Source organism: Pogona vitticeps, chromosome 2 (genome assembly GCF_051106095.1).
Source record: "Pogona vitticeps strain Pit_001003342236 chromosome 2, PviZW2.1, whole genome shotgun sequence".
NCBI lineage: Eukaryota > Metazoa > Chordata > Lepidosauria > Squamata > Agamidae > Pogona > Pogona vitticeps.
Genome location: NC_135784.1, coordinates 29,723,469 through 29,867,647, shown reverse-complemented (window position 1 = coordinate 29,867,647; position 144,179 = coordinate 29,723,469). Strand labels below are relative to the sequence as shown.

General features: G+C 42.5%; 4 protein-coding genes and 1 long non-coding RNA gene across 9 annotated transcripts; 3 read left to right on the top strand and 2 right to left on the bottom strand.

The window, feature by feature from the left end:
* Positions 1-28,424: 28,424 nt before the first annotated feature.
* On the top strand, positions 28,425-51,265 carry LOC110090482 (killer cell lectin-like receptor subfamily F member 2). Its single transcript, XM_078388704.1, has 6 exons — positions 28,425-31,454; positions 35,872-35,961; positions 40,242-40,358; positions 41,643-41,797; positions 43,328-43,440; positions 43,587-51,265. Exons 1-6 carry the CDS (start codon positions 31,370-31,372, stop codon positions 43,708-43,710), a joined length of 684 nt encoding a protein of 227 aa, XP_078244830.1. The 5' UTR covers positions 28,425-31,369; the 3' UTR covers positions 43,711-51,265.
* Positions 51,266-51,534: 269 nt separating this feature from the next.
* Positions 51,535-99,813, top strand: LOC110090481 (killer cell lectin-like receptor subfamily F member 1). Of its 3 annotated transcripts, none has more exons than XR_013542728.1 (11): positions 51,535-52,136; positions 53,835-54,027; positions 56,481-56,558; positions 58,896-59,083; positions 69,759-69,865; positions 72,543-77,038; positions 85,535-85,624; positions 86,285-86,410; positions 92,142-92,296; positions 96,994-97,106; positions 99,659-99,813. XR_013542728.1 is itself a non-coding variant. In XM_020814106.3 (6 exons), exons 1-6 carry the CDS (start codon positions 76,954-76,956, stop codon positions 97,331-97,333), a joined length of 615 nt encoding a protein of 204 aa, XP_020669765.3. In that variant the 5' UTR covers positions 72,670-76,953; the 3' UTR covers positions 97,334-99,813. The 3 variants fall into 3 exon arrangements, 1 of the variants encoding a protein (XP_020669765.3); XR_013542727.1 differs by having other exon boundaries at positions 97,288-99,813; XM_020814106.3 differs by lacking the exons at positions 51,535-52,136; positions 53,835-54,027; positions 56,481-56,558; positions 58,896-59,083; positions 69,759-69,865 and having other exon boundaries at positions 72,670-77,038; positions 97,288-99,813.
* On the bottom strand, positions 97,900-119,569 carry LOC110090485 (C-type lectin domain family 2 member B). Of its 3 annotated transcripts, XR_012083408.2 has the most exons (7): positions 119,197-119,558; positions 118,372-119,025; positions 115,687-115,743; positions 113,508-113,710; positions 111,068-111,174; positions 106,693-106,860; positions 97,900-98,211 (listed from the first exon to the last, which is right to left on the bottom strand). XR_012083408.2 is itself a non-coding variant. In XM_072989128.2 (6 exons), exons 2-6 carry the CDS (start codon positions 118,529-118,531, stop codon positions 106,749-106,751), a joined length of 630 nt encoding a protein of 209 aa, XP_072845229.2. In that variant the 5' UTR covers positions 118,532-119,025; positions 119,197-119,569; the 3' UTR covers positions 98,305-106,748. The 3 variants fall into 3 exon arrangements, 2 of the variants coding, with proteins under 2 accessions (XP_072845229.2, XP_072845228.2); XM_072989128.2 differs by lacking the exon at positions 97,900-98,211 and having other exon boundaries at positions 98,305-106,860; positions 113,508-113,701; positions 119,197-119,569; XM_072989127.2 differs by lacking the exon at positions 97,900-98,211 and having other exon boundaries at positions 98,305-106,860; positions 119,197-119,554.
* An 8,320-nt stretch (positions 119,570-127,889) lies between these two features.
* LOC144587578 (uncharacterized) lies at positions 127,890-132,182 on the bottom strand. The gene is made up of 2 exons (XR_013542725.1): positions 129,830-132,182; positions 127,890-128,533 (listed from the first exon to the last, which is right to left on the bottom strand). It is a non-coding gene; the product is annotated as an uncharacterized LOC144587578 (long non-coding RNA).
* Positions 132,183-132,303: 121 nt separating this feature from the next.
* LOC110071213 (nuclear factor 7, brain) lies at positions 132,304-139,744 on the top strand. The gene is made up of 5 exons (XM_020778930.3): positions 132,304-132,858; positions 134,637-134,732; positions 136,663-136,896; positions 137,895-137,917; positions 138,936-139,744. The coding sequence occupies exons 1-5, from the start codon at positions 132,442-132,444 to the stop codon at positions 139,276-139,278; spliced, it is 1,113 nt and encodes a 370-aa protein (XP_020634589.3). The 5' UTR covers positions 132,304-132,441; the 3' UTR covers positions 139,279-139,744.
* Positions 139,745-144,179: the final 4,435 nt, after the last annotated feature.

The window sequence follows — 144,179 nt, the reverse complement described above, 5'->3', positions numbered from 1 at the left end:
AAAAGATGAGAACACAAAAGAACACAAGATTTCCATGTTTCCCTCTTTTGTTTAAACAAAAGATTCCTATTTGAGAGGCTCTGTTTTGGAAATCAATGGAAGAACATGAAAGCAAAAGAGCTTCTTTTGTTGTGTGTGTTTTTTTTCATTTGTGCAACCTGAACATCCCATTCCTAGTAGTCATGTTAATCTGTTTCAGCAGGTACAACAAACACACACACAAAACTGGTCCCCAAACCCCAAGCGTTTTGTGGTGCTTTACAGACCAAGACTAGTACCTTGTTGCCTAAATGCAGGGTGGAAAGGAAATCATCTCTCTGGCAGGCTCTCCTGTTGTGTGGCTATTTACACTCTGGTTCCACACGGAGGAGCCTGCTGGAACAATAGGTGGGGTGTTTAAAGGATTTCCTTTCCAGTCCATGGTAAGATAAGATAGGCTAGCGGCCAGATTTTAGTGTGACCTTTCATAGCATACAATCCACTGAGGAGGTCATCCTGAATCCATGGAAGGATTCAAGGGACCACAACACTTTTTTTCTTATTATATATGTTTTGGTTCTTAGGCCTGTTTAGCTTAATAATATTACAGTAATTTGTTAATCACTGAACAGTCTTTTAACCCCCATTTTGCCTTGTTGGAACATATTAGTATGGAACAATGGCCCATTCCATTATTATGCATTCAGACTCCTTCCTCTTGAAGTAGATCTAATTTCTACAGGAAGGTTATGCTGTACTTAAAGTAAATGACGAATATTACAGAGGTTCTTAATAAAGTTTATTCATAAGCCCCACCCCGTGATTAACCCACCCACCCCATTTAAACCAAACCATGCTGCCCTGCATAAACAATAGTTAAGATAAGGGTGACTCATTTGTTTGCATTGTAAATAGTTCCTTTACAATCTATGTGACAGTTTTAGGGCTCACCGCCATTACACATAGGAGAGTTATTCTTCTAGCCTGCCATCTATCAAGAATAGTGTAATAATAATAATAATAATGACAGTTATTCCAGGGTTGGACCTGTACTGTATTTATGTAGAGGCAACGAGTAATTTTTCACAGAAACAGATCAGACTTGTTTCAACCTCAACTGAACTCAGTGCTGTTCCCTAAACATTCCCAATCCCTGTTCTAAAATAGCTCTTCCAACTTGGGAAAGGGCACAGCACTGGAGTCTTATCACCTTCCTCATCACTGCTCCCTGTCACATAGTCAATGTATTTTGGTGACAGACAGGTGTGTTATTCTAGGTCCCCAGGAAACAGAGCAGATGGTTATTTTTGTGTTGTAGTATGGCTCAGGGACTGAGAGCCAGTGTAGTATAGTGGTCCCCAACCTTGGGCCTCCAGATGTTCTTGGACTTCAACTCCCAGAAATCCTGCTCAGCAGAGGTGGTGGTGAAGGCTTCTGGGAGTTGTAGTCCAACAACATCTGGAGGCCCAAGGTTGGGGACCACTGGTATAGCAGACAGCGTGATGGACTAGAACTTAGAAGATCTGGTTTCAAATCCTCATTTGGCCATGGAGACTCACTGGGGAGTGGCACTTTTAATCTGTCCTTAAGCATTTCAGAAATTGGAAATTCCAGTACAGTCACTATGAGTTGGAAGTAACTTGTCAGCACATGATAATATGATGACATGTAATAATAAATGAATCAGACATGCCACTTCTCACAGAACTCACAATTATGCTCTTGCTGTTAATTTGGAATCCACGGTTTGTAGATCTACCTAATGACCTCTTGGTTTCACCTTATCTGTTGTGCTCTCTGCCCACCAATCCCAATGGGCACCAGCTGCCTCTGCTAAATGCTTTAGAGTCCTCGAAATCATGAGTACACATGGTCAAACTCCTTGCTTCAATCCAAATTAATGGATGAGGCAATGGTGAGGCTGACAGTCAAAGCCCGGCTTGCCTCGTCTGTGTGATTCTAATGTTATCAAAAGCTGCCAATTGGTTTCAGTCGAGGCCAGGCAACACATGGGATGTGCCCCACATGTGAACGCAGCTCCCTTTTTACCCCATTCCCTATCTTCTTTACAGGCGTACTTGTAATCCTAGAAACCCCAACTCCTTTAAGTGGTATTAAAGGGATCTACATGTGCAGGACCATTAACAGACTCTTTAGCTGGGAATATGTCTCAGTAATTTTTGTGAAAAACCAATCCCATGTGGAGTGGACTCAGGAGAATGGCAGTATTATATATACAGCCACTGGAGAATCAGGAGCAGCATGCTGGAGAATCCAAGAGCAGTTTGATCATTTCTGGCAGTCTAGGCGCTGCATTGGAAGAAATCAAACCCTATCCTAGTTTAGACATAAGCCACAACTAGACAAAGCAATTGTTAAACATCTGTATGAGCCACATACACCTGGGGAGTCTAGACAGCTGCCCCTTTGTTCAGAGAAGAAAAGCAGGACATGAAGGAAGTATTCAATGATGCTACAGTAAATTAATTAATGATACAACATTAAACAATTCCCCCATAAAAACAAGTAAACAAAGAACACCTAGTGTGAGGGGAGCCACAGCCAGGACATATCCATATACACAAAAGATTGCTCACGAATCTTCTGGTGGTTACTCCATTCCCAGACTATAGTCTGAATGGAATTATGTCTGAGAAAAAAAAATGCAATTCAGGAAAAAGAAGTGCCTGCAAGATACCCCCAGGTTTCTCTAAATAATTGCTTGCCATCAAGTCAATTATAGCCTATGACAACCTTTCAAGGATTTTCCCAGTAGAGAATACTCAGAACTGGATCATTGTTCCCTACTTTTGGGGGATTTCCTGGGACTGTACAGCTTGCCCGAGGCCACACTTCTCCAGGAAACACAGAGGGGAATTGAACTCCGAACCTCTTGCTCTGCAGCCAGAGACCTAAACTACTGAACTATCCAGCCAGTCTAAATCCGTGTAGCTCAAGTCAATTTAAAAGATTTACAGCCTTACAATGTGGTCCTACACACATTCACTCAGAAGTCAATCCTGTCCACCCTGTGCTTATTGGGACTTCCCCTTCACGAATTGCTGCCTTGTCCTGGTGAAGGGGCTTGAGTAATTCAGAGAAGGTATGGGCTATGCCGTGCAGGGACACCCAAGACGTACAGATCATAGTGGAGACTTGTGACTAAATGCGATCCACCTGGACTGGGTACGTGGGGCTCGTCAGCCATGGAAGGCAGCCCATCTAGGAGAAGGAAAACTCCAATTCCAAACCTCCACTGCCTTGTGGCTATATCCACTGATGGAAAAGGCTTCAGGAGTCAACCTCGAGGCAAAATCCAGAGCTGGAGTCCCGGAGGCAGTTCATGTCGTTCAGTCAACTCCTGTGACGTTACTGGAACCAGTTGTATTGGCTCTTTACATTGGACTATTTCAGCGATGTGGAGAGGGGGGATTTGCTGGTTGAGTAACAGACTATTCTCCATATTATTTTACCCAGACTTCATGCTCTGGAGAGGACACTCATACAGAGCGTGTTACCATGGTCTTTCGAGACTGAAGGATGCCTAAGAAGATTGGGACTTAACAGCTAGGTCAGCATGCAAGCTTGCTGTCATCATTTATGTGAAAAGGGACAGGTTTGTAAAGACTAGGGCTGAACCCACCAAAGAAGGTTGACTCTGCTATTAGGCAGCAATTGCTGGGTGTGAGGATGTGACCCCTTCTGCATCAGCTGTTCCACCTAAATTGTTCCTATCTCTCTCATTTGACACATGGGGAGTAGCAATGCTTCCATCCTGCTCATATGCGGCAGCTGAACTTTTGCCTAGTTTCTTAAGGCAAAACAACTGTTTTTGAAAGAAATGTTTTATTTTGGGAAGCAGACAGAAAGATGCCAAGTCTCAGTCATGCATTCCTGTGGTCGTGGAGCATGTGTTGCTTTTCTTACTTAGGGGATGGTAGCACCGCAGCTGCTGCACTGAGAATTGTTGGGTTCAGCATCAGCTGTAACCCTTTATCTGAATTTTGAGGGACAAACCTGGAGACCCCGAGGCAGAACCTTGTTACAGAAGGTGGGCCCATGCAGGGCTTCTCCAGAAAGAATTCTCACTCACTGAAGAACCAAGATAGAAGTCCACAAAATGGTGGAGCATAGTTACAAGGCTGTATGTGCACGTATGTGGATCTGTGTTCTGAATTTCCCTGCTTTAGGGCAGTGCTTCCCGACTGTTTTCAAGTCACCACCCCCTTTTTGTAATAGCCAGGTAACCTGTGATCCCTGCCATATTTGCATACAAAGGGCAGCTGTTGTCATCCCTCAACATGGTGGCCCTGTTGCTGCTGCTCACCTTCCTGCTGCTCCTGCCACAGACTCCTCTGTCACCACATTGAAACTGGAAAGGGAACAGGCTGGGGGAGGTTCAAGGTAGGGGAACAGGTGGCAAAGAACTTCAAAGTTGGGCCAGAGGGCAGAAGGTCAGGGAGGGGGCAAAACCTTCGTGCAGAGAGGATTCCCCCCCTCAGAAACTAGCACATAGCTTTCCTTGCACCCTCTGTAGAAGAGGGGAACAATTTGGTTCTGGGGGGTTTGTTGTGTGTGAGACTTTCTTTAGGCCCTCCAGAAGTGATGTGTTTGAGGATGTGGCAGCAATTATATTTTTTCTTTCTATCTTTTTTTTTTTTTTGGTAAAAAATAGTCCCAATCACCCCTTCTCAGAAAGTAGAGGCTTCTTTCTTGCCCAAAGGGCTTGTTTTTCATACATAGACATACACGATAACATTAATATCCTTTTCCGAAAGGTCAATGAAGAAATTATTTGACAAGGACTATATAAGGCAAACTGTGACACACACCCCTATCTCAGCACTTGGCGATTCCCTTGAAAGTCCCAACCTGCAGGTTGGGAAACACTGCTTTAGAGTTATAATTCTAACTATAACAAGGTTTTCTTTTAAAAACAAAATACATCATGAAATTTTGCATTAAGCTGATTTTTTTTATTTTTAAAAAAACTGGATTGCACTTCCCATCACATGTATCTCCTACTGGGCCACTTTCCCTCAAAAATCTCCACCATTCTTGTGAAACTGAAAATGAATTTTGCTCCTTACAATGTAATTAGCTGATAATGCGCAGCAAAACACACACACACAGATTACCACCAGTCTTCTGAAGAGTAAAATAATACAGTAGGGTCTCGACTTACAAACTTAATCCTTATTGGAAGGCAGTTCTCAGGTCGAAACGTTCGTAAGTCGAATCTTCATTTCCCATAGGAATGCATTGAAAACCATTTAATCCGTATCTTCTCTTTTCGTCCATAGAAACTAATGGGAAGCTGCTATTCCGCCTTCTGCCACTAGAGGGGGATATTTTTTCTTTTTTCCTTTTAACCTAAGATGACTTCGCTTTTAAAAAAAGGAAAAAAAGAGTTCGTAACTCGAATCTAAGTTCGCAAGTCGAGTCCATATATTCCTATGAGAGCGGTTCGTAAGTCAAAACGTTCGTATGTCGAGCCGTTCGTAAGTCGAGACCCCACTGTACTGGGAACAACTCCCCCTTTCTTTTCCTTTTCCTCATTGCTGGCTTTTGGATTTGACAGAAGTTTTCAGAATGTAGCTTTTGGCATGTGAAGAAAGACAGTGGGTAGGCCCATAAATGGATCGCTGTTCCTTCTCATAAAAAAATAGATTTCTCAGCTTCAGAACAGAGCAGAGATTTGCAATTTCAGTTTCTCCTCATGATTGGGTGCAGTTTCCCCCTTCTCCTTTATGCACCTGTTTCCTCATAGATGACATGTGGATGCCATCAGTTAACACAAAAGGTTCTTTCATTTTTAAGAAAGTGCTATTGCCAAAATTATTAACTATCTCATCTTCTTGCTTCAGAAGCTTTCTTTGCAGAAGTTTTTCTTTAAACAGCAGCAAATCCCTCTTAACATGTAGAGGTGTGGAACTAAACTCTTTATATTGCCATTTACAAGATATGACTGTTTCTTCTGTTACCACACAACTCAGCCTCATTGATGAGGGTGAAAAATCCACCCTACCTGAGGTTCTCAAACCTTCTTGCTTAGGGTTGGCCATAATCTGGGTCAGAAAGGACTCTCCTAACGGGCTCTCCCAGGGCTTGTGGTACATGTTTTGCTCTCACACAAGTGAGCCTCCCTCTTCTGCCAATTGCTGAATTTCTTTTGTTGTTCCCTCTCTTCAGTTTTGCCTCAGTAAGGTGGTTTATGGCAGGGGTCCCCAAACCCCAGTCCGCAGCCAGATGCCGATCCGTGAGCTGCCCAGGACTGGGCCGTGGAGACGGATCTCTGCCCTCCTGCATGTACGTACAGTGGGCGTGTTGCGCTCGCAGGTGGGCATGTCCCACTCACGGGTGCTGAATGTTGAATCTGAAGTCGCGGCAAGCAGCATCAGCAAGCAATCCTTTGAACTTTTTATGTCCCTTTGGAACAAACCCCCAGTTTTCCATGTGTTGCCCCTGCACCCGTTACGCATAAGGAGTTAATTAATGCAGGTCCTGGCTGCCTCAGTAAACTCAGGCCAAATAACTCTCTGTACTAACAAGAAATGCAGTCTATGCCATGCAGGCGACGAAGATCTGTTTGCCCTTCTGCTGCCTGTTGGTGGACTCTTGTGCGCATGTGCTTGTCTCTTGAAAATGTGTGGATCCTGCTAAGCCCAAGGAAGCAGCAGGCTGGCGTTTTGGACTTTTGGCTTTTTCCCCTCTGGGTTTACGCACCCCCGGCGCATCCCCCCCCCCAGGCGGCTCTCTCACGGCGGGCGAGCTCTGACTTTGCTTCCAGCTTTTGGGTGGCGGTAGGGGGAGTAACCGGGAACAGGTGTGGGGGTGGGTTCCATGCGCGGGGGGCAGGGGCATCCCTGTGCTCATGGGTGGGTGCGTCACGCTTGCACGGGGATGCGAGATCCTTTTCCTTAGTTGTCAGGCGTTTCTAAAATGCCTGATAGGTTAAATCTCTAAAGAAGTCTTCTGTGTGGACCATTTGTTCTTGTTCAGGTTCCACGCTGATGTTATTGATATTTTTTCCCACTGTCCATATGATATTCCTCACCTCCCACTAGTACAGTGTTGTTTTTTTAAATTCTGTGCATTTCTGCTACTCTTTGCCCCTTTTTGTTATTTTTGGTCTTTCTACCAGAGACAGTGTTCAGTGCTATGGGCACTACCTAGCTCCGTGGTTTAAGTCTCCGGCTGAGAAGCCAAAGGTCGGGAGTTCGATTCCCTACTTGTGCCTCCTTGACAGGGGCTGGACTCGATTATCCACAGAGTCCCTTCCAGCTCTGCTGTTGTAAGATATTATAATATTATTATTCCCATTTGAATTTGATGTCTGTGGTGAGAGCCTTCCAGTCAGAAGCTTTCAATTAGCAGTTATCACTTTTTTTAAAAAGAGCTCCAGAAGAAAGATAAACACTGTATTGCTTCTGCATCAAGCAGCAGAAAGAGGGAGGGGGAAAACAAGCTCTTTGCCTTAATCTGGATCTGTGCATCCCTCTGTCCCCAGGAAACACAATCCTCATCTCGCAAAACAACCCATCATTTTCATCTCTTCTGAATAAAAACAAATTCATGTTTGGACTTTTACAAATGAGGAAATTAGAATATGGAAGCGGTGACCTACTATTGCCAGCAATGGAAAAAAGAACACAAGACATACACCTCTGAACAGGAACTAAGGGCCAGATAATATGGGAGACTGGAAGAAAGAACTGGGCAGGCTAGTAAAGACCACACTCTTTCTTTCACTGCCATGGTTGTAATGTCCTCCACAGTGTTATCCTTCTGAGGCAACAGCATTGGTAAAAGCAGACATCCACATATTAACCTGCAGTGGCAGCCATTACAACTTATTCCTGACCCTGGCTGAGAGCTACATTTGGCTATTCTTCTCTGTGTGTGTGCTTTTCTTTCATAGGGCTGCTGTTTGGTCAGCTCCCATCCTTTCTTCCACACCCATGGATGCACTGGCCAGGTCTTGCTCTGGTAACATATGCCCCCATCTGGGCAGGATGGAATAGACGGAGGTACCCGTCATTGCCATGGCCATTCAGTAGTCTCAGATCTTGGTGCAAATGCTTTGCTGAGACCTGATGAGGATAGAATAAGAAAGGCAGCTGCCCTTGTTGAAAACGGCAAATGAGGGGCACATGTGCATGGGGTAGCTCTTCCTGCCCCGGGAAGATTTGTGGCACCTTTAGGAACCAACTGGAACACTGAGCAGGTTATAGCCCCACAATGGAGGATGGAGTGTTGCCATGTGGCCCGCTGGCATCTTTTAAGCCAACAGCTTTTCTCTCAGGAATACTGCATCACCAGTACTTCATTCCAGTCGACGTCAACCTGTTCATGTTCTGTGTGAAGCTTGGGATGGCCCATTTGTTATTTATGGACTGCTTCCCCAGAATGTTTTGGAGGAACAGTATATTCTAGAATAAACGGAACAAGGCAGTAATTAAGTCACATAACTCATTGTGAATTCATGACAGGACAGAGATTATAGCAAACACTATCTATTGTCCTGTATCAGGAAGCTTTTTCTAACTATCAAAAAACTTCCTTCTAATCATCATTTCACCATGGCCAACTTCCTCATAGCCATTTCCCCCTTCACTATCCTCTCAAGGTGAATTTTGAAACAGTTGGAGGGGACTGAGTTGTAATAAGCAGCCAGGCTACTGTGAACCGAGACAAAGTCCAAAGGAAATATTTGTTTTGGCTCGTGTTTATCGGGAAAGTAGAGTTCATTTCATAAGTGTTTATGACCAAGAAGAGTAGAGATGGGGGTATTTGTATTCGTATACAAATACCGCACACAGCTGGATGTAAGGACGGTTCAGAGGGCCGGACCCTTGTTACGTCTAGCTGTGAGGGGGTATTAGCATAAAAATACCCCCATATCTAATTATGAGCTAGCTAGCTCTGACAATCAGGATTATACATGGCAGAGACATGTGCCAACACACACAAGTAAACTCAACAATTGTAAATGTAAAAACCCTTCCTTCCTTCCTTTCTGTGGAGCTGCTGTAACAAGGTGGTTACATGATTCCTATTGGAAAGGTCTAAGCATGAAGATGACAAAGGTCCACATAGTCAAAGCTATGGTTTTTCCTGTAGTGATGTACGGAAGTGAGAGCTGGACCATAAAGAAGGCTGACCGCCAAAGAATTGATGCTTTTGAATTGTGGTCCTGGAGGAGACTCTTGAGAGTGCCCTGGACTGCAAGGAGAACAAACCTATCCACTTTGAAGAAACTCAACCCTGAGTGCTCCCTGGAAGGACAGATCCTGAAGCTGAGGCTCCAGTACTTGGGCCATCTCATGAAAAGAGAAGACTCCCTGGAAAAGACCCTGATGTTGGGAAAGTGTGAAGCCAAGAGGAGAAGGGGACAACAGAGGATGAGATGGTTGGACAGAGTCATTGAAGCAACCAACATTAATATATTCACGAAGGCTTTCAAGGCCGGGATCTAATGATTGTTGTGGGTTTTTCGGGCTCTTTAGCCATGTTCTGAAGGTTGTTCTTCCTAACGTTTCGTCAGTTTCTGTGGCCGGCATCTTCAGAGGACAGCAACCTATGCTCTGGTAACTTTTCTGCTCACCACAGTTCCCAACCAACATTAATTTGACCGAACTCCTGGGAGGCAGTGGAAGACAGGAGGGCCTGGCGTGCTCTGGTCCATGGGGTGATGAAGAGTCGGACACGACTTAACTGCTAAACAACAACAAGCATGAAGATATTAGCTGTTAGATATCAACTAATCCTGTCTTCTAAAATATCAGCTGTTAGACTGTAAGACTTTGCACAACTGTAACAGTAGAAAAAAGAGTCAACATGGCATTAATGATGGCAACTCCAACAGAAACCTACTGTTTGCAATCACATAATTAGTGTCAATGACAACCCCCTGCGTAAAAGATACAAACCATGACAACAGTGATGAGTGGAATGCCATGGACACCCCCACTTAATTGATCCATATCCTCTTCCACGAACAAGTTACACCAATGTTTACAGACCACACCATGAATCCCCTAGAAAAGCAAATAAGTCTACTAAGGCTGACTGTCTAGAAGATTGGTTGCTTCAGTTTCTAGCCATGATCCCATCTTTAGCACTGTAAAGCAGAACTACAGATGAGGGATGCCCCCTTCTTCCCCATGTGGAAGGATAAAAGTCCTTCTGGAAGGCCACTGATTCCACACGGCTCCTCTCCCCATTGCGACATCCCTGTGATCAGCAAAGCTGCACCAGAAACATGGCTTCAAAACCAATAGAACTGTGTCAGAGAGTGAGGACTGGAAAGGGTGGTCTGCTCTGGAAAGACTTGAAGCTAATTCTTTTTTATAAGTCCCTGCACGTCTGCTGAGCAGCAGTGTTTTAACAAAATTCAAAACTTTGCAAGGAAATTCTCCCAGGCAGAATTTTGGGAGGAGAAACCAATAAATAAATAAAAGTCCATAGAGCAACTTTCCATGTCTCCATGTTTGTCTCTTCTCATTTCCAAAAGAAGGAAATGGCATCAATGCTCCCTGGGAGTCACAAGGGTTCACGGGGTGGGGTAGGGTGTAGTTCTTTGAAGGGGGGGGTCTATAAAATGTGAAGAGCAGCAAGACTGCCTTCCTGGGGCATTTGCAATTCCAAGGACCCCTTCTGACTTCCAGAGAGCACTAGTGCAGTGGCCTTCTTTTTGAAATAAAAAATAAAGCACATAAAGCTGTTCTGTGGTCTTCTTTTTGATTGCCTCTCCCAAAATTTTAATGGAGGGAATTCTAATTGAATTCTAGGAGTTCAGGTCCAAAAAAATCAAAAAGTCCCATCCCTGATGTTGGCCCCTGAGAAGATGCTTCTTCCCCTTTGTTTCTTTTTCTTTTCTTTAAAGTAGTTATAAATACCTTTTCTGCTCACCACATTTCCCAACATAATATGGAACAAAATCACAATATAAAATTGAAAGAAAAATAAAATAGTATTTCAAAAATCAGGTTTAAAAGACCAAAAGCAATATGGAACAATGCAATCTTAGAGAGATATTTGTTTTGCTTCTGTTATTTGATTGTTATTTGTATAGTGCTGTCTACAGAACAAGCAATTTGACTATTTATGATCTCCCTCTCCAATGGGCAGCTGTGTTTTGTCAAGATTTGAAATGTTATGGCAATATATTTTCATATCCACCTGATTTAACTTCCATCTTTTTTTTAATTCCTCCAGGATGTTCATTGTCCTCTATCCTGTTCTGCTTCAGAAGTTCTTGCTCATATATATACAAATCCTATATAAATATGACTTAATGGGAAAACATATTTTAATGTACTATCCAGAGACTGGGTCATTTTCTTTGATAGCATAATGAATTTTATGTGACATGCAAGGGTAAAAAAGTAATTCATTTGGTTTGTAAGTAATCCATTTGGTTTTAAGGTAAATTCACATGATTTCACGTTTTAAATCCTGTATGCAAAACCAAACTCATTAATTCTTCAAACCATGCAGTTTTCAACATAATCCCCCAATTTACAATATGCTTACAAAAATTGGTATATTAGGGAGAAATGCACATGAGAGCATATATATTAGTGAAACTAGTATTCAAAACTCATTATACAAAGCTTGCAAAAATATGTAACTCAGGAAAAATCGCATACATACATGAGTATATGAGATAAGATGTGAAGAAAAAACACATGAAATTTCTTTGGGTTTTTGGGGAAAAAATCTCAAAGCTTGGGATGAACCAAACTTAAATTAATCAGTGAACTGATTACATTTTTTTATGCTTAGCGTTAAATTGCTTATTCTCCATGGAAAGGTCCGGCAGCAACAACATGAACAACATTGCTCAGAGGAGACAGCTAGGGAAGGACTTTCCTTCCATGGGCAGCACTGGAAGGGTGGATTCCACAGGTCAGTTGCATGTGACAGAAATAGCAATATATCACTTACGAATTTTTTTAAAAAATAAAGCAGTCTGTATGTGTCAAGACTAGAAAAGGCTGGCCTACACCAATATATTTTGCTTCCAAAGGCAAAAGAGCAAACAGTCTCCCCCTCTTCTTTGAAGCCCATCCAAATTTCTGTGCCACCAAGAAAATTAAATTAAAATAAATCCCCAAAAGCAACAAAGCAACTCTATCTAGAAGTTAAAAAACACATTAAAAATAAATGTATTCCATTGTATGTATGTATGTATGTATGTATGTATGTATGTATGTATGTATGTATGTATGTATGTATGTATGTATGTATGTATGTATGTATGTATGTATGTATGTATGCATGCATGCATGCATGCATGCATGCATGCATTTGATTTTTACGTCGCCCATCTGCCCAAAGGTCACTCTGGGCAGTTTACAACACAAATATAACAATAATAATCATAACACAACACAACATAACAAAAAAAATTCAAAAGAAGCACAAAATGTGTTAAAATAGGTGGTTGTTAGAGCAGGTTAGAGGCTAGTAAGTTCAGTGATCTCCACAGAGAAATTTTGAAATGCCTGCCGGAACAAGGCTTTCAGTGATTTTTAAAAAGGGGCTAAGTGGGTTGCAGGTGGTAGTTTGTTCCATAGCCAGGGAACAAACACCAAGAAGACCTGGTTCCTTTTTTCCCCCTACCTCTGGGCCTCTCCCGGGGTTAGCACCCTCAGTCGTCCTGCCTGGTTGGAAGCAGGCATTCTGCCAAGTATTGAGGTTCAAAACCACTTAAAGCTTCATAGGTTAAAAGCGACACCTTGAAACTGACATGGAAATGGACCAGTGACAAGGTAAGGTTGCCAAAATTGGCAAGATTTGTTGGGTTAGGGTTGGCTGTCATATTCTGGTCCTGTTAGCATTTCTATATCCATCTCATAGGCAGCCCCAAGTAGACAGCATTGCAATAATCTATTCTTGAGATGACCAATGTGTGAACCAGTGTCATGGACGGAGCTGAGCAATCTGCCTAAGGTGTAAGTAGGCAGACCAGACCACAGACCAACATCTGAGTGTTGTCCCGCAGTTCAGAAAGATGGCCACACTCTGTACCTTATTCTTAGGGGAGAGGCTAGCCCCCCCTGCAAAAAAAGAGACAGGGATTCATTTTTCCCACTTCCCTGCGATGGCCGGCTATCAATATCCTGAAAAGGGGACAACAGTGCAGTGATGTAAACAATCAATTAGGCATGTGAGTGCAGTGCAAAAGGGAAAGGGGTAAAAAAAGAAATTAAAGAAATTTTAAAAAGAAAAAAGAAATTCTGCCCCACAATCGTCATTAGAAGTTAGAAATGTTTGTGTTGGCTGGGGATTCTGAGAACAGTAGGGAAAAAAAGTATTTCCAACCTCAAGGCTTAATCTACGTAGCTCCTCCTTTCCTGCAGTCAACCATTTAAAAAAAAAAAACCTTTCCTGCATAACTGGAAGTTCTGGAAATTTTGAAGTGTCTACATAATCTTCCCATGGGAAGTGAGTTGCATTATCCCCCTACGCCTACAAATTACCACCATCATGAAACAATGATTTACGTTAGTAAGCATAGTGACAGGGTGTCTTTATTGGGTTCTAAGACGCCTTGGATGGGTTTCTGACTGACCTGGTTGGCGCTTCTGTAACAGCCCGCGTTGCTGAATGGCATTCAGCAGTGACCTGGACGGTTGACACAATCACACCCAAGGCCTTGCCCCTCACCCTGCTTCACAAAAGGGCTGCGGGTCCTGAAACAAGGGAGGAGGAGACTACAGCAATACTGGAGGAAAGCTCCCCCAGATATGAACTTGACTGTGGTAAAAAAAAATAAAAAAAGATTTCCAGCAGATATAGTAGCACAATTCAACTGGTGAAAAAAGATTATATTACCAGGCTTATTGGTGAAGCAGCTAATCATCAGGTGACACTCTACCAAGTGTTCCATGACCTTGCAGGTGCTGGACATCATTTGGGGCCACAAACGGATGTGATTACCTGTGATTCGTTCATGGAGCATTTTCATTCTGCGATTGAGGCCATCTGAAGGGACTTTGATTCTGTCAATATGGTGATAGATCATGACTGCCATTTTCTCCAGCTGTATTGGATCGCTTTCAGGGAAAATAAGTTCTAATTTTTTTATGCTATTTGGGGTAGATTTGTTGAATTTGTATTAGTGAAAGGAAAGGGGAAAGCCTCTAAACAACAATCTATACTATTTTGGAAAGGAAATCCATAATAAAAATTGTTCAATGGGATCCCATGGGTATGGGGTGCACGTTAGAATGTAGTCTAAAACAGCACTATTATTTGTATTTTTGTATTTTTGTTGTTGCAATTGTTTTTGTTTTAAAATTATTATTTTTTAAAAAATAAATAAAAGGATTCATTCCCCCCCCCCATCTGAAGGAGACAATGTTCCAGTCTATTCCTAAAAAAATCCATGGGTTAATTATTGAGAAGCTGGTGGCTGACCACTAACTGCAGATGTTCTTGGAGGACACGGGTAGTCTTAATCCATTTCAGTTTGGGGTCTAGGCCATGCTGTGGGTTTCAGACAGTTCTTGTCATCCTGCTCGATGATCTGTTAAGGGAGGCCAACCAGAGAGTGTCACCCTGTTGGTCCTCCACAGTCTCTCAGTGGCAAGTATATTCTGATCAATCTGATGAGAAAGACACCATGGCCAGGCTGACAGTGTCAGAAGTGTGATGCTTGTGTCATTATAACCTTGTTATGCTTTGTTATGCTACTTATTTGCACAAGTAGGATCCTGATTATGTTCAGTGAAAGGATCTCAGGTTATCATGCTATGGAGAATGCTGCCTGCCAGAGTGGGCTATATTGGTCTGATCTAGAGTAAGGCAGTTTCCTACCTCCATTTACTGATGACAACCTTTGCAAACAACCCTGGTCTTAAATAAAAAAAACCCTCTTAGCTGAATCAGTCATGCCTCAAACATCTGGTGCTCTTCCTGCCTGGTTCCTGGACCTGCCACGATTAAATACATAGACATCAAGCCTTAATATGGGAGCATGAAAGATAGGGTGGCCACAGTAAAAGGAAGACAGTGTTCCATACCTTTAACAGTTGATTAACAGGAGAGATTTCAGCAGATGTGGCTTCTCATATAAGCTCTAACCTGCTGAACTATCCTCCTCCACACAATGGTGAAAGGTACAGATCTGTCTTTCCTTTCATTTGACTGTCCTAAGGAAGACATCATCATGCCAGCAGCCTTCTCCAAAGACCTGATTCAGAGCAGTTTCTCCCATGGTTGTTCTGGGTTTTTGGTTGTTTCTCCCATGTTTGCACAACAATTGGTTGGGAACTCAGGAAACAGATGAGGGTTAATGAAGTGTATACAGAAGGAAGTGTATACATGAAGTCTCTTGTCTCTGCTGGAGGGAAGGTGGAGTACCACAGGACATGAAGGATGCAAACATCGTCACATTGTACAAGAACAAAGGAGACAGGGGTGACTGCAATAACTACCGTGGCATCTCTCTTCTTAGTGTGGTAGGGAAGCTGCTTGCCCGTGTTGTGCTGAAGAGGCTCCAGGTGCTTGCAGATAGAGTCTATCCAGAATCACAGTGCGGATTTCGAGCTAATAGATCCACCACTGACATGGTATTCTCCCTCCGACAGCTGCAGGAGAAATGTAGGGAACAACAACAGCCATTCTTAGTGGCCTTCATAGACTTTACAAAAGCATTTGATCTGGTTAGCAGGGATGGCCTTTTTAAAATACTTCCCAAGATTGGATGTCCACCTCGTCTCCTTAACATCATCAGATCTTTCCATGAGGGAATGAAAGCCACTGTAGTTTTTGACGGCTCAACATCAGACCCCTTTGTCATCCAAAGCGGAGTGAAACAGGGCTGTGTCCTCGCACCAACACTTTTTGGGATCTTTTTTGCTGTCATGCTGAAGCATGCCTTTGGAGCTGCAACCGAGGGCGTCTATCTCCGGACTAGATCAGATGGAAAGCTCTTTAATCTCTCTAGATTGAGAGCGAAGACCAAAGTCCAACTGAAATGCATGCGGGACTTCCCCTTTGCAGATGATGCAGCCATTGTTGCCCACTCTGCTGAAGGCCTCCAACAACTCATGAATCATTTCAGCAAGGCCTGCCAAGACTTTGGACTAACAATCAGCCTGAAGAAAACACAAGTCATGGGCCAGGGCGTGGACTCACCTCCCTCTATTACCATCTCCACACAAGAATTGGAGGTTGTTCATGACTTTGTGTACCTCGGCTCAACCATCTCTGACACCCTCTCTCTAGATGTCGAGCTGGATAAACGCATTGGCAAAGCAGCCACGATGTTCTCTAGACTCACAAAGAGAGTATGGCTCAATAAGAAGCTGACAACACATACGAAGATCCAGGTTTATAGATCCTGTGTTCTAAGCACACTCCTGTACTGCAGTGAGTCCTGGACCCTTTGTGCATGGCAGGAGAGGAAGCTGAACACCTTCCATATGCGTTGCCTCCGACGGATTTTTGGCATCACCTGGCAGGACAAAGTTCCAAACAGAGCAGTCCTAGAACGAGCTGGAATTTTCAGCATGAATACATTACTGAAACAGCGACGTCTACGTTGGCTTGGGCACATCGTGAGAATGGCTGATGGTCGGATTCCAAAGGATCTCTTCTATGGAGAATTAGTGCAGGGAAACCGCCCCAGAAGGAGACCACAACTGCAATACAAGGACATCTGCAAGCGAGATCTGAAGGCCTTAGGAATAGACCTCAACAGATGGGAAACCCTGACATCTGACTGTTCAGCCTGGAGGCAGGCAGTGCATCACGGCCTCTCCCAATTTGAAGAGACCCTTGCCCAGCAGGCCGAGGCAAAGAGGAAGTCACAAAAGCAGCAAAACCAGGGAGCCGGACAGGGGACAGACTGGGTTTGTCTTCAGTGTGGAAGGGAATGTCACTCTCGAATTGGCCTTCTCAGCCACACTAGGCGCTGTTCCAAGCCCTCCATACAGAGCACGCTACCATAGTCTTTCGAGACTGAAGGATGCCTAACAGAAGGAAATGCCTGGGGGAGGGGCAGAGGCTTGCCACCTGCACTTTTTATAAATACCGGTGGGGTTTTTTTTTTGTTTTTTTTAATACTGTAGTTTTTGGACATTATAGAGCTGTTGTTCAATTTAACTAGGGTGCACTTTCTCTCGTCCATATATTCTTAATTCGTATATCTTGTCAATCAATTATACACATAAAAGTGTTTACTGCACAATAAACACTTCCCTAACAATATTATTTGCTGAAGAAAGTAGAGCAAGAGATGAGATGAGGTATAATTATACAACATGCACAACAAGAAAAAACAGCCTGAGATCTTAAGTAAAAACCACAGGAAATTTGATTATCTGCATTCTATTTCTGCATTTTTACTTCTCTTTCCAACCATGTAAATGTCATTTGCTTAGAGACTGTTTGTGGGTTAAAACCTCAAGAACTGTAAACAGGATGCTGTGAGATCAAACATGCCTCCCATTGCATCTACAGTTCTCAGAAAAACAGCACATCTGGTAATCTGTGAGCTTCTCACAAGAAGTTGTGCGCCAAGAATCTTCCCTCATAATAGATGGTAGGCATTGAACAGCAGTTGGTGAGGTCCTTACAGGCAAGGTGTGGTCCCCTCATAGGCAACTTTTTGTTCAATACATATTTCATGAAGCATTCACCAACTCTCTTCTCTTTCTTTGATTTTTGCAGTGAGTTTGTGTATTAAACCTAACGAAAAGCTTCCAGTAAAAGTCCATATGATGTGGGCATTGTTATAGAGTGTGAATAGAAGCACATTGACAAATTGGAGCCCACCATCTTAAATCTGAATAATCTGATGTCCATTTGAAAGATTTGCTTTTCTATAGGGTGAACCTGTAGCAGAGCAGGCATTTACCTAGGCTGATTTACAGCAAGGTTATGACTTGCCTAAATAAGAGTAGTGTTACGTAGTGAGTGTAGCAGTGGGAGCAGTTGTTCCCTGTGCTGTTTGGATTGTCAGCCAACTGCAGGTACTGTAATTCGTGGGAGTGGGGAGGTTCCTTGAGTGATAAATGCGCATGTGCGTTTTACTTGCGCATGTGCGTTTTACTAGGCGTCTTTTTGGCCTTGTTGCTGAGAAATGCTGAATAAAGGCATGCTGATTTACAACTTGGAGTCATGAACCCACTATTTCACAAGCAGTCCATTTAATTTCTTGTTGCCTCCTGATCCTGGGAACCTTTCTCCTGAAACCACCTACAAGGAAGACACTGGCAATTTTTGTGTAACACATGTGTGGATGTATGCACGCATGCCAAATCTGACGAATGCAATTGCTTCTTTTAGGGGGAAATGGTTCCCACAATTCTGAGGCTGTGCTAAAGGTGTTGTCCTTTATGACTGCCAATGTCATACATGTGCTTCCAATGTAACGTTTTTCAGGCAAAGCAAAATCCCATCATGGTGAGCTGACTTCAACCCATTGATGTCAACAGGGGAAGTGAGATTCAGTGACTCTCACCATGACTAATTCAAAGCAAAGTGCAAAGTGTGCTGCTTATATACCACCCCATAGTGCTTCAAGCACTCTCTGGGCGGTTTACAATCTAATTATACAGGCTACACATTGCCTCCCCAGCAAGCTGGGTACTCATTTTACCGACCTCGGAAGGATAGAAGGCTGAGTCAACCTTGAGCCTGGGTACCTGGGATTTGAACCCCAGGTCGTGAGCACAGTTTTGGCTGCAGTACAGCGGTTTAACCACTGCGCCACGAGGCTCTTTTCATAGACACAGGCACATATATCAGTCACAAAGAAATAGCTCAACTGATCAAAAATAGAAGTTGAAACTGAAAAATAGTTTGACTCAAAAGGTACTTACTACTCACAGTTGTGATATGAGCTACACCTGGTGAAATTTCCTCCTACATATAACATGTTCATCTCGGTCTTTCTTTTACCTTTGGTTTTTGTCAACTCCCACCATTGTTCCTCAACCTTGCCTGTGTCTGATGCTAGAGATGTGGCATTTGTGCCTTTTTTTTTTACTACAATTCCCAAAATTCTCCATGAATCCCCCAGGTGGAATTCTGGGAGCTCACACCTACAATTGCCTACTTTTTTGCTCACCTGGGCCAGGGTCTTCTTCAGAGGCCTCATGACTATCTCCAGCCTTGTTTCCTGTCCCTTGTTTCCAGTGGGACTTGCTGGGACAAGTAATCTCACTGTTCTCTAGACCAGTGGTTCTTAAACTTGGGTTACTCAGGTGTTTTTGAACTGCAACTCCCAGAAACCCCAGCCAACACAGCTGGTGGTGAAGGCTTCTGGGAGCTGCAGTCCAAAAACACCTGAGTAACCCAAGGTTAAGAACCACTGCTCTAGACCATATGGGGGCATCCCCTGAAGAACTAAAATGCCAAGGAAGCACCATGACAGTTTCCTTTCCTGTACATTAATGACAGGAAACAAGGCCAAGACTGCCATGAGGCCTCCTAAGAATGTGAAAGTGTCTAACACTGTCCTTCAGACTGCCTGGTTAAACACTGTCTAGAGCTTCTAACCTTTCAGGCTCACAACCTGCTTCTGTCTCTCTTCTTGAGTGCCTTCTGCCTGAAGATGACTTCAATTTTTTAAAAAGGGAAGGAGGGGGCACCTGGGAAACTACAGACCGGTCAGCCTAACGTCTGTTTCAGGGAATAATGGTGGAAAGACCCATCCAAGATAAAATCTTAAAACACATAGAAGAACAAGCCTTGCTGAGGGAAAATCACAAACCTTCTGCCTCACAAACCTTTTAGAAGTTTTTGAAAAGGTCAACAGGCATGTGGATGCGAGAGAACCAGTGGATATTCTCTATCTGGATTTTCAGAAGGCATTTGACATGGTCCCTCACCAAAGACTGCAGAGAAAACTCCACAGTCAGGGGAATAAGAGGGCAGGTTCTCTTATGGATTGAGAATTGGTTGATAACCAGGAAACAGTAAGTAGGTGTTAATGGGCAATTTTCACAATGGAAAGAGGTGAAAAGCAGTGTGCCCCAGGGATCTGTCCTGGGACTGGTGCTTTTCAACCTGTTCATAAATGACCTGGAGACATGGATAAGCAGTGAGTAGCCCAAGTTTGCAGATGACATGTAATTTTTCTCAATGGCAAAGACCAGAAGGGATTGTGAAGAGTTCCAAAAGGATCTCTCCAAACTGGGAGAATGAGTGGCAAAATGGGAAATGTGTTTCTATATATATATATAGGAAAATGTAAAGTAATGTACATTGGGGGAAAAAAAATCAAAACTTTAGTTATCAACCGAGCTGTCCACAACACATCATGAAAGAGATCTTGGTGTGCTGGTGGACAGCTCGATGAAAGTGTCAACTCAGTGTGTGGCGGCAGTGAAGAAGGTTAATTCCATGCTAGGTATCATTAAAAAGGGGATTGGAAATAAAACAGCCAACATAATGCCATTGTACAAAATGCTAGTAAGGCCACACCTGGAGTATTGCATACAGTTCTGGTTACTGTACCTCAAAAATACATAGTAGAACTGGAGAGATGCAGAAGAGAGCAACTAAAATGATGACTGGGCTGGGGCACCCTCCTTGCAAGATGCAGGGGAGGGGTATCAGGTGACAGGTACTGTATTTGGTTGTCTCGTGTGATCCCAGAGGCCTCTGGTGGGGCCCCTGTGAGATACAGGAAGCTGGACTGGATGGGCCCTTGGCCTGATCCAGCATTGCTCTTCCTACAGTTTTTCTCACATAAGATTCAGTGTTTGTTAACAATCTACTACTGTCTTTTGGACTCATGAGCAGAGAAGACATTCATCTTCAAAGGACATGAATGAGTTCTGGGGGAGGCACTCAGGGGAGGGGTATGCCAAGAGATATGGATTATTTATTAGCCGTTTATATGGGGTACATCATAAGAAATAACAAGACCAAACCTTCTGCAACAGCAAGATCTCTCAGACTTAAAACATGGCCACTACCTTCCGGGTTAATAGTGGAAGGGGAAAACCTGTTAGATTTCTCAGAAAATTAATATTTATTTATTTATTTATTTATTTATTTATTTATTTATTTATTTATTTATTTATTTATTTATTGAATTTGTACCCCATCCATCTAGTCGACTGACTACTCTGGGTGGCTAACAAAATATAAAAAAATAGTAACCCATTAATAGACAGTGCTTATGATGAAAAAATAAATCAGATGGTGGCTGGAGGGAAGGCTTGCATAAACAGTCAGGTTTTCAATTGGCCTTTAAAAATACCCAGCGAAGGGGCCATACAGATGTCAGAAGGGAGGTTATTCCAAAGGCGAGGAGCCACTGCCGAGAAGGCCCGGTTTCTTGTTCTTTCTCTCCAGGCCTCCCTCGGCGTTAGGCTCCTCAACCTCACCTCCTGCCTAAATCGAGTGATACGAGTAGATTTAGGTGAATACATCATTGAGAGATGGTTTCACTCCTCCCATTAAAATCCCATCAAATTTATGTCTTATATCATTGTTCTGTATTGAAAGAGGGAAAAATAGACACTCTTAATCCTTCCAGCTGCTTATTTACCTTCCAGCAACCGACAGATGGAGCAGCCATCTGCCGTGGAAAAAACAAAACGGCATACAAACAAGCCCACTGGAAAATAATGAGCACCACAGGAAGTGCAAACTTAATAGCTTTATTCAAAGGTGCACCTGCTGAAGTGTCCAGTTCTAAGCAGCTCTTAAAGATACAGATATCTGGCTACCATACCAGTGGTCCCAACCTTGAGTCCCTATATGTTCTTGGACTAAAACGCACAGAGGCCTTCACCACTAGCTGTGCTGGCCAGGATTTCTGGGAATTGTAGTCCAAGAACATCTGAGGACACAAGTTTCCTCTCCTTCTGATTATGACCATCTATGGCAGTGCATAATCTTTGGTGCATTCCTTCAAGAAGCTCTTTCATGCTGGTGGTTCTCAGCACACGCTGCTGTCTTTGCAGGGTAAAAAAAGAACAGAGTTCCTTGAGAGCCATCTGAAGCAGAAAAATGTGAATCAGTTTATGGTGGGATTGGATATCTCATATATGCCTTGTGTTATTGAATCCCATGTGTTTGGGGCCACAGATTTCCTGCTGAGGAACTAGAAAAAGTGAAGCATCATATCCTGTTTTTCTGTTTTAAAAGATTACTGTTGGTCAATTTCCCCCTTCCATTGCTGAAACATCACACCTCCAGTGTTCCTCCCCCCTTCGTTGTATTCTTTTGTTAGCTCCCCTTTTGAAGGAAAGAAAATTGATACCATAAAAATAATAATTCTACCCTTTCACCCTCTCCTGACCTTAGCAGTTATTTTCCTGGCTGTCTCACTGGACAGAAGGTGAACAAAGATGATTCTGCCTTTCAACTTCCTAGCAATACTCTGCTCCAGTCAGAAAGCCTATGGCTTCTCACCTCCACCTTCAACTGCATCTAGCAGTGGCTAGGTCACCTGACATGTTCCTAGGAAAATGGTGGTGCTCTTTGGCTGCTGTGCTGGTGCAGGCATGGTAGGCATCAGGTCTGCACAGATCTGTAGAGCTGGCACTTGTAGGATGCAATGCATATCCTGTTGTGGAAGCTGATACGCATCATTTAGGGGGAGGTAGTGGCTGGTTCTGATTAATTCCACTTGTTATGATTAGGATATACAATGTGTTTTTTTAATTATTAAAATGAGACAGATTACAGTATATGGTCCACCCAAAAGATAAATAAATGTGTTCTAGATGAAATCAAGCCTGAATCTTCACTAGAAGCCTAAAATGAATAAATTGAGGCTGCCCTACTTTGGATTCACTGTGAGAAAAGACCCTTTGGGATTTGGATTCCTAATTATCTGACTCTCTTCTCTTCTTGAAAGTTAGTCCTTTTAATTTCTGTTGTTCTTGATCTCTCATATTTTTGACAAGTATTTCTGTTTTCTTTTGATTTATTTTCATTCCCACCATGTCACCAAAATTCATCAGCGTCTCCATCAGATCTTCAGTTGAGTCCACTGGGCCCTCCAATATACAGTGGTGCCCCACTTTACGATTACCCTGCATTATGACAAATCCACTTCACGATGATGTTTTTGCAATCGCTTTTGTGATCGCAAAACGATGGTCTAAATAGGGTTTTTTCGCTTTGCGATGATCGGTTCCCTGCTTCGGGAACCGATTCTTGGCAAAACAATGTTTTTTTAACAGCTGATTGGCGGTTTCAAAATGGCTGCTGGGTAATTAAAATGACTCCCTGCTGTGTTTAGGGACCAATTCCTCGCTATACAGGCATGGAAAATGGCCACCATATGGAGGATCTTCGCTGGAGGGTGAGTTTTTAGCCCATTGGAACGCATTGAATGGTTTCAATGGGCTTTTTATTTTCGCTTTACAATGTTTTTGCTTAACAGCGATTTTCCTGGAACGGATTATCACCGTTAAGCGAGGCACCACTGTAATAATTAGGTCATCTGCAAAAGCTTGGAACTTAAAAGCATGTCCTCTTACTTTTAGTCTTTTATTTCCTTTTAATCTCTAATATACTCAGTTAATATTTCTAGAGTACAAATGAATAGTAGTGCAGCGAGCGGGCACCTCTGTCTAGTACCTTTCTGTATTTGTATTTCTTTCATCAACTCTCCATTGATTCTAACTTTTGCCTTTTGCTGGGTATAGAGTGCTTTAATTAATTTCAAAAATCTTTCTCCTGTTTGTAGAACCTCCAGTTGCTGGAGCATAAAATTCCAATTAAGATTATCAAAAGCTTTCTCTGCATCTAAGAATATCATGGCCATTTGGTTTTCCAGGTGAGCTTCATAATATTCCAAAATGTTTAAAATTATCCTTACATTATTTTTCATTTGCCTCTTTGGGAGGAAGCCCAATTGGCCTTGGTGTATTATCTGTATTACGATTCTTTTCAATCTGGTTGCCAAAACAAGTACATTATTCAAAGATAATTATATGAAATTGATTAAAGAGATACAGAAGAGCTTGGAGAGATGGGGTAAATTACAGCTGTTGTTGATAGCAACCATCAAAATGAATATTCTGCCTAAAATTTTATATTTATTTCAGACAATTCCTGTGATATTAAAACAGTCATTTTCTCAAGAACTTAAAAGGATAATTATGAAATTTGTTTGCCAAGCTAAAAAAGCAAAAATTAAAATCAAAGCAATGCAAGATGCTAAACAAAGAGCAGGTTTTGGTCTCCCAGATTGGGCATTGTATTATGGAGCCTATGTAGTAGTCTGGATAAAGGAATTGATAACTGTAGATAATCTTAGATAACTCATGTCGGAAGGACATGATCTATAGTTAGGCTGGCATGTTTTTTTATGGTACAAAGAAAAATAAAGAGCAGAAAAGTTTCAATATGTACATGATAAGAAGAGCCTTATTAGGAACTTTGAAAAAGATCATACAGCTGATACACCAAAAATACCTAGCTGGGTACACCTGTAGAGGCCTTTACACAACCTAACCTTATGATAGAAGTGAAATTGTTAAGATTTGTTTTAAAAAGGATTTTGATATAAGGTCCAAAGAAGAGTTAGAAGTGCTAAATATTTATCTAGACTGGTGGGCATGAGTAGGGGTCATCAACCCCCGGTCTGTGGCCCAGTGCTGGTCCGTGGGCTTCACAGAACTGGGCTGCAGAGATGGATCTCCATCCCCACCTCCGCTCAGAGTCAGGAATCAAAAGGCCTTCCCAGAACTCACAGCTGCTACTTATAGCCTTCAGCAGTAATCAGGACACTCCCCTTTCTGTTAGGCCAATCAAACAGGTCTTCCTGTTAAGGACACACCCCTTCCTGTTCTAAATTCCTATCTGTAAAAATAAGAACCTATTCAAGACCGTTCTTCTCCATATACAGTATCACTATTAAAAAGACGTGGGGGGGTGGAAGCCACGTTATATAGCCGAGGGTCAAAAAAAGAAGTGAAAGATTACAAAGCCGTATATAAAAGAATAGTTTGTAATAATCATGTGAAGTGGTTATGAACAATAAGTAAAAAAAACTCCATTCTCTGGGGAGCTCTGAATTCTCCCAGATGATAAAACTTTCCAGAAATACAAATAGAAATTTCCCATGACCTCAGAAGGAGGGAATTTTTGACTAGACCACTGTCAGTTTACATTTGGTTGACCATGAAAAAAATAATTCTGTGGAACCAGGGCACAGCCTAGACAGCAGCTGGATTCTCAACATGATTTACTCAAAATTTCTTGTTTGCAGAACTTTGTTCCGGATTGGTGCTTCTCCCCTCCAACCTCCTAGCAATACTCTGCTCCCGTCATTTGACTGTCATGTGTCTCATGAGTACAGAAGATGCTAATCTTCACAGGGTCTGAATCAGTTCCAGAGGAGGAACCTTGGGTGAGAGGCATGCTAAAAGAGATAACTATCATTTCAGTCTTTTATTTGTGACATATTGTGAGAGACAACAAGATGAAACCTTTGGCAACAGCAAGATCTCTTGGATTTAAAACATGGCAAATATTGCTTACCTGCTTTCCTGGTTAATATCTCAAGGGATAAGGTTTGGTAGCTTTTCCAGGAAATTAATGTATCATTGAGGTATGGTTTCACCCCCTATGATTTAAACGACATCAAATTCAATACGTCTCCTAAGGCCGGAAAACAAAACCGAAGCTCTGCATCCTTTCAGCCGCTTATTTACTTGAAAGCAAATGACAGATGGAACAAGTGGTCAGCCATGGAAAAAACAGCAGTGTGTGCGAACAAGGCCCCTGGAAAATAACGAGCATCGTGAGAATAGCAAACTTAATGGCTTGCACTGAAAGCTGCATCAGCTAAAATGTTTGGTTGTAAGGGAGTACTAAACGTACAGGCACTTTGCCTGTACGTTTAATCTGATGATAATAATCAGAGGAGAGGAAGTAGAGGGGGCTTCACTTTTGTCATGACTCTACTTCCTCAATCTTTGCTGCACCCCTCAGAGAAGCAAGAAGTTCTTTCATGTGATATAGTTTCAACACACAGTGCTTTTGTCCCTCTGCAGGGAAAAAAATAACCAAAAAACCCCAGAAGTGCTTGTAAGTCATTTGTAGCAGAAAAAATGTGGACAAAATTAAAATGCTGAGACTGGACACCTCAGATATACCCTGCGTTACTGAGCTGCATGTGTTCTGGGCCAGTGACTTAACAGTTAATCAGATGCTGAGGACATAAAAATGGTGAAGCATCATATTCCATTTTTATTTTTCCTTTCTGTTACTATTGGCAGTACTTCACCTTTCATTGCTGAAACAACCCGTCCCCTCCTTTCCTTGTATTGTTCCCTCTGGAGAAAACAAAATAGAAACCATTAAATAATATCAAAATGCTCCCCTTAATCTCCCTCCCTCTCCTGGTCCAAACGGTTATTTTCTTAGCTGTCTGTACTGCGCAAAAGGTGGCCAAATTTAGTTATATTTACATTTGCCCCCCAATAAGCTCCATTCTAAATGGATTCAATTTGCAATCATACGACTATTTGAGATGCTGTTTACCTTCCCACCCGAGGGACAGCTGGCAGCAGCTGTCCCTGTGTGGTGTTTTGTGTTTGGGTCTCTTCCTCCCACCCTGCCCCAAGAGCATAGAGACAGATCAGTAATAAATAATAAACAGGAAGCATTCTGGTTGGGATGTGCTTCTCCCACCAGCTTTTTCTCCCTCCGGCCCTTCCCCTTTATGACCCTTCAGTATCCCACCAACAAAAGCATTCTTAAAAGGACAGAAGAATGTTTGCATGATGTGACATTATTTCCAGGCTGTACCAGTACGTGATTGTCAAGAAATAGGAATGTTTAAGTTTAAAAAAAAACCCAAAAGCTTTCTTTTCTCTGGTTTAATGAGAGCATCAAAGACTACCACCTAGTGGTGATAGCTCAGAATCATTGCCTAAAGAGACAACAGGTCTGTGAAGTGTTCATAATATAGAGCACTGGTTCTTAACCTTGGGTTACTCAGGAGTTTTGGACTGCAACTCCCAGAATCCTTCACCACCAGCTGTCCTGACTGGGGTTTCTGGGAGTTGCAGTTCAAAACATCCGAGTAACAAAGGTTAAGAACCACTGATATAGAGGAAGAGAGTGAGTGTGTAGTCCTCTGTCTTTGGGGAGGGGCATAAAATTGCAAACTAAACAAAAGAATAACACCCATTGGTTGTTTTTTTTACTCAGTTCTTCCTATCTTTGAGACATAAATACATATGCCAGAAAATATGTGTTTTCCCCTATTCTAATCTGAAAAGAACATACTCAGGCACTCTTGCACCCGCCAAATCTAACCTTCCAGGTGTTCAAGAATTAGTTCTAAAGACGCCTGTGTGGATAGCTGATAGACATGTTCATGGAATTCTGAATAGCATTTGGGTATCACTCAGCTATACATTTAGACAGTTTACACCAAGGCTGTGTACTGTTTTCAGACACATGTGAAAATGGACTAAATCAGGGGCATTTGTGCAAGTTTGGAGTGACTGTGAGACAGAGGAAGGAGCTGCTGGTCACCCCCTCATCTTTCTTTTTCAGTCTGGAATTCATAGAGTTTTCTCCTTGCTTGCTTGCTTGCTTTTTAAAAGGGGCCTTGCACTTCCAAATGATGGAGAAACAGGTTTCCTTTGTGCACATCCCTGGTTTACACCATTTCTCGGCTCTGCCTTAGTGCTGAGAACATCTTTCTGTAAGGCAACCAGCTGGGTGGACCATATGGGTTCACTCCACTTTCGCAAAACATCCAGTTCTAATCTTTCAGACTTCTCTTTTTTTATACAACGTGCATCTCTCAGTCACAGACATATAACACAAGCTTTCAAAAATAGAAACTGAAACTCAAAAATGCTTTCACTAAAAGCCACAGAAGGTGAACAAAGCTGCTTCTGCCTTTCAACCTCGTAGCAATACTCTGCTCTGGACCAGCTGTAAGATGAAATGTTCTACCAAACATCCTTAACTGAAAAGACAAACCTGTTATGGTGAGTTCTGATTTACTAGGGTAGCATCCATTCTACCAAGGAACAAAGGCTGAGATGGACGTTCCGCCTTCTCAAAGCTAGGTTGTATTTCCCTTGGGTCCTCCATTCCAATGAAGCCCATTGAGGAGCTCCCAAAAATGTCATAGCGATCAGATTGGGGGGGGGGGGGAGAGACCTTCCGTTTATCAAAAAAAGAGATAGATAGATAGATAGATAGATAGATAGATAGATAGATAGATAGATAGATAGATAGATAGATAGATAGATAGATAGATAGATAGATAGATAGATAGATAGATAGATAGATAGATCTTTCTGAGTTTCAGGAGCCCAGTGAACAAGCACCAAATTAATGTTCACAGTACCATCACCATGCATAGAATGTATCACTATGTAACACTAACATTATTTCCAGGCTATATCAGTGCATGTTTGTCAAGAAATAGGAATGTTGATTATTTTAAAAAAAATAAGCTTTCTTTTCTCTGGCTGGATGGGAGTACAGCAAGCATCAAAGACTACCACCTAGTGGTGACAGCTCAGAATTGTTTTCCAAGGAGACAACCAGCGCTGTCCGTGAGGTGTTCAAATTACAAAGGAAGAGAGTGTGTGGTTCTCTGTCTTTAGGGGAAGGATGGCATAAAACTACAACCTAAACAAAAGAAATTCATCTGGTTAAATACACATACCAGGAAAAGATGTGTTTTCCCCCCCTATTCTAATCTGAAAAGAACATACATGGGCACTGTTGCACCCACCATATCTACCCTTCCAGGTGTATAATAATTAATTGCTACTCCTGTCCTCTGAAGATGCCGACCACAGAGACTGGCGAAAAGTTAGGAAGAACAACTTCCAGAACATGGCCAAAGAGCCCGAAAAATCCACAGCAACCATTATGTTCAATAATTAGTTCTACAGCAGCCAGACACACTAAGAAGTCTGTGTGAATAACCTGTTTACACATGGATGCCCCTTTCAGATGTTCTCACAGGCATATTTGTGTGTGTGTGTGTGTGTGTGTGTGCGTGCACACGCGCGCGCGCACAGCCTGTGGTGGATGACAGGGAGATCAACAACAGGACCACAGCTGATACACATTTTCATAAAAGTCTGAATAGAATTTGTGTAACACACAGCTGTATGTTTCAAATTTTGGGGGAATCTACCCCGGCAATCCTCACACCAGTCCTGTTGCAATTGTTGCTGTTGTTGATCCTTAATAACATTCTTAGCCCATTCTGCTAAAGGCCTCCAACAATTTATGAATCATTTTAGCAAGGCCTGCCAAGACTTTTGACTAACAATCAACCTGAAGAAAACACAAGTCATGGGCCAGTGTATGGACTCACCTCCCTCTATTACTATCTCCACGCAAGAATTGGAGGTTGTTCATGACTTTGTGTACCTTGACTCAATGGTCTCTGACACTCTCTCCCTAGATGTTGAGCTGGATAATCGCATTGGCAAAGCAGCTACCATGTTCTCTAGACTCACAAAGAGAGTATGTATGACTCAATAAGAAGCTGACGGCATACACCAAGATTCAGGTCTATAGAGCCTGTGTCCTGAGCACACTCCTGTACTGCAGTGAGCCCTGGACTCTTTGTGCCCGGCAGGAGAGGAAGCTGAACACCTTTCATATGTGTTGTCTCTGATGCATTTTTGGTATCACCTAGCAGGACAAAGTTCCAAATAGAGTAGTCCTAGAACGAGCTGGAATTTTTAGCATGTATACACTACTGAAACAGCAATGCCTACGTGTGCTCGGGAATGTTGTGAGAATGGCTGACGGCCGGATTCCAAAGGATCTCCTGTATGGAGAATTAGTGCAGGGAAAGCATCCCAGAGGGGGACCACGGCTGTGATACAAGGATATCTGCAAGCGGGATCTGAAGGCCTTAGGAATGGACCTCAACAGATGGGAAACCCTGACATCTAAGCATTCAGCCTAGAGGCAGGCAGTTGCATCATGGCCTCTCCTGTTTTGAAGAGACACTTGCCCAGCAGGCCGAGGCAAAGAGGCAGTCCCGAAACCAGCAAAACCAAGGAGCTGGACAGGAGACAGACTGTATTTGTCTTCAGTATGGAAGGGATTGTCAGTCTTGAATTGGCCTTCTCAGCCACACTAGATGCCGTTGCAAGACCTCTATTCAGAGCACATAAGCATAGTCTCTCCAGATTGAAGGATGCCTAAAACTTATTGTCCTCATATGTGGACACTGAGGCTAAAAGAAGGAGGGAATGGCAGACACAAGACAAACTAATGGGTTCTTATCTGGGGTGAGATAGGAACCAGGAATTTCCTGTCACAATGCCTGCCAGTTCATAAGAACAGCCAGCTAGTCCTGGTAACTATGCATTAGTTCTAGTAGCCAGAGGACTAGGCAAGCCCATGGTCTCACCCAGTGAATCTCTTGTGTTCTTCTCACTGGATAAGTTGTCCTCCCATACTTTCATCTGTATTGATCTGCAACAGAATTTAAATGTTCCTCCTCATTTCTGATATTCATCCAAGAGGCTCTACCACATCTGATTGGCATATCAGAGCCTGAACCATCCATCTCTGCCAACCAGGGAATATGGTTTTTTACTGGCAATTAAGAAACCTCAGTGAGTTTGAGGGAAAACTCATGGCACCCCAAAAGGGAAAAATTGGCTGAAAAGAAAGGAAAATAATAATTGAAATTATGGAAGAACTAAAACAGTGGGTAACAGAGTGGCGATCACCCTGCTTTGGCTCGTGTAGGTCCTACACTGTAGGAGGTTGTTTGCAGGGATACGTCAATATCTTGCAGGATTTTGGTATCTAACCTGATAGACACCTTGAACATAACACACCAGTCATAGTAGTAATAGAATGAAGAAATGTATGGATAATTGACATTGCAAGTTAAAGGGATGCCAGAGTTCAAAATAAAGAACTGGAAAAACTAACGATCGAATCTGGCAATTGAAACATCTCACTTGAGGATGAAACACACTTCAGTGGTCCCCATAGTCATTGGGGCTTTGGGAGCAATATCAAGAAATTTCACACAGTACTATAAGCAGTTGCAGACCTCAAAAATAGACCATCAGAGCTACAAAAATAGCAATATTAGAAACAGCATACATTGTACCAATATTTAACAGATACTTAGTTTTTTAGTTAAGTCTCATATCCGCTATATAATACCGGTCGATGTTTTTATAATTTTGATTGACCAGACCATTTGTTTCACCCCCCACAGAATTCAACAAGCAAGCAACCCTTTCCTCCCCACCCCTGTCTGCTGTGTAATTCATCATATCTTGATAAGGTGCTGCTGTAGTTGTGGTTGAAGAAAAAAGCAGTTCAAGTGAACGTGTTTGACCATCGGTCCTGTATCAACAACTCTTCAACACATCCCTTGCTGACAGTCTGCCCCTTTGAGCTTCTTCTCTGCAATCTTTGTCGTTCAATGGAGGATGAAGAAGGCTACACCGCCCTGTACCTCCGGTCTAAGAGGGATACTTCTAGACCGGCCACTCCAGCTAGGAAGCAAGGTATCCTTCTAAAGACTTTTATCTTTTCTAGCTTCTCTCCGATCACGCAGCAGGATTTCAGATGACAAATAGCTGCACAATTTGTTGTTGCTGCTGCTTCAGATCCATAGTGATGGTGCAAAGTACCACTGTATGAGGATGGGAAGAAAATGCATAACACTAAATGGAACTTATTTTTAAAATGTGGGGGAGAACAATCGAAATCAAAAGGCACAGAGAAGGCTTAACACCGTGGTGGAGAAAGCAAGAATAAAAACCTGTGTCCTATAAGTGGAAATGGTAATAAGGGGGAGCACTTTTGTCTAGCAATTGTATAAAACAAAATCATTTGCTTTGATCTAGATCTTGTGATACTTGAAGCAGAGCCATTACAATCCGTTGGGTTTCAGTGAGGCCAAATGAAGTTTTAATGGTCTGCTCTACTGTAAAAAGTTTGATTCAACCAATCTCTTTCTTTGCCTTGTTTTTAAAGATAACTCTTGGCAACACAATTCAAGACTGAAAATAGGCAAAATGGCAACCTAAATCGAAAAAGATTGTATCTGAACTAACGGTCCTGATTTTTAAAAATCAAGAGCAAAAATACTCAAACATATATGCAGCTGATCATGTGTAAAAGGAAAACTTCTGCAATCTGTTCTGATAGTTGCGGGTCTGATTTATGTGCAGAAAAATGCTCAGACATAGCTTTGGCTGTGTGTATATATCAGTAAGAAAGGTTATGTTTCAGACCTCAGAAAGGCTGTTGCTTAGGTGAAAGGAACAAGAGATGTTACACAGTCTGTTTCATGAAATATGGCAATTAGTACTGTACGTCTCTACTAACCAAAGAAGTCTTTACTTGTGGGGTCTGCATATTTTACAATTCATCTTTGGTTGTGATAAACTTATTTAATATACATGGCCATTAACATCTGATTCCAGTTGTAAACTGAACAAAATCCTGTTGCTTTGCTAGTAAATTGCACAAGAGTAGGCCTGTAGAATCAATGGGGTTTGATGCCTCAACACCTCCATAAGTTCCATTGATTCAAATGGGCCTACTCTAATTGTGACTTAATGTATGAAAGTAAGTAGGCCCTTTTGAATCAATGCAGTTTACGGAGCAGCTACTCGCCTAAATCCCCATTGATTCGGTGGGCTTACTGTAGTGTGACTGACTACACTGAGCAACAGGATTTGGGCCACTGATAACAAACAGCTTCTTCACCCAGATGATGAGGCAACTGTGAAAAGGATGTTTTTCAAGAGAATTAAAGCCAATCCTAGCCATGGCATTTGCTTCAACATGTAGAGTGAAGGAAACCTTTTATTAGAGATGATTTCTGTGGCAAGTGGGATGGAAGAGAGCTGCCTGACCCCAAGGAGAAAAGCAAAATTCAACTGCTGGTCCAAGCAGCTTCCACAGCATTTTGCCCCCCTTGGACAGCAAAATGTTCTGGGCTTTTCCTGCTTCTGTATCGTCCTCATTTCCACTCTTTCCTGGTCACTGAGCAAGCCTCAAACACTACTGTCCAAATCATTAAACCCTCTAATATTGCTGATCAAATCCCTTCCTTTCACCTCATAACCTTCTGTGATTTACAATTTAAATTATGCAGACTACACATTGCCCCCACTTCTAGCAAGCTAGATACTCATTTTACTGAAGGATGGAAAACTAAGTCAATCCAGCTGGGTTAGTATTTTATTTTTTATTATTGCCACCTGCCTTGATACCTTTTTGGGGGGGAGGGTGCAGAAAAGTGGCCTTTAACTTAAATGCAGAGATAACTGCAGGCCCTACTTACTGAATCCAGCTGAGCCTTTGATATCGTCAGCTTGCTCTTGTAAATGATTGTAAAACGTCTCCTGCATAATTATAACTCAAAATACCTAGGTTTGTGAATTTAATTGAGTTTAAGCAACCCTGAGTCTGCAAAACAAGAGTGGGCAACTTTGACCCTCCAGATATGGTGGCCGTTACCTACGACTTACAGCAATCCTATCACTTGGTGTTCTGCAAAATGTCTTATCTTTAACAGTCCTGTTCATGTCTTGTGAACTCACGGCTATTTTTATTGTGTCAGTCTACCGCTTATTTGGTGTTCCTTTTTTCCTGTTGCCTTCAACTTTTCCAAGCATTATTGTCTTTTGCAGTGAATCTTCTGTTCTCATGATGTGCCAAAAGTACAACAGCTTCTATTTGGTCATTTTTAGGTCTAGAAAAAGTTTAGCTTAATTTGATCTAGAACCCACTTACAGTGGTGCCTCGCTTAATGAGGATAATCCATTCCAGCGAAATCGCTGTAGAGCGAAATCCTTGTTAAGCGAAATAAAAAATCCCATTGAAACGCATTGAAACCCTGTTCTGTGCATTCCAATGGGCTGAAAAACTCACCGTCCAGCGAAGATCCTCCATAGGGGTGGCCATTTTTGGTGCCTGTAAAGCGAGGAATCCGTCCAAAAACACAATGGGGAGCCATTTGACACAGCGGTTAGCCATTTTTAAGCCACCAATCAGCTATTTTAAAAACGTCGTAATGCGAAGAATCGGTTCCCTGCTTCGGAATCGGTTCCCTGATCGTCGCAAAGCGGATTTTGCCTATTAAAACATTGTTTTGTGATCGCAAAACAGTCATTGTATAGTGGTTTCATCATTTAACGAGACAATCATTAAGCGAGGCACCACTGTATTTATCTTTCTGGTGGTCTATGGTGTCTGCAATATTCTTTTCCAACAATCATTTTTCCCCTATCGACTTTTTTCACTGGGCAGCTTTCACCTCTGCACATAGTAACTGGGATTACCATCATGTGGATGGCAAGATATTGTGTGAACTGAAGACCAGCAACATCTGAATTGCCACAGTGCCTGCCATATAGGGACATCAGGAGTCAATAGACAAAGAAGTGATTAACCAGACTCCCTATCCAGCTGTTCTCCAGGTGTGCTAATAATTCCAGTCATACAATGCCATTGTGTTCAATGGCTATACTAGCTCAGGAGAATGGGAGTCATACTCCAACATCAACAAGAGGAAGATGTAAGGCTGATGAGCATAGCAGTGAGCTATGCCCACAGACCAGAAGTCTACTTGGTTTTTTTTTTATTACAGTTTTGTCACCCTATATGAATGTCACTTCTTTATGTCAGAAAGCTGCAAGCAGCGTCCAGTCTTCACACTACACCCACATCCTTTTCCTTCGTGGCCCCAGTAGTGTGAAGGCCATTGCTGGTGATGGTAATCTCTGTTAATACATTCTAACCCCACTGGCCTCCCTTAGATCTTTTCCAGGTACCCAGCCAAAGTATATGATTCATTTGTTCCACTGTAAACATGTGTCAAATCTGCAAACATAATGATCAACACCTCCTTCCACACCAGTTGTTTCCAACTCAGGTGTGCTTCTATGGAAGAAGCTGTTGCTGTTTTAAAGTCCATCCCGTTTTTTGCCAAGAACACTAACAAAAATGCAAAAGCCACTGTAGTGAGCTGGATCCAGACTGTGTCATCTGTGGACAGGAGGACTCATGCACGTCTACCAAATTTCCAGGTGCTACTGTACCTCCCTGTGCTAGAATTTTCCCCATTCAGCTCTCCCTTCTAGTCCTCTAAATAGCGTTTTCACTGGGCTGGAGTGGATGGGAGAGGGTAATGAAATCTGTTTCCTTCCCCCAAAAAATAATGTTTAGGAAGGGTCAGTTCAGGGGTGGGTGGATCACTTGCTTTGCTAGAGCCTGAAAACACAAATAGAAATTGATGAAGGTGGGGAAGTTGTTCAAAAATATTAAACATAAGGGGGGGGAGGCTACCCCTTTCCTCAGGTAATGAATTAAAACAATATGAAATGTTAAAAATTATGATATTAATCTAAAACAAATTGCTTCAAACCCTATATAAGGTGTTTAAAGATTTAAAGTGCAGATTTAAAGAACATTATTGAATATTTTAATGAATTAAATTAAATTAAACTTTAGTTAATTAATCATTATTCACTGAATGCATTGTTAGCTCTGGTGAGCCAACCACCAGGTTAATTTCTTGGTATCTCCAGAAAAAGAAGGGGGGAAATCACTGTCTAAAACCCCACATAGTGGCTGTCAGGGATTCTTCGCTACAGCTTAGCAAGATAGACCAATAGCTTCAACGGTCAAATACCAGCTCCCTATGTATCTGAAGTCCATTTATTAGTTCTTTCCGTAGCCTCAGTTCTTCAATCCTGTGCATGTTTATAAACACCTTTTTCTGTCAGTTTCACCGGTCATTGTGGCAATGCGGCACATAGGTTTCAGAAACTAGTATGGGAAGTAACAATGAAACCATGAACAGCCACAGCGTTTCTCAGCCTGCAGTCAGTTGTGGTGGGAGATGGACTCTTAAGTGATCCTTATGTACATGTGTAATGTTCGTATATCAGCTGTCACTCTTCACAGGTGCTGCCCAGTGTCCTCGTTGGTACCAGATCACCTTATGTGCCACATGCTTTGTGATTGTTCTCCTGGTGGCAGCTGTCGTAGCTTTGGGTGAGTTAGCAGCATTCATTTACAATTAACTGTTGTCTTAATGTATATTATGCTTAATCATCATCATCATCTTAGAACTATAGAGGTGGAAGGGACTATATGGATCATCGAGTAGAGCCCATCTCAAAGAAGCACAGTGGGGAATCGAACTCCCAACTTCTGGCTCCACAGCCAGATGCCTAAACCACTGACCTATCCAGCAATTTTCCCTCTAGTTTCTTTCAGCTAGATTCCCTAAAACACCCCATTCTCCTGCCCAATACGTTGCTTGTCAACAATGCTGCACTGGATGAAAAACATATATATGATTGTGTGTATATACAGTATAAGTAAAAATTGTGCTGTTTAAGGCAGTATGTTACAACTGGAGTAGGCCTATTGAATCAGTTTGTCTTACAGAGGAGTTGACTTACCAAATCCCACTGATTCAGTGGACTTGCTCATGACTTACTGCACAGGTGTGCTTGGTGGGGACATGGCATTCTCTTATGCTTCTCCAAGACTCTGGAACTCCCTCCCACAGGTGGCCAGGCTGGTCCCATTTTTGCTGTCATTCTGCAGGCAGGCAAAGACCTTTCTCTTCAGGAAGGTTTTTCCTTAATGATTGACTCTCTTGGAGACAATAAACAGGACGGTTTATATTCTGTTGCTTTTAAATCTGTTTTTAGTAATGATTTTACCTAATATTTTAATATAATATTTTAATTCTTCTGTATACTTGAACAATTTACTGTTTTTAGCTTTAATTATTTCGTTTTTAATTATGTAAGCCATCTTGGGTCTTTTTTTCCAGAGAAAGGTGGGGTAAAAATATTTTAAATAAATAAATAAGCAACAGATTTCAGCCATAATATGTGTCTGCTCCTCTATTACAGCATCCTATAAATCTGTGTTGAAGTTTGTGCTTGTTTGAACTATAGATAACCATGGCTGCCTCCATTCTTTAGGATGTGCAAAAAATATAGATCATGCTTTGAATGCAAAACTTCCCAGGTAGGTTTGGGTAACTACCCTATCTGAAACTGTAGAAAGCTCCTATTAGTGCAGACAAGGCAGAGGTAACTTCATTAGGTCCAATCAAGATCCCCACCTTACCCCGAATCCACTGCAGGGCCTGGTTGCAGCCAATCTGCCACCGAAAAACAATGACAGAAGTGTGAAAAGTCCAATGTTTTGCTCAAAAATATTGTAATTTAGACTTAAAGCCAATCACGTAGATAGCGTATTCCTTATTTTGAAAAAGATTCATGCTTCCAGGAAGTTACTGAGAGCATTATTTTCTTTTAAAACAAGGCAATGCTCCCCATGATCTGTAAACCATACAATAAAAAAGTGGGTTTGTGTTTTACTTAACACTACAGCTGTGGTCTAGTGGTGATGGCAGCAACACAGGCCTCTACAAGGGATGTGGGCCAGTTGCATGCTGGACTGTTGCCAACCATGGTGTAAAAAGTATTGAGCTAGCTAGTATAAGATAGCTTCCTGTCTTTCTGTTTGTGACACTGGCCAAGACTCTACTGGTGTCCAAATAACATTTGTGTAACTTGCTGTGACTAAATGAGGCTAACTGATGAGGTGCTGCACACACTCAGTTGTGCAGTTGGGCACGTGACCAGGTATGTGTCTGAGATGTGCCCCTGCAGCTTGTCAACTAGCCGCAACGAATTACACAAATGTTAAATGAGTGCCAGTGGAATTCCTGTGACCGTATTCCGCCCTTAAGGTGGCTTGGGCTTTGCGTCTGTCAAGGCAGCTAAACTCATATTCAGTCCCAGCCACTTATGTAAATGAAACCTTTTGCAACAAAACACAAAGTGCAAGAATAAAGCCAGGAGGTTAAAAAAATCTGTAGAAAAAAGGATGAGCAGAAGGTTGAAGCAGACTGTGATAAAAGAGAGGGAATGGCTGAGGTGTGGAGACAGTGGCCAAGAATCTGTTGTGTAGCCATGCCCTGTGTAACTCAAAGCTCAGTAAGCAGTTGCAAAACTTGCACCAAGTCAGAAGGCATTTCCAGCAAGCAGTTGTGCAGGTGCAATTGTGGAAGTAGTTAAGCAACCCAGTATGCAGACTGCCTTGGTAGAGTTTGTTATATGCCGTCAAGTAAGAACCGTCTTATAGCAATAAGCTGGAGCTTTCAAGGTAAGTGCGATATTTAAGGAGTGCTTTTAACCAGTTCCATTTTCCCAGTGAGTTTCCATGGGCAAGTGAGGATTCGAACCCTGGTCTCCAGAGTTGCAGTCTGTCACTCTCTCTGCTACATCGCACGGAGTACTGCCTGGGCTGAACTGCCCACAAATTTCTGTAGAAGGAATTTTACACTGTATCTAGTGCAACACGATTTCAGTCACTGCCTTCCAGAGGGGAAAAAAAACAGAGAACAAGGCTGTTTTCCTACTAAAGCAAAACCAATCTTAAAATTAAAAAAAAAAAATAAAGCTTCTTCTGATGACAAATATTCAGGTCTGATCAGTTGCTCACAGTTCTAAATGCAAAAACCGTCACAAATCTGGAGCAGAATGTATTAGGAGATTGGGTACCACATCTCACTGACTCATCCCAGAATGTTTTCCAGTTGCTTTCCAAGGAAGCTGTCTATATGCCAAGGTCTTCCCTGCCTTGACACACACACACACCCAGGTGTGAAGGGGGAGCAGGTGTTATTGATCTCACTCTCTCAGACTGGTCACTGGAAGTTCCACATGGCACCTCATGGTAATGAACTATCTGAGGATCTGAAAAAATGAATTGTTGCTCTACATAAAGATGGCCTGGGCCCTAGGCTATATGAAGATTGCCAAAACCCTGAAACTGAGCTGCAGTACGATGGCCAAGACCATACAGCAGTTTAACAGGGCAGGTTCCACTCAGAACAGGCCTTGCCATGGTTCGACCCAAGAAGTTGAGTGCCCATGCTCAGAGTCATATCCAGAAATTGGCTTTGGGAAATAGACATATAAGTGCTGCCAGCATTGCTGCAAAGGTTGAAGGGGTGGGGTGGGGGGTCAGCCTGTCAGTGCTCAGACCATACGCCGCACACTGCAGCAAATTGGTCTCCAGGGCTGTCATCTCAGAAGGATGCCTCTTCTAAAGATGATGCACAAGAAAGCCCAAATATTGTTTGCTGCAGACAAGCAGACTAAGGACATGGATTTCTGGAACCATGTCCTGTGGTCTAATTAGACCAAGATAAATTTATTTGGTTCGGATGGTGTCAAGTGTGTGTGGTGGCAACCAGGTGAGGAGTACAAAGACAAGTGTGTCGTGCCTACAGTCAAACATGGTGGTGGGAGTGTCATGGTCTGGGGCTGCATGACTGCTGCAGGCACTGGGCAGCTACAGTTCATAGCGGGAACCCTGAATGCCAACATCCACTGTGACATACTGAAGCAGAATATGATCCTCTCCCTTTGGAGACTGGGCCACAGGGCAGTATTCCAACATGATAACGACCCCAAACACACCTCCAACATGACCACTGTCTTGCTAAAGAAGCTGAGGGTAAAGGTGATGGACTAGCCAAGCATGTCTCCAGACCTAAACCCTATTGAGTATCTGTGGGGCATTCTGAAATGGAAGGTGGAGGTCCACAAGGTCTCTAACATCCCCCAGCTCTGTGGTGTCGTCATGGGGGAGTGTAAGAGGACTCCAGTGGCAACTTGTGAAGCTCTGGTGAACTCTGTGCCCAAGAGGGTTAAAGCAGTGCTGGAAAATAATGGTGGCCACACAAAGTATTGACAAGTTGTACCCAATTTGGACACCTGAGACTTGTGACACTAACGGGTCTCATGACACCAGGGAGCAAAAACCGCTACTTGGGCCCAATTTGGACATTGTCACTTAGGGGTGTGCTCACTTTTGTTGCTAGTGGTTTAGCCATTAATGACTGTGTGTTGCGTTATTTTGAGGGGACACCACATTTACACTGTTATACAAGCTGTATACCCGCTGCTTTACATTGTAGCCAAGTTGTCACATGAAAAAAAATACTAAAATGTTTATGAAATGGGAGGGGGTGTACTCACTTCTGTGATATACTTTACATCTCTGTTCTGAGTTGACAGGTGCATCAGGCAAAAACAAAATGAAAAAGAGACAAAATCGTGAATTTTAATGTACATTTTAATGGACCTTCTTAGACCACTTTGTCAGATATATGAGATGGAAAATAGGGATTAACAGAGTAAAACATTAATGCTAGTCTCTCCATAGTCATAGTTGTCTGGCTGCATTTCACACATGCCATAATTTAGGGCCTCTGTTTGGTTATATATATTTGGAAGTTTTGCAGATGGAGGCTGAGAAAAGGAGAATTGGAGCTGAAGTTGGCACATGCGCTGTGAAATGCCACTCTCTTCTAAGAAGCAAACTCTGCCATCAAAGCCAGGGCAGCTCCTCAGGTAAAATTATTTGTGGTTTTGTTATTTACAAAACAAAATTAGCAAAAAGAGAGAGAGAGAGAGAGAAACAGTCAATGTATGCCACAGCTCCACGTATATTGGGTCTCAAGGCATCAGATGGTGACGATTAATGGCTTCTTTTCAAACTGGGTAGAAGTAACAAGTGGGGATACCTCAGGGCTCAGTCCTGGGCCCTGTGCTCTTCAACATTTTTATTAACAACCTGGATCAGGGGGTGCAGGGAAAACAAGGAGGATCAGGGAATGGGATACCAAGCTCTATGAGGAAAGAAAGCTCCCCCAAATAAAGGAGCTCAAGTAGTGTATTCAGCATTACTCCAATTACTTTCTTCTGTTCAAACACCCACTCTTTATTCTTCCTGTGTACCATCCCATCGGAGCCACTAGATGGCACCATTATATCTATGTGTGGATGAGTAATGAGACCATAAATTAGACCATGAGTAATGACACCATTTGTATGAGAACAAATCACATACAGTCATGGCCAAAAATATTGGCACCCTGGCAATTCTGTCAGAAAATGCAGCCCTTCTCTCAGAAAATGGTTGCAGTTGCAAATGTTTTGGTACTCACATGTTCATTTCTTTGGTTTGTGTTGGAACAACACACACACACACACAAAACCAGAGAAGTCAAATCTGATACAATTCCACACAGAAACCCAAAAATGCACTGGCCAAAATTATTGGCACCCTTAACTTAATATTTGGTCGCACCCCCTTTGGAAAAAATAATTGAAATAAATCACTTCCTGTAACTATGAATGAGTTTCTTACATCTTTCTACTGGAATTTTGGACCACTCTTTTGCAAACTGCTCCGGGGCCTTCAGATTTGAAGGATGCCTTCTCCCAACTGCTGTTCTGAGATCTCTCCACAGGTGTTCTATGAGATTCAGATCTGGACTCATTGCTGGCCATTTCAGAACTCTCCAGCACTTTGTAACCATTTCTGAGTGCTTTTTGGTCATTCACTGAGAATGAATTAACACAGCTAGGGGTCCTTCTCTTCTTCCACAAGCAGAAGCGTCTTGCAAGGAAAGCAGATTGTCTGAAAGCATCCAGTGCTTTGGACAAACTACAGGAAAAACGTAGCTTGCTGAAAACCTTGGCTATTGTGAAATGTTTTGTTCAAAAGATACCCCAAGACTAGCCTGTAGCTACACAGGGTTCCCATATTTGCTGACACAGAAACATATTCTTACACAAAATGGGGGGCTTAATCAAAAAAATACTAATGGCTGCTTGATTCTCCCTTACCAGGGAATTCTACTTGTAAACTCTGCCCTACACACTGGCATCTCTACAGGGACCAGTGCTACTGGTCATCGACGGATGTTAAATCCTGGAATGAAAGCAAAGATGATTGTGCAGGAAGGAATTCTCACCTGCTGGTGATCCGAAGGAAGGAAGAGATGGTAAATAACGCCATAACAGCATTCTTCTTACTATTTGTGATTATGCATGCCTGTGAGGAAGTCAGCCCCACTAATTTTAATAAACTAGCTTCTAAGTAAATATACACTGGGTTTTCAAAACATGGAGAACAAAGAACAAGATCTTGGTGACTGCATGAAATGCTCTTCATGTCCGTGGTTTTGAGGTATGGCCAATGGGAGCCATGCTTGAGAATTCCTGTAGTGTTGAGGTGAGCAAGATCTCAGTCACCTGCTAAAGACCCCCTATAACAATGGCATAATTGTTAGGGTTTTAGCTACAGTAGAAATACGCAGAGTTATTGAAGACACTTTACCAGTCCTTCTTTGTTGCAAGACAGTTGTATTTACACGTGTTTACAGTTATATACGGGCAGGTATCTTAACAGCACGGCAGGAACTCTTTATACAAACTGGCAGCATGCGTGGCAGCAAGTGATAGTGGAGGAAGAGAAAGAAGCAAACACACAGTCCACTTATATACATATACATGGCATATTTTGTCCAATCAGAAAACAGATGACTTCATGCTTTGCACCTGGTCTTCTCCTGGTTTCAAGTCATTACATCATGTCCAGAGTGATTCAGCACTCTCACATCTGTGCACAATGGCAGCTCGTTAATGAAACACATATACAGGTTCAGGCTTATAAAATTTCTATACTCTGACAATAATGCCATGGGCACACATTTCATCTGCAAATTGCTGCAAGTTAAAAATAGAGCCAGTGTAGTGTAGTGGATAGAGTGACCAACTAAGAAACCGGGGTTCAAAACCCTACTTAGCCATGAAAATTCACTAAGGATTGGCACTAAAACAAAGAAGCAGAAGCAGAAGATGTTCTTAGACTAAAACTAAAGAGGAGGAAGAAGAAACCTGAAATGTTGTGGCACATTTGAAACAAAACCCTTTTTTAAATTAGTAACAGTGGTACTGGTAATATAAGAATTTAGAAGTACCTAAGGGTACTTAGGGGCGTGGTGGCGCTGCGGGCAAAACCGCAGAAGCCTGTGCTGCAGGGTCAGAAGACCAAGCAGCCGTAAGATCGAATCCACATGACGGAGTGAGCTCCCGTCGCTTGTCCCAGCTCATGCCAAGCTAGCAGTTTGAAAGCATGCAAAATGCAAGTAGATCAATAGGGACCACCTCGGTAGGAAGGTAACAGCGTTCCGTGTCTAAGTCGCACTGGCCATGTGACCATGGAAGATTGTCTTCGGACAAAACGCTGGCTCTATGGCTTTGAAACGGGGATGAGCACCGCTCCCTAGAGTCGAACACGACTGGACAAAAATTGTCAAGGGAAACCTTTACCTTTACCTAAGTCAGGGATAAGTATAGAGGTTTTGCATGTTAGATTCTGTTCCTAGTCACCCTAAATGGGTGTACTGGCTTCTTGTGTATTTCATGTGATGTCAAGTCCAACCTTTGGCAACCCTATCAAGGTCTCCACGGTATAGGGGATAATTAATGAGTGGTTTCATGAACTAATATTTACTCTGTTTCTGACATAGGAGTTCTTAAAGCAGATTATAGAAGCTACACGTACCTACTGGGCCGGACTCTTTGTGTCATTGCAAGAGAAGAGATGGGTGTGGATGACAGAATATCAGTTTGACCAGACTCTGTAAGTTTCTTTCCCACAAGGTATCTCCATATTTGGTCTGAGCAGATGAGCTTGGAATTTATGAACGGTCAAAGCTCAAGGAGAAACAGAGACCGTTTTTCACTACAGTGGGTTGATAAGCCTGTTTGTCCTCCATTTTCCTCTAGGTTCCAAGAACCAAACCAGTCTGGAGAAGAGTACTGTGGAGCAATAAAGAACAACAGGATTATATCCGATGTTTGCAGTGCAGTATTTAGGTGGGTTTGCCAGAAAGACCCCATCTTGATATAACATCTCAAACTGCTGCACAATATAATTATGGTATCTGTTTTCATCGTTTGCTAGAAACAAAATAAAAACATCTGACTACAACACATTGGCAAGATCTGTTTGTAAAGTTGAGGACATGGAGCAAAAGAGGGCTTCTTTGTCTCCTCAGATTTGAGATGAAGTATTGATGGAAAGTGGACCAAGGATGCAGTGGGAAAAATGCAAACGTTCCATTGGACTAAAACTGAACCTGGTACCTCGGTGTGATGCTCCTGGCCTTCTAAAGGATTGCAGGGCACTTGATCAGAGAGTTATCTTGAGCTAGGCTGTAACAGTCCTCAGGAAAACACTCTCATGGCGCTTAGAAAAACACATTACAAAGTCTCTCAAATCGTCTTCACGCAGAACCTCTCTGACTCCATTTTACATTTCTCTGACTACATATCCCATCATAATGACACACTGTATGCTTGCTTCTCCCTTACTCTTCCATTTCTTTGCTTTGCTTTCCTTTGTTTTGAAAACTGGTTGTTGTAGTGCTAGGACAGATGGCTGACCAAAAGGGGGAAAAAAGAGTGTGGAGTGGGCAGAGAGATAGAAGGATGTTTTAAGGTAGCTCTTCCTTAACTGGAAACAGACCAGGAGCCAGTGGGCCTGCTGGAACAGGGGAGTTACAGTATATGATCCCTGTAACCAGTCCCAGTTAACAATCTGGCAGCAGCATTTTTGACCCACGGAACACTTTCCAAAGACAATAACCAGTACTGTATAGCATGTTACATTAATCCAACAAGAAAGTACAGTGGTGCCTCAACTTATGAACTTAATTGGTTCCAGAACTCCGGTCGTAACTCAAAATGGTCGTAAGTCAAAGCACCATTTTCCATAGGAATGTATTGAAATACAATTAATCCGTTCAGGCTAAAGAAAATAATCACAAAAAAAACCAACCCAAAACCACTGCAGAAACACGATTAATCCGTTCTAGCCAAAGGGGGGAGGGAGAAAAGTAAACAAACCATGCAAGACCCTTCGGAAATGCAAAATAAATAAATAAAAGCAAAGCAGAAAGCAAGCAAACCGTGCAAAGCCCTTCGGAAATGCAAAAATAGCAAAGCAGAAAGCAAACAAACTGTACAAGACCCTTCAGAAATGCAGAAAAAGCAAAGCAGAAAGCAAACAAACCGTGCAAGACCCATCGGAAATGGGTAAAAAATCCAAAAAACCAACCAACCCTGCAAGACCCATCGGAAATGCAAAAAAAGCAAAGCAAAAAGCAAACCAACCCTGCAAGACCCATCGAAAATGGGGGAAAAAACTCAAAAAGCAAACAAACCCTGAAAGACCCATCGGAAATGAGGGGAAAAAACAACAAAAAACAAACCCTGCAAGATCCATCACAGCATAGAAACATAATCCCATCACCCAGCCCAAAACCACACTGCAAAATCCACCCAGAACAGTTTTTGAAAAGTAGAAAGCAGCACCTTACCAGGAAGTCCAAAGCTACAAAGAAGCAGCCTCTTCGCCACCAACAGTTAGCAATTTGAATTCCCCGCCTTTTCTCTCTGTCTTTTTCTGGTTGTAACTGGAAGCTCCAGTCATAAGTAGAAGCAAATTTTTGCGGCCGGAGCTGGTCGTAACTCGAAATGGTCGTATGTCAGGACATATGTCGTATGTCATAAATTGAGGCACCACTGTAACTAAGGCATGTGTCATTTTGGCCTCTCCAGGAATGGGCACAACACATGTAGTTCTGGGTCTTGACCACTGTCGAAACCCGGGCATCGAGACTCAGAGATGAATCCAGGAAACCCCTAGTTGCACACCCCTGTTTTCAAAGGGAGCGCAACCCCATCCAGCACAGGTTGGCATTTCTCTTCCTTGATCTACCTTTTGACTGGCAAAGGCGCACCTCTGTCTTGTCTGGATTAAGTTTCAGTTTATTCAACCTCATCCAGTTCATTATTGACACCAGACCCTGAAACAGCTTTTTAAGCAGAATGTAGGTGGTTCTGAACAGTTTCAAGGCAGCTCAAACCACCCACCCACCCCAATGTTTCCACAAAGAGGAAGGGAAAGATGCGTAGGGGGCAATGTCAGATCACCATTCATCCCCCACTATCACTTGTTCCCTATTGAGGTTCATCTGGGTTCCAGCATGTTGGGACTGCAGAATTTTTCAGCTTCTTCCCACCACTACCACGCAAGAGCAATTGTGAAGGGACTGGCAAAAGAGGGGTTAATCCATTCCAGTTGCCTTCTGAACCTTAGGCCTCTTGCCCTGTGCTGGAGAGGAGTGGAAGGCAGAGGAAAAGAGTGAGCTGAAGATTTAGGGTAACTTGGGTTCTGATTGGTGGGATTGCATTGAAAGATTGAGAAAGTTGGATGATGGGCATAAAATAGCTCAGGTAATGGGAAATAGAAGGGGAAGACATGGAGGCAGTGACAGATTTTATTTTCCTGGGCTACATGATCACTGCAAATGGAGACAGCAGCCCCGAAATTAAAAGACGCCTGCTTCTTGGGAGGAAAGCGATGGCAAATCTTGACAGCATCTTGAAAAGCAGAGACATCACCTTGCCAACAAAAGTCCAAATAGTCAAAGCTATGGTTTTTCCTGTTGTGATGTATGGAAGTCAGAGCTGGACCATAAAGAAGGCTGACCGCCGAAGAATTGATGCCTTTGAATTGTGGTGCTGGAGGAGGCTCTTGAGAATCCCCTGGACTGCAAGGAGAACAAACCTATCAGTTCTAAAGGAAATCAACCCTGAGTGTTCACTGGAAGGACAGATCCTGAAGCTGAGGCTCCAGTACTTTGGCCATCTCATGAGAAGAAAAGAGCCCTTGGAAAAAACCTTGATGTTAGGAAGGTGTGATGGCAAGAGGAGAAGGGGACGACCGAGGATGAGATGGCTGGACAGTGTCTGTGAAGCAACCAACATGAATTTGACACAACTCCGGGAGGCAGTAGAAGATAGGAGGGCCTGGCGTGCTCTGGTCCATGGGGTCACGAAGAGTCGGACATGACTAAACGACTAAACACACACAACGGCGTAGTTCAACTGAGTCTCAGGAGAAGCATTGTAAGTATTCATGTAGCTATCTTAGCTAGTAGGGACTATTACAGAACTGCCTAGCATCTCAAAATTTGGATATGGATTTGCTTCACATGTCTTTGATTTTTCTCAAAGCTATGATTGTGTTTTTGAACTTTTGTTTTCTTTTGTAACACCGTTCATAAAACAATGTTTTCCATCTACTTGGTTATTCTGAGACAGGTGGTACTAAAAAAGGTGCCTTACCTCAGGAGCCTAAATATTTTGGCATTCCTTTCTTGCAAGGTTGGTGTGGAAATTCAAACAAGCAACCTTGAGGTATTTGGTAACTCCCTGGAGCACTGAAGAGTGAGGGGGAATCACAGTGTTGAGAGAGAACCAGACAGGAAGATTTTCCCCAACCAGCAGCACACTTGAACCTCCTGGAAATCACCCAGACCAGAAAAGTCAGGGTAGTGTGGCTCAATGGTTTGTGTAGACCTCTCTCTGTCCTGGCAAAAATCTTGACACCAAACTATGGTTAATAACTTTGCTCTATCACAAGGATAACCGGCCCTATCAATTGGTACCAGCAGCTCATTTGGCTAATAACATGTATTACTATTTGTTTTTATTATTTTAATAAGTTCGGAAGCTGCCTTGAGTACTACCTTTTAGTAGAAACACAGGGTATAAATGTAATAATTAAAATGTTTTATACCATGTTGTCTCATGATGTAAGAACCAGAACAGGTAGTTGTCAAGGATCATGACCTAGTCTAGATATCTGTGGAAAGCCCCCAAATTGCTCCCTACCTAAAAGGCATCACCTTTTGTCTTGTTTTGGGGACCACATGGCCTTTTCCCAGTTTTTATTACCCAGAATATTGGACATTCTGATTGGGACTAACCCACCCTGTGCCCTTTAAGAGACATGTTGATTCACTCCATCTGGAGTCCAAGCAAAGGGGAAAACCAGCCTACAAATGAAACCAAGAAATACAAATTAATTATCTATCCACTTCCAGTCCTTCATTTAAAAAATAATAATAAACCCACAGCAAATGGGGGGGGGAGCAAGCTGCTATGCCTCGTTGGGCCTTAAGAGCCATCAATTTCAGAGGTGTTGCAAATCTTAATATGGCAGGAAGAATTCTAGACGGCAGTAATTGATGTTTGCATCACTGTACCAAAAAGGTACTCAGTATACTGATATTGATTTTCTCCTTGTCAAGACTAATCCCAGAAAATCATAGAATAGTGAAGTTGGAAGGGGTCTATAAGGCCATCAAGTGCAACCCCCTGCTCAGGGCAGGAATACAAAGGATATTTGCCAGGTGATTATCTAAGTTTCTCTTGAATGCCTCCAGTGTTAGAGTACTCTGCATCTCCCGAGGTAATTGGTTCCATTGTTGTACTGCTCTAACAGTTATGTTTTTTCCTGATATTCAACCAAAATCTGACTTCATGTAACTTGAGCCCATTGTTGTGTGCCTTCCACTTTGGGATGATACAGAACATTTTGACGATGAATGGAATAAGAAGAATCCATTGGCTGAAATCAGTAGTAATTCACAATCAGAGTAGGCCCATTGAATGAGTTGGAATACAGCAAGTCAACTCCTCTGTTAGTTCCATTAGATTTAGCCACTGTGGCATTGCCAGGGATGAGGACCCTGAGGACTCGCTGTCAAGTCAGACTTAAGTTGCATCGGCAACTCAGACTTGCTCTGATTTTTTTCCAATGATTCAACACAGAACTCGAAACCTACCCACCTCTCCTTTGTCATCTGGGGGGAAATAGAGACTCACTTGGGACTTGGGGTTCAGGACTGGAACTCAAACTGGGGACATGGTGCCAAAGGCTCAGAATTGGATTTGGGGCTCAGATTCAAACACTCGCCAACATCCCTAGGCATGGCACCACCTGGGTGGGGTGGGGTCAACAGTTGCTCTCAACTGTGCTGTGCAGTTCCTTCCTCATTTCAAAAATACCTCCGTTTCAGAGTACTAAATCTCTTTTGGCCATTTGTTCAAAGACAGTTACATGTCTAGTCCTGTGGTGTTTTTTTTTTTCATCTCTCTGTCACCAGTCAGGAATATCTGGGATTAAACTGCAAAGCCTCACCCCATGGAATGTATTGTCTCATAAACAGCTTAATGGCTGGCTTTGCATTTCATAATCCAAGTGTTGGGACTGGGAGAGAAGGGTGGTTTTCAGCTCTGCACCGTTGCTCTCTCCAGAGTTGGCAATCAGATGATGAATGGTCTGATACACGGGTAGGAAGAAACGCATCACTTAACACATCACTTTTGCAACTTTCTGCAGTAACAAGATGCAACAAAAGTTGTTTCTTTTGCTTGCAATAACTTTTAATATTCTTAGTATATTATAGTAGATAGTATATTTCTTATTCAATGGAATGATAAATCTCTTCTGTTAAAAAAAAGAGATCAGAATGCAAGAACACCTGTCTATTGAAAGGCTTCGAAGAAATTTTGGCTTGTTTCACAAACAGCATGATGGATTGATTCCTCTTGGGAAAAGGGCGGAGGATTTCTTCCAGCTTGGATTTTTGCATAATGAAAAAAAGACACATACGTGATTGCTGTGGCAACAAGGTTCCGGCAGAGCTGGAAGACAATGGAACAGTGTGGACAGGATACAAAGTTGGATATTTTCAATGGCTAGAGTGTGCCGTGATGAGATGCTACAGGTCACATTGTATGTTACAGGAAAAAGAGAATTATTTGCTTTTTGGGAATGAAGAAAAGTGGTGCCATGCACTTTCTCTCCCAACTTGCCATTTATCAACACAGAACTGCATTTTAGATTGAAGATAAAGAAGCCTATCAAAATGCAATAGAATTAGGGGTGTCAAAATGTATTGCTGTATGGGAAGAAGAGAAGCAGAGTTAACCTCATTTACACTCTCATGCTTTTTTGGTGACCTTTTCTCCTGCAATTTTTACTTTTGCAGATTTTGATTGCTGTGTGGCCTTTGGGCTTTAATTTGCCTTGATTTCAAGTGAAGCTTCAGTTTTCACAATGGGTTACGTTATAGCTTCTGTACACATCCTTTACTGTCTTATTGGTTAGGGGCAAGTTCAGTGTTTTACAAAGGGTTAGCTCTGGCAAATTTTGCATAATTACAATTTCATTTTATACATTAATCCAGATTATTCTGCTTTACTGTTGTGATTTCCACGTTGCATTGTATTCAATGCAATGAGGAAATGACAATTCCTCATTGCATTGCATTAACTGATTTTCTTCTCGTTTCTTTTATATTGTTTCTTCATTTTAAAGATCCTATTCCTTGTTTATCTGCTATGATTTAAATAAATCTTCAACTTAATTTCACCTGTGGATAGCCTCACATCATTTATTTGAGGCAAATAAAAGACCTCATTTTCAAGGAGCAAGTTGTGCACAGGAGCAAATTGAAAGAAACCAGAATAAAAATACACCACCACCTGGAAATGGTGTAAAAGAATCCCAGAGGGCAAGGGTGGTTTTTTTTTCATTCTTTGATTCTGTTTACACTAGTGTGCATCATGTTCCCACTAGGGTACAGTACGGGTATCATCAGTGAAAGGGAAGTTCAACAAATGTTCACTGTTGAGCGTCCTAGGACTCAGAAGCCTTTGGTTTCATATCTCTGCTTACTAATGGAAACCCTTGGGGTGGAAGGACTGCCAACAGTAAAGCACTCCTTGAACACCTTCCCTATCTTGAAAACTGTGGAAACATCTGCTTAAAGGTTGTAGCTGCATTCTGTTCCAGTGACATGCACACACTCCTGGCAGGAAGTGGCAGCTGCCAGCAGGCGGGGTAAACCCTTATTCTGCCCTTTTACTTAGAGGTAGAGCATAAGATCTAAGAGTTATTTCAGCCAAACCTAGTGGCGATTAGGCAACTAGTATCCTGAATTCTGACAACATACTATGTAACTCATGCTAAGTCAATAAAAAGAGCTCTCAGAGCGTTGCCTTGAGGCTCCTGCCTCGGGACATCCCTGTCAACTCCTTTGTTCCCAGGCAATTAGCCTTCCTCTGTTCCGTGATCACCTACAGAAATCCCTATTAAAGTTAGCATAATTTGGCAGTGACATGAAGGCACCTGACAGCACAATGCACCCTTGCTTTGTACTTTATAAATTCCTTCACTCCCTCTAACACACACACATTTGTGTACTCGTGGAACAATCTCCCTCCTGAGATCCGCGCGGCCCCCACTTTGGGTAATTTTAAAAGTCAATTAAAAACATGGCTATATATTCAGGCCTTCCCTCCAGTTAATATCTGACTTTTCTGTTTATTCTCTCCTTATGTATTTTCTATTCTATTGTTGTATTCTGTTTATTATAATATGATTTATGTAATTTTTTGTTTTTTGTATTATTTCACTGTTTTTACTATATTGGAAGCCGCCTAGAGTGGTCTTTTAGACCAGATGGGTGGGGTATAAATAAATAAATAAATAAATAAATAAATAAATAAATAAATAAATAAATAAATAAATAAATAAATAAATACTCCAGCATGTGCTAAATTCCCATAGAGAGAATGCCTTGTCTTACCCTAACAATGACATTTCAGATATGTGTCTGTCTATGAGGGAGATTTACGATGGTCTTTCGGGAGAAAGGAGAAGCTGTATAAAAATAAAACCCAGTGGAGTGGGGAGGGAAGCAGCCCATTAGCCAGAGTTGTAAAGAAGCAAGACTTCTTGAAGAGATAAAGAAGATGAGACTGAGAAATGATGTCTGTGGGTTCTTTATTTGTCTTTTTTAAAAAGCCCAATCTGGGCAATGCATTTTTCAGGCAGGGTGTGTGTGTGTGTGTGTGTGTGTGTGTGTGTGTGTGTGTGTGTGTGTGTGTGTGTGTGTGTGTGTGTGTGTGTGTGTGTGTGTGTGTGTGTGTGTGTGTGTGTGTGTGTGTGTGTGTGTGTGTGTGTGTGTGTGTGTGTGTGTGTGTGTGTGTGTGTGTGTGTGTGTGTGTGTGTGTGTGTGTGAGAGAAAAGAAGACAACCCAGCCCAGATCTGAATTTCCCAATCCCGGGTAGCATTTGTTCTGGGTATCTTGTGGGCGTAAAAGGGTTAAAGGAAAAATAAACACGATTCAAGTTTAAAATATCCTTCCAGCCTCACTTCCGTAAGGTCTGTTACAAATAGCTCTCTCTTTCTTTTAACCAGTTCCTGGTTTGTTGAAGAAAGGCTTGTTGTCACATGTGTAACTTCAGCAAATAGAAACAGCGGAAGCAGCTGAGTTGGTGGTTAAACCGGTCCTCTCTACCTGTGTGTGCACTGCATGGGTGCATTCGACACCTCCCATCCCACTTTTCCTTATCAAAGAAGTCGGACAAGACAGTCTTTCATTCAAAAGACAGATTCATTCAAAAAGCAGGTAAGCAAACTTTGGGCAAGTGCAACCTTTTCCTCAAGACAGGGGTAAAAGCCAGCCACAGGGAGGCAAAGGTATAAAGGACAAACTCTGCTTCTCAGAGGAGAGGAGGGTCGTCTTCCTGCAAGACAAGGCAAAATCATGCATGGGGAGGGAGCCATGCCATCTGTGGGCGCATTCAGACAGTTGAAAAGGTATGCATCCAATTGCACCAGAAAAAGTCGCTTTAATGGGAGTAATCTCCTTCAAAGTGGTCCTCCCATCTGCTAGGGAGTTCCTCCAGCCCAGCTCCCAAAAGCAGAAACCCTACAGCTGGGTCAAAAGAGCCCAGCTTGGGCACAAATGAGGGTTTGGCTGGAGCACCTTTCCCTGTGCATGGTATGTCAGGAAATAGGCTGCACTGGATTGCTCTACAAGCAGTCCAAAATGTGATGTATTTCCCCATGTGGTCACACTCTCTCAGTGATCCATTTCCAGCATTAGCCAGCCCAGTGCTTCTGGGAAGCTTGCGACTAGAACTCTGGCATGTTGGTACTTAGACAGGAATTCATGCAGATAAAACCTTTTGATAAATCAGCACTCTTTAAAAATCTGTAACAAAAAGAAAAAAGGGCAGAAGAGAAGAAACACAGATTCGAGGGACCTCTTAATACTGACACAATTATTTTAGCATGAACTGCTAGAATACTTCATACGTTAGTGGCTAGAGATCTGCACAGGTTCATGCCGATTCATCCTTTGGATGAAGAGGTGTTCAGCAATTCCCAACTTACCTTCTCCAGTGGGAGCCCATTCAGAGGTAGTGCCCCACTTCCCCACCCTGTCTCCTCCACAAATAAATGTATCAAAACAACTTAAATCCATGAGGGTGAATTTAGTGAATATTCCTCAAACCTTTAGCCACAACTTCTTCATTAGAAGAGTTCTGTCAAGACTAGAAGTGGTTTTAGCTACTGGATCAGGTAAACCAAGTCAGATAACCCAGTTTGCATAGATTTGCCTTCTATTTGAGAGAGAATCTTTGCATGTAATACCGAAGAAAAAGATGTAGAATAATTTATTTTAAGAAACACATATGTATGAAATGGTATGCTGAGCTTTCTACCAAACTCTGCTGGTATATTGCTTATAATTCAACTGATATATTGCGTGCTGTCTGCCAAAAACTATGTATTCCAGAAAAGCTGGGTGGAATTTTCAGTGAGTCAACCAAGGGGAAAAAGGACAAGTGAGGAATCAGTGGAGAGAGGGGATTAAGCTACCAAAGCCTTGTTTGCAGCTTGTTAAGATAGCTCTGCTGTAACTGTAACTCCTGCAAATCTGAACAGCCACACCAGACCTACCTTAACAAGCTGCAAACAAGGCTAGTTGTCCAATTCCTCCCTTCTCGCTGCCAGTTCCTGTGTGGTCAGGTACAGTGAATTCCCCTAGGGAAACCCAATTTCTTGAGTGCCATTTTAGCTGATCCATTAATATTTTTCAACTCTGTGTAATCACACCTTCAATGGCATTTAAAAAATTATTTATTTCCTGGTGATCACAACCATAATTTTCTCTGAAGCCCAGAATTCTGTATAGCTGGACAGGACAGGACACTTCATTATGATGCTTTCACAAAATTTTCAATTGTGTAAGGTGCCGCCAGAGTAAAGAAGGTGCCTGACTAGCATTCATTGAATGGCTGAGGTATGTCTCTTTCAGGCTGAGGAAGAAAAGATGGGCCCCTTTGGAGGCGAAGAGGAATATCTTCCTGTGAATCCACAAGCTGAATATAACGGGAGGGATAGTGGAAATGTCGAAGAAATTGAGGAAAGTAAAGAAGATGTTAATGGAAGCATGGAAAAGATCATCGAAGGAAATGGAATGAGACAAAGTCCAAAGTGTTGTCCACATGGTAAGCTGTATTTAATGTAGGCAGAACCTTGCTCCTCTTTAAGATCAGTTCTATCAACCTAAGTCTGGGGCACATAGAATGCAATAGGCATAAGACAGAAAAATTATGGGCTGTGACAGACATCTTTCACATCTTAATGAAGCAAATGAATGAATTTGCTTGTTAGTCCAGTTCAGAAAAAGACTCATATATCTTATCTAATAATAAGAAGTGTGTGTGATCATGTCAGTTCTGACATAGAATCATGTTGGAAGGGGCCTTTAAGGCTATAAAGTCCAACTCTATGTTCAATGCAGAAATCCAAAATAAAGCAGATGATCTGACAGATGATTGTCCAATTTTCTCTTGAATGCCTCTAGCATTGGAGCACTGATAACCTTCCAAGGCAATTGGTTCCATTGTCATAGTGCTCTAACAGTTAAGAAGTTTTTTTTTCAGATATTCAGCTTAAATCTGGTTTCCTGTAGTTTGAGCCCATTTTTGCATGCCCTGCACTCTGATTGAGAACAGATCCTGCCTCTCTTCTGTATGATTACCTTTCAAGTATTTGAAAAGTGCTATCATGTTATGGTGACCCTTTTCAGGGTTTCTAGGTAGATAGTAAGCAGTGGCTTACCATTTCCTTCTTCTGGAGGCATCCCATAACGGTGCAGCTTAGCCAAGGCTACACAGGCTGGCTGTTCTCGGCTGCAACAGTGGGGGGCTGAACTCCCCACCTTTGGCTCTGAAGTCAGAAACCCAATTCATTGATATTCAAGGGTTTTTTTTACCTGTCCAGTAGGACAAATAAAAATAGTTAAAGCTGAAAAAAAAGTCTTCCACATCATGAAAAGGCCGTATTCATTCATTATACCCATGTTTAGGCTTAAGGGGTGCAGTGGAATTGCACATTCAGCCCCCTCTTCACAACACTCATCTCCCGTAAATTCCATGTTGTTCTGAACTGGATGGAGAGGGCATGTCTACACACTGTAAGCCTTGTGCATGACTTAGAGGCTTTTAGGATGTTTTTAATTATGCAAGGAGCCCCTAGCAGTGATGGCGAACCTATGGCACGCATGCCACATCTGGCACGTGAAGCCCTTTCTTCTGGCACGCGAGTAAGCCACCCACCCTTGTGGAAACTAACATTTTGAAGTGGCTGCAGCTGGGATTCTCCCCTTCTCTTCCTGTTCTGGGTCCCTTAACTTCCTGTCCGTCCCCATGATTCCCCCTTTAACTTCCTGTCCATCCCCATGATTCCCCCTTTAACTTCCTGTCTGTCCCCATGATTCCCCCTGAAACTGCCACTTCCTGTTCTGGTTCTGGTCTTCCGGGTGGCACGGCAGCCACTGGTTTCTTCCCCACCCCCTTATTTTGGGCACTGGAGCCGAAAAAGGGTTGCCTTCACTGCCCTAGAGTAAAGGAGGTTCCCATTGAAGTTATGTTGAACATGAACTTGGTGTTGGTGATGGAAGGATTGGTGAGACTTGGGAAGGATGGCTAAACCTTTGAGCCTTCTGTCCTTTAACCATAGTTACTTTATTTACATATATAATCTGTGAAAAGTGTCAGAAAAGATGGGGTAATAATATCTTGGTTGCATACCCAGAAACCAACAGAGGGGTGATTGAACTTTCCTTAGGAGAGAATCTCACGATCTGAAGGCTACCACTGATAAAGCCCTGCCTCATATCATCATCAAATGTCCTTCCCATGGCAACTGAATGCAGAGAAGGGTGCCTAATGAAAACTACTACTGATGGGCAGTTAATCCTTCAGATCTTCTGACCCTAAACGATTTATTTCTGTACAGGTAATTACTATTACCTGAACAGAGGCTGCTCAAGGACCAGGAGAGGGGTGCCCTTCACCCAAGTTTTTGGGGGGCTGCCCCTCCACTCTATGTTACTGAGTATAGCCGAGTATCAGTAACATTATAAGCAACACATTGTCAGAACTCAAGTGTATTTTTGTGTCAGCATATATAGTCCTGAAAGAGAAAGGGATTATGCCGAGAAGATGCTTCAAACAACCTGAACAGACCAAGGCATGCAATTTTAAATTTATTTGATAGTTACTGATATTTTATAGTTACCATGTAGAAGGTGACCGACCACAAATGAGTAGCTTGCAGATGTAATTGAAACTGATCTAAGTAACCATGAAGACACCATGTTCTCCAAACACCAGATCCTGAGAACAAATCATGGGTGAAGGAGGCACTCTTGCCTTCATTACTCACTTCTGGATTTCTCAGAGTTGCTAGTGCTGGAAACAAAATGTTATATGAAATGAGCCACTGAAGAATAAATAGGGCTAGTAGAAAATTGGTAACGGTAGGCATAGAGAACTTGAGAGAGTCTTGTCAACAAGTGAATTTGACACATTTTTTTGCCTTCTGTGGACTCCTGTAAGAGTTGTCTAGAACTATACCGAACTCTGATAGGTTAATAATTTGTTTCCCTTTACAGGATCACAGCATCTCTACTACATCTTAGGTGTAAGCATCCTACTTAATGCCATTTTAATAGTAGTCACTGTGTTCTCAGGTGAGTGAAGAGGTGCATTGATCTACTGTGCTGTGTTTTCTGTATGTTTAATTGTAGGCCATCCTACTAGCTCTTTGCTTGCTTATTTGCTTTTTGATCCTCCCGTGATGCTCCCAGAATGTTCACAATGATTGACATTTTTTCCGTCCATGAGAAGGGTCCAAAGAGATATCCACGAAGGCTTTCATGGCCAGGATCTAATGGTTGCTGTGGGTTTTTCAGGCTCTTTGGCCGTGTTCTGAAGGTTGTTCTTCCTAACGTTTCAACAGTCTCTGTGGCCAGCATCTTCAGAGGACTGGAGTAGGAACAGAGCATGGACAGAGTTCCTACTCCAGTCCTCTGAAGATGCCGGCCACAGAGACTGGCGAAACGTTAGGAAGAACAACCTTCAGAACACGGCCAAAGAGCCCCAAAAACCCAGAACAACTGTCCAAAGAGGTCTTTGGATTGCTCCAATTTGTCAACTAATTACATTTATCTTCCTTTCTCCTCCTCGTGTTTTCCCATCAGCCATCATTCAGTGGGCCACAGCAACTTTCCTTTGTGACATAGCAAAACAGCAGTGGATCTACCTAACGTAGGACACATCATAACACCAATGTATCTTGTTTACCTAGAATACCACTGCATCAATAGGAAAATATTTAAGAAATTAAATGAGCATAAAATAGAGGAGGAAGGTTCTCTGTCACCTTTATCCAGGTGTATTGGTTACTAGGACCACAAAGCTGGGGGAGAAGCAGCCCAAGGGCCATGCTGCTCTTCCCCCATATCTTCCCAGGTCAAGCCCCAGCTGCACGCTTGCATGCCTCTCAGCCTTCCCCAGAAGAAAACTGCTTCCTCTTGGCAGGTGTTGAGTAATGGCGAGCAGGAGGCCCCTCAATCACTGTCAATCCCGATTGTTGCAATAACATGCAAGCTTTCCCCCCTCATTTTCTGCAGCTGATGATGACTGATGAGGAAGAAGATGCCAGAAGGGGCTGGAGCAAAGCTGCCGTAAACCAGCACCTGGGCTACATGGGGGTGGGAGGAGAGATTAGAGCTGCTGGTCTGATTAGCTTACAACGTCGCCAGCTCTCTTCACTTCAGGGGACCACTGTACTCTGTGCCCCAGTCTCTACCGAGGGCCAAATGACACCTATGCACTGCCTTTAAAATCCCAGCAAGTCTCTTCATTCAGAAGGAAGCCACCTCACATGCAGGAAACCCATAGAAGAGCAGTAGGGCGTCCTTCCTTCCAAGACTTCTCCTGCAGTGAAGCTGCAGCAGGGAGCTACAGAGAGGGAATTGCAGCATCTAAGAGACAGGGTAATAAGGTAAAATGTATATGCACACCTACGCCCAGGTGCTTTTTCACTGCACACCTAGCCTCCCCTGAGTTAACACACATCTTCATGCACCACTTGTTGGTTGTAGGTTGAAGGTTCCCTTTCAACCCACTATTCAGACTAGCTTAATTTTTGGGACCTCCAAAGAGCAGGTACCTTCCAATGGCACAACCCACCAATTACATCACGGGGTGTCATTTCATATAACACTACTCATAGCAGTATTTAGGTACGAACTAACAGTTCACATAGATCCACAGAATGACACAGTTAGGAATGCTCCAAATAGAGATGGGATATTTGTATTCATTAACAAATACGAATATCCCTGGCCCAGGTATCCCAGATCCTCAGGCCCGCTTCCCAGAATATGAAGATCCTACTAATTCAAAACACGTGTGGATGCCGTAAACTAAACAGCAAGAAAAGCGATCCAAATTGCAGGCTATTCTGCAAGTGTGGGTGAGCCCCTTGTACTTCCAAAGGAAACCTCTTTAGAGCTTACAAAAGCAGTGAAGCATGATGACAACTTATTTTGCAGTAAAGGCCTGAGACCTCTGAGAAAGGCCCTTGTCCAAATGAATAAAACGTAGGTGTCTGTAAGCTCAGACTCCCAGAATTTTGTCTGAGGAATTTTTGAAGAAATCTGAGAGCTGCTATAGAAAAAGCTAATGGCACAAGGGATGTTCTGTCATTATTCACATTCCAGCAGTGAATGGGGTTTAAGACAGATTTGGATTGGGAGTACAGTTAAAGAGAGGTAAATCCACACCCTTTATCTCTCCCCCCCCATTTCTGCTATGGTCTTCTCTTTCTCCTCCCACATCTAGTGAGCAGCCAGAAAAGATGCAAACTGTTCTTACAAAAGCCAGAACTGATTACTTGTAAACAGCTTTTGGAATCAGAACCAAGTTCAATTTAAAGGTTGACATAGAACGAAGGCTTTTGGTTGCGCCTCCCTGATTTAGACAGTAATGTGTCTCATCTTTTGAATCCATCTTATAACTAGAGAGATGCACTCAAGCACCACTGCCACTATCTACTGTTGCTCCGGTGAGCTGCTGTCCAGATGGCTGGATTGGATATCGAAGGAGATGTTATTATTTTGGAGACACAGAAAACAATTGGGAGTCCAGCAAGAACAACTGTTCTGCGTCAAATGCTTCCTTGGCTGTCATTGACTCTCAAGAAGATATGGTGAGTATAATGGCATCAGTGGCAATCAGGGGCAAGCCTATATCACGTTCTCAGTCATCGAAACATAGTCAGGAACTCTGGCCATCACAGCTGGACAGAGCCTTTGTACAATGTGATCAATGCTGAAGGTTTTCAGCATAATGTTACAGTATGTTTGGGAGAGACCATGTAGGGCAGAGTAGGCAGCTTCAGTAGCTTTGGAGGTTAATTTTCTGCTCCTGGAATCTTCTCGGGGGGAGGGGGGACCTACATTAAATGTCAAAAATACAAACAGAAAAAGCCAAGCACATAAAAATTGGATAGTACAGTGGTGCCTCGCATTGCGATTTTTATTCGTTCCGTAAAAATCGCTGATGCATGAAAACGTCGCAATGCGAAATAAAAAAGCCCATAGAAATGCATTAAAACATGTATTTTTGGATGAGTAGATGATCCATGGGATTCTGGGAGGGAAGACCCACACAAACAGCCTTGAGGGCTACATATGTCATCCTTTGCCCACCCTTCACGTAGAGAAATGGGACAGGTATGCTCTTTCCCCTCTTCTTGAATAATACTTTGCAACTTAATACTAAGTGTCTTCTCAAGACTGACAAGGGTTCTTTTGGAATATTGCTACATCCCATGCTAGACCTCCTTGCTGTTCTTCCACATGGGCAGTACACTGAGCTGAGTTCTCTCTTGGAAACACTGCTGGCCTACAATGTCAGAGGGAAAAGACCCTTCTCTAAGGGTTAATCTAGGAAGCTTGATGCATTTCCTGCCTATTATTTTGCTCAGCCAAATTCTTGAGAAGGGCTCAATAAATGCAGAGGGCCAAGAAAGACTGAGGGAGCGTATTCATAAAAACAAAGTGAATTTCGTTGTATGGGTATACTGTGTATATACTTACAATGACAATACATTATATTATTATTATTATTAAAGGCTATGGGTCGCTGTACAGTTGGAGAGGTGGGTGTATCTGTGTGGAGATGTGTACAAAAGTAAGTAAACATATCTGCTAGAGCAGTGCTTCTCAACCTTGGGTCCCCAGATGATCTTGGACTGCAACTCCCAGAAACCCTGAGCAGCACAGCTAGTGGTGAAGGCTTCTGGAAGTTTAAGTCCAAGAACACCTGGGTTACCCAAGGTTGGGAACCACTGTGCTAGAGTAACAGGCAGATGCCTCCTGAGATCCTGTTGCTCAGTGGTGTGACAGAGGCAATCTGAACATGTCCAGTGGGATTACTGCATTGCACTTCCACTACCTTCCTCTGTGCTACCAAATGGAAAATACTCTTCCTAAACCACATTGAATCTGGCTGTTCAATGGAATAGACCCCCTGGGCCTCCTGGGAGAAGAGACAGCTTATGTGGCCTTGAGCCAGCTCGATGATCTCTCATAACGCCATCAGAAGAAGGAATGGTAACCCCTTTCTGAGTATTTTATACTTAGAAAATCCTGGATCACCATATCGACCACATTATTATTACAGTGGTGCCTCGCTTAACGAGTGCACCACATAATGACGAAATCGCATAGCGATCCGTTTTTTCGGATCGCTAATGCGATCGCTTAACGTTTTTCTTATGGGGCACAATTCGCTTTGCGAAGACCGGTAAGCGTTTCGCTTACCGATCTTCGCAAAACGAAGCCCCGACGATCAGCTGTTCGGCAGCCAAAATGGCCGCCGGAAGCCCGGAATGGCCGCGCGCAGCGTTTTCGCGCCCTCGTTAAGCGAGGTGAGGGCGCGAAAATGGCTGCCGGCCATTAGAAAGCTTCGTTGAACGGTGAGTATTTGGCTCATTTGGAACGCATTAAACCATGTTTAATGTGTTCCAATTGAAATCCCTGCCCCGTTCAACGATGCTTCAGCATAGCGAAGGTTAATCCGGAACGGATTAACCTCGCTATGTGAGGCACCACTGTATTTTATTTGTACGATCAACAGATCAGATGTGAATAACACAGAACAACTGCATAAGAATAAACAGAATCAATACAACTATAATATACATTATGTGTGACAGACTCTTAGGGACACAAATTCCATAAAAAATTGTTAGGAGCATTACCCCACCCCCAATGCATACATATCCATATATGCATACATACATACATGTATATATCTAGAGGATTAAGGCACCATTTCTCGCCTGCAGACTAGTGCTGCTGCACAGAAACTGGCCACTTTAATCTTTACTGATGGACACTGGTCTGCCAGCAGATAACACGTATAGCACTCATAATCTCTTCCAGGGATGCTTTGCAAAAATGGATGAATAAAAGTGTCACAGAAACCATTGTAGAAGGAGCAATACAACAGAACATGGCCAACCGTCTCCACCACACCAGCTTCACAAGGACATAAGCACTCTTCATAGGAAATGTTCTTGTATCTGCCTTACAGTAGGACTGAAGGACGTACGTTGAATTTTGCTAATGTAAAAGCTTTTCTATATTTTGGAAGGTCAGAATATTCAAAGAACTTGCAGGTAAAAATGCCTGACCATAATCTCCAAAGCCAGGATGGGTTGTAGCTATGCTGACATGGTGTTGCAGCTCATTGTCTGTGATGCACTGTTGTAGTTCCTGTTTTGCTTTTTATAGCCCATGAACAAAACAGCACTTTTCAAGAGGCCCAAATTATTTAATTTCTCATCGATAGATCTTTCCTATCTGGACTGAAACTTATCAGTTAGCACTAAGGGAGCCAACCCCACAGGGGTGAAGAACATTTTTAACCAAATATTTAACTTAAGTATCCATGCCCGAGACTCTATCAACATCTGGCCTGTTTCTAATCATAAAAGTACATTTGGCAAACAACTCGGGAGTCCAAGAATAGTTCTCAGAAATTTCATTTGAGTGGACTCCATTGCAGTAAAATTTCTGTATCTACACCACTGTGCACCATATATCTGTGCTAACACCTTGGCATCGAAGACCTGTATGGTTGATGGTGTATGCTGGCCTCCTTTTGCAAAGAAAAAAAATATATGAGTGACTTAATACTTATCTGAGCATTTGCAATAGCATTGGATAATTGAGCCTCGCAAGATCCTGAGGACTGAAAGATCACACACAGATACAGTGGTACCTTGCTTAGCGATCACTCCGTTGAGCAACGAAATCGCTTAGCAACAGAGTTTTTGCGATCACAAAAGTGATCGCTTTGCGATGGTCCCTATGGGGTTTCTTCGCTTTGCGATGATCGCGGGGAAGCGATCTTGGCAAAGCGACCCTTTTTAAACAGCTGATCGGCAGTTTCAAAATGGCTGTGGGGAAAACAAAATGGCCGCCCGCTGTGTTTCTTCGCTTAAGAGGCAGCGAAAATGGCCGCCCATATGGAGGATCTTCGCTTGAAGGTTCATTTTTAGCCCATAGGAACGCATTAATGGTGGTTTAATGCGTTTCTATGGGCTTTTTAAAATCGCTTAGCTATAAAATCGCTTAGCAATGTTTTATTCCGGAATGGATTAATGTCGCTAAGCGAGGCACCACTGTATTTATAAGATTTGACTTGCTCAATTGGATGGTCATTTATTTGCCATTTATGTGTGATCCATTTCCTGATAAACACTAAGACTTTTGATTTATATAATTAATTACTAACTCCTCAGTTTTACAATACAGTGGGGTCTTGACTTGAGAACTTAATCCGTATTGGAAGGCGGTTCTCAAGTCAAAAAGTTCTCAGATCAAATCTGCATTTCCCATAGGAATGAATTGAAAACCATTTGATCCATATCTGCTCTTTTCCGTCCATAGAAACTAATGGGAAGCTGCTATTCTGCCTTCTGCCACTAGAGGGGGATATTTTGTTTCTTTTTTTCTTAGGTCAAGAAAGGTCCAGGGAAGGCAGGGAAAATACAATCCAGGCAGTACCAGGCAGTCCGAAGACTGTCTCCCAATCCACTCTCTAAACGCTGGGAGGAGTGAGGAAGCAGACAGGCACCCTTTTCACTGGCCAACAGTGAAAGTTAACTGAAAGTTCACATTTTGCACTTTCCCTGCCTCCCACGTGGGTTTTTTTCAGTTCTTAACTCAAATCTAAGTATGTAAGTCAAGTCAATATTTTCCTATGAGAGTGGTTCTTAAGTCAAAATGTTCTTAACTTGAGCCGTTCTTAAGTCAAGACCCCACTGTAGTTGCCCAGGGCTCTTAATAGCCGCCATAAGCCAACACAGGCTATTGAGAGAAGTACAATATCATGTGTGTATAAGAGAGTAGATAGGGGTCTATCTGCTAGATTGGGAAGATGAAAGTTGGTTCCAGATAAATTCTTGACCAAGGAGTTAATACAGATGTTGAACAAAGTGGGAGCCAATACACAGCCTTGTTTGACGCCAGCATGTGTGGGGATGGCCTTGGTGAGGTGACCTGTCCCTGTTACATCTCACCTTCAACCTGGTTTTTGCATAGAGGTAGCGAATCAGGAGGAGCAGCTGCCTGTCAATGTTGGTTGTCTCCAACTTCTGCCAAAGTCTGTCTCGTGGGATCATGTCAAATGCAGACTTGGAATCAATAAAGGCTGTATATAATGCTCCTTTGGTCTTAAATGAATATTTATCCACCAGATGTTGTAAAACTATACCATGATCTCCTGTAGAGTGTCCTGATCTGAATCCTGCTTGCTCATCATCTAGAAGATTTCCCTCTTCCATCCAACTATGTAATTTCTCAAGAAGATGGTGGGCATACAGTTTACTGATAACAGTTAGCAAACTGATTGGCCTATAATTTGCGGGGTCAGCTGTTTTCCCTTTTTTATAAATTGGAATGATAATAGCAAGTCCCCAGTCCTCTGGTATACATGCAAGCTGGTCAATGCATGTAAACAGTGTTGCTAATACTGGGGCCCACCAATTAATATTGGCTTTAAGAATCTCATGAGGAATGTTATCACTCCCGGGTGCTTTGCCGATTTTAACCTTAGCAATAAACCTGGTAATTTCAGAGATTGAAACTGGGGGGCAGCCAGGGAGATCACAGGATACGGTTTGTGGAGTCAAATGTCCAGATTGTTTTGCAGCATATAGACCAGTAAAATATAGTTCCCAGGTCTTAACAGGTGTGTATAAATTTGCTGCACCAGCTTGACCATCTAACCCTCTCGAGACTATCTCCCAGAAAGTAACAGTCATGTGACCTTGATGCTACAATTAATTTCTGTCAACTTATCCTCAGTGCCAAATTCTTTTTGTCCTTGATTAGCTTTTTATATTTTTTTTCTTTAACCGAAACCAATCGGGTGGTAGGGATGGCAGGTTTCATTCCCTATATCTCTTATAAGTTTCTAGTAGTAGATGCTTCATTTCCAGACATTCCTGATCGAACCATGGCTTGGATCTATGGGTTCTACAAAACGGGGCATCCTGTCTTATGGATTTTTTATGAATCAAACATCCTTGTAGTGCTGTGACTATTTCTTGATACAGATTAAGAGCCTTTTCAGAGGAACATGTTTTCAAAAGAGACTCCCGCACTCTGAGACAGCTTTCCGAATGCAGGAATGCAGTTGTAACATATTCTGCATTGGCTGACCATCTTACCTGAGATACTTCAATTTCTGCCTCTGTACTGAGTTGCGGTTCGTAATCTGCATGAACATTTTGGCTCTGACAAGATAGTATTGTAATCAGGGGGAGATGGTTACTCTCTCTGTGTGTACCAACTTTGAAACTGAGTACCAGATTTAACAGGTCATAAGAAATTATAGAGTAATCAATAACTGAAGCACCACACCCTCTCAGGAAGGTATATTTCCCTGATCTATCTATCCCCTTCCACTCCTCCATTTAATAGCACTAAATCCAAACTATTTACCATCTGTAAAATACATAGACCAGAATAGTTACAAATCTGACCTTTAGACTGTCTAACAGGGATTGGATGTCCCATCTCCATTTCAGGAGCATGTTCACCAAGGTGATGGTAAAGGACTTCATCATTTTGACCAATTCTGGTGTTAAAGTCTCCTGTTAGTATTACAGATGCCTTGGGGTGTAAAGATGTCATTCTACTAATAAAGTTTTGCAGGTCTGCCCACCTATCCTTATTTTGTTGTTTATGCTGGAGTGGAGGAAGATAGACATTAATTCACAACAGGGTAAAATATCGAAGCTTTATAACCAGAGACATTGGCATATTAGGTAATGCGGCTAAGCTGATTTTGGTGGCTCGAAGCTTAGTAGAAACTACAGTGGGGTCTCTACTTAAGAACTTAATCCGTATTGGAAGGTGGTTCTCAAGTTGAAAAGTTCTTATGTTGAATCTGCATTTCCCATAGGAATGCATTGAAAACCATTTAATCCGTATCTGCTCTTTTCCGTCCATAGAAACTACAGTGGAACCTCTACTTAAGAACTTAATCCGTTTTGAAATGGTGTTCTTAAGTTGAAACATTCTTAAGTTGAAGCAAAATTTCCCATAGGAATGGACTGAAAACCAATTAATCCGTTCTGGCTTTTTTTTTGTCATGTAGAGGTGCGTTCGTACATTGAAGCATTAGCTCCCATAGGAACTAATGCAAAGCTGGTTAATACGTACTCTACCACTAGGGGGAGAATTTTTTTTTAACCTAAGATGGCCTAAGGTTAAAAAAAGAACAGGAAAGGTTTTTTTTTTTTCCTGTTCTTATCTTGGATTTCTGTTCTCAAGTAGAATCAAAATTTAGCAAATGGAGCTGTTCTTAAGTTGGATTGTTCTTAAGTAGAGACGTTCTTAAGTAGAGACCCCACTGTAACACCCAAGGCCTCCTTTGACTCTACCTCCCCTGGAACTTGGTTCAGCTTTCAATGTATAACTTGTAAAACCATCTAGCTCCAGGTCTTTTGTCTCCCAAGTCTCTTGGAGGCATACTATATCATATCCCCTAATGAAATGTTGAAAAGAGGGGCCTCAATTTTGTTGAGGATTTGATAGCCAGTCACTAATAGGCATTTTCTTACCAAGGAGATTAATGGAACTGATTTGCCCTTGTCCAGCCTGCTGTGTTCCAAAATAGATGTTTTGGTGGATGGGAAGAAGTGGACAATCTGGGTAGTCATTCTATGTTTTTAAGTTTTTCTAGTATACCCTCTTGGTCCAGAAAGATGCTGCCATTGTTTATTGTGGTGGGACAGATGTTTTGGGTCCTGGAGGGAGTTTCATAAGTAGGAGGTGAACCAAATTCATGAGGTTGTAAGACCTGTAGGCCTAGTCAGTCCTCATTTATTTTTTGGATAACTGGCCTAGCTGCCTTTTCTGTGTCATTATTTGCTTTAATAGTTTTTAAAGTCCCAGCTATCTTTGGTCTTGAAATAATGCAGGTTGGTGAGAGCGAATTAGATACTGTTGAAGGTGCAGTTAAACTCTCATGGGGGACTTCTAGATTGCTATTGTATATAGACTCAGGCACAGGTACATGGATTATCTCAGTCACTTCCAGTTGTGAGAGGCTAGGAGAGCTAGCTTTCGCCATGGCTTTGTCAGTAGGTATTAGTTTGTCCCCACTGTTTAGGTCTGAGCATTCTTGTAAAATTAAATCCTGTTGTGGTTTAAGTGACATACTTGCAGATGTACAGTATTTGATGGTTTGTTGAACTTGGTTAAGATCATTTGAATGTACAGTACTTGGTGGAACATCCAAAGTGGGTTATTTGGTAGTTGTGTTGGACTGGCAATTTTAGAAGGTGAATGGTTGTAGACTGAACTATTTCCTTTATTTAAAAGGGGGCAGATTTTTCCTTTTTCTGCTTCTCTACTGTTCCTTGGCTGTTTCTACCCTGCAAAGATCCATCCATCATTGCCATGTCATTATCAGAACCTTGGAGATGAATGAGGGTATCTTTCAAGACTGATATTCTGTTGATTATTATATCCTGAGTCTGGTAAGATAGTGCCTGGATTTGATCTTACAATTGCTGGTCTTCCAACCTTGCAGCACAGAGGCTTCTGCGGTTTAACCTGCGGTGCCACCACGCCCTCTTTTAAAAAGAGTAAAAAGTTATAAAACTGCTGGACGATTACCCATTTAACGATGAATCCGCTTAACGTTGACGTTTTTGCGATCACTTCTGCGATCGCAAAACAATGGTTTAAATGGTTTTTTTTTCACTGTGCAATAATCGGTTCCCTGCTTCCGGAACCGATTTTTGCTTTACGACCATCAGCAAACAACTGATCACCAGGTTTCAAAATGGCCGCCGGCTGAAGAAAATGGCTCCCCGCTGTTTTTAGGACTGATTTTTCGCATTACAGGCACTGAAAATGCCCCCCCCCCCATGGAGGATCTTCCCTGGATGAATAGGTATTCAGCCCATTGGAATGCAATGCGTTTCAATGGGTTTTTTTATTTCATTTGACAATGTTTTTGCTCTACAGTGATTTTGCTGGAACGAATTAACGTCGTCAAGCGAGGCACCACTGTACAAAAAGATAGAAATTGTACTGGTTAAATGCCAAACACCTAAATATTAATAAGCTCCTGTTAGACTTCTCCATAAAACAATAAAATGATTAACTAGCTAATAGTTTTACTACTTCATGACTAGGCTATTCTAAGTTACAATTGCAAAAATCTCCCACTCAGTCAACGAAGGCTTTAAACCTGTCATCCCTCTTTTCTCCTCCAACTTACACTCACAGACGCCCCTACACTTAACCCCCCTTTCTATAACTTCAATTAAAGTCTCTGCTTCGTGATGTCCCTGCCTCTCTCCTGTAACTATCCACAGCTCCTGGTTCCCAGGGTAGTGGGTACAGTACAGTGGGGTCTTGACTTGAGAACTTAATCCGTATTGGAAGGCGGTTCTCAAGTCAAAACATTCTCAGGTCAAATCTGCATTTCCCATAGGAATGCATTGAAAACCATTTGATCCGTATCTGCTCTTTTCCGTCCATAGAAACTAATGGGAAGCTGCTATTCCGCCTTCGACCACTAGAGGGGGATATTTTGTTTCTTTTTTTCTTAGATCAAGAAAGGTTCAGGGAAGGCAGGGAAAATACAGTCCAGGCAGTACCAGGCAGTCTGAAGACTCCCAATCCACTCTCTAAACGCTGGGAGGAGTGAGGAAACAGACAGGCACCCTTTTCACTGGCCAACAGTTAACTGAAAGTTCACATTTTGCACTTTCCCTGCCTCCCACGTGGGTTTTTTTCAGTTCTTAACTCAAATCTAAGTATGTAAGTCAAGTCAATATTTTCCTATGAGAGTGGTTCTTAAGTCAAAATGTTCTTAACCCGAGCCGTTCTTAAGTCAAGACCCCACTGTAATTAGAATGGAATGCTATATTTATCAGTCTTGAGATATGGTCTTGGTTCTTCTCCACAACCACAGCTAGGTCTCAGGCTGAGATGAAAAATCCACAAATCCTGGGAAACAAGTATAACAAAACCCATATCCTCACAGGGTAATTATTAAAGCAGTGGTCCCCAGCATTTTTGACACCACAGACCAGTTTAGCCTGCATGGGGGGGAAATCTGTGCATGCATAGGGGGGTGGGTGAAAATTGGGCAGGGGGCAGGGGATGTTCGTGCATAGGGTGTATGTGTGCATGCATGTGTGGGGGTGCAGGCATCCATGGGGGCACGTGTGCTTCTGTGAATGTGAATGCATGCATAGGGGTGTGCAGGGTGGCGGGAGATCTGTCTCCACAGTATGGTCCTGCCAGGGTCACGGAAAAGAAACGACCTACAGACCAGGGGTTGAGGACCCCTGTATTAAAGTATATGGTAGTTTTTCAATTCAGGAATTATGGCCCCTTTGGAAGAATAACACATAGGGTTTCCAGTTTCGGGGGAAATGATGCTTTAACTCTGTTCAGCAAAATATTTTCCATTTACATAGGGCTCTATCCAAGACAGTCATTTCTTTCTCTTCCACACATCTGTAAAAAAAACAATGCATTTACCTAAATTGCCCTCTGTTTATTTTTAAAAGGCCTCTTTTTAAAATTCACTTTCCTTAGCATTGGTTTTCACATTCAAAATTTTGTTTGTTTGTTTCTCATAAAAGATAATTTGATTGGTATTTTTTGGCCAAAGGTTTTATGTGGCTATAGCTTTTCACATAATCACATAAACGGTTTAGGGCCTCAATACTTGGCGGATCGCCTACTTCCACCAAGTTCTACCCGTGTCACTCGCGCGAGCCAGGAGGTGAGGCTGAGGAGCCTAACACCGAGGGAGGCCCGAAAAGAGAAAACAAGAAATCAGGACTTCTTGGCGGTGGCTCCTCGCCTCTGGAATAACCTGCCCCCTGAAATTCGTGCGGCCCCCTCGCTGGGTATTTTCAAAAAGCAACGAAAAACATTGATGTTTCGGCAGGCCTTCCCCCTAGTTAATTCCTGATCCCCCTCCTCTTTTCTTTCCTAATGTTTAACCCAATTGTCGAAAGTTTCCCTTTATGTAATTCTGTTGTTTTTATTGTTGCATCCTTTGCTGTAAGCCGCCTAGAGTGGTCTATCGACTAGATAGGCGGGATATAAATAAATAAATAAATAAATAAATAAATAAATAAATAAATAAATAAATAAATAAATAAATTCTAACCTGTCTTTAATATAGATTTACATAGTTGGCTACCACTGTGAAAACTGCATCAATTCAGAAAGTTTCTTTAGATTATTTTGATTGCTCTGCTGTACTGATTGGCATAAGTACTGGATACAGATGGACTGGGTGTAACTTCTCCTTTCTATGTCAAGGACTTTATCCTGCGTTACAAAGGTATTGCTGACCACTGGATTGGTCTCCAAAAGGATAAAAAAACAGAGCAATGGAAGTGGATCAATGATACCGTTTTCAATAACTGGTGAGTGTCTTTTCTAAATAAGCAGAAAGTCCAGAAACCAGAAGTACAGTAGGAACATGGCATCTGTGGGGGATTGGTTCCAACCTCCCCAGTGGATGCTGAAAAACATGGACTATAGTGAATGCTATTTTAATGGCGAATGCTATACATAACATGCTATACATAGTATGGTCTCTGGCTCCATCTAATAGTCAGTTCTGGTAACTTCATCTTTAGAAATATATATTTTTCTTTTCACATAATTTCTGTTTCCCTCTAGTGGCCAGTTTCAGTAATACAACTTGGAAACATGTACCGTATTTTCCGTGTATAGGACACCCCCATGTATAAGACACCCCCACTTTTCTAACCCAAAATTAAAAAATCTAAGTGGGGCTTAGCTCGTGTAGGGGGAAAGGGATCAAAACAGTGCAGGATTGCTTTGATCCTTTCCCCCTACACTTGCTAAGCCCCATGGGACTTAATAAGCAGAGGGGAAAACAAGGATCAAAGCCATCTTGCACCACTTTGATCCCTGCTTTCCTTTTACTAAGGCTTAGCAAGTGGAGGGGAAAGCAGGATCAAAGCCCTGCAGTATCACTTTCATCCCTGCTTTCCCCTCCACTTGGTTTTTCTCTCCTCAGCTTACTTCCATGTATAAGACGACCCTCAATTTTTAGTCTAAAGATTTTAGACAAAAGTATAGTCTTATACATGGAAAATTACGGTATTTGGGGGATGGTTATTTAATATTTTCAGACAACAGGTAAGTGAAATTGCAGGTACTGATCCCTCAGATATGGTGGTACTACTGTATTGCCTGGTACATATTCAGCAGCACCAACCATGAAGCAGCAAAGCTTATTCAGAATATTTCTGAAGATATATACTGCACTTTATATATTTTATAATCCCAAACTCTTAATGCTTTTCTGGCCCAGAATTATGTTGAAGTTGAAAAAACAAACAGGGAAGGAAAGTGAGTTTGGTTTTGAAGAGTTCTTTACCTTTCTTGGTAGAAAGATGATCCAGCAAACGTTTTCATTCTCTATATTCATGGGGGGGGAAATCATTAATAAACCTGTTGATTAAACTTTAAATCTTCGCTTTATACTTTGCTCACCAATGGAACCAGCTTTATCCAGGTGAAAATCTCATGAATCCCACTTTCTCCTTTCTTTCTGTAATCCCCTTCTGTCTTTTGCACTGATGTTTCTCTCTCCCTTTTCCCTCACTCTTTTGATTCTATTTGATAAACATTCAGTTTATCCAATACTTACAGGTCCGAGAATCCCCCAGATAGCAAGACTTCCAATAAATGAGCATCTGTAAGATTGCAATATGATTAATGGTCAAACATCACACCAGCTTAATATGTAATGAGAATATAACACACAGCCACACATGCTGTCCTTTTGATAAAATCAGAGTCACAAGGGGCTATTAGGCCCACTTGAAGTAAGGTATATAAAACCTTCTGCAGCCCTACCAAGGAGATCCACTTCAGTGCGTATTGCCAGACTCTAAACAGCCCTTTTCCGGGCTTTAACAAACCTAACAAATGATCATATGAAGAAACCACTGTTTGAATTCTTCCAGCTTGAAAAAAAAGTAGAATTCCCCAACAGTGGGGGGGGGGGGGGGGACACCAAAGGGCTAGGTTGATTCACATTGGCCTTATTATTGTGTACTGTAATCAGTTCTGGAGAAATGGATGGAGCACTGGGCCGAAAACAACAGAATGAAATTCAACAGGGATAAGTGCAAAGTACTTCAACTCGGAATAAAAAACCAATCGCACAGGGGATACCTGGCTCAGCAAAACTACGAGCGAGAAGGATTTTGGAATTGTCATAGATCACAAGCTAAATATGAGCCAACAGTGTGATGAGGCTGCAAAAAAGGCAAATGATATTTTAGGCTGCATTAATAGAAGTATAGTTTCCAAACCCCATGTGGTGCTAGTCTCCTCTCTATTCAGCACTGGTTAGGCCTCACCTTGAATGTTGTTTCCAGTTCTGGACGCCAGACTTCAAGAAGGATGCTAACAAACTGGAACAAGTTCAGAGGAGGGCAACAAGGATGATCAGGGGGCTGGAAACCAAGCCTTATGAGGAAAGTCTGAAAGAACTGGGCCTGTTTAGCCTTGAGAAAAGAAGGCTGAGGGGTGATATGATAACACTTTTCAAATATTTGAAAGGCTGTCATACAGAGGAGGGGGAAGATCTGTGGACACGCAACAATGGGATCAAGTTAAGGGAAGCCAGATTTCAGTCAAATATCAGGAAAAACCTTTTAACTGTTAGAGCAGTACAACAGTGGAACCAGTTACCTCTGGAGTTGGTGAGTGTTCCAACACTGGAGGCATTCAAGAAAAACTTTACATGGCAGATATGCTTTGATTTTATTCCTGCAGTGAGGAGGGGGTTGAACTTGATGGCCTTGTGGGCCCCTTCCAACTTCACTTTTCCGTGATTCTTTTATTCAGAGATATCTGTTTTTCTCCCACATCAAATCCTATACTATTTACCCATATAGTTGCAGCCTCAGTGAGCCCTGTATTCAAGTGAAAATTGGCTTACAGGTTTGCTTGCCACAGCAATGTTTTGAATTCTTCTTCTGCTTAAAAAAATGTATCCCAGTCCCCTGCATTATGATTTCTACTAATGTTTTGAACATCTGTTTTTTGTCTGTTCAGGTTTTCAATACGTGGGGGAGGAAAATGTGCTTATGCGAACCATCTTGGTATTGCTAGCTCCAGTTGCACACGAGAAGAACACTGGATCTGCAGTAAAGGAGAGTCTTACACAGCACACTGAAACAGTCTTTCTTTCTTTGTATCAAATAGTTGTAAATTTTGTATCAAATAACTGCACAATTCAAATCATGAAATATAGATAAATATTAGATAAAATTAAAAACAAATTAAAATGTTAAGATGGTTAGGCTATTTTTTACCAGAAGCAGTCTAGGATGTTGACAACCTGAAACATGTCCAGAGGAGGGCGACTAAAATGGTCAAAGGTCTGGAAGCCATGTCCTGTGAGGAGCAGCTTAGGGAGCTGGGAATGTTTAGCCTTACAAAAAGAAGATTGAGAGGGGACATGATAACTGTAACAGCCTCCCTCTACCTCACAAAGGGGGGTCGCTACGTCACCCTAAATCACTCTTCTTTTCCACTGCCACCAACCATTCCCTCAAATAAGTAGCTTCAGGCCAAGATATGATTCAAAATAAAAACTAAGGTTTATTGGGTACAAATAAAAGGAATGGTAAATCACTTATAATTAAATAATAATTCAATCACTATAATAAAGCACTAGCATACACAGACTCTCACGATACATCACAGATCTCCTAACTCCTCTCTAAACCCTATCCAAGCCCTATCTGTCCCTATCTAAAATCTCTCACACACATTCACTCCCATTTATACAACAGCTCCACCCCTTATGTCCCACCCTCTGTCACACCATTGGTAGATGGCTCGCAGCTTTAGCAGTGACGGACAGGTGAGGTCATAGCTGTATGTAACAATAACCATGTTTAAATATTTGAAAAGATATCATGTTGAAGAGGTGACAGGTTTGTTTTCCAGGGTTCCAGCAACTAGGACACGGAGCAATGGTTTCAAACTACAGGAAAAGAGATCCCATCTGAACATTAGGAAGAACCTCCTGATGGTCAGAGCTGTCCGGCAGTGCAATAGGCTGCCTCGAAGGGTGGCGGAGTCTCCTTCTTTGGTGGTTTTTAAGCAGAGGCTGGATGGCCATCTGTTGGGAATACTTTGATGGATGTTCCCACATGGCAGGGGGTTGGACTGGATGGCCTCAGTGGTCTCTTCCAACTCTATGACTCTATGACTTCAATAGTGCTGTCTCATCCATTTGCTAGATCCTTCTCTCTCTCTCTCTCTCTCTCTCTCTCGGTACACATGGAGGGGCATATATTGCATGCAAAGAAGTGCTCCATGGAGATGGAGATGGTATTTAACACTGATGAAATTGAATATAATGAATAAACAGATCCCATCTATATGTTGGAGATGTAAGAAAGAAAGAGGGACATATTCTCATATGTGGCAGACATATGAATATTGTATGTCATCTTCTGGTCTTCTGATTGGTTTGTCTCACGGCATGTCTTCCCTGCTACCATGAAAACAAGAACGAAAAGAAGCATGGTACTATTTTTTTCCCCCAAGATGGCAGACAGCTGACTCTGTATTAGTCCAATCTTCCTACACTTTTGGTTATTTATCCAGAATTTATCTGGAATTGGTCACAGTGACAGGCCTCCCAGTAACATCTCCTGTGACCAATTTGCAGCCTTCTTTTTTTTAAAAAAAAGTGGAGGCCATCCGCCTAGATATCTCTCCTCTTTATCAGTGGATCAACCCGAGACGTGCAGCGCATCTCTTTGCCTGGGAATTTTAGCACAATTTCAGCCTGTGACGTCAGTTGAGGTTGACAGGGTCCTTGACCGCTGCAGGACCACCACCTCCTCACTAGATCCTTGCCCGGCCTGGCTGTTGAAAGGGGCCAGGCCGATAACAAGTGAGTGGGCGGAGGCTATTATCAGTGAGTCTCTCCTTGAGGGCAGGGTCCCCCTTGCCCTCAAGGAGACACTTAGGGATTGCGCAAGGAGCTGCCTAGGGATATTGTTGGTACAGAAATATAAGCAAAAACATTCCTGGCTCCTTGTACTGGGCAGTCTCTCTATCTTTGAGAGGTCTATGCCAATGGGGTCCTTCCTTAACAACAACAACAACAACAAAGCTAGGTGTTGTCTGGCCCACCTTTTTGTGGACCAATCTATGAGTTTCCCCTTGAAGGGAAAGACTATGATTGCCAGGCTCTTTGGATTGTAAATCAAGTTGAAGTGGTTTTTTCGCCAGTGGCTGTTGAAGCAGAATTCCCAAATGGGGGCATTGGTAGCTCTTTATGGAGAGTCCTTCTTGTGATAAGACTGTTCTCCTTGCTTATTGGAGGGGGTTCTTGTGGATTTCTAGGAAGGGTGCCCTCTTTCCCTTGGAGTAGCTTTAAAATGCATTCCAGATGAAGGAAAATTTGTCTCAGCTATCAGGAAGATTTGTTTTATTAATGAGTCAATGTCTCTTTGTCCTTCCTGAAAAATTACCTCCTTCAGCTGGGTTGGAAATGCCATAACCCCTCACCTCCTCAGGGGCTGCAGGGGAGTGCTGTAAGGAGCAACCAATCTCCCCAGAGAAGGCTTCCAAACATTCATTATTGCTCTGCCTCTTTAAAGGAGCAAAGAACTCTTCTAGCTTGGACTGCTTGGAAGCCGGGGACAGCTTTTCACTCCCCCGCCCTCCTCTTGCAAGAAATTACTTTTCCTTCCCATAATGTTTGTGTCTTTGAAGGAGGCAATTAGTACTCACAGAACTCTAAGATGGAGGTGCTGTGGGGAAAAGCTGTGAATATCAAGGCTGAAACTTGAACAAAGGAATTTGAAGGAGTTTGAAGATCAAGGTAACCCAAATAAGTTAAAGTTGATAAAACAAAACAAAACAAGCTGATGGAGCTCCTGACTATAGCTTCTCGCACGTCGCCATCTTGCCCAAAACTCCCAAGGCATGGTGAGGAACCATGGAGGCTGGGATCCTGCGTTACATGGAAGGCCCCACATTTCCTATGACTAAAGATTTAAACAAGGCAAAATATTTTGAAAAGTTTGCAGATCTGGGAGAGGGTCAGGCTAGCTACCCTTGTTCATGAGTTTTAGTTGCCCTTATGTAGTAAATTGTGTACTCTGCCCTGTCACTAGCCAAGCTTTCCCAAGTCTCATTCAATACCCTCATTAATTAACCATGGCTTGGCAAAGCATTAACTGTGAAAACAGCTCTATACCTCACATATCACTGTCAGTTATGCTACTGATTTTTTTTTCATTTAGAAATACCTTGAAGTTTGAGTTCCAAATTTGCAAATATTGCACATATTAACGTGGGGTCAAAGTAGATGTTAAGGCGACTGCTTAATTCCAGTGATTACCCTGTTTTCCTTCTCAAGAGGAGATTTCTCCGGGGAGACATATCTCAGTAATCAAAGTAAAACAAAAGCATGCTGTTGTGACTTGCCCACCTGGAAAGAGGACACAATACCAGCACACAAGGGCCTGAGCCCTTGAAAGTCTGTTACGCAACCTTCAAAGAATCACCGGATTTCAAAAGCTCGGTGTTGGGATGGCAAACAAGTTACACCAGTTCAAGTCCCATCTGGGGAAAGTATGGATCTCAAGGCCAAATTCAGCTCTTGTATGGGTAGTCTGCCAGCAAGCAGCATATTGGAGTGTAACAAGTGGAGCGTTGGTCTAGGAATGAAGGAGGTCCGGCCTGTAACACATTCGGCCACCAATTTCACTCAACCATCGCTCAACTTTGCCTACCTCACAAGAGTGCTGTATGGATGGACTAGGCCATTCACAATACATAGAATAATTGAATTGAAAGGAGCCTATAAAGCAGATCTGACAGATGTTTGCCCAATTTTCTCTTGAATGACTCCAGCGTTGAAACGCTCACCACCTCTAAAGGTAATTGGTGCCATTTTGGTACTGCTCTAACAATTAGGAGGCTTTTCCTGATATTCAGCCTAAATCTGGCTCCCTGTAGCTTGAGCCCATTACAATGATCACCAATCAACAGAGGCAAAAGAAGGAATTTTTTTAAAAAATTAGGTTTCGGAGAAAAGAAAGATGAACTGTTGCTGCTTCCAATAAGTTCAGCCACTGAAAAACTGTTTGCAAATATCTTCTTTTTCTGGATAAATTCAATAAAACAGTCTTTCCAGTTTCTCTGCCCAAAGATAGCCCATTTGTGCATCACTCTGAAAATGTCCACCTTTTCACTTACATTTCCCCAAAGTTTAAAAACAACTGCATAAGAACACCTTGTCTTCCCCACTTTGTCATCAACACCTTCTCATGAAGTACCGCACAATTTCTTGTGGTTGACACAAAGCAAGAATGGTTCAAGTTTTCTGACCATCACCCAGCCTAGTGAAATATTTCCCACCACTTCTAGCGCTTGCTCTCTGAGTCTCTGCAACACTGAATTGCTTCTCTGCAAACTTATCAGTAGATCATCAATGGAAGATGATAGCGGCTACACTGCTCTGTACTTCCAGTCTCATAGGAGGGGCTCGCAAACTCTCTGTGCAGCTGGGAAACAAGGTATGAGATATGTGAAATTAAATTTTTCTTTATAAACTTGTACTTAATAATAAGTACTTAATAAACTTGTTTTTAAACTAGTAATAGCAGCTGTGGTGGAGTAGCATAATGATGGTGCCAGTGATTATTGGGGTTCCAGCAGTTATTTAACCCTTTTCTTCTCAGCTGCCATCTTTAAAAAGACAGTCCCTCCAGCTGCTTTTAACTGCTTCTTAAACTGATTTATTTTCATCTTTTGTTCTTAAGTCAAGATTTGTTTTTTCATCTTTATTTTTTATTATTGTTAGCTATCCTCAGTGCCTTTTTAGGTTAAAAGGCAGGATTTAAATTACAGAAAACATAAATATACAATAAAAAATATCAGCATGTCGATGAAAGCTCCCATTGGTGCCGATTAGCAACATCTCCCTGGATCAAAACTAGGGCAGCCAAGATTTTGGCCTGTCATGAGCCTTTCATTTGTCACATGCCAGTTGTGTGGCTCACACATGGCAAGAACTATTGATTGCCTTTATACACTGCTTGAGATCCTGTCCTGGTGATACCTCATGGTTTATCTGAAATTGTAAAACTGAGGTTCCATACGTTCTTATTTCTCTGTCTGTTTTTTTCTTGTCAAGAGATTGTGGTGTTCGATCAGGAAGGCTATACAACTCTGAATAACCTCCACACACAGAGGGATACCACAGGGCCTCTTTCTCCATCTAAGAAGCAAGGTTCTGATTTTCCATGTTTATCTCCTGAGTTCCAAAACTGAGGACATAGATCTGAATGCTTCCATCATTTCAGGCCCTAACAATATCAAACTATTTTAGGCTTGTAATCTTAAATTCCTGTACCTGGGAATAAGCTTCATTTAACTCAATGGAAGTGAGTTCTGATCAGATGTATGGTACAGCACAGTAGGCTAAGTTAATTCATTATGTCAATATATTGGCTCATAAAACTCAAGGAATTCTGAAGCAAGTTATATCATATAAGATATAAAAATACAAGACATGTTATTTTTACACTTGAGTAAAAACAGTATAATGAGAAAATCATTACAGTTAATAGGAGCTCCTGGTGTGAACTAGCCCAAAATCTCAGGGGAGATCCCATCTTCTGCTTATGGTCCATGAGCTACCTAGGCCTAAAACATGACAAAACATCCGGTCTGCCACAGGAATGAAATCAAAATATTCACCAAAGCTAGACATTTTATTGAATAGAGCTGTATTCACTTGGCACTAAGACAGAGTCTTAAGTGACAAGTGCGGAGGAAACAGGTGAACTCTGCTGAAGTAACTTTCTCATTCTACTGTCCATTTCACTGTGGAAAATAATAAAGGCACCCCTGTTTTGGGCTGAATCCAATGAAATTCTTATTAATGGATTTCTGTGTTCAGTAACCCAGACAGAGAACCGGGCCAGACAAGATGAGTTTCAAAAGGGATAAATGTAAAGTTCTACATTTAGGTAAGAAAAAAGCAGACACACAAATAGAAGAGGGTGATACATTGCCTGGCAACTGTACGTGTGATAAGAATCTGGGATGTATTCTCAAAGACTTTGTGTGACTATGAAGAAAGGATCTGAGATATTAGACTGCAAGCTAAGCATGAGTGAATACAGTGGGGTCTCTACTTAAGAACTTAATCCGTATTGGAAGGTGGTTCTCAAGTTGAAAAGTTCTTATGTTGAATCTGCATTTCCCATAGGAATGCATTGAAAACCATTTAATCCGTATCTGCTCTTTTCTGTCCATAGAAACTACTATAGTGTAAGGCGATGACAGAAAAATTTGTTAATGCAGCACTAAGCTTCACCAGTGACCGTATAGGGTAGTGATTACCATTCTTGAGTCCCCAAGTGTTCTTGCATGCAACTTCCAGAAAGTGGTGAAGGCTTCTGGGAGTTTTAGACCAAGAACATCTGGAGACCCAAAGGAAGTAATAAGTACTACTATATTATATGTCAACCAGACTTCATCTGGAATATTGCGCGAACTTCAAGGCAACACACTTTAAGAAGCCAGAAAGTATCCAGAGGAGCGCAACCAAAATAATAATGGGTCTGGAAACCAAGCCCTCTGAGAAATGGTCGAGGGAGCTGGGTATGTTTAGACTACAGAAGAGGAGAATGAAATGGGCACATCCTAGCCATCTGTAAATATTTGAAGGGCTGTCAAGGGGGAAGATGGAACAAGTAACTTAAGTTGCAAGCACCAAGATTTCGATTAAAATTTAAGAAGAGCTTCCTGAAATTGAAAGTTGTGAATTGTAAAGACAAAGGTGTCTTTATTCGGAAATCTGAAGTTTGGGTGACCTTTTGTCGAGGCTACAAGGTGCTTTAGCTGTGATGCTTTAGCTATGTACTTCTTGCTATGTATTGGTAAGAGCTTGATCTGGTGATACATGGTGATCCCTGTGATTCCATTATTCTCAGAAGGATCTATTGGAATAAATAGGACCTTTGAAAAAGTCTATCTCGTTTCATTGCGTATTCCCCAGATGGCACTAATGTTGGATTTAGCACACAGAGGTTGCATATTTCCTCCAGGAGAGCAAATAACAATAATATGAATGGTCTAAATTAAGAAAATATAAGGGGACACACACATATCACTAACATGCCTCTGTACACAAACACAAATAAATGCACACGCACACAAACTCATCATATCACCTCAATGCTATTTGGTTATTTCTTAAGAAAAAACAGAAATCAGTCATTTTATTTCTAGGTTGGCACTTATCTGCTGGACAGCAAAGGAGTTTAGATATCTGGCTGCAGAGCCAGGTTGGGAGTTCAGTTTCCCACTGTGCCTGACGAGGGCTAGACTCAATGATCTATAGGGTCCTTTCCAGCTCTACATTTGCAAGTTTATTATTATAACATACTGCAGGATACTGTTATTCAAGATAGATATTCACTGCTAATGTTAGAAAAGACGCAAGTTACATTTAAATACATACAATTGTGTGATCATGAAGAAATGATAACACACCTTTTCACAAATTGCCAGCAATGCTAGAAGGCTATATAGATCTTAAATCTCCTGAAGGCTAGGAGGAGTACTTTGGTATCTGCCTCTGCAAAGAACAGACAAGGTACCAATTTCCAGGTTTATTTTGCTAGTTGTATAATGCAATTGAGACACAGATAGGAGAGCACTTATTGCTTCCCTTGTCTAGTGTTTTATACACTAACTTTATATCTTGCCAAGGTTAATACAAGATTAAGTTTGTCCTCAACAAAGCACCACCTGGTAGGCCACCTGCGGCAGCAGTTTTGACCACCACCTCAATGACTGCCATCTTAGTTTGTCCAGAATTATACTATTATAAAGCATTGCTGAGGGTTTTTAAATGGTGGCCAGCTACAAATGTATGAAATAAATTACATGCACACAGTCTTAAAGAACTCAAAATTTTAAAATAAGTGATCCGTTAGAACATGGAGCATCAGTTAAAATCAAAATAAAAGCTGGGCAAGGAAGATAATGTGTCTGTTGTGGTGTAGAAAAGATTGCTTGAGAAGAACATTCGAAGATGAGAAGTTTTGAACCTAGAAATGACTTCTCCATGGATCACTCCCCTCCCTCCAGTTAGCAAATATATACTGAGGCCAGATTGCTTTCTTTGGAATGGGTAAGGTAAGTTACCCTGGTCACGCAAGAGAAATGTTATGTAGTTATCCATCAGTTATGTTGGGTTTTTTTTGGGGGGGGGGTCACACAACGCGCTGTCAAGAGACAATTTCCCAGTATAACTGCAGAACATTTCCCCATCTCCAGGAGGGTTGTGTTACATTGCACCTCTATTGTACCAGTGCATTCCTTACCAGGATTCCCTATGTGCACAACCTGCCCACTTCTTTTCAGAATCAAAACCAGGAAGGGGGCCGCCATTACTGCAGCACACACATAATTTTTTTTAAAAAAACATTTGTGTCAATACATCAATATGTTGTAAACGTATGTCACGGGGGCACCACTGTATTAGTGGCAAGAAATAATTTCTTCTATTTCTGGGGGAAGACACATTGAAACGTTGGCCTGTCAAGGTCCCCGGGTGGGGTGGGGGGCGATCGCCCGTACTGCCATGCGGATATCGCAAGTCCATTGTGTGCGATGCATTTCTGCAGCAGCAGCCAGTGCAACCGAGGGACAGTTTGCTAAACAGAACCCTCTTCCGGATCAATTTTCCTTCTATTTTCCACGCCCGCCCATGTGCAAGTCTGCCCCCCCCACCTGGGTTTCTATTGCACTTGGAATGAAAGGGGCTGGAGATGCTAGCTGTGGGTGCACGGGGGAGGAGGAAAGCTATGTGGAAGGGGGGTGGAGTCAAGTACACTCACGCACCATTAAGGGAGACTTTTTTTCTGATATATTGAGATTATTTTAGATAGATTAGATTAGATTAGATTAGATTAGACAGACAGACAGACAGACAGACAGACAGATACTCACTCAGTACTATGGTGTAGCCAGCCATAACAATTGAAATAGGAGGAAATAAAACAGTATTGCTAAAAGTTCTTGGGACATTTGTCCTGGCATATAAACCATGGGAGGGACATGGTGGCGCTGTGGGCTAAACCACAGAAGCCTCTGTGCTGCAGGGTCAGAAGACCAGCAGTCGTAAGATCGAATCCACTCGGCAGAGTGAGCGCCCATCGCTTTTCCCAGCTCCCGCCAACCTAGTGGTTCGAAAGTATGCAAATGCAAGTAGATAAATAGGGACCACTTCGGTGGGAAGGAAACAGCGTTCCGTGTCTAAGTCGCACTGGCCATGTGACCACGGAAGATTGTCTTCGGACAAAACGCTGGCTCTATGGCTTAGAAACGGGGATGAGCACCGCCCCCTAGAGTCGAACACGACTGGACAAAAATTGTCAAGGGGAACCTTTACCTTTATAAACCATGGGACCACAATTCTGTACAACAGAGGTATGGGAAGTATCGGAAGAACTAGAAAACATTTCCCTCGTCTGACCAGGACCTAAATTACCCTGGATGATTCTTTCGGGTTTTGGATGCCAGACCAGCCCAGACTGCTGCAGGGATTCCAACATAAGTCTCCAACCATAGGCTGGAGGATTCCCCAGATGACAAAGCCTTTGGTCAGCCAAGAGAGATTTATTTCCAACTATGTAGAATATCCCTCAACCATGAAATCCAGCTCCAATTTTAATCTAAGACAAAGGAGAATTCAGGAGATTGTGCAGTTTGTCTCTCTCTCTCCTTTTTGACCTCTCTGGATTAACTCAGAGAAAATCTCATGACCATCTGTAAAAGGAGCAAATTTAAAACTTACGTATGTTATAGGTGCAAAGCAGGAAAAAAAAATACTCGGGAAAAGAATGGGTGAATTACTGGAAGAACGCTTTTAGCAGTTGACGAAGATCTTCAAATATAGGTTGTGATCAATTACACATACAAGAGTAGCATAAAATGTGAATATTAAAATAAACTATTTAGAGTCAATCTGCCTTACATCTACACTTGATTAGGCTACACATTATGCAGACATGCAGATTTGATGTGTGCTGGAGCCTTGCTCTCCATAGCGTGGGTTTTAAAGGCAAAAATCCACACACTTCTTATGCCCAGCACACATATCAGTCCATCTGATCGTGCCCACTCTGTTAAAATCAAACCACAGTACAAGATGTGAACATGTTTTTTCTGCTCTTCAGCCATCAACCCACATCCTTTTTCAAGTGCAAAAGAGACCATCTCTGATGATGAATATATGACTAATATGTCCATCTCTGCCCACACGTACTAACCACTCTGACTTACTCCTTTTCGAGATAGGCCACTATCAACTTTGCACAGTTTTTGGTTGCATTCTTTATTTATTGTTTATTTAAAATATTTTTATCTTACGTTCTCCTTAAAAAGGACCCAATATGTAACTATGTAAGCCTTAAAAAGGCTTATATAATTAAAAGATGGTATTTAAAGCTAAACAGTGAGTATACCAATGCAAAAAGATCAAAGGAATACTATACTAACAAACATAAGCAATGCATTTGAAGCAGAAAGATACAATAATCCATTTAAAAATCCACACAGTCAGCCTGCCTGAAAATAAAGGTCTTTGTCTGCCTGCAGAAGGACAGCAAAGATGGAGCCAGCCTGGTCTCCTGTGTAATGATGTGTAATGTGTAATGATGTCCTTCCTCTAGATTTATTGTTCGGATATTTTGCAGTTGTTATCCATTCATAATTTTTATGAACTCATGTTGTGGCAATTTTGTTTAGTAGAAAATGTCTCATGAATGGCATCATGACAACAGTGTGCTGTCAATGGCATTTGCCTGTATATTTGTAGCTATGCTGATATTTGCCCAACCATCAATCAGATTTGCTTGGAGTTTAAAAAACGTATGGGAAAAGCTTTTGAAAACTAAAAAAAAAACATTAACAAGTTTGCTTGTTGTAGGTTTTTCAGGCTGTTTGTCCGTGTTCTGAAGGTTTTGCCTCATAACGCTTCACCAGTCTCTGTGGCCGGCCTCTTCAAAGGACAAGGATTAGAACTCTGTCTAAGAGTCCTGCAGGCTGGTGAGAAAAGAGGGTCAGGTAGAGAAAGGAAACCCCTCTTTTGGGTTTTAAAACAAAACCAGTGGGGTGGGGAAAGAAGAAGAATATCATGTGTCTTGAGCAACTTCTCAATTACAAACAAACTATAAAAGGCTCTGATGGGAGGTGAGATGGGGGGAGTTGGTAGTGAAGAAATAAAGACAACCATCTACTACTAAGCGAATACCTGTAAAATTTTCAGGCTCTTTGGCTGTGTTATGAAAGTTGTTCTTCCTAATGTTCCACCAGTCTCTGTGGCCGGCATCTTCAGAGGACAGAAGTCAGAGCGCTGTCTGTGCTCTGGTACAGTTTTGTGGGATAGTTGAGTATTTATAGCTGTGGGATCAGCTTTTATCTTTTTCAGGAGATTGGGTGATTATGGTGATCAGTGTGTTTTTTGTTGTGGGTGTATTGTTGTGATAAGGGGGAGAGATGATCTGTCACTGTGATTGATGGGTGTCATTACCTGGTCTTTTGTGTGCAGTGATCACTGGTCCTTGTGGCTGGGTAGAGTTCTTTGACCTTTTGTAAGCTGTATTTTTCAGTGCTGGGAACCAGGCTTTGTTGAGTTTTGGACTTTCTTCTTTTTGTTGACAGCTCTTGTTGTCACTTTTTAAAAATTCCTTATTTACATGCAGAATGGCACAGCAGAATCTTGCCTTAGTTATTTATTTACAAAAACAAAATTCGCATTATATTTATGTTAATCACTTATTTCTTTCTCAAGGAAACACTTGGATTATATATACCCAAAGTACAATTGCTTCTCGTTGATTGTTCCAGTTGCAATTAAGTTAGTTTGGAATTTCAGAGCATATAAATCCTTCAACAATATTTAGCTGTTTTTCTCACCCATAGGGAAACGCCCACACTGACTTCGTTTACAATATCTGGCAGTATATTCTTCTGTCTGTTGTTGCTGCTTCTTGCCAAAAGCCTCCCTTGATTTATGTTGAGCCTACTGAGAGAGGCTCTGCATTTATGAAGGTCAATGGCCTCTTTAATTTCACCTGTTGTCTTTCCTTTTAGTAGCTTCATTCAGCAGAAACACTCTTTGTAAAATATAACACCAACAACGTTCACTCCAATTGAGTGTAGGGAGAGTGAGAAGAGACAAAAGAAAATATTTCTTGACCCAGCATGTTGTTAGTCTGTGGAACTCCTTGCCACAGGATGTGGTGATGGCATCTGGCCAAGATGCCTTTGAAAGGGAATTGGACAGATTTCTGGAGGAAAAGTCCATCACAGGTTGCAAGCCATGAGGGGGATGTGCAATCTCCAGGCTTCATAGGAAGGGACCTCCAAATGGCAGATGCAGTGGGGGAGGTATTAGGAGACCGGTCTCTAGTTGTCTCATGTGCTCTCAGAGGCATCTGGTGGGGCCACCATAAGATACAGGGAGCTGGACTAGATGGGCCCTTGGCCTGATCCAGCAGGGCTCGTCTTAGGTTCTTAAGTGTGGTTGCACAGCTTTATACAGTTCGCTTCCTGAATGCAATTTACCACCGTCCATGCCATGCCTCATGATTTTTCTGTATAAATGTGTCACTTGCTACTCGAAGATGCTAACAAAGAGAAGTAGAGACTTTTAATCTGCCAATTTTATTCACCTGGTATTTGTAGTTTTTATTGCTAGAGATGAAAAAAAAAAAGACTGTTTGAAGGGTTTCCTTAGAAAGATTCTGGAAGAACTCGAGTCTACAAAAGTCTGTTGAGAAGCAATGCTGGTCTTTGCTGACTCTTTAGTCTATTGACAAATGCCCACAGGGGAATGCCTGCAGCTGTAGGTAACATGGCATGGAAGATGAAACGCCTTTCCAGAGCAGCTCATTGCTGGGAGCATTCCACTAATCTGAATTTACTGGCTGAGAGATACTTCTTACCCTTGTCCTTCAATTTCATGCATCAGGTGTTGCTTTTCACAGATGCTCCCCAGTGTCCCCGATGGCACCATATCACTCTGTGGGTAGGATTCATTTGGAATATCATCCTGGTGGCAATCGTTATAGTTTTGGGTGAGTATGAGAGGAACCTATTTTTGTAACTAACTGCATTTTTAGGGGTGGTCCCACAAATAACGTTCATGGAACTTTCATACATTTTGAAAGGAAAATGAAAAATAGTGCAGTCTGGGCTGCAAGGAGAACATACCCACCCATTTTGAAGGAAATCAACCCCAAGTGCTCCCTGGAAGGGCAGATCCTGAAGCTGAGGCTCCAATACTTTGGCCATCTCATGAGAAGAGAAAACTCCCTGGAAAAGATCCTGATGTTAGGAAACTGTGAAGGAAAGAGGAGAAGGGGATGACAGAGGACAAGATGGATGGACAGTATAATCGAAGCAACCAACATGAATTTGACCCAACTCCGGGAGGCAGTGGAAGACAGGAGGGCCTGGCGTGCTCTGGTCCATGGGGTCACGAAGAGTCGGACATGACTTAACAACTAAACAACAACAAATTCATAGAGGTACAGTTGGTACACTCTCCCTCATTTGTGTATGATGAACAGTACCTCCTTAAAACCCCTTGTCTAGGGTCTAAGAATTGTCTTTTGCAGCTGCCCCCCCCCCCCGTTTTTAACACCAGATTTCTTTCTTCATTCTTTGGTATCCATATTTTAAACTTCCATTGCCTGATTTATTCAGCCACTTGTTTACTTATTTGTTTTCGAAAGCTGTGCACTTGGAGAAAGGAAAATCTGATGCAGATGTTGGCAGAGCAAAATGCAGCACCCCTTTAGATGATTTCCAGGCCCGTCTAAACAGGGAGCTCTGCAACCAAAGCCAGGACAGATCCTCAGGTAATATAAATACATTGGCTGAAATTCTGTTGATTAGTGTTATAAAAGAGTAGACTCACTAAATCAGTGGGAAACTGGAAAGTCAACTCCAATGTATGTTCAATTGATTCAAACAGCAGTACTCTTGTCTTAGACTGAGGAAGTGACTTGATGAGATATTGTGCAAGGTGGATGTTTTCCATATCACAGCTGGCACTTTTTATCAAGGATAAAAATTGGGGCAGGGAGATTTAACAAAAGAAAAATTGGGAATTTTAAATAAAATCTTTACTAAATAATACAGGGGTGGAAAATTTCTTTGGAGAAAGTGAAAGGATATACAGTGGTGCCTCGCATAGCGAGGTTAATCCGTTCCGGATTAACCTTCGCTATAGCGAAACATCGCTGAACGGGACAGGGAAAGCCATTGGAACGCATTAAACATTGTTTAATGTGTTCCAAAAGGCTCCTTTACTCACTGTTCAGCGAAGTTTCCTATGGCCGGCAGCCATTTTTGCGCCCTTGTTAAGCGAGGGGACGGCGCGAAAACGCTGCGTGCGGCCATTTTGGGGCTTCCGGCGGCCATTTTGTCCGCCGAACAGCTGATCGTCGGAGCTTCGTTTTGCGAAGATCAGTAAGCGAAACGCTTACCGATCTTCGCAAAGCGAATTTCGCCCTATCTAAAGCTCATTGAGCGATCGCATTAGCGATCCCAAAAAAGGGATCGCTATGCGATTTTGTCGTTGTACGGTGCACTCGTTAAGCGAGGCACCACTGTATAGAGAAAACTATAGGGAAATTGCAAGAAGCAGATAAAGATTTGATGGAACAGGAGGGTACAGAGGATGAGTTAGAAGAGGATATTAATAAATTAAAAATAGGAAAGAGATAGATGAACTGGGACCAAAATATTATTGAACTTTTAAAAAGATGTAACTACTAAAATTGAAGGGTCTGTTTAATAATATACTGGAAGGGAGAGAAATCCCACCATCATGGTAATACTCATAAGAGTGAAATTCCAGCAGCCAATAAGGGTCCAACTGATCTAACGGCATACAGGACTATTTGTTTAATAAATCAAGGTGCCAGGATTTTTGAGCAATATTAGCTGAAAGAATGAATAGTTTTATTGATACATGCAGTATATTAAAAAGGATAAGAGCAGCTTTATAGCTGAAAGGCAGATTGCAGATATGACTAGAAAGGTATTAAATCTAACAGATATTATATAAAAAAATATAAACGCTGGACTAATTCCATTAGATATTTTTAAACTTTTGACTATGTGGAATGAGCAGCAATATAAATGCTGATGGAAATATTAGGATGTGGAGATTTAAAACTACTGTAAATTACATTATCCAAAACCTGAAAGAATCATCCAGGGTAATTTAGGTCGTGGTCAGATGCGGGAAATGTTTTCTAGTTCTTTCTATATTTTCCATACTTCTGTTGTACAGAATTGTAGTCACATGGTTTATAATCCCAGGACGAACCTCCCAAGAACTTTTAGCAGTACTGATTTATTTCCTCCTATTTGGATTGTTATGGCCAGCTACACCATGGTACTGATTAATTTTCTCTCTTACCTCAAGGGGCAATTTAGCCCAGAGACAGAGATATTAAAAATAATATCAAAATATCAGAAACAAGTCTCACTCTAAGGTGTGTGACTGTGTTTCCCTCCTCCCCATTGCACCCACAGCTATCATCTCCAGCCCCTTTCATTCCAAGTGCAATAGAAACCCAGATGGGGGGGCAGACTTGCACATGGGCGGGCGTGGAAAATAGAAGGAAAATTGATCAGGAAGAGGGTTCTGTTTAGCAAACTGTCCCTCGGTTGCACTGGCCGCTGCTGCAGAAATGCATTGCACACAATGGACTTGCGATATCTGCATGGCAGTACTGGCGATCGCCCCCCACCCCACCTGGGGACCTTGACAGGCTAACGTTTCAATGCGTCTTCCCCCAGAAATAGAAGAAATTATTTCTTGCCACTAATATAATGGTGCCCCCTGTGACATACGTTTACAACGTATTGATGTATTGACACAAATGTTTTTTTAAAAAAATTATGTGTGGGCTGCAGTAATGGCGGCCACCTTCAAGGTTTTGATTCTGAAAAGAAGTCAGGGTAGGTTGTGCACATAGGGAATCCTGGTAAGGAATGCACTGGTACAATAGAGGTGAAAAGTAACACAACCCTCCTGGAGTTGGGGAAATGTTCTGCAGTTATACTGGGAAATTGTCTCTTGACAGCGTGTTGTGTGACCCCCCCCCCCAAAAAAACCCCCGACATAACTGAGGGATAACTACATAACATTTCTCTTGCGTGACCAGGGTAACTTACCTTACCCATCCCGAAGAAAGTAACCTGGTCTCAGTATATGTTTGCTAACTGGAGGGAGGGGAGTGATCCTGTCAGAGAAGAAAAACACGAGACAAGAGCTTCTTCCTTAAAGCTTATATTACATATGTAATATATATTACTTATATTACTCATGTTCTTTGATTCTGGTGTGGATGCTTCGTTTTGTAGTTCCAATATATACCTGGTCACAGCTGCAAGGTATCCGGTATATTCCTGCAGTGGTGAGGGGGTCCCTCTGTCCTTTGCTGACCGTAACATTTGTTGTATTTTTGTGGTGGGCTTGAATACTGTTTGTAGGTTGTGTTTTTTTCCGAAGTTTCCCCATGCGGTCCATGACCCCTTTGATGTATGGCAGAAATACTTTATTTGTGGGTGGCTGTTTTTCTTCTTCAGTTCGGTGTTGTTTTCTTGGTTTGATGGCTCTTGCAATTTCATTTTTGGAGTAGCCATTTGCCTGTACGACCCAATTCAGGTGGTTGAGTTCAGTGCTGAGAAACTGAGCTTCACAGTTCCGATTTGCACGGTCTGCCAGTGTTTTGATTATGCCTCTTTTTTGCTGTGGGTGGTGGTTGGAGTTTTTGTGTAGGTACCGGTCTGTGTGGGTAGGTTTTCTGTAGACCTTGTGTCCCAGTCGGAGGTCAGTTTTGTGTAGGACCATGACATCTAAGAACGGGAGTTGGCCCTCTATTTCTTTTTCCATGGTGAATTGTATATTTGGGTGGATGCTGTTGAGATGGTTGACAAATTCTTCCAATTTTTGTTCACCCTGACTTCAAATTGCAAAGGTGTCATCCACATATCGGAACCAGACTGTGGGTGCGAGGGGTGCCGAAACCAGGGCAAGTTTTTCAAAATGCTCCATGTAGAAGTTTGCCATAACTGGGCTGAGGGGGCTGCAAACTTCTACATGGAGCATTTTGAAAAACGTGCCCTGGCTTTGGCACCCCTCGCACCCACAGTCTGGTTCCGATATGTGGATGACACCTTTGCAATTTGGAGTCCACACCAGAATCAAAGAACATGAGAGACACTGCAGACTAAAACAACCAGAAAAATCTGCAGTAGCTGAACATGCCCCAAAACAAACTGGACATTAAATTCTATTTCAAAATACTGAAATACTGGACAACTCCAGCAATCATTACGTCAGACTGCACAGGGAAGCCATTGAAATCCACAAACACTAGCAAAACTTCAACAAAAAAGAGGAAAGTGTGAAGCTCAACAAAACTTGGCTCCCAGCTCTCAAAAATACAGCATGCAAAAGGTCAACGAACTCTACCCAGCCACAAGGACAGGGGATTACTACACACAAAAGACCAGCTAATGACACCCATCAACCACAGTGAGAGATAATCTCTTCTCCTTATCACAACAATACACCCACAACAAGACACACTAATCACCCATCTACAGAAAAAGACAAAAGCCTATCTCACAGCCCTAAATACTGGCACTCTCTAGCCAACTACACCAGAGCACAGAGTGTTGTCCTCTGAAGATGCCAGCCACAGAGACTGGCGAAATTTTAGGAAGAACAACCTTCAGAACACGGCCAAAGAGTCCGAAAAACCCACAACAACCAACCAACCAACCAACCAACCAACCAACAAATAAATAAATAAATAAATATAGTACATATGACCAATCAGATAACATTACCTCATATCAGGTGATCTCATATGAATTACATCAGCCTTGTGCCTAGTCAGCATGACTCAGCTTTCTACCCAGCTGTACACTATGGCTGATTAACAACTTTCTTTACACATTCAGTTTAAGATGTCAATTTCTTCTATTACAAACATTGTAATTTCCTGACAGATCCACATTATTTATAGGTTCAAAACTTCTCAACCTTGAATGTTCTCAAGCAATCTTTCTATACCACAATGCACACATCATGCTCCTTGCCCAGTATTTTCCAGTTATACCACTGGCTGGGAAAATGTCTCAATATTGACTGTGTGTTGTGTGACCAGAAAAAAAGCAAAAAAAACTAACTAGGGGGCTACAAGAGAACATTTCCCCGATGTGACCAGAACCTAACATTCATCTTACTCTACTATTATCATTTCATGACAGAGGTTCTCACACCCTTTACAGCACAAGCTTCAATGTAATACTTTCAGATCAAAGTTTCTATCATTACAATGTTAAATATACAATGACAACCAACCACGATCCCTGCGTTTTGATATCTCTATTTAGATGCTATGTATAACTATTTGCCTTTTTGTATCTCTTTCTATTATGACAAAAGCAGACCAAATACTGTGAGCTGAAATACTATATAAAGGCAAACTAACTAACTAAGCTCTAGTTGTTGTGGGTTTTTCAGGCCATTTGCCTATGTTATGGAGGTTTTTCTTCCTAACGTTTCGCCAGTCTCTGTGGCCGGAATCTTCAGAAGTCAGGAGTTAGAACTCTGTGTTCTGATGTACTATGTGGGATTGTTGAGTATTTGTAGCTGTGGGATCAGGATTTTGTTCTTTTCAGGAGATTGGGTGTTTCCTGTGATCAGTGTTTTTTGTTATGGGTGTTTTGTTGTGATAAGGGGGAGAGATGATCTGTCACTGTGATTGATGGGTGTTGTTGGCTAGTCTTTTGTGTGCAGTGATCACCGGTCCTTGTGGCTGGGGTAGAGATATACAGCCTGCAAAAAAGGTCAATGAACTCTACCCAGCCATCGGATTCCAGCCAGGAAAGCCTTCAAAAACACATGACAGAGTTGTCCAGACCAAGCCCATTGTGGTAACTCTTTCTTCAAAGCTAGATTAACTACACTTTTAAGACTGTGTGAGCAACATGATATGTTCTTTTACCTTAACACTGAGAAGAGAGACAAGAGGTACTGCAATGCAGCCATATGCCATTGCCACAATGGCTCCTTCCAGGACACAGAATGTCCATGGGAAATCCTGATGAGCACCTTGTCTGCACAAACCAGAATTTCCAAAACGAAGTGCTGATCACTCTGGAAAGTAACAGGGGTGGGGGAATTGTGGGGTGTGTGTGCATGTGCGTGCATGCAGTTTGTAATACCCTGGAGAAAAAGGCACCAAGCCAAAGTTGCATACAGATAGATCTGTAATCCATAATTTTGTCCCCAAAGTGACTTCCAATTGCGATCAGTCTTCACTTGAATGTCATGCAATTTGATAGCTGAGGACTATTTCAGAATGAGCTGCAAATGTTTAGTCTACAGAAGCTGTGGCCAGAGTGATTGGAATACGTAGATTTGCTGGATGCCTAAAACCACTGGTTCTTACATTTGCTTATTTCTTGAGTGGGGTTTTTGGTTTGTTTGGTTTCCTGGTTTAGAAATAGGTGCCTATTCAGAAGCACTAACAAACCATCCCTTTCTCTCCTTCTTAGTCAATTCCACTTGCAGAATCTGCCCTGTAAACTGGCTTCTCTACAGGGACAAGTGCTACTGGAGATCAGAGGATATGAAACGCTGGAAGGAGAGCCAAGCTGATTGTGCAACAAAGAATTCTCATCTGGTGGTGATCCAAGATGAGGAGGAGATGGTAAAAAAAGGAAACACATAGATTTTATATGATGCATTTCTATTTATGTTCACTGTGTAGAAACTCTGAGTTCAGCTCAGCTTAGGCTGACTTGAATCTGCATAAAATTTCCAGCTTTAGATTAATTCTCTGAAAGCGAAATCAGTTCTTCAAAAAAACCTTCAGTTTATGAATGTGGGATATTGTGCTTCTGGATTATTCAAAACACCAGGAAATGGCTTCATATTGTTGCACAATATCCTGCCCGCGTTGCCTGCAGGAAAAAGATCTACATCAGGCTTGTCCAACCCACGGCCCGAGGGCCGCATGCAGCCCAGGTCAGCTCGTAATGCGGCCCAGTGTAATTTTTTATTTTTAAAGAAATTCCAAAGTTTCAAGTTACACTGCGGGTGCTTACGGCCGGAATGTGGCCGGGGCACGTCACAACAGTAGAGGGGGAGAGAGGGAAGGAAGGAGTGGGAGGGGAGGAGACAGGGGGGCTGCGTGACTACATTGTGCCGTCCCGTCAATAGGTAGACCCCCTCCCGGCCCCATAAAGCCGCCGGAGTCAAAGCTGGAAGCCTCTGCTGTCTGAGATCGCAGCTGCCAGTAAGTGCGCTTGGAGCGGGGCTGCGGAGGACGCCTAGGGCTGCCCTCCCATGCGGCCCAAACCAAATGTATGTGCAACCCAAACCAAATTTTCATCTTCTAATGTGGCCCAGGGAAGGTGAAAGGTTGGACACCCCTGATCTACATAGCAAAGGGCAGCCTGAATGCTGAAAACACCAATAGCAGCAGCCATGAGGATCTACAGGATACCCTCTTTTGCTCATTACATTGTTCATGGGTCATCAACCATGGATGACCCATGACCCACAGATTTCTCCCTGGTGGCTTGACAAACCATGAATCCTTGGGGGGGGGGGAATCACTTCAGTCAGGCTTTCCCAGTCTATGCCATGGGGACATAAAGGGAGGAAGCCTGAACCAAGTGATTCCTCCCCACTGACTTTGCAAAGACAGCGGAGCAGGGAGAATCCCTTGGGTTAGATTTCCCTTGGTTTTCTATGCTCGTGTGAACACAGAAAGACTGAGGAAACCTCATCAAAGTGATTCCCCCCCTCCCCTGCTGTTTGCAAAGATGGCAGGGGCAGGGAAATTCCTTCAGCCAAGCTTCCCTTGTCTACGCCACAGGGGCATAGAAAGACAGGTAAAGCCTGACCCAAGTGATCTTGGGAAATGGGTGGGGGATTCCCTTCAGGCAGACTTGAGGAAGCCTCCTGAAGAGAAAATGTCTCTCTGCCTATGCCTCAGAAGGAAGAGCTGATTCTTGCGGACATAAACAGAGAGGGATAGATGAATGGATGAATGGGAAAGAATTATATTCGTTGATTCATCCTCGTTGAGGTCTCTGGTCCTCACGTATTTGAAGCGATTAAGATCTGATGAATCAGCGATATTTGTTTAATATCATGATTCACTTTTATATTCGTCCCCATGTCTACTCATAACCTTACACAAAATGACATCGCACAAGGGAAAAATCCCACAAGCTGACTCCTATTTTCATCAGTTCTCACCCAAACACAAATGTGTAGTCAAGGTTATTGTTTTTTTTTTACAATTGTGAATGGTAGTGAGACCAGGTTTCAGTATGCATACCAGATGGGCATGAACCGGTTCGTCTTGATTCGTCCCAGTTCATAAAGGCAGCAGCTCAAGAGCTAATTTTTTCCCTCCCTACCTCCTCTGGTTGAAACAGCCACTCACCAGGCCCAGCTTGCTTGATTTCTCCATCTCCTTGGCTAATCTCCCATCCACAAGCAAGAGCACAGACTTCTTCCCACCTTTTTGTCTAAGTGAGAGATCAGTCAAGAGGTTTGGGCAGTTTGGCTGAGTGAGTGGCTTTTTGAGGCTGAGGAGGTTGGGGAGGGGAGCAGCAGCAACTGCGCTGCTGCCTTTACAAATTAGGACAAACTGGTTCATACCCATTTCTAATATACAGTATACACTACACACACATTGCAACAACAGAAACTTTCCTCAAGTAGAATTACCCACTAGTAGAGGATACCACAAGTTGAGCGCATGATCTGTACTGTTTGCTCAGGGAAGACCGAAGCAAGAACATTTGGGGTGTGGTTGTATACTCCCCCTGTGCCAAAATACTTTGTAGGGCTTTTTTTTTAACTTTATGAAATGGTGAAGCAAAGGTGTGAGTAGGTGCAACACGTACAATGAAGAAACATACACATCCCTTAAACTCCCAGGTAAACTAATGTTGCCATGCCTATTCCACAGAATGCAAGCTGGAAAATTATGTTCCAGTTTCCAAACCCTTTCCTTGAGTTAGGCAAGCTGAGGAAGAAAGTCTATATTGGACCAAAAGCTCTAGAGATACTTTGTGTGCATGATTTCCAAAATGATATCCCTTTGCCTTTTGAAATAAAAAGGAGAGCTGGAAGCTAGCAAAGATTGTCACTTGAAGTCAAGGTCAAAATTATCCACACTATGTGAGATTAGATGGTGCTCAACGGCCTCAAAGTTTCCCCCCTGGACTGTTAGGACAAGATCATAGGTTTAGATTAACCTGCTGGAGTATGGGAATGCTGGTTGATCATTTGTGTGAACATTAAAAAGAAATGATGCTAAGATGCTACTCTGTGGAAGATGGTTTGATTTCTCCAGTCACTGTGTCCCCCCTGAAATTCAAGAAAGAATCAGTTTGAAGTAGAAGAGTGGAGTAACATTTATAGATGTAAAAAAAAACTGTCTATGAAATGAAACAGTCTATGTATACAGTGGGGTCTTGACTTGAGAACTTAATCCGTATTGGAAGGCGGTTCTCAAGTCAAAAAGTCTGTAGGTCAAGTCTCCATTGACCTACAGTGCATTGAAAACCGATTAATCCCGTAACAGGCCGTTTTTGTTCCATTTTGGTTTTTTTTCTGGTCTGTAAATCAATTCTCAGGCTGCAAGTCAAACCTAAATTTTGCAGCCAGAGAAGTCTGTGACTCAAAAAGTCTGTAAGTCAAGCCGTCTGTAAGTCAAGGGTCCACTGTAGTTCTAACACAAGACAAACTTCATCTAGAGTCTAATAAAATGCAAACTCAGACCCCGAATGCCCAAAATGGCAGTCACTCTGGGTACACACCTGACTAAATTACCACAGAAGGAGAGCAAAGAGGGAGGGATAATCTGGATGGATGGATTCGGTTAGATTTTTATGCTGCTCATCTAGTGGTGTGCCACTACTGTGGTCAATGTACACACATAAAAGCACCCACTCCCACCCATCAAATAAGTCGTTCAAGGAACCCAAAAGAACCCCCAGTGGCAACAGTGGAGAAAAACCAAAATTAAAAAAAAACAAAGATTTATTTAGGCAAAAGCAAAAGAGTAATAAAAAGTTTAAGAAGACATAAACGTGGTGGCACCTTATAAACCTATATTTTTCGTTGTGATCTTTCATAGACAAGTCCACTTCATCAGAGAGATATACAGTGGTGCCTTGACTTACAACTATAATCCATTCCAGAAGATGGTCGTAACTCGAAATGGTCATGTCAAAGCACCATTTCCCATAGGAATGCATTGAAACCCCATTAACTGGTTCTGGCCGAAAAAAATAATCTCAAAAAAAAAAAAAAAACCACTCCAAACCCCATTGGAAGGCGATGGGGCTGGGGAAAAAAATCAAACCCCCCCCAGAACCAGCCCCATCGGAACGCCATGGGGCTGGGGGGGAAATCAAAACACCCCCTCACACACACACAGCCAGCCCCATCGGAACACCATGGGGCTGGTGGGGAATCAAAACACCCCTTCACACACACACAACCAGTCCCATTAGAATGCCATGGGGCTGGGGGGAAATCAAAACACCCTCCTCACACACACAGCCAGCCCTATCGGAACACCATGGGGCTGGTGGGGAATCAAAACACCCCTTCACACACACACAACCAGTCCCATTAGAATGCCATGGGGCTGGGGGGAAATCAAAACACCCTCCTCACACACACAGCCAGCCCTATCGGAACACCATGGGGCTGGGGGGAATCAAAACACCCCTTCACACACACACAACCAGTCCCATTAGAATGCCATGGGGCTGGGGGGAAATCAAAACACCCTCCTCACACACACAGCCAGCCCTATCGGAACGCCATGGGGCTGGTGGGGAATCAAAACACCCCCTCACACACACACAGCCAGCCCCATCAGAACGCCATGGGGCTGGGGGGAATCAAAACACCCCTTCACACACACACAACCAGTCCCATTAGAATGCCATGGGGCTGGGGGGAAATCTAACCCCCCCAGGGGGTTCAAACACACACACAAACACACACACACACCCCAAGCTTTGGCCCTAGGTGTTCAGATGAGAAAAGAGACAAACTAGGAAGGAGCAGTGGGCAACTGTGGCCCTCCAGATGCTGCTGAACTGCATATCCCATAATCCCTCACCAATGGCTGCCTTGGCTAGAATAGGTGAGACTTACAGGCCAAAGCATTTGGAATGCAGAGTTGCTCTGTTGATTACATCAAATGAAAGGACACAGTATTGTGTGGAATATACTGCAAGGCAGATATGTGCTTCTATGTTCAGAAGCTCTGGCGTTTCCAGAGACGGGCAGGGAGAAACAGACCCAGAAGTAACAGAAGAATAATAGTGCTTTGCTACCACATTAATACTTTTCTGCATTCTGCAGAAGTTCATAAAACAAAATATGCAGAAGTCTGTTCTCTACTGGATTGGACTCTACTCGTCTTTATCAGAGGAGAAATGGGCATCAGTTACAGGTTCCCAGCTTGATCCAAACATGTAAGTATCTTTCATAATGGCTTTGGTTTTTTTTTCAACCAAAGCAGGAAGGTTTAGAATTTTTAGATCTAACTTGATCTGAAGACACTAGTTTGTACCCAGATTCTAGATTAAGATGCCAATAGGGATGCATATGGTGAAAACTTTCATTTTGCTTTCATTTTGTTTTGTTTTTTTTCAGGCGTTGCCTCTACCAGTTTCACTTGTTTCCTGCACTGCCCTTTTAATATAAAACAGTAGTCATACAGAAGAGGGGAACATATCAGGCAATAACAAAATAACAAAAATAAAGATGATAAAAACATTGTGGCACCTTAAAAATAAAGACATTGCTATGTTAGGATCCATTCTTGATCATCCCAGAGTGCAGGACATGAAATAATAGGTTCAAGTTATAGGAGGCCAGATTTCAGCTGAATATCAGGAAAATGTCTTACCTGTTAGAATAGTGTGAAAATGAAACCAATTATCTCAGGAGGTGGTGAGCTGGAGGGATTCAAGTGAAAATTGGACAACCATCTGTCAGATCTACTTGGATTTGGATTCCTGCACCAAGCAGGAGATTGGACTTGAAGGCCGCATGGGCACCTTCCAACTCAGTTATTGTATAATTCTGTGATTTTAAAAGGGTCTACTTTCAAGCCATTTTGGCTTGTTTGTTCCCTAAAGAACCCCTAAAACTGCTTCAAAAAAGCAGGTGCAAGGTAACTGAGAATAAAATTTACTCCAAAACCAGGCAACACTACAATCAATGACCACTACGTCAATTAAAAAAAACAGTCCCACTGAAAACTTCCAAAGTATACACATTTATACGCACAGTAAATTAAACAAATGCATCCGCTGCTCAGTCATTTAAATTCAATACAACAGAAACAAAACAATTAACACTAATCTCAGTGTCATGATGTTAGCCACCACAGGGTAGATTCACTGACCACTTAGACACAGTACCCTGGCTTTTCTTGGTGTGTGTACTTTCCAGGAGGGTGCAGTGCGTTACTGTGTAACCTCTTCCCAATGGGTCTGAGCCTGTTTGCTCCTTCAGTGCTCCAGGGAGAGAACAAAAATTACAAGGGTGCTTGCTTGGGTCTGCAAACCAGTCCTGTAAGGTAGGAAACACCCACAAAGTATTCAAAATTCTGAGTGCAAGTCACCTTCTCCAGTACTACCAACCCCTTCATTTTCAGACTGCTCACACAGTTGGAAAATTTTTATTATGTTTATTTGGTACAAAAATGTATACGTTCAAAATTAAATGCAAAGTTTCCAAAAGAATTTTAAAAATCTATAGTGGTACCTCGCTAGACAACGACCTCACAAAATGATGAATCCGCATGACGACGAGGTTTTGCAATCACTATAGTGATTCGCAAAACAGTGATTCCAATGGGCGATTTTCACTTGATAGTGATTTGGTCCGTGCTTCGCGGACCATTTTTTTTTGCAAGACAACATTTTTTACAGCTGATCAGCAGCTTCGCAAAATGGCTTCCCTATGTTTTCAGGACCAATGCTTCGCAAGACAGCCATTTTTACAGCTGATCGGCGCTTCGCAAAATGGCTGCCCTATGGGCGATCTTCGCAAAACGACGATGATTTTTCCCTATTGGAACGCATTAAACGGGTTTCAATGCATTCCAATGGGAAAACAGTTTTCGCAAGACGATGATTTCGCTAAACAGCAATTTTCACGGAACGAATTATTGCCGTCATGCGGGGCACCACCGTATAACCAAAGATGAAGCATGCAAGGCTTATTCAGAGACTAGGCAATTGCAGGATAAGTCCTACATAAAATAACAAAGGCCATGGTCACACCAGTGAAATGTTTCCCTCTGCTACCAAGGCTTTTCTTACTTGTATTGCTTCATGGTCACATAGCATTTATAACAGGATGTGTGTCCCACATGACTTTTTTTGTTTCCGCAACAGAAACATCTTTAAATTTGATGCATTATTGCTGGCTACACTTTAGTTCCAGCATATTTCCCTTATGGGTTTTTTATGTCACTGGAGACGTTGACGTTATTTTTCCAACACACTGACACTCCAGCCGAAAGATAGTAGTGGTGGCAGCCTCCCATGTTGACTTTCCCTCAGGAAAGTTGTGGTACAGTCATGCACACACCCCGTAACGAAACAAAATGTCTTGCAATGTGACCAGAACAACAACAACAAAAAGTAGAAGCCTCCAGGGGCGGCAGGAAACGATGTGGTGTTAGGACAGTAGCAAGGTATTCAGTACTGGCTGTGCCTTGTCTGACCAAAATTTTATGATGTAAACTCAGTGGAGCATAACTAGAAAACATTTTGTTGGTGCAACCATGGCCAGACCTGGCCAACCTACACTTATATGTAGAATACAGTGTTGGTGTAACATAGTTCAAAAGCATATGCAGAATTTAGCATGTTTGTTCCTGTCGTCGTCACATATTGGTCCCTGCCCCTATCTGGGGTTTGGTACCATTACTCTTTTTTATTTAAAAAAAAACAGAACAGATGCTCCAGCCTTCATATCTAGTAAGCAGATTTTCTTCTTTCTTCCACAGACTTCCATCAGATACAAAAAGAAACCACTGTGGTGTGATAAAGGATAACATACGTTCTGACAGCTGTAGTGCTGAACATGTGTGGATCTGTCAAAGAGAGGCTTTATTGCTTTGATTTTGATATATAAATAATATGAATATTCTGTTACAGAAAAGGAACACACAATAAAAATCCTTGTTTAACTACTAGAGCCTAACTTCTAGAGCAGAAATACCTTCCTTGTAAAAGGAACTAATTAGAAGTAACTACAGTGGTGCCTCGCATAGCGAGGTTAATCCGTTCCGGATTAACCCTTGTCGCGAACACGGGTTCGAAAACACACGTGTAAGCTTGGACAGAGAGCAATCAGGAGTTTGCACATGCTAAAATGGGCTGAAAGAGTCCAATTCAGCCAGCCATGCTACAACACTCCTTCTCACAGGTCTGCCCACATAAGAACACCCTGGTACTCTCAGATATTATTGTGAAAAGGTCAAGTGGGCTTTGTAGTCTTTAGACTTAACTTGCACCACTGACAGGACTCTAAGTAAGCTAGGCCGAGGCAGCACTCTCAGATAACCCTATGGCAAGTGTACTGTTCAGGAAACCAATTGAGTTTTATAATCTTTATTTTATTAAAGAAAAAGCATGTTACTAAATATTCAAAGCCAAATTAAACCAAAACAAATAAACTAGCATTGTGCTGTTTAGTTACAAAGATGTAGTGAGGCAAAGAAAACATGAAAAATATAAAAGAGTTCAAAAACCTTATTAAAAATACAAAAAGACATTAAAAAGAATCAAAACAGTTCCAGAATAAGAAATCATTAGTAAAAACCAAAATAATCCAAGTTGGTTATAAAAAGGCTATAGTCCTCAGTGATCCTATAGAATAAAAACCCCTAAACAAAAGTAAAAATCCCTTATATGTCCCATAGTCCTTAGAAAAGAAAAATCCAGTAAATATACCATAGTCCTTACAAAATTACAAGAGCATAGTCCATATGGAGTATTCCAAGAAAAAGAGTTCATAAAGTATATCCCATAGAACAGTCCATAGAAAATAGTCCATGCACAGTCCTTTTAGGAAAAATCCCATAAGTCCAAAAGTAATCCAGCAAAGCATAGAAACCAGTCCATGTAGGTAGGCCACCAAACTCTCTCTAAAGACATCAGGGTAAGTCCCAAATGGCTGAAGTGTAGGTCACGAATCACTGAAAGGTCGGTCTTGGAAAGACAATGTCCATAGGTAAAAAGTTCCTTTTTCAAGAGTAACTGGCAAGGGCCTAATGCACCTTCCCACGATGTCATCCAATCAGAGTTCGTTACTAGGCAAACAGTCCTGTTGTACCACATGACTTCTTTCTCATACACAGCAGATGTTATTTGGGTTAACTGTGGTTTCTCAAAGAGTCACAACAATTCCCATCTATCTAATCACACAGAGTCCTTCTCAGGCCTTCAGAATAACATTCTCTCTGCTCGCCTAGAAAACAATTTGTCAGCATAGCACAGATACTATATACAAAGAAACAAAATGGAACCTCTCTGGCTCACTTCATAATTACAAAACCCATATGCCTTAAAAGATTTTAACTTAAAAACCCATCTCATCACAAGCCCCCTGAAGATTAACAAAATTCCTAAACAATTTAAGTTTTAATTTTGATAACTGAATAAGATGAGATGTCATAATTAAGCAGTAACAAAATAGAGAAAGATATTAACATGAGCATAAAGTAATACATTTTAAATATGGTTCTAAAATAGCAAAACAATTGTTACATGAGAACTATTATAATTACAGTATTTACCATACATGAGAGAAATTTGCGTTAGACACTTCTACTAGTCTGAAAAACAGAAGAATAAACAAGTTAGTATACTTATACTTATACACTCTGCATATGCTCAGATAATACTCTAGTCATCAAACAGTAAAATAGTGAAACCAGGGTTAACATCATAATAACTTGTTAAACCAATATACTGATATGAAGTAATAATAGTGAAAACACTCTATGTATGCTCAGGAACATTGTCATACAAAATATCAAGAAAATCAAATATCAGAGCTTTATCAATTCTAGCCATTTTCTCCCCTTGCATCTGCACTAAACATTCGAGATAAGCAATGGGGAATTAAAGCCTCCTTTCTAAGTAGATGTTTAACATCAAAATCATATTTTTGCAATCTGAAATACCACTGCATTAATCTTGGGCTTCGATATCTCTGCTTCTCTAAGAATGACAAAGCATTTTGGTCTGCTTGAATTGGATCAGGGCTGTAAATTACAAAGTTGCCTACATAGCCAATCACATAATATAAATCACCAAACAATTCATCAACCAATTTCTGAAAAGTAACATAGGTATTTTCCATTCCAGGTGCTAGTTTTCTGAGTTGGTAAATTCCCTGAGGGCAATTAAATGATGTATAAGGGCGATGTTCCTCTTTAATTAAAATCTGATAAAGCCCTCCTTTTATTCCAATCACGGAAATGTATTCAGTGTTTGCAACAATTTCTACCAACGTCTCAATATTGACTGCAATAAAATGTCCCACCTCATTAGTTTCTCCCGGTGAATTCGAGAAGACGTTTTGGTGATTAGCTAACACAGGCTCCAATATCTGTCCTGGGCCAAATTGATCAATGCCTTCACCCCTGGATCCCTGTATTGCTGAATTAGCTGTGCTATCAGGTTTGGTCACAAGAGGCCGCTGTTGCGTCAAAGTTCCCTCGGGAGTACTCTGCATAGCCTCAGAAACAGTATCAGCATTCTCACCACTTCCTTGGAAAATAGGCTGTTGAAAATAAGAATGGTCCCAAACCTCTGTTTTTCTCTCTAAAGATCTTTCTGAGAAGATTAACTGTGGTACTGGGCCAAATCTTTCAGATATGATTTCAGTCTCTGGAGAAACATCAGTACTTTGTAATCCCAAAAAGTTAGCGCTTCCCCCTTCATTGGTTGTGTTATAAACAGTCTCACAATCTGACAGGTTCAAATGCAGCTTTCTATCTTTAATCAAGTTTACAGAGTCATTTGTATTATTGCAACAATGTGAAAGTCCATGCTGCAAAACTGCTCCACTATCACCTCCTATGGCACTTGGCAATGACTCTGAGAAAACCTTCACTCCTCCAGCTTCCTCAGCTGACTTTTCCGGTACCTTGAGTAGGCCACCCCCTTGGTATATTTCTTTACTTCCGAACTGCCATGAAGTACACGGGGTCTCTGCCAACCTAACAGGGTCTGCTTCCGCTGTTCCCTCTAGGCTAAGAGAAGGGGGGTTGTTTGAGATCTGACATGCATCAAGATCTGCTGACACAAGTCCTGGCAAACCCATAGTCTCATCCGGAATTATTTCAGAACTTCTCACCTGTCCTGTGCTCTGAAAAAGAGCTGAGGTTGGTGCTGAGCTGAATTCCAATGCACTGCAATTCTCTGGAGCACTGCAGTTTTCCCTTGGGTCGCCCGATGTTAATTTCCTCAAGGTCCCTTCGCGGCAAATTTTCTCCTGCATTCCTTTCTCTGCGCGCGGCTCCAGGGCCTGTAAATCCTCTGTTTGGACGGGCGATGAATCGCTGTCTTCTCTGGAATGCTCCTTAGCATTCCACTGTGCCTCGTTAACTCTTTCCACACAAGCATCTTGCATCTCAGGGTTGCTCCCAATTGTTTGGAGCGTCTCATTGCAGTAATCCCCAAAGGAACCCTGCTGAACTTGGAAAAACTTTTGCATCAAGCCAGGTTCTGTGCTAAGAAAACGTTTTAAAAGGATGTTTTCCTGATAAAGCTCACGTATCAGGAAATCTCTTTCCCTAATTTTCTGCTTGGCTTGCTCGAAAAATCCCGAAGCCACTTCCAAGAGTATATCCACGGTATCTGACTGGTTTTTCTCCTCCATCTTCTGCTGGCAATCTAGCCTAGGCTAGGTCAGCAATAAAACCAAACAAAACTCTAATAATAGAAAGGAAAATCTAAAAATCTCCTCTGCACTTCTGACCAACTGCTGTCCCTTCTGCTATCCTAAGATAGGCGAGAGAACAAACAGCTGCCAAACCAAAATAAAATTAAAAATCTCTTCTGCACTTTCGACCAACTGCTGTCCCTGTGACCCTAAGGTCTGTGAGAAGACAGACAGCTGCCAAACCAAAATACTGAAAAATCCAAAAGGAAGAGAAAAGAAAAACTGTGATCACTCTGTGAACCCTAAAGTTACAGAGATGATCAATGACTGAACTGGGTGCAGATAGATACCTCTAAGATCATAGGGCATGACTCTAGGCCAAGCCAGATGCAACTAGGTACTCCTGACAGATCCTAAGATCGTAGTGGGGAGACCCAGAGCTAGTCTGGAACACGGCCAGGTGCTCCGGCAAATCCTAAGATTATAGGAGTACGCTTAGGCCAAAAAAAAAAAAAAAAAACCTGGATGCAAGTTCCAAAACAATGTAGCCAGAGTCATTTATGCAATCCTAAGATTGTGAAATGACCTGCTCAACTTGGGTGCAAGCACTCCAAAAATAAAGGACATGCATCTTGGAATTTCTTCACTACAACGTTGTAACAACCTGCACATGCCTACTGATTAAATCCAATTGTTTCCTAACAGTTTGCTTGTCCCACTGGGAATCTCTTTCTTAAAAGAGCACCCCAGATTCTAACACACATTACCACAGCCTGAAGATTTAACACCTCTCACCACAGCCTTTAGATCTAACTGCTGGCAAACAGCGTTTCCTAGGAAATTACTGTTTACACCCAGGGAAGCACCTAGCTCCTTGAAGCCTCAGTGTCCCACTGCAATCAAAACTTAGCTTGTGGATCAGAGTCACTCAAGCTGCCAGATAGAACAAAAATTGGTCATCCTGAGGTACTACAAAACCCAGCACGTGGTCCATCGCGCAGCTGCCACCATGTCGCGAACACGGGTTCGAAAACACACGTGTAAGCTTGGACAGAGAGCAATCAGGAGTTTGCACATGCTAAAATGGGCTGAAGAGTCCAAATTCAGCCAGCCATGCTACAACACTCCTTCTCGCAGGTCTGCCCACATAAGAACACCCTGGTACTCTCAGATATTATTGTGAAAAGGTCAAGTGGGCTTTGTAGTCCTTAGACTTAACTTGCACCACTGACAGGACTCTAAGTAAGCTAGGCCGAGGCAGCACTCTCAGATGACCCTATGACAAGTGTACTGTTCAGGAAACCAAATGAGTTTTATAATCTTTATTTTATTAAAGAAAAAGCATGTTACTAGATATTCAAAGCCAAATTAAACCAAAACAAATAAACTAGCATTGTGCTGTTTAGTTACAAAGATGTAGTGAGGCAAAGAAAACATGAAAAATATAAAAGAGTTCAAAAACCTTATTAAAAATACAAAAAGACATTAAAAAGAATCAAAACAGTTCCAGAATAAGAAATCATTAGTAAAAACCAAAATAATCCAAGTTGGTTATAAAAAGGCTATAGTCCTCAGTGATCCTATAGAATAAAAACCCCTAAACAAAAGTAAAAATCCCTTATATGTCCCATAGTCCTTAGAAAAGAAAAATCCAGTAAATATACCATAGTCCTTACAAAATTACAAGAGCATAGTCCATATGGAGTATTCCAAGAAAAAGAGTTCATAAAGTATATCCCATAGAACAGTCCATAGAAAATAGTCCATGCACAGTCCTTTTAGGAAAAATCCCATAAGTCCAAAAGTAATCCAGCAAAGCATAGAAACCAGTCCATGTAGGTAGGCCACCAAACTCTCTCTAAAGACATCAGGGTAAGTCCCAAATGGCTGAAGTGTAGGTCACGAATCACTGAAAGGTCGGTCTTGGAAAGACAATGTCCATAGGTAAAAAGTTCCTTTTTCAAGAGTAACTGGCAAGGGCCTAATGCACCTTCCCACGATGTCATCCAATCAGAGTTCGTTACTAGGCAAACAGTCCTGTTACATCACATGAATTCTTTCTCATACACAGCAGATGTTATTTGGGTTAACGGTGGTTTATCAAAGAGTCACAACAATTCCCATCTATCTAATCACACAGAGTCCTTCTCAGGCCTTCAGAATAACATTCTCTCTGCTCGCCTAGAAAACAATTTGCACAGATACTATATACAAAGAAACAAAATGGAACCTCTCTGGCTCACTTCATAATTACAAAACCCATATGCCTTAAAAGATTTTAACTTAAAAACCCATCGCTATGTGAAAACATCGCTGAACGGATCAAGAAAACCCAATGCGTTCCAAATGGCCCGAAAACTCACCGTTCAGCGTTGTTTTCCTATGGCCGGCAGCCATTTCCGCACCCTCCCCTTGCTTACCGAGGGCGCGAAAACGCTGCGCGCGGCCATTTTGGGGCTTCCGGCGGCCATTCTGGAGCCGCCGAACAGCTGATCCGCGGGTCGCAAAGCGGAGGTCGGTAAGCGAGACGCTTATCGATCTTCGCAATGCGAGTTTCGGCCATAGAGGCCATCGCTGTGCGATCGCAGTTGCGATCGGAAAAAACCCTCGCTATACGGATTCGTCATTCTATGGTGCGCTCGTTAAGTGAGGCACCACTGTACTACAATACAGCCATGCCTCGCAAGATGAAAGTAACTCGTTTCGTAAGTACCGCTGTCTTGCAAAATTTTCGTCTTGTGAAAAGCGGTTTCCCATAGGAATGCATTGCAATGCATTCCTATGGGAACCTCGCAAGACAAATGAATTATTTTCGTCTTCCGAGCCATCGGTCTTGCAAAAAAATCATCTTGCGAAGCACGGCCATAGAAAAAGCCGTCTTGCGAGGCACCACAGCGATCGCAAAAACCATTTGTCTTGCGGGTTTTTCATCCTGCGAGGCATTCATCTTGCGAGGCACCACTGTACCTGGAATACATTGCTTCAGAGTTCTAACAAAAAAGTAAATACATAATTCTGACAAAATCAACTATGGAGATTGTCCCCAAGTAGCATTCATTGCTTCAACCACACAGAGCTGTAACACGTACAACCCAATTTCTCTCGTTGTGGTGGGAACTGCTGGGATGAGCATATTATGATTACCTCAGCCTCTGCATGTGTTACAGGAGTGAGAAGAAAAGTACATGTGATGCTTTGTGTCACTTTTCTATTTGTCTACTGCATATCCAGCGTTCTGTTCTGGTGCAGCTGGAGCTGGCAAATGCATTTTCGCTAATATAAGCACATTCTGCTCCTCCACGAACCTGAAACCTAAAGAGGAACAAGACAAAAGTCCAAAAACTTCACAAAAATTGTAATTTTAAGGACTACCATACAATCTCATTAGATGACACATTCCAACTACCTGCCTCCTTACTAGAGAGCCAGAAGGCCTGTGTAATCTCCTTTCAGAATTGATGATACTCAGCTCTACATCTCCTTTCCACCTTCTGCAGGAGATGCCGTCCTGTCCCTCCAGCGCTGCCTGGCGACCGTACTGAAATGGATGCAGGAGAACGGGCTGAGGCTGAACCCGGACAAGACGGAGGTGCTGAGGGTGGGTGCCCCCACAGTGGGGGATTTGGGAAACTCCCTCTCCTTTGGGGGGGTGACCCTCCCTGCCAAGGATGGGGTCCGCAGTTTGGGGATCCATCTGGACCCGGCGCTCACTATGGAATCCCAGGTGGCGTCTGTGGTCCGATCCGCCTTTTTCCACCTTAGGCGGATAGCCCAACTGCAGCCCTATCTCAACGTGGGGGCCCGCACTACCTTGGTGCATGTGCTCATAATCTCAAGATTAGACCACTGCAATGCGCTCTACGTGGGGCTGCCTTTGAGGCTGCTGCGGAAACTACAGGTGGTGCAAAATGTTGCGGCCAGACTTCTCAGTGGTGTGAAAAAATACCAACACATTTCACCCACTCTGGCTGCTCTGCATAGGCTGCCCATCCGAGTCCGCATCGACTTCAAAGTGTTAATACTTACGTACAAAGCCCTAAAAGGCTTAGGGCCTCGTTACTTGGCGGAACGCCAACTTCCACCAAGTTCTACCTGTGTCACTCATGCGAGTCAGGAGGTGAGGCTGAGGGAGGCCCGGAAAGAAAAGACAAGAAATAGGGCCTTCTCGGCGGTGGCTCCTCGCCTCTGGAATAACCTTCCCCCTGACATTCGCATGGCTCCCTCGCTGAGTATTTTTAAAAATCAGTTAAAAACACTGATGTTCCGACAGGCCTTCCCCTCAGCCAATTCCTGACCGTTCCTCTTTTTATTTTTTCTCTAAGTTTTTCCCCTTACTTAAAATTGTTTTAATTATATTGTAATTATGCTTGCTGTAACCCGCCTAGAGTGGCCTTAAGTGGCTAGATAGGCGGGATACAAAATAAATAAATAAATAAATAAATAAATAAATAAACAAACAAACAAACAAACAAACAAACAAACAAACAAATAAATAAAGTCAGGAGTTTTGATGAGAAGGATAAAAATCTAACCAGTGTTTCCTTTCACATGGTTTCCAATAATAAAAAGAGTTACTTTTGTCATCGTTGTTGTTATTCTTATGATGCCAAGTTAATTCTAATTTGTTTGTTTGTTTGACTTTTATATCACCCATCTCGCAGCCAACATAATAAAAAAAAATAAAAACAGTAAAAATAATACCTATAAAAAATGAAAATTGAGCACATAGACAGAACATAAAATTAAATATAATTTAAGATAGTTTAAAGGCAAGGTGGCAGAAGTGATAATATAAACACTGAAACAACCACTGTGTTACAGTGTTACAAGGTCAGGGAAGGCCTGTCTGAAAAGCATGTTTTCAGTGACCATTTAAAAATTCCCACTAAAGAGACCTGGTGAATTTTGAGCGGGAAGGCCCAGTTTTTGATCTTCTCCTTCCGGGCCTATCTCAGGGTCAGTATTCTCAACCACCTGATCTGGGAAGTGTAGGACAGGCAGATCTTATTGGAAGGAGGCATTCCATTAGGTATCAAAGTCTCAAACTGTTTTAGTTTTTATATGCCTGCATCATCACCTTAAAGCTGGCACAGAAATGAACAAGTAACCAGTGCAGGGCGGCCAGAGTAGGGGAAATATGATGGTACAGTCGTGCCCCGCTGGACGATTACCCCGCTCTACAACGAATCTGCTTTACGTTGACGATGTTTTAAATGGAGTTTTTTCGCTGTGCGATGATCAGTTCCCTGCTTTGGGTACCGATTTTCATTTTACGATGATCAGCAAACAGCTGATCGTCAGGTTTCAAAATGGCCACTGGCTGAAGAAAATCCCCCCCCCCCCGTTTTCTAGGACAGATTCCTCGCTTTACAGGCACCAAAAATCGCTGCTGTATGGAGGATCTTCGCCTGATGAGCAGGTATTCAGCCCACTGGAACGCATTGAACGGTTTTCAATGCTTTTCAATGGGTTTTTAAATTTCGTTTGACAATGTTTTCACTCTACAGCAATTTCGCTGGAACGAATTAACCTCGTCAAGCGAGGCACCACTGTATTTCTTCACACCGCTCAATAGTCTGGCCACCATATTCTGGACCTGTTAAAGTATCTGTAGCAGCTTCATAGGCATCCCCATGTAGAGAGCATTGCAGTAGTCTAATCTCGAGACTACTAATGCATGGACCAGAATGGTGACGGACCTAGGTAGGGACGCAGCAGATCAAGGGAGGGATGCAGCTGGGTAATCCGTCTCAGGTGGAGAGGACCTCAGATGCCATTTGGGACTCCACTGATAGTGCCGGCTCCAAAAATACACCCAGGCTGTGAACCTTGTCCTTAGTGGAAACAGGCACCACTCAATGGAGGGGGAGGTCACCAATCTGCAGACACCAGAGGCACCCACACACAGGACTTCTGTCTTGTCCGGGTTCGGTCTTAATCTATTGTCTCTCATCCATCCCAGCACCGCATCCAGACAGCGCTCAAGGGATGGGACAGTATCCAGAAGGATGGAAAGAGAGAGAGCTGCGTGTCATCCACATATTGGTGACATGAAGCTCCAAAACACCTGATTACTTCCCCCAGTGGTCTCATATAAATATTAAATAGCTTTGGGAAGATAATCAACCCCTGAGGGACTCCACAATTAAGAGTTCAAGGCATGGGCATCATCTCCTTAAGCTGTACTCTCTGAGAATGATCCTCGAGGAAGGACCAGAGTCAGGACAAGGCCAGGTCACTGACCCCGGAACCAGAGAGCCTCCTCAGGAGGATATCATATATTGAGGGTTGCTGAAGGATTGAGGAGGAGGAGCAAGGGCATTTTGCTCCTGTCGGTCTCCCTCAAAAGGTCATCTTATGTGGCCATGAAGCTGGACTGGAATGGATCAAGGGTATCGGTCTCATCCAGGAGCGCCTGTAGCTGGTTGGCCACCACTGTTTCTACAAGGTTGCTTAGAAAAGGCACATCGGTGACAGGTCTGTAGTTGTGAATATTGTCTGATGCCAAGTTAGGTTTTTTTTAATGAATGGGCCTAATAAGCGTCTCCTTGAGGGCTCGGGGGACCCTGCCCTCAAGGAGAGACCCATAAATAATAGCAATGGCCCTTCCCAAAGCTTCCTGACATAAAGTATTCAGAAATACTGTACTAGCAGTGTACTAGTCCCCCCCCTTCTTGTGGCATCCTGACACTACACAACACTGACACTGCCCGACACTGCACAGGCTGACTTTCTGTCCAAGAGGAACAACAGAAAATCAGACTCCTGGCTCCTGACTCCACAGTGAGGTGCTCCAGCCTATGAAGTCTGGAAAGCAACAAGAAGGGCTTAAGCGCTCTAATTAACCTTTCAATATGAGAGAACCAATTTCCAGACCTCTGTTTGAAAGCAGAAAGCAATGGAGATTAAAGAATCAAAGGCAATGCCAATGGTTAATGCCTGGTCAAGAAGGCTCTGAACAGCATTAGCAGTGAAAGCACATGTATCAAAAAGCAGTATGTGCAGCTTATATACCACCCTTCAGCTATTAAAGCATTCTCTGGGTGGTTTACAATTTAATTATATAGCTACACATTGCCCCCCATCGCACCCCTATGAGCTGGGTACTCAATTTACTGACCCCAGAAGGATGGAAGGCTGAGTCAACCTTAAGCTGGTTACCTGAACTCATTGGGATCAAACTCAGGTCATGTGCTGCAGTACTGCAGTTTAACCACTGTGCCATGGGGCATCCTCTTTGCTGGATGATGGTTGGTTGGCTGGTGTGTCTCCCAAGACAGCTAAGACCTTCCCATAAAAACCAACCTTTATTTTTCTACTCTGCTTTACTCTTTCCCTTTGGACTCCATGTTTAGTCCAAAGAAGCATTGGGAGTTCAGACTTGCCAAAAGCCCTATGAAATGTCCAGGATATCCTTTTTTCTATTCTTGCCAGGTGCTGTTAAACAGGTAGCAAATGACACATCTGGTTTCTGAATTCTGAAATGTCTTTCTTGCAAAACACAAAAAAAGAGTCTAACCAATTATTGAAGGGGGTGCCATTGGTCCATCTCCAGGGCTGTCCTTCTGAATCCCTTTGGAGACCGATCCAGTGGTCATCAGAAGTTTTGTATCTTGCCAAGAAGTCCTTAATGAGGGAAAGAAATGCACACACATTACTATCATCAGTAGAGATGGGTGGCACAGTAGTGATGGGTAGTTTGGGGGGCAAAAAAACAAAAGGAACATGGTAGTTGGAGTCTACTACTGACCGTTCAATCAAGAAGATGCAGATGAAACTTCTGAAAAACAAATTACAGGAATTTCAAAGAAACACGACATAGCCGTGATGGAAGCCTTCAATTATCCTGATATCTGTTGGGAGACAAATTCTGCCAAACATAGACCATCTAAGAAACTCCTGGCTTGTGTGGCTGATTATTTTCTCGTACAAAAAGTGGAAGAAGAAACCAGAGGATTAGCTATCCTGCACTTGATCCTAACCAGTAGAGATGGCTTGGTGGAGGAAGTGGAAGTAAAACGAATTCTTAAGGGAAAGTGACCATGTTCTAACTTGAGTTTGTGATTTCAAAAGGAACAAAAGCAGAGTGTAGCTGCACGTATACGTTAGGAGTTAGGAAAGCAAATTTTAATAAACTCGGAACAGTGATAGGTAAGGTCCCAGGGCAGGAAATCCTAACAGAAAAAGGACTCCAGGATGGGTGAGAGTTTCTAAAAGAGAGTATATTCTAAAGGCCCAACTACAAACAATTTCAACAAGAAAAAAAGATGGAATCCGGGGGGTGGGGGGTGAGACCAATGTGGCTTCACAAAAAGCTCAGAGAGGATCCGAAAACAAAAAGGGACACATATAAGAAGTTTAAGGAAGGCCAGGTTGCAAAGGAAGAGTACAGACAAGTAGCAAAGAATTGCAGGGATGGCATTAGGAAGGCAAAGGCTGAGAATAAAGTGAGGTTAGCAAGAGATGCTAAAAGCATCAAAAAAGCATTCTCGAGATTCATGTGTAGCAAAAGACAGAGAAAAGGAACAGTGGCTCAACTACTCGATGAGGATAGGAAAATTATAACAGATGACAAAGAAAAGACAGAAATTATAACAGATGACAGAAATTCCTACTTCAGCTCAGTCTTCTGGCAAAAGACAGTCTATACTCCTCCAGGCAGATGTGAGGTACAAAAGGAGGAGATAAAATTGCAGCTTCAGACTTTTCAAATCCCCAGGGCTGGATGAGCTACATCCAAGGATACTGAATGGACTGGCTGAAGAGATTGCAGAACCACTATTATTTTCTTGAAGGCATAGGAAATGGGTGAGGCATCAGATGACTGGATGAGGGCTTACGTTGTCCCTATCTTCAAAAAGGCCAAAAAAAGGAGGAACCTGGGAACTACAGAGCACTCAGCCTGACATCAATTCCAGTGAAAATTCTAGACCAGATTATAAAGCAGTCACTATGCAAGTACTGTACCTTAAAAACAATGCAGGAATAACTAGAAGCCAGCATGGATTTGTCAAGAACAAATCCTGCCAGATCAATCTGATCCCATTTTTTGATCAGGTAGCTTCCCTGATAGACGGTGGGAATGCTTAAGCCATAATATATCTTGACTTCAGCCAAGCCTTTGACAAAGTGCCCCATAATGTTCTGATTAGGAAGCTAAGAGGTGTGGGCTGGATAGAACAAGTGTCAGTTAGATGCACAGTTGCTTACAGAATCATACTCAGAGAGTGCTTATCAATGGCTCCTCAAACTGAGAGGAGGTAACAAGTGGGGTATTCCAGGGCTGAGTCCTGTGTCCTGTAGTCTTCAACATACAGGGAATACTTATCAAACTTGCGGATGATACAAAATTGGGTAATCATAGCCAATTATGCCTGCCATATATTTAAATCAACAATTTTGGTATTATATTCAGCAAGAGTATTTCTAGTTTAAAGGTTATATATCCTTGTGTAATTTCTTACATATCTTTTTCATCTATCTCCAAAGTCATTTTACTCTGTCACGTATCCACCACCTACACAAAAGAGCGCCTGAAGGCGCTGACAGTATTTTTAACATGAATTTCTAATCTCTACCACCCTTTTTGCCAGTTTTAAAATGCCATCTATAGAACATCTTTGACACATTTTCTCTCAGGTTTACTGATTTAATCCATCTATCCTTATCATTCAACATTCGAATCCAATCATCTGTATCTATATTATAGCCAACCCTTTCGTCAGAGCCCTGGGGATTCCCTCTGCTCTCGCTGGCATTGCTACGCCTCGTCCCAGATTGTGCGCCTTCTTACCTCTTCTGAGAATTCATATTTATTTCCCCCAAAAGTGGTGTTAACCACATAATGCCTTTCACTGTACACTTCCAAACAAAATATCCACATCTTCTAATCAAGAGAAGGCATTTTGGGAGCACACTGTAAGCTTACTCAAGGCTGCTGCCAATCTCACTGTACTCACCATCTCTTCCTGGGAGTCAACCACAGTTAAGGAGGCATTGAACGCTGAACAGTTGTTCTTGCTAGACTCCCAGTCTTTTTCTTCATCGGCAAAATAGTAGCATCTCCTTCTGTATCCAACCCAGCCATCAGGACAGGAGAGCACTAGAACTACAGGATCAGCAGGCGATGGTGGTTGTCTTCTTTTCCACAGTGCTAAGAGGGCTTTCAAAAAGTAATAGAGATTATTACCTACTCCGGCTATACTTTCAAGTGAGCCCTCTTCCTTCCTTGTGAACAGACTTGTCAAAATAGCAGGAAGGTGAAAATAATATGCCACTTCTCCAGCTACCAGAAATATTGCTTCTTAGCAGCTGAAGTTATGATTTATATTGAAAAGTAAGTTTGGCAACGTGGATGATCACTTCTTTTTCAGAGGGACTCGGCATCCAATCCTTAGCATTTCTATATAATCTTGAGAAGATTCTTTGACCAAAATCCTTTTAGTCCGCAAGAGCATCACACAATTGGTGTAAATTTAGGCAGCATATGTCATTTGGAAGATGAGCAGCCGCAGGTATTCTTGATTTTTGGGCAACACTATTATAAACCATTGGCTATTAGCTTCTCAGTTCTGGTGCCTCTGCTCTGGAATATTTTTCCTATGAAGGTATGGCTAGTATCAACATTGCAACTGCTCCACCACAAACTCAAATGCTTTATGTTTACCAAAGCATTTTAATAGGCTTTTTGCAGTTCATTGGTTTCTTTCTTTTCACTGTTTCTCTTAGCTTTGATTATAGATTTTAGAGTTTTTTGTTTCAGATATAATCTTTTGCTACATCTGTAAACCATCCTTGTATCCATAAGAATGAATGGTAATTAAAAATGTTAACTAAATCATTTTTAATCTGCTAGCAATGAAGGTACAGTAGTGCACCGCATAGCAACAATAATCCGTGCAGCAAAAATCACTGCAAAGCAATTTCGTCGCTATGCAAAAATAAAAAGCCCATAGGAATGCATTAAAACCCGTTTAATGCGTTTCTATGGGCTTAAAACTCACCTTTAAGCAAAAATCCTCCATACGGCAGCCATTTTCGCTGCCCGTTAAGCGAGGAATCCAGGCGAAAACACAGCAGGCGGCCATTTTTTTTACCCGGCGGCCATTTTGGAACCACCAATCAGCTGCTGGAAAATCATCGTTATGCGATAATCGGTAAGTGAAACAGCAAACCTATCATCGCAAAGCGATTTTTTCCCATTTAAAACATTGCAATGCGATCGCTTTTGCAATCGCAAAATCTTCATCACTATGCGGATTCATCGTTAAACGGGGTGCCCATTAAACAAGGCAGCACTGTATTACCTTCTCATGACTATACCTCAACAAGTTGCCATTGCTGTTTAGGAAACAGCCTGTATTTGATGTATGCATGCTGCATCAGCATCACAAGACCATTGTGGGAACCAGAATATATTTGGCCCAAGCATGGGGATTTTGCTCTGAACGTTAATGTCTTTACAAAGATCTACATAGCAGTTTTAGCCTTCCACAAGAGCAGATGTGGCTTTAAAAGCAATTTTAAATTTGTTTCTGAAACTAAGATTGGGTACAACAGGGTGACGAAGCATAAAGATGAAATGTAAATCTTAATGTGATCTTGCTTATAACTGCGCAATTTTACAAACATCTCTGTGAGATAACAGGCTATGGTCTTAAGCACCCTTATTTGGAAATAGGTCCCAGTAAAAAAAGTGGTTCTCAGTTCTGAATAAACATGCTTAAGGATTATATCCTAGATAGGGAAGAGTCAGACTTTCAGATGCTTTGGATTACAACTCCCAGAAGCCCTAGTGGTTGGCCACCTTTGCTGGAGTCAGTTAGAATTGTTGTCCAAAATATCTGAAGGGGGGCAAGTTTGGATTATCTACCTTCTGGGCTCTTGGAAATGCTGACATTAGCGTGATTATTTTCTTCCACTGCTGGCATTCTGTCCACATAGACTTAGTAACTCCACTTCTGCAACACACCTTAACCTTTGGAGCTGTAGCTATTCACAGATGCCTACTGGCCTATCATAAGGACAACACACAAAAGCTGCCTTTACTGGAACATGGTCCTGTCACTAGCAGAGGAAAACAAGACAACAATCAAACACAAAACCCAGCAGAATGGATTGATGCAACTTTCCACTCACCCAATAACACAATGATGACGATGATCAGCAGGATATTAAGTATGCAGCTTCCTAGTACTGGAAGAAAAGAAAGGGAAAAAGTGAGCTGCACCCGAGTTGTCACCTGCTGCAACCTTGCAGAGGAAAATAATCTATCAAAACTTGCCGAAGTTCAGTGGGATTCCAGATATTTCTTGCAGGGAATCCACGCGGTGTGTGAACCATATCCACATTGTACCTGTATCTAAGGTGAGTCTATCCTTTTCTTCTGTCCCTTAACAGGGAAACTGAACACACTGCTGTCAGGGTAATTGGAGCAGTGGTGGTGATGTAACCACACAAAAGCTTTAGTGAAGCCCGCAGTTCTTTGGAAGATAAGCCTCCTGGGCATTTGCTTAACACAGACACCACTTGTAGAGGAAGGCACTCATTCACGAAGAATGAGTTTTCCAAGTGAGCTGTGCTGAAAGACATGATACATAAAGCAACGTTGTGGGATAAATCAAGCCATGGCTTCCTGCCATTAATCTCAGTTTCATGAGAATGGGTTGATAGTAATAGTTTGCTCTGAACCTTCTGGGCAGGAGCTTTTCGTCCTATTGCTTCTCCAGGGCTCTTTGGATCTAATTACAATGGGGTCTTGACTTGAGAACTTAATCCGTATTGGAAGGCGGTTCTCAAGTCAAAAAGTCTGTAGGTCAAGTCTCCATTGACCTACAGTGCATTGAAAACCGATTAATTCCGTAACAGGAAGTTTTTGTTCCATTTTGGTTTTTTTCTGGTCTGTAAGTCAATTCTCAGGCTGCAAGTCAAACCTAAATTTTGCGGCCAGAGAAGTCTGTAACTCAAAAAGTCTGTAACTCAAGCCGTCTGTAAGTCAAGGGTCCACTGTAGCTCAAACCTAACACGAGTAAGGCTCAGAATCCTTGGTCTTCACGGACAGCCCCAGCAACATTCTCCTTATAGCCTTCTGGGAATGTGAGTAAGTGAATATGGATGTACTTAGATGTGCACCAGAATGTGAGGATGAGGACAGCCTAAAAGGCACTCCACAGAGTACACCATCTACTTCCATGGCTGAAGACATTGAAGGACAGATGCCCACCTTTAGGGGAGAACCTAAAGGGACTGTGTTTAGAAGAGCAGGGGCAGAAAGGACAAGAAAAGAATGAACCATCAGAGGGAGAGGGGATAAAGGAAAAGGGGGGGAAGGGGACAGTTAGAAACTTAAGTGAAGGAAGCATGTTGGGTGAAGGAGAGGAAGAGAAAGGTCTATAGAAAGCCACCTTACTGGGGGAGATGGAAGAAAGAGAACCAAGGAGAAAGCTAAGAGAGTGGCAGTGATGTGAGGCACTGAGAAGGGAGAACAGACCATCCTGGGAAGCCTTGGGGGGCAAGCCAATTCAGACGGAGGATGAGGCAAAACCTGGGCAAGTATGGGAGCCATGGGTGGGCTGGGTTTTCCACCCTCCCCAAGAAAGTATGCCTCAGGGATCAGGCATTCCCCTGAGGTGGGGTTACAGAGACTTGAGTTCTACCCCTATGCAGATAGAAGGGGATCTATTATGGTTCAATGAGAAGGAAAGATGCCCAACGCCCCTGAGGCAAGAGACGAAATCTTTTGTTACTACTGAAGGGAATAAAGATTTTATGTCAAAGAATAAAGGCTTTGTGTTAAAAAATGTAGACATCGCTGAGTTATCTCACCAGACAGATCCAAATAAGGGAGAAGAGGGAACTACACAAGATCACACAGAAATCTAATACAGTGGTGCCTCGCTTAACGAGTGCCTCACTCAACGATGAATTCGCATAACGATGGCCTTTGCTGGAAATTTTGCCGCCTCACCTAACGATGTTTCCTATGGGGGATTTTCGCATAACGATGTTTGGGACCTTGCTTCACTTAACGATGACAGTTTTAGGTCCCCTGTTTCACTTAACGTTTTTTTTACAGCCATGTTTTCGCTATTTTAAAAATATTCTAAAATGTTTTTAAAATGTTTAAAATGCTTGGAATCGTTAGTGCACCTAATAAAACCTTCGTTAAAGTAATTTGGCTTCGTTCTGCGTCTTTTTGAATTTTTGGTGATTTTTTTCACCATTGAAATGTATTGAATAGGCTCCTATTGGAACGGATTAACCGGTTTTCAATGCATTCCTATGGGAAATGGTGTTTCGCTTAACGATATTTTCACATAACGATGTTTTAATGGAACCAATTAACATCGTTATGCGAGGCACCACTGTACTGCTCTACGTGTACAGGAGCAATGTGAACTGGGATTCTTCAATGTGTAAGGCTGGACACAGAAGGCAGCTTAAAACAGCTGGCAGCCATTTGAGAAAGGCAAGTCTTCCCAAGATAAAAAACAGCAATGGGGAATTTTTGGCCCCCCAGAGGTTTGGCAGTCATCCCAAACTCCCTTAGAATTCGCCATGTTGGACGAGGCTGAGAATAGCAGCAGGCCTGAATACCTGGAAGGCCTAAGGTTCCTTTTCCCTGATATAAACACACGCCTTTTGTTCTATAGTTGCCCTTCATTGAACAGGTTTCACCACAAAGCCTCCTGAATTCAGGAAAAGTGCATTGATCCTATGTCTCTCAATAATGTCTTTCAAAAATCTCCCAGCTCTTGTAAATGTGAATTATTAGACTTGGCACTAGGGGGAACCAAAGCTATGTCTCCATTAATCACTACTCACCATATGCAGGATGAATCCAAGTGGCTCCTGCTTTGGCTTTACTTCCTGTGGTGTTTTCAGTAACTGCCCCATTCTCCACTGCATGTGAATCCAGTGGAAAAGATTCCTCTTTCTTTTCGGTTCCTTTTATATCCATTACATCTTTTTCACCAAAACCCATCTCTCTCAGTTTCTCAATGCAGTAAATGCTGCTGTTTGTCAGATGTGCAAAAGAATCCTGGTCTCTTCAGGAAAGTGTGCTGCCTCCCCTCTCCACCAACCCCCCCCCAACTTGCAGGATTACAGATCCACGTGCAAGCTGATCAAAGGGTGGGTTGGGCTAAGAAGGATCAACACCACCTTATGGTCACATCATCAGGATAACGATGGAGTTAGGCGAGGTGGGGAAAACTTCCTGGATTGGGGTGCATGACATATCGACACCACGCGCAATGCACATTATTGGTCCAGTGGGTTCTCGCCGTGGGCAGTAATCGTGGTTTTTCCCTGAAAACCAGTAAAATGGTGCTTCACAGATACGCCACAGTTTCCGTTTTAAACTTGTCTGTGATGCCACTTTGACATCTGGGGTAGGGAGAATCTCTGCAGATGTTGAAGAATAAGCCTCTAGCTGTGCTACATTATTTCCCCATCAAGTAAGCGTCCCAAGATTCCCTGTGGGGAGAGAAAAAAGTATTAACAACTCCTCTACTCTGAAAAACAAAAGTTTAACAAGTGTCCAGGTCTGCCTACTGCCATTTCTTTCCTCTCCTGGCGCGCAGGGAAGTGCGGCCGGAGAGCCTCCTCTAATGCAGCAGACAAATAAAACAGTAGTACTGTACCTACCTTCTCACCCGGGCTAGTTTTTCTTCTTATACTGTATTTCTTGTCCCTCTTTCCAGGCATGCACACGGGTTCCCTCCGCCAGCTCTCCTTTCTTTCTCCTAATCGTGTGTTTTCGCGTTTTACGACCCTGCTCAGCGGCTCTCCACAGTTGTTACAAATCTAGACTTTCGGGGACAGACATGGGAGTTGGGGGGGGGGGCTTCGTATTCGGTCGCCACCAACCCTCAGACTCCTCCGGACACCTTGCAGAGAGAGCGTCAGCGCCCAGGCGAGCGGGAAGGGCGGGACTAATGAAAAACTTTCGAGATTCGGTCACCATCACGCGCGACTCACGTGAGGGCCTGCCGGGTTCTGGTAATCGCCGGCCGGCTTCCCTTCACTCTAGCAGAGAGCACCGTGGCGGGCTTGAAATGAGCGGGCTCAAAACTCCTAATTCATAAGGAGAAAACGTTCCCCAATGAGGAGAATGGTGCGTGGGTCGGTGATGTGTTTTTCCCCCCTCCTTTTTTATATTCTCTCAGCTCTGAATGAGGCAAAATCCCAAAAAAGGAACAACAACAACAACAACAACAACAACAACAACAACAAAACACGTGGCACCTTAAAAACTTACATGTTAGTGTGAGCTCTCGTGAATCATTTCCGCTTCGTCGCAACATCCTGCTGGGACGGGTTGGAATAATCTTGTTGAGCTACACTGTTAATTCCTTAATAGAACAAAGTGTTTAAAGTGTGTGGGGGGGGGGAGGCAAAGTGTACATTTATTCTCCTTTCTGCCATCTTTTTAGATCCAAGCCCTACCCCAAAAATAAGCCCCAGTGAAGTGAAACCTCCGCCTTCCACCATTGTGCAGCAACCAGAAGATGACATGACTGTATTTGAATAATGTTGCACATTTTTAAAAATCCCCAGAAAATAAGCCTGAATGCATTTTTGGAGCAAAAATTAATACAGTATAAAACCCTGTCTTATTTTCAGAGAAACCCGATACAGTCACATTTTTGCTTCAGGGATAGTCAGATTAAACATTTCCCAAGCAATTTAAGAGAGATTAAACAAAAAGGGAACACAGAAGAACACAAGATTTTCATGTTTCCCTCTTCTGTTTTAACAAAAGATTCCTATTTCAGAGCACTTATTTGGAAATCAACAGAAGAACATGAAAGCAAAATGAACAGCTTCTTCTGTATTTTTTCCCTTTCGTTGAAAATTCCATTCCTAGTAGCCATGTTAGTCTGTTTCAGCACGTACAACAAACACAAAACAAACAAAGAGTATTGTGACATCTTACAGGTTCAATCCTAGAAATCGTCCACACGTGGGGTAAACATAAAGCTGTTTCACAAGGGTGCCATTTTTGAACAGAGGAAGGATGGGATGTGGATCTGGGAGAGAACTAGACACATCTAGATGTGCCTAGCCTAATTTATTGCATGCCAACAATGTTTTGAAAAGCACAATTACAAGCAGTGGTTTGGCTCAAGCCAAGGTGCTCAATTCAAATAGAAAACCATGGCCCAAGTGAAAACTGCTTCTCACACCCTGTCATCTGGAGCCATCCTGGTAGTTCCCTTTTCTAGAAAGTGTCTGTTGATGAGATTTTCACTTGCAGAAATACTCCCACAAGTGGCTTCTGTTAGCAAGTGATAATATAGGGTTCCATATATGGAGGACCATTAAGAGGCTCAGCATCTATGCCTCAGCAATTTTTGTGAAAACTAATCCTGTGTTGGTGCACTCAGGAAAACTGCAACACAGTGTACGCAGACACTTGAATACTGGGAGCACCATGTTGGAAAAATCCAAGAGCAGCCCCCAGGGAACAATGAGGAATTGAACTGTTCACCTCTGGCTCCATAGCATGGTGCCTATACAGTACCACTGAATTATCCAGCCAATTAAATGTGTACTGTATATCTCAAGCCGATTTTTTAAAAAATACAGTCTCACAGTGCACCTTTAGTATCTAGTTCCCCTATTCTTACTGGGAGTTAACTGCTAGGTCAGGGTGCAAGCTTGTCATCATTTATGTGAAAAGGGGCAGGTTTGTAAAGACTATGAGGAGGTGCTGATAAGTATTCAGCCTTTCCCAGAAAAAATTGAGGTAGGATGCTATAAATTGTAGTGTGTATTGGCCAATTTGTCTGTATTCAGTGACGAAAAAATCAGCTACCTATGGTTTTAACTTATCTTTCATGTTCAGGTCCAAAGTGAAGATGGCGGCACCTCCAGAAATGTTCGGTGTGGAAGAGCATAGGACCATAATCAAGTTCCTGTTTCTCCAAGGGAAAGGTGCAAAGCAGATCCATGCTGAAATGTCACAAACTGTGGGTGATAGTGGCCCTTCATATGCAACAGTTAAACGTTGGGTTGTCAATTTTAAAACTCCCCATTTTGATGTTGAAGGTGAGAAACTCAGTGGAAGGCCTGCTTCTGTCTCTCTGCCTGCAAATGTGAAAGCAGTCTATAACATGATCATGGAGTACCGCCGAATATCAGCCAAAAGTTTTGCTATATATATCTGAGAATATCACGTGAGAGAGTTGGTGCCATTATTCACGACGACTTGGAAATGAGAAAGCTGGCAGCAAAGTGGATCCCCAAACATTTGACAACCGAACAGAAGAGGAAACACATGGAGTCATTGGTGGCTGTTTTGGAACATTTTGCAAGAAATGAGTCAGATTTCCTGGGCAAACTGGTAACTGGTGATGAGACATGGATCTAGTGTTATGATCCTGAGACAAAGGAACAGTCTAAGGAATGGAGGCACAGTGGTTCCCCCAGGCCAAAGAAGCTCCGAGTGCAAAGGTCAGTGCAACAGTTTGTTTGTTTGTTTGTTTGTTTGTTTGTTTGTTTAATTTCTATGCCAATCTACCCAGAGGTCTCTGGGTGGCATAGAAAATAAATAAATAAATAAATAAATAAATAAATAAATAAATAAATAAATAAATAAATAAATAAATACTGTTGCCATTTGCTTCTGCACTGACCTTTTTTGGGATAAGAAGGGAGTTCTGCTGCTGGACTACCTCCAACAGGGATCAACCATCAATCGAAAATATTACTGTGCTTTATTGACAAAGTTGAGGCAAAACATCAAGGAAAAACATCAAGGAAAGCTCTCCAAAGGTGTCATCCTGTTGCATGACAACGCCTCGTCACACACTGCAGGTGAAACAATGGCAAAACTGACCTCCTAAGGCTTTCAAGTGATGCCCCATCCACCCCATCCTCCCGAGCTGGCTCCTTCTGACTATTATCTGTTCCCCAAACTCAAAAAACACCTAAAGGGACAACGATTTGGGAGTGTTCTGGAGGCAACTAATGTTGCAAATGAGTGGTTACACCAGCAGTCGGAATAATTTTATTTGCAGGGACTTAAGAAGCTGCAGGACAGATGTCACAAGTGCATTGACTTCCTGGGGGAATACGTAGAATAGTGTGGCAGTTACAGCTTCCTAGCTCATTTTTTTTCTGGGAAAGGCTCAGTATTTATCAGCACCCCCTCGTAGGGCTAACCCTGCCAAAGAAGTTTGATTCTGCTATTAGGCAGCAATTGCTGGGTGTGAGGAGGGGGCCCCTTCTGCATCAGCTGTTCCACCTAAATTGTCCCCATCTCTCTCATTTGACACATGGGGAGGAGCAATGCTTCCATCCTGCTCATATGCGCCAGCTGGCATTTTGCCTAGTTGTCTTAAGAGCAAACAACCCTGTTTGAAAGAAATTTTTTGATACAGGAAGCAGACAGAACAATGGCAAGTCTTAGTCATGCATTCCTGTGGTCATGGAGTATGTGTTGCTTTCGTTACTTGGGGGATGGTGGCACTGCAGCTCCTGCACTGAGGATTGCTGGGTCAACATCAGCTGCAACCCTTTTCTGAATTTTCAGAGCCAAATGGAGACCCAAAGGCAGAACCTTGTGATGTTACAGAAGGTGGGTCCATGCAGGACTTCTAGCAGAAAGAATTCTCATCCCCTGGAGAACTGCACACAAAAATGATGGAGTATTGTTGCAAGGCTTGCTCGCTCTCTGTGTGGTTTTCCAATCTTTTTCAAGTTGTGACCCTCTTTAATTATAACCAGGTAACCTGTGACACCTCTCCGCATCTGTTGGTTTCCCGAAGGGGCGCGCTCTGCACTGCACAGACAGTGCTGCAGCATGGGTGCTGGGCCCAGTCTCCTTCAGGAGGGGGAGCATTGTATTGCAAATCAGGTCTAATCACCTGCTAACCTCTCCCTTTATTCTTAGGAAAGACTACTTTCCTGGCACTGTGGCCATTTTAAGGGACAAGATGTATATTTTAGTTAATAGATCAGCAACTTCATTCTTCAGTTCCTTAATACAGTGGTGCCTCACAAGACAAAAATCGTCTTGCGAGGTTCCCTATGCTTTGGTCTCAAAAAAAAAGTCTTGCGAAGCACGATCACAGAAAAAAATGTCTTGTGAGGCATCATAGTGATTGCAAAAACTAATTGTAGGTTTTTCGTCCAACAAGGCAATCGTCTAGCGAAGCACCACTGTAACCCTCTGGCCCACTCAGTACCTACCACTGACACACCTCCAGACCTTTTGCCTCAGGTCTCACTCCTGGCACAGACTGTGGTTTTCTTTGACTTCTTTTCTCTGCCTTCTCCACACCTACTTCTCACTCTCCTCCTCCTCCTCCTCCTCCTCGTTTTACCCACCCACCGTTCTCAGATCTCCCCATTTTTCCTGCAGTGCTTTCTCATTTCAATGTCTTCGTTCTGGTTTTCATTTTTGTTCTGTGTTGTAGAAGTGATCACATTAAAGAGCATTTGAGCAGAATGCAAGGACAGCTAGTATCCCAAGAGAGTGAAACGGAAGCAGCCGTAAGGCCTAGAGGAGTGAAGTCTTCCCAGCTGAAAAATGCCCTGAAGGAAATGTCTGTGAAATCTGCACACTCACGAAGTGCATGGGTCACCGTGAACCGGTGCACTACTGGGTCCACACAAGCGGATTGTGTACTACTCCGATTTTCTTTCAGTCAGAGTAAGACTAGTTTTAGCCCAGCATCATGTAAACCCCAGGTAAAAGGGTATCTCTCCCCAGCATAAGGAGAGTGAAACCCATGGCATCATGCAGAAAAGGTAAATAAGCACCACACATAGAAAAGGGGAAGGAAGAACCAACTGCCTAGAAAAGGCCTGTACAGTATTCAGACTTGCACATCTTAACATGGTCCTACCATTGTCCTACCATGAAGCTGAGTGAGATGATCATCTGAAGCAGTAGGTGTTGCTGCAAGTGGGAGTGAACTTATGCAGGAAAGATCTCCCTGGACCCCACACCTTTTGGTCTGCCCTCCCCAAGCTAGCCTGCTGTCTTGAGGTATGGAGAGCCTTGTGGCGCAGTGGGGGAAGTGCAGTCCTGCAGGCAAAGACTCTGCTCATGATCCGGGTTCAATCTGAGGGAGCTGGCTCGAGTTCACTCAGCCTTCCAGCCTTCTCAGGTTGCTAAATTGAGTACCCAATGGAGTGGGGGTGGGTGGCAGGGGACAAGGTGTAGCCTATATAATTAAATTGTAAACAGCCCAGAGAATGCTTTAAGCACTACGGGGCAGTATATAAGCAGCCCACTTTGTTTTTGTTCCTTTGATACAGGACGGCTGCTCCATCCAAAGTCCAGTCTGCTTTTGACCTTGGAAATGAAATAAATGCTTCCCCCTCCCCCACCCAACACACACAATGTCTTGGGTTTGTACCAAAAATCCTTTCCTGTTCCTTCAAGTCTCTGTTCTTAATAAACTAGGTTGCACCAATATCAACAAGGAAGACAAAGCAAAAGCAAAACAAACAAAAAAACAGTGTGGCACCTTAAAGATTAACTGGTAAATTTTAATTTACTGCAAAATGCAGCAAAGTTCCACAAGCCCACCAAGAGAGGACGGCACTTCCTCATCTGACACAATAATCAATAACCGGTTCAATGCGTTCCAATGGGCTAAATACCTAATCGTCCAGCGAAGATCGTCCATAGGGCAGCCATTTTCCGGTGCCTGTAAAGCGAAAAATGCCTCCTAAAAACAGCGGGGAGCCATTTTGCACAGCGGGCGGCCATTTTGAAACCCGACGATCAGCTCTTTTCAGATCATCGTAATGCGGAGAATCGGTTCCCGAAGCAGGGAACCGATCATCGTAAAGCAATTTTTGGCCATTGAAACATTGTTTTGCAATCACAAAAACCTCAGTCAAGCGGATTCATCGTTTAACGAGGTAATCGTAAGCAAGGCACCACTGTACATCAATGTAGTGATAATGTGATCTAGCACTAAATTTGGGATGCATGTTCCCACTGTTCAAAACATCACACCCAACTTAGCACTTCACCAGAATACCACCCGAAATCACGCCTCCACCCCATCCTTTTGGAGAGTGAAACTGATCACACATGGAAAACTATTTGAATTGTGCTGGCTTGAAAAAAGTAGAAGCCCCCAGCAACAAAGAAAGGAAAAAACTCTACATCAGAAACAGAAAGTGATAGGATGATTTGAATTTGCCTTTGCATTGTATGATTAGTTTAAAAACAAAAACTGAAATTTATCCATTTTACATTCATAGGAAATCCAGCTGTTTGATGTGGCTACAAAAAAGGCTAATGCTATTTTAGGCTGCATTAATAGAAGTATAGTTTCCAAATCCCACAAGGTGCTAGTCCCTCTCTATTCAGCACTGGTTAGGCCTCACCTTGAGTATTGTGTCCACTTCTGGACACCACACTTCAAGAAGGATGCTAACAAACTGGAACAAGTTCAGAAGAGGGCAACAAGAATGATCAGGGGGCTGGAAACCAAGCCTTATGAGGAAAGGCTGAAATAACTGGGCATGTTTAGCCTTGAGAAAAGAAGACTAAGGGGTGATATAATAGCACTTTTCAAATATTTGAAAGGTTGTCATACAGAGGAGGGGCAAGATCTCTTGATCATTCCAGAGTGCAGGACACGCAACAATGGGCTCAAGTTAAAGGAAGCCAGATTTTGGTTGAGTTTCAGGAAAAACTTCCTAACTGTTAAAGCAGTACAGCAGTGGAATCAGTTTCCTCGGGAGTTGGCGAGTGCTCCAACACTGGAGGCATTCAAGAAAAACTTAGATAAGCAACTAACACAGTGGTCCCCAACCTTGGGCCTCCAGATGTTCTTGGACTCCCAGAAATCCTGGCCAGCAGAGCTAATGGTGAAAGTTTCTAGGAGTTGTAATCTAACAACATCTGGAGGCCCAAGACTGGGGACCACTTACCTAGCAGATATACTTTGATTTGTATTCCTGCATTGAGCAGGGGGTTGGACTTGATGGCCTTGTAGGCCCCTTCCAACTTCACTTTTCTATGATTTCTATGGTTCTATGCCTGGGTCATCCCTGTCGCCCCCTGCTCCTGCTAAACCACACCTCTCCCCAATCAAATTGGACACTGGGTATGTACCATCAGCAGTCTCAGTATACGAGGCAGGGAAATGTGAACGTTTCAGTCCCCTAGATATGGGAGATGTTTGGGGTTGGGGGTTGGGACTATTTTTATAATCTACCAAAGCAAAGATTTTTATATATGTGCCTGTCTGCCCATGTCAGTGGAGATCAGTGTATGCCTGCATGTGAAAAAGACAGAGATTGTGGTATGCTGAAGCCATGCCTACACTTGTATTCATATAAGACAAAGGGGGGATGGGGGGTGGATATCAGTCTTGGCCACACTTGTAACTGCCTTTCGCTATGGCCACCAGCACAGGACTCAATGCATCAGCCATCATCCTATGCAGCTCTCAGGGAGGAAAGTGTCACAAACACTTGTTTAAAATGAGCCACTTCTTTCAACATGAACCTGACACATGAACCTGACATGAACCTGACACAACTCCGGGAGGCAGTAGAAGACAGGAGGGCCTGGCGTGCTCTGGTCCATGGGGTCACGAAGAGTCGGTCACGAAGAGTCGGACACGACTAAACGACTAAACACACACTTCTTTCAAATGCCTTGTGAATCCTGGTGCCCCTGGCAAATTATTTCTGACTTATAACTCTGATATGGTTTTAAAAGTGAGGGGTTTGCAGAGTGGTGATTCGAACCCTGGTCTCCTAAATCTTAGTTCATCTCTCTACCCACTACACCACACTTTCACTCTACTTTCATTACCTTAGCAATAGGGATGGACGGCACTGTTGCTTTATGGGTTCCACTTCACCCACCATTTGAACAAGAGTGCCATCTAGGGGTATTACTGTTTTAGCATAGGCATCCTTCAGTCTCGAGAGACTATGGTAACATGCTCTGAACCGAGGAGTGTCCTCTCCAGAGCATGAAGCCCGGGTAAGGTAATATGGAGGATAGGCTGTTACCCAAGCAGCAGATCCCCCCTCTCCACATTGCTGAAATGGTCCAATGGAAAGGCAAGAGCCAATACAACTGGTTCCAGCAATGTCGCAGGAGTTGGCAGAACGACACATGCTGCCTTCGGGACTCCAGCTCCGGATTTTGCCTCTAGGTTAACTCCTGAAGCCTTTTCCATGAGTGGATATAGCCACAAGGCAGTGGAGGTTTGAAATTGGAGTTTTCCTTCTCCTGACAATTATTATCTGTGGAAAGACTATTCTAGCTGTTTTAAAAACCAGAGAAACAGTAGGACATACATCTGAATAACCTTTATAATAATTCCACTAGGAGTGTGCTATTTATATTTTTTTACTCCCAGAATTGTTTTTTTAATCTCAAACTCAAACCCAAACATACAGACACCTAAAATTTACTCACCTGAAGAAAAGGCCTAGGTTGAAGGCTTCATGACCTATCTCTGGTGTAGCATCTTATTTAAAAAGGAAGCTGTGCAGGTGCTAGCTGAAAACACCAGGATAGCTTCCTTTTTTAATAGGAAGCTAGGCTGAAGCTAAGCCTTTCTCTAGGTGAGAAAAACCTAGGTGTCTGTAGATGAGGGTCTGTCAGGTGGAACTCCCAGAATGGAATCCAAAACGTCCAAATGGCACATCCCTACCTGACACACCTAGCTTCAAGCAATAGTATCCTGTGTTCAGATGATGGAGTAAGATTCACAGGCAAGTTAAAGGAACCATTTCTGGTAGGAGACTGAATAGCTTGTGTTTACAAGATTTCAACTCATTTATTGTATGTCTTAGCATATTGTTCCATGAGAATGTAGCCAGCGGCTTAGACTCTAAGCTCTCCTTCTACAATAAAAGGGGCTTCTTTGAGTTGATGGCAAACAAGGGAACTATTTTTCTTGAGTTCTCCTTTCCTATGCCATTTCCCATTCGAGTTCCACAAAGTCTTCTAACCTTCCAGATATATATTTGGAGACACAGAAGCCTACAAGAAGAAAGGAAAAAATCACTGAAATTTGTCTCCCCAGTTACAGGACCATCCATGAAGGAAACTCTCCTCATAAGGATGCAGGAACCAAAACGGCATTTGTATTTAATGACCACTGACAAATCTAACATTCTATTTCACTGCAGTTCAGAATGATGTCCTCTAAGACTAATGTAATTTTTGTCAGATGGGAGAATCAAATATGAATTAGTCAGAGTATATTTGTGTTTGTTTTTTTACTTTCACTGCATGTTCTCTTTCTGACAAATTATGCAGCATATACACACATTCGCAAACACCCAAACAGATGTATTTATCCTGAGTAAAATTCTTGTTATATACACGCAGTTGTCACAATCCAAAAAAGCCCCACCCACCCCAAACAAACAAACAAACAAACAAATAAAAACAAAAAGCACCACCCCACTGACAATATCAGAAACTCTTGAAATTACAGTGGTTTTCTGAACTTGCAAATCTCATTGTATTACTCTACATTAACAGCTTCTCTCCAGTTGCTTCCTTCCATTATAGAACAAGCACTTAACATTCTTCAGTAATCATCTGGCAGACACAGTGGTATTTGTCTAAAGAACAGGCAATGGGCCATTTGTTTTTTCCAAGGTTATTCAGTGATGTCATCTCCAAGGGGTCAAAGAAGATGGCAAATCTACCAGTTTTATGATATGCCTTTGAGTCATGATACCATGCAAGTATCAGTAAAGAAGATCATGCGGTATATACGTTATAAAAGAAGAAGGAAGCATACTAAAAACTTTAGCCTCGTGTTTTACATCAAGTACACTGCCCAGAGTGGCCTTGGCTGCCAGATGGGTGGTATATAAATAAAATAAAATAAGTAAATAACATTTCTATTGTCCTGATAATCACTATATCCATATTCCTAAATTATGCAGCAATTCCTCCATTTTCACTGTCCTCTATAATCTAGAAAAGGCAATTCTATAACAAATTTCACTTTTAGGCAAAGGACTGAATTCTGTTTGTCCTGACCATTCACATGTCTCTAAATTTCTTAAGGAAACATCTATAAGATCAAAAGAGGATAAATAAGGACTGGATTGCATCTGTTAGTGGAAGTTTACAGAAGAACAAACAAGCAGAAATCGAAGCAGTGAAAATATGAATGGTGGTTAAGTACAAAAAAATTACATATTTGACCTTTTTGAGGTTGAATTATATTTGGTTGCCCAGAGCAATATAATCCAACATTTATCAATATGGCTCAGTGCATTATTCTTTTTCTGTCACCCAAATAAAATGCCAGAATACCTTTTGTAACATTGTGGTCATCGGAAATGTCACTTCTTCATATCCCCATTTGTGTACTTACCTGTCGTAGGCGTGTACTTACCTGTCGTAGGCGTGGCCTCTCCAGAGGCCACGCCTACTGTTTATTACCTGTGTATTACTGTTGAAGCTGTTTCCACTACTTCACTTGAAACAAGCACACAATTCTTGACCCACTTTAGCTGCCATGAATTCTGGAGTTTGCAGTTTTTCTAAGCAAGGACTAGAGTTCTCAGCCAAACCGCTCTCCCGGTGCTCTCTCCTGAATGACAGCAGGGAACCACAGATTTTCTTTTCTGTGTGGCCAGTTTTTAAAAACCTTTACAATTCCTTCCAATTTTTCCATTGCTAAAACTGAGTAAATGCCAATTAAAGAGTGATGCTATAAATCAAAGGGTGGATATGAGGCTACATACAGCCTACAAGATTGTTTTATGTGATCCCAAACTGTCCTGCAGCCTCCTCCAGCGAAGGGTTCATTAACACCACTGTTTGGTGTGTTGTGGGGGCCAGTTGTTTCTTTTCCAAGACCTCTTCTGGAATCAAGCAGTGGCTTAATAAGTGACCTGCTTCAGAATATCAACAAATTGGACACTTCTCTTGCTCCTCTGCATAGGGGGCAAAGGGAAGTGAAATTATTTCTTTTACCTTTGCTAGACCACAGCTTATTTGATTAAATTTTTTAATTATTTTTTTCTTTGCATTTGTGTTTAGTGTCATTCAAAACCACAGCTGTGGGCAGTTTCTTGATCTGCAAGAAAAACAAGACAAAGAAAAAATTAATTTAATCTAAGGGATTCGGCACATCAGTGATAGTCTAGCACAGGCAAAAAAATTATTTCCGTTTCCCTACCCCTCATTAGAGGAGCAGAAGTGTTCAATTTTCTGGTATCCTGAAATGACGTGCTTAAAAAGCCACATCATGATACAAGAAATAGAGTAATCTGAGGTTGGTATGCCATTTAGATGCAAGGATCACGCCAAATGATATATCATTTCTGCCCAAACTTAAGTGACCCTATGTCGACCACACCAGTCTGCACCAAAAAGGCTAGTGTGGTCGCACAAAATGCAGCTCCTGGAAGCTGCCGGAGTGGTGATTCATCTTTCAATTACATCATAGAGTCCACCTGCACACTTTTTAATACCTGCTAGTAGTCATTTTTTTACTTTCTTTTTTTTATGCTGTGTGTGGCCTTTGGAGGGTGCTGGGGTCAGAATACTGGTCCCCAGACACCCCCCCCCAAGTTGCCTGTTCTTATATACAATAATGGTGCTACTCTTAAAATGCACCTTACTAAAATGGCAGTGATTGAGGAAAATAATTAAAAAAATTAATTGCATCATAGACTTAGGGTCTTAGCACTGGGCTATTTGAATATTTTAAAACTAATGTTATGTTAAAAAATAAAATAAAATGCTTTTGGGTTATAACAACAGAATAAGGTAGTGAACAAGAAGATGGTTAATAGCGGTAGTTCTTACTGAAATAATTTAAAAGTTAACATTATAATGTTTTAACACTCTGGGCAAATTTCTGTTGGTATAACTTTGTGGAGTATAATCTGGATAAGGCATCCAAAGCATTTAATTTAAAGCATTTAAGAGCTTCCCATCCAACTCTTTTTTAAAAACACACTAGGAAAAGGTAAAAGAAAAAATTTAAAAGAAAACTATTCTCAAGTTTAAGGCTTTGTCACCGCCAGGCCAAGGCCAAGATAATCCATACTGGAGTATCCCCCATTATCATATATAGCTGTGAAAGGGATGAACAAAAAGCTGGTAGGGAACTGCTAGATAGCTCAGATAAGAGGTTAGGAGTCCGATTCCCTACTTTGACAAGGGCTGGCCTTGATGATCCATAGGGTCCCTTCCAGTTATGTGCTTCTAAGATGATAATGACTGTCTTTGTCATTATAAAATGAACAGTACATCTGAAATGTAGCCTTACACTTATCATGGCCTGCCAGAAAAATAAACAAATGGATGCTAGATCAAACCCAACCTGCACTCCGTCTAGAACTTTAACATGACTAAACAGAGAGTAGCTCACACGTTATGAAAGGACGTGACTCCCTCTGAAAGAAAACAATGTTAGGGACAACGGAAGGCAGCAGGAAAAGAGGAAGAACAGACATGAGATGGCTTGACTCAGCAAGAAACCTATGGCCTTGGAGTTTGCCAGACCTGAGAAAACGACTGTAATTCCTAAATTTGCCCTAAATCCGGCCCAACTTCGCACACATAGAGATAACAACAGCAGAACGAATGCCCTTCTTCTTTGAAAAAGGGCTCTGCCTTAAAATTTCGTTTTACACCTACATTCCAATCCCAGCAACCCTTCACACAAACATGCACACGTGTTTTGGCCACAACTATATAACCTCCACCTGTGGCCTTGGAGGCTTCGAGATGAAAAAGGCGAGGGCTTTCCCCCCTTTTTTTAATCTCCAAGCTCTCTTATCTGCAAGCGCTTCCCTTCAGGGGAACTGAAAGCGAAAGCGCCCGCGCTCAGCGAAGCCTTCCCGCCGAAACCGGCGGCGAGCACCCGGGGAGAGGAAGGCGCCCGGGGGTGCCTGCCGGCTTGGCCGTCCATGGCCTTCAGCTTGGCGGAGGACCTGCTGTGCCCCATCTGCCTGGCCCTCTTCCAGGAGCCCCACATGCTAAGCTGCGGCCACAATTTCTGCCTGGCCTGCCTGAAGAGCTGCGTCCCCGAAGGGACGTGCCCGGAGTGCCGGCAGCCCTTCGAGCGGGGCGACCTGGCCTGCAACCGGGCGCTGGGCAGCCTCGCCCGGAAAGCCCGCCGCCTCGGGCTCGACCAGGAGCCGCCGCTGCCAGGCGACGCCGCCGCCGCCGCCGCCTTCTTGGGCCATTTCTGCGAGGAGCACGACGAGCCGCTGAAGCTCTTCTGCAAGCAGGATCGCGTCCCCATCTGCGTGATCTGCCGGGACCTGCCTGAGCACCGAGGGCACGACTTCCTGCCCACCAAAAACGCGGTGGATTACGCGCAGGTGAGAGCCGGAGTCGCCCCTTTCCAGACCTGCAGTGCCGTCGTTACACGCGTGTTTCTTCAGAAATAAAAATCGCACCGAGTTGGATGGGATTCAGTCCCCAAACTAGGAAAAATTTAATTTTTCTGTGTTGAAATTTCCAGAATCACTCCGGTATTCAGTGGCAATCCTGGTTAAGACATTCCATGCTCCCAGAAAAAAAAAAGTAACTTTTCTGGACAGTGCTCCCACTTGAGTGCGGAACTAAAGGATTAGTTCTGTTACACCAGAAGTAACTCAAAGCCCTATTGCATTTCAATGTATTTCTTCTGCCTGCTGGCATCAGATTTAATGGTCTTTCGTAACTCCTGTAGGGCATTTTTTCAGATGCATTCAAGAGAATAGGCTATAGCAGTGGTTCTTAACGTGGGCGATAATGCCCCCCAGGGGGCGATTTTATTTTTCAGGGGGGCGGTAGAACGAAAAGGGGCGGTGTGGGGGCGCTGGAGCAGAAGGGGGGCGGTAGGGGGCGCTGGAGCAAGCCAAACCTGTGAAGATGGCTGCAGCCTTTTTACAATGTGCATGAATATATATTTTCCTCCAATCTTAATTTAGTATCAGAGTTTTCATTTTAAAATTTTTAGTTCCTGCATTGCAGTTTGTTTTTATGCCCTTTTTATATTTCTTTTTGTGTCTTAAAATTCGCTTGCAACCAAATCATTAAATGTTACTTTTTGGGGGCATTTCATTTTCTTGGAATTCAATTTTGTTTTCAGGGGTCATTGGATTTAAGTGTCTTTAAATAAATAAATAAATAAATAAATAAATAAATAAATAAATAAATAAGATATCACCGCGGGGAGGGGGGCGATGATAACTTCCTCAATGGCTCAAGGGGGCGTTGCTTTCAAAAAGGTTAAGAACCACTGGGCTATAGCTATGCAATCTATCAAAACTCTTGCAGTAACAAAATGTGCTAGTTTTTTAAGGTGTCAGAATTCTTAGTTGTGTTTGGGAAGAATCTGTGAATCCTGTTTGTTCTTCACTTTTGATTGTACAGAATCACAGTCCATGTAAGATAGCATGGGGAGTGTAACAGGGTTGAGTATGTACTGTAATCCTAGCGGCTGGATGTGTCAGAAATTGTATTGGACTACCAACAGATGGCGGTGCTGCCAAAGTGCTTCCAAATTGTACATTTTTGTTGTTGTGATAAGGGAAAAAATATGAAATATGTTACAGCAGCAACAATGCCCCTGTAGTAATACTCCATTGACTCATAAATATTAAGGGTGCTTTAAAACTCCCCTTTTTTCAGTCCTTCCAATGTCTGTATGAAAGTTTCATAACCATCCCTTGTCACAAACACACACAAAATGCTTTCTAATCTATTTTTTCATGTCTTTTCCCCTGAAGTTTCTACCTAAATAAATTCCCCAACCTTTGCCTTCCAGTTTTGACTCATGAAACCAAATTATCTGATGAGTACATTTGTGTCATCTCTCATGCATGGGTGGCCCGCCACATCTGACTGGACTCCAGTTCCCATCAGCCCCTGTAAACATGGCAGTTGGCTGAGATGATAGGCCTTGAAGTCTCAGAAACACTCATTCCCCACCTCAATTGTGATGTCAAAAGACGCAAACTTTCTGATTATAGAGAGGATTTAAAACAACAACAACAACAACAACAAAAAATAATTCTGGATCCTCTGTTCTAATATTCCCTAGTCTGCCAGTGCCCTTGTGCGAAAGATGTGCTTACTGATGCTTATCCATGGTGTGTTTCTCGGTTCACAGAAAAAACTAAAACCATACCTAAAGTCCCTGAAGAAGAAACTGAGAGACATGGTTATCAACGAGTCTGATCAGCAGAAGGAAATTGCAAGCCTTGAGGTAAAAATAAAGAAACCCTCAAAGCAGTTTTTGATAGGAAGGGAGCATGATTCATAAGAGACTTCAGAAGCTTCACACTTCCTAATACAGTGGTGCCTCGCTTAACAGTGATAATCCGTTCCAGGAAAATCGCCATTAAGTGAAAACATCGTAAAGCGAAAATAAAAAGCCCATTGAAACGCATTGAAAACCTTTCAATGCGTTCCAATGGGCTTAAAACTCACCGTCCAGCAAAGATCCTCCATACGGCAGCCATTTTCGCTGCCTGTATAGCGAGGAATCCGTCCCTAAACACAGTGGGGAGCCATTTTAGTTACCTGGTGGTCATTTTGAAACCGCCAATCAGCTGTTTAAAAATCATTGTTTTGCGAAGCATCGGTTCCCGAAGCAGGGAACTGATCATCGCAAAGCAAAATTACCCCATTTAGGCTATCGTTGTGCGATCACAAAAAGTTTGTCGTAATGCGGGGTAATCGCAAAGCGAGGCACCACTGTATGTTCAAGCTTAATTTCCTGTCAGTGCTGCCTAAACGGGTTGGACAGAGGCTAGGATAAAAACATACTAAAGGAAGCACTAGAAATAAAACCTCCCCACATGTGAAGTGTTTTCATTTCATCTACCAAGATCATTAGGCAGATAGCCTCCTGTGGAATAATCTCGTATAGTCTGAAGTGTAGGGGCATCTTGAGTATCTATGGTCTAGAACACTGCGTCTCAACCTTGGGTAACCCAAGTGTTCTTGGACTACATATCTCAGAAACCCCAGCCAGCACAACTGGTGGCAACCACCCCTGTGTGCCCACGTGCAATTCTGCCCCCACTCTGCACAGCCTTTCTCCTCCTCCAGGCACCAACAGTGATTGTTTACATCCCCTTTGGTTCTGGTCTTGACAGAACTCCACACGGGGAGATCATGTGCATGAGGAGCAGAGCAGGCTGAAAATTAGAGGGAATGTTCGCTGGTGGTAAAGGCTTCTGGGAATTGCAATCCACGGATACCTGGGTTCCCCCAAGGTTGGGAACTGTTGGGCTAAGTTGGCTTCCTTTAGGGCAGATATTACAGTCGTGCCCTGCTTTACGATTACCCCGCATTACGATGAATCCGCCTCACAATGGAAAACGATGGTCTAAATAGGTTTTTTTTGCTTTGTGATGATCAGTTCCGTGCTTCGGGAACCGATTCTTCGCAAAATGATGTTTTTTAAACAGCTAATCGGCGGTTTCAAAATGGCCGCCGGGTAATTAAAATGGCTCCCCGCTGTGTTTAGGGACGGATTCCTCGCTATACAGGCACCGAAAATGGCCGCCGTATAGAGGATCTTTGCTGGACGGTGAGTTTTTAGCCCATTGGGACGCATTGAATGGTTTTCAGTGTGTTTCAATGGGCTTTTTATTTTCGCTTTACAACGTTTTTGCTTAACAGCGATTTTCCTGGAACGGATTATCGCCGTTAAGCGAGGCACCACTGTATATAACAGTGGGGTTCTAATGAAAACATTCTGCTCCATGCTTGCACAGAATAAAAGCCTCAAGCGGGTCAGATAACTGTGGTGCTACAGCAAATGTGAGAAGCCTATGGTCCATGGTTGCCTATGGCCTTCAAGGCCATTTTTCCATATCTCCTCCCTCCTCCCTGAACAAGTCAGCCTGCGATTCAGCCTAAATCCATCAGTGTGTAGTTCATTAGCATTATTTGAACTTCTCCACCTTCAGCCTTCTGTGGCACCAAAGAACTGCCTGTTTTCCAAGGTTTTGGGGTGCATGGAGGGAGGGCAGGGAAGGGACAGTCATTTGAATTCTGATGGAAGCAGCAGGATCCAGCATAAGTACACATTTGTGTCCTGAACTCTTTAAAAAAAAAGTTTAAGTTTTGATGCTTGATTTTTAAAAGTTGCTTCTTTCTGGTTTGATTTTTTCCACTATTTCCAGAGTTGTACCGAAGATACATTGAGTTACATTGGCAAGGAATTTGGGGTTCTCTATCAGATCTTGCATGAGAAGGAAGAAGATATTAAGAGGCAGTTCCAGGAGCTGAAGGAGCTGAATCTGGACGAGATGCAGGACGCCTTAACCTCTTTTAAAGATGGCATGTCCTCATGCACTAAGCACATTGCCAGCATTAAAGCGGCATTAGCAACTACAGATCGTGTTGCCTTTCTCAAGGTAAAGTGTGGCTATTTTCAGAGATTGAACTAGAGGGTCACTTAGCAAAAGAAAAACATACCGCTTATAATAATAACTTTTGAACTACAGAGCTGGAAGGGACCCTGTGGATCATTGAGTCCAGCCCCTCTCAAGGAGACACAATGGGGAATTGAACTCTCAATCTCTGGCTCAATAGCCAGAGACCTAAACCACAGAGCCATCCAGCAGCTCATGCTTAAAGCACTGTCTGGGTGGTTTACAATTATGCAGTTCCCCCCCCCGCCCAGAAATATGAGTACTTACTTTACTGACCTTGGAAGGATGGAAGGTTGAGTGAACCCTGAGGATTGAACCCTAAGTTGTGAGCAGAGATTGGCTTCAGTACGGCAGTTTAACCCTGCACCACAGGGCTCCTTACTTACCTGGCTGTTGTCAAAAGAAAGTCCATAATTCCTTCAAGGAAGAGTACGGATCCACATGGATATGGAGAGTTTGATTAGAAGAGTTCTTTGGACCTTGTAAAATGAAAAAAAAAAATTGGGTGTAAGCTTCTTAGCTGAATACGCTTTCATTGTTGTAAGCCGCCTTGGGTCCTTTTCAAGGAGACAGGCGGGGTAAACATGTTTTAAATAAACAAGTAAATGAATAAATTTTATACAGCTGCCTTTCATAGGGTCTAGCTGCAGGCCCACTCACAGTGTGAGAACTTCAGATGAGGATGTTCTCCAGAACCCATAATTGTTCATCATTAGCTGTGCTGGTTCGTGGGAATTAGAGTCCAAGAACATTCTAGAGAGCTACAAGTTGCTCTCCCCCCAGTCTATAAGAGAACTTCATTATAGGCCGTTGTGGAATAGGTTAGCTCTTATCATTGTTCACTTCTAGACGGTGGTGTTTGGATATCTATAGATAGTTAAATAGTAATGTCATTAACAGAGCATGTTGTTTAATCTGTCAGCTATATTGATGGGAAAGAATGTAAATGAATACATTTCAATTTTTTCCTTTTCATATAGGACTTCAAGGACCTGATAGACGAGTAAGTGTGTGTATGTGGGATCTTTCTATGTATTATAGTTTTCTACTCCGTTTTCAAAAATCTTTCTCTTCTATTAAATGTTGACACATGGACAAATGCACATGGCCAACTGTCAGCCTCCCAAACATAAGATGTGCATGATTATGCCCAGCAAATCACCAGTAGAGGTGAGCCTCAAGTATGTTTATGTGCAGCTGTACTCTACAGAGTCTCAGGGTGTATTCAGACGTAATTGCTTCCATTCATGTTGCATAAAAAACATCCTACCTCTTACCTTCAGGATAAAGGAGGGCTCTTGTAGTGACCGGTGTGTGAGGGAAGCACAACAAATAAAGGATAATATTTTAGATGCCTGATGGCAGAGTTGGCCCTATCCATGGGCAGAGTGAGATAACTACTTCACACAGCTTGCAGGGAGAGAGTGATGATGGTCTCCCATTTCTTCCTCCTGAACTCCCTAGCTGTTTGCTTCTCCATTAAAAAAAAAAAAGATCCCCTGAAAATAAACCCTAATGTATTTTTTGGAACACATTAACCGGTTTTTAGTGCATTTCAATGGGATTTTTACTTTCGCTTGATGACAGTTTCGTTCTACAGCAATTTTGCTGGAACAGATTATCGTCGTCAAGCGGGGCACCACTGTACCTATATACCTATATAATTAAGAGTAATTTTTATAAAATTGTAATTGTAGTGGAAATGAACAGTTTGGGAGATGGGCTTGGAACTAAACCTGTAAATTGTAACTTTTTAGAGTAACTTTCAAGACTCTTTCTTTTAATACGGATAGACAAAGGAGAGCCCCCCTGATGCTGTTGAACTGCAGCTCCCATCAGCTCCAGGCAATGTAGACACAAGTGAGCAACACTAGGAGTTGTAGTGCAGCAGTGTTGGGGTGGGATCACATTTTGCCCATCCCTGGTATAATGCTTGCTTGCTTGCTTGCTTGCTTCATTCATTCATTCATCCATCCATCCATCCATCACCCATCTGACCATAATTTGGTACCTGTTTCCAGAGTCAAGGAGGGTCATTTCAAGTGTGTAGAAGATGACACTGGCAATGCGAATTATGAAGAGTGGGGCACAAGTGATGAAGAGAGTGACTCATCTGATAAAAGCCCAAGTGACAGTGAGGGGGAGAAGTCAGCCCAAGCAGAGCCTGGCGATAACAAAGGACCGGGGACCATTCTGCTGGAAGAAGACAAAGATGACAGTGAAGAAGAAGAAGAAGAAGAGGAAGAAGGGGTGCAGGATGACAGATTGGTACCAGTGATGACAGAAGTTGAAGAATTCACTGCCTCCTTAGACTTTGAAGCCTGGAAGTTAATGTTGAAGAGTATAGAGCCAAAGGAGGACTAAAACTGCGCATCTGCAGTTAATCGGAAAGGGTGATCATGACTCTAGCTTTGCAAGAAACTGCACCCTGGAAGTAAGACAAATGGCTCTGGGTAGAGTTACTTGCTGGACTTCAACAGATGGCCCTAAGCACTCGGATTAGAGGGGGGGGAGTGGAATTCAATTCTCTGTAAGAATGGCTGAAACCAGAAACTTTGGCCATTGCCATGAGGCAGTAATGTTTATTTTCATTTGTTTATTATAGCAAGCACTGTTTTCAGATATTTATTCAGTGGGAGTGTGGTCTGTCTTTTGACAACAACTCCCAGACTGTCTCAGTCAGCAGGGCCCATTCATTACCTATGCAGACTTGCGGATTCTATATGTTGTACTCCAGGAAAAAACATTTCTAGTTTCATTTGGGGATATGGACACTGATTCTCTAGTATCACCATTACTTTTCGGATTAATTAAACTTTATAACTGAAAATTTTATTTGTTGTTATCTTTTGTATACCCTGGCCAGAAGCTCAGAACATTTTTTTTCATTTTTCTCTCTTGCCCCTGTATAGTTTTCCCTACAGTGTCCTTCTTAGACCAGAGACCAAAATCCTGTTTCATAATCTGTGCCTGCATAAGGATGCTGACATCGGTGGCAGAGGGAGAGTTGCAGTAAATTCTACTTCCATCACAGGATTCCCACGCCTTGTTGGGATTGATCACATCTATGTTAGAGGTGCACCACAGAACAGAAGCAGAAACTCTTAATCACCTAAAATCTTCATCAGTGACATAATCCCGCTTATGTATGCGTAATTTATAGAACAGGGTTTGGGCCGTAAAGCTGACGGGAATCAAAGGGCTCATCTAATCGAACCTATGCCAGTGCAGGAAGTTTGCTGCAGTGCAGATGGCTTGCCTTAGCCATGTCAAGGGCCACGTTCCAGATTTGCCAGCAGCTGGGGACCACAAGGGGCAGTGGCTAATTTATAATTTCTAGAGTTTGTTTGTAAAATTGCTACAGTGAATTTCTCTTAACTGAAAATTTGATTTAATTGGGGTGGGGAGGTTTACGTAACTGAAACCCCCCTTATATTGTCTGTGCCCTACAGTTTAGGAGGCCTGAGGGGACTTCCTGAGCAAAGAATGGAGGGAGGGAACAAGACGTGATGGGGCCCACATACAGCCCCCCCCCAGTTATATTTACCTGCCGCTATGGTACAGTAACTTTGCTAATTAGCTATCCAACCGCTGCTTTAAAATATGCAGCCGAGGAGAGAGCAGTGCCTTTTGAGATGGTGCATTCAGGCTGCTGGGCACTTCCTGTCCTCAGGACGTTCCTCCTAACATTTACAAATGTTAATTTGTAAATTTACAAATGTTAATTTGCAAAGTACAGCCCTCCAGATGCTCCTGGACTGGAATTCCCATCCATAAGCCAGTATGGTCAGTAGTATGGGGAGATGAAGCTACATTTTGTACACCCCGGAATTTAGCTGAAAACTTTTTTTGTGTGTGTGTAGGTTGAATCTTGCAGCTCATGACACCTTCTCTGGAGGACATATTGCCTCCACAGAATCATAGCATAATGGAGTTGGAAGGGGGCCTATAAGGGAATTAAGTCCAACCTCTCCTGATCAATGCAGGAATCCAAATCAAAGCAGTTCTGACAGATGGTTGTCCAATTTTCTCTTGAATGCCTCCATGATCTAATTTGGCATATATTTGGAGGTAGTTCTTCTGTGCCTTGTTTAATAATATCTTCCCTAGGCCAAACATGCTCAGCTCCTTCAACTTGCCACAGAGCATGATTTCCAAGGCACTTGTTAGCTTGGCCACCTTGGTTTGATCCATTTCATTAGTAACTTTCTCAAGCCACCAGGCCTTCGTCCAGTTAAGGTCTTACTAAAGCCGTTGCACAGGTTATCAATAATTATTTATTTATTAAATTTATACCCTGCCCATCTAGACACAAGTCTACTCTGGGTGGCTAACAATAAAAATGGAATAAAAACAGTATAATAAAATAAAAAGCAACAATAGTAATATGGTTCAAGATGGGGAAAAAATAAAATAATGGCGTGAAAGAGGGGGGAAATCTTTTTTAAAAATTCAAGTGTCCCTTGGATTGGTAAAGGTCTGCTGGAATTTAAGAGTTCAGTAATTTAAAAAAAGTAAATAAAAAAACATCATTGCAGAACTGTACCAGTCGCAAGATTATGAAGAACTTGCCTACTATGGAGCTGCTATCCTTAGTAATCAAATATAGAAACTGAAATACCTGTGTTAGAATTGTGCGATGATCTGTCACTGTGTTTGTAGGTGTCATTAGCTGGTCTTTTGTGTGCAGTGATCACTGGTCCTTGTGGCTGGATAGAGTTTGTTGACCTTTTGCAGGCTGTATTTTTCAGGGCTGGGAGCCAGGCTTTGTTAAACTTTCTTTTTTGTTGTTGAAGCTCTGAAACTCAACAAAGCCTCGCTCCCAAAACTGAAAAAGACTGACAGACCATCTCTCCCCCTTATCATAACAATACACCCACAACAAAAAAACACGCTGATCACCATAATCACCCAATTTCCTGAAAAGGACAAAAGCTGATCCCACAGCTATATAAATATTTAACTATCCAACAAACTGCCACAGAGCACAGAGAGTTCTGACTCCTGTCCTCTGAAGATGCCCATCACAGATGTGGACAGGTATATATCAGGACCACAAAACGCAGCATTCACACCAGAATCAAAGAACATGAGGCACATTGCAGATTAAAACAACCGGGAAAATCAGCAGTAGCTGAACAGGCCCTTATTTTTATTTATTTATTTATTTATTTATTTATTTATTTATTTATTTATTTATTTATTTTATTTGTACCCCGCCCATCTGGTCCTACGACCACTCTAGGCGGCTGGACATGAAACTGTTTCAAAATACAAAGTATTTCAAAGTACTGGACAACACCAGCAATCTGTATGTTAGACTGCACAGGGAAGCCATTGAAATCCATAAACAAACAAAACTTCAACAGAATAGAAGAAGGCCTGAAACTTAACACGGCCTGGTGCCCCATTCTGAAAAATACAACCTGCAAAAGGTCAACGAACTCTTACCCAGCCACAAGGGCAAGAGATCATTGCACAAAAAAGACCAGCTAACAACACCCATCAATCACAGTGACAGATAATCTCTCCCTCTCCCCCCATCCCTCATCACAAGAAAAGCATATTGATCACCCTATCTCCTGAAAAAAGACAAAAGCCTGTTCCCACAGCTATAAATACTATCCAACAAACAGCAACAGAGCATGGACAGAGTTCCTACTCCAGTCCTCTGAAGATGACGGCCACGGAGACTGGCGAAACGTCAGGAAGAACCACCTTCAGAACATGGCCAAAGAGCCCGAAAGCCCCACAACAACCATCTTTGAATATGTTTCTTGATGCTAATGCTTATGCAATATAAACTGATTTCTAATGAAACTATTTTTCTAATAAAAATTAATTACAAAAAATTCTACTAAAGGACTGGTCTCTCGTACAGCAGGGTCTGGCTAAATCCAGGAAGTGGAGCGGCCTACAAATTAGCTATCCTTTAACAGTCCTACGGTACCTAACTGAGCTTTGGTGAGTTCTAAGAAATCACAAAGCCCATGTGCCTGTACTTGCAAAGTACTGAGTAAGTGCAAAGTGTTATTTTTAAGCCAGACTTATTCAAAGGGCTTATGCTATGCACTGCTGAAGTCTTGGGACTTGCCCCAGCGCAAAGATGGCAGGTAAGCGGCCTGTCGAACTCTATGACCAAATGCTGACAACCCTTTAGGGCTGTGGTCCCCAACCTTGGGCCTCCAAATGTTCTTGGACTTCAGCTCCCAGAAATCCTGGCCAGTACAGGTGGTGGTGAAGGCTTCTGGGAGTTGTAGTTCAAGAACATCTGGAGGCCCAAGGTTGGGGACCACTGCTTAGGGGGTCGGGAGCATGACAGGCACAAACTGCCAGTTTGGTGGTTCTTGCCAGTTTGTTTATTGTCCAAACAGGTGTTTGGCGCTTACAACCCCGCCTCCTCTGCTGGGTGCCCACTCAGAGGCAGCACCCGGAGGAGGCGGGTCAGGGAAGGCAGGGCCCTGCCTCAGAGTGGGCACGGCTGCTGGAGGAGGCCGGGCCCAGAAGCACCAAACACCCATCAAACCATGAAGAAATCCACATGAACTGTCAAACTGTTGCTTTGTGCCCACCTCTAATAAATCGTTCTTTACACCACTTTTTTTCCCTAATCCCATAAATGAGGCCTTATAAAATAAAGGGAGTGCAGTAGAAGGAGCACTAGATTGCAGTGGTTTGGCAGTTGTGACATATAGTAACAGGTTTTAGTCAGTAGGAGACAGGTGTCAATTCTGGAGGAAGGGCAAAGTGAGACCAAGTAAATCGCACAACTCCAGTGGCCACTGTTGCGAAACTCCACATCGGCTGATCCGCATGTGATTTGTGACCTAAACCAGTGAGGGTGACACACGCCTCTTGCCTCAGACAGCTTGAGAAATGTTAACAGAGGCAATGTGACAAGAAACCCAAATGCTACCCAGGAACAGAAACTTTATTTTGAATCTTTTCACCTTAGGCATGGAAGATCTTATGTCCCAATTCTTTACACAGACGGCATCAAATTCTTTGTCAGCCCTCAGATTCTATAACAAACTACTGTCATTTTTGCACATATGAGATTGTAAATTTTTCCTGTTCTTTGGCAAGCAGACGAAAGCCTGTCTTTTCAGGCAGGCTTTCCCTTAGTGAGGAGCTGTCTGAGAGCGGTTTTTCAATGACTTGTTTTTAAACATATTTTTAATATTGATTTTATTTACAATTTTAATATAATATTTGTCTAATCTTTTTTAATATTGTTCTCATTACTGGTTAGCTTTTAAATTTTG

Bases quoted from the DNA above. Each gene is read 5' to 3' on its own strand.
- LOC110090485 (XM_072989127.2), bottom strand. From the start codon at position 118,531: ATGGGTTTTGGTGAAAAAGATGTAATGGATATAAAAGGAACCGAAAAG. The intron at 115,744-118,371 runs GTGAGTAGTGAT...CTTTTCTTCCAG, and splicing joins TTGGATTCATCCTGCATATG to TACTAGGAAGCTGCATACTT. The intron at 111,175-113,507 runs GTGAGTACAGTG...TCCCTCATTAAG, and splicing joins TTGACTCCCAGGAAGAGATG to GACTTCTTGGCAAGATACAA.
- LOC110090481 (XM_020814106.3), top strand. From the start codon at position 76,954: ATGGAAGATGATAGCGGCTACACTGCTCTGTACTTCCAGTCTCATAGG. The intron at 86,411-92,141 runs GTAATATAAATA...TCTCCTTCTTAG, and splicing joins AAGCCAGGACAGATCCTCAG to TCAATTCCACTTGCAGAATC. The intron at 97,107-97,287 runs GTAAGTATCTTT...GTTTTTTTTCAG, and splicing joins TCCCAGCTTGATCCAAACAT to GCGTTGCCTCTACCAGTTTC.
- LOC110071213 (XM_020778930.3), top strand. From the start codon at position 132,442: ATGGCCTTCAGCTTGGCGGAGGACCTGCTGTGCCCCATCTGCCTGGCC. The intron at 132,859-134,636 runs GTGAGAGCCGGA...CTCGGTTCACAG, and splicing joins ACGCGGTGGATTACGCGCAG to AAAAAACTAAAACCATACCT. The intron at 134,733-136,662 runs GTAAAAATAAAG...CACTATTTCCAG, and splicing joins AGGAAATTGCAAGCCTTGAG to AGTTGTACCGAAGATACATT.
- LOC110090482 (XM_078388704.1), top strand. From the start codon at position 31,370: ATGGAGGATGAAGAAGGCTACACCGCCCTGTACCTCCGGTCTAAGAGG. The intron at 35,962-40,241 runs GTGAGTTAGCAG...TATATTTGGAAG, and splicing joins GGCAGCTGTCGTAGCTTTGG to TTTTGCAGATGGAGGCTGAG. The intron at 41,798-43,327 runs GTAAATAACGCC...TTTCTGACATAG, and splicing joins TCCGAAGGAAGGAAGAGATG to GAGTTCTTAAAGCAGATTAT.